The 144179-nt window shown below is 39.7% G+C and overlaps 1 protein-coding gene and 1 long non-coding RNA gene across 2 annotated transcripts; one reads left to right on the top strand and one right to left on the bottom strand.

Moving 5' to 3' along the window:
- Positions 1-43184: 43184 nt before the first annotated feature.
- Positions 43185-131553, bottom strand: LOC120806678 (leucine-rich repeat transmembrane neuronal protein 4). The gene is made up of 3 exons (XM_040158054.1): positions 131442-131553; positions 127981-129542; positions 43185-43701 (listed from the first exon to the last, which is right to left on the bottom strand). Exons 1-3 carry the CDS (start codon positions 131551-131553, stop codon positions 43378-43380), a joined length of 1998 nt encoding a protein of 665 aa, XP_040013988.1. The 3' UTR covers positions 43185-43377.
- Positions 131554-132608: 1055 nt separating this feature from the next.
- On the top strand, positions 132609-135565 carry LOC120806404. Its single transcript, XR_005709694.1, has 3 exons — positions 132609-132793; positions 133014-133249; positions 133969-135565. It is a non-coding gene; the product is annotated as an uncharacterized LOC120806404 (long non-coding RNA).
- Positions 135566-144179: the final 8614 nt, after the last annotated feature.

The raw sequence follows: 144179 nt of genomic DNA, 5'->3' as shown, positions 1-144179 counted from the left end.
TTGGGCAGTTTATTGCTAGACTTTATATGCTCACTGACGGCAGCATTTGTAGTTAATCACACCACAGAATTAATGCAGAGGTAGGGGTTTATGATAAATAGGATAACGATAAGGCCTGCATGCATAAATGCAGTTTAAGTATGTATAGGGTCTGTGGATAAATCACGGCACAGTAAACTGGGAGAGGTTCTGTGTCATGCTGAGAGGTTGAAGGCGTAAGAGCGGCAGTGAATGCTCCCTCAGAGTGGAAACACACCTGTAATCTATCAGATTTAACAGTGGCTGACAATGAGAGAAGAGGGAGGACTTGGAAAAGGGGAGCCGGGAGACACTGCAAACAAAAAGAGTGAAGGGGGAGAGAGGTGGCAGATAGGCAGAAAGATAAAGGGAGACTGAGTGAAAGAGTGAAAGAGAGTCCACCTGGAAGATGGCCTACTGCTTACTTGTACAGGAGATAGGAGGTCATTGACGCAGAGGACAAACCGTCCCCTTTCCGGCTCCTCCTGGAGATGACACCTCTGCTAACAGAACAGTCATTCTCCTTTTCCCACTTCCCCAACTAAATGACTGTCACTCACATATATCTTCCTTAACACTGTCTGTCTCTTTTAAGTCTGTATCCATTTCTTACTTTTATAGGCATCAACATGGGCAAACCCTCTCCCCCCATCACTTTGAGTACCAGCATGGCAAACAATTATTTAGATAATCAACTCCATACAATGTATGGAGATATTACAATTTAGCAAACTGACTCAAACCTGATGAGTCCTAACAATGAGTTGCTCTCTGACTCTGCAAATCATCAAATCACCATATGTGTTTCTTCTCGATACGCAATGGCCACTGGGGAGCGGGAAGAGAGATAAGGCATAGCCATTGCAGTTGAGCAGAGGAGAACAATGCTCAAACCATCTACGGTAGAAGCAATTCTCTTCCTCCAGAACTGTTACTCTTTAAGACTATCACAATCATGCCTGTACAGGGTACAGAGGCTATAACTGTTGGACTTTTGTTAACTTCAGCTGGGGAAGACATTCTGAGTTTACCAGCAACATTCATTTGTCCGATAAAGGAAAAAGGTGAAATTCATTGCCTAACAGGTAAGGCAGACAATTTATTCGCAATAGTGTTACATGCTGGTAGTTGACTGCAACGTGTGTATTGCCACTAAACCTAAGGCTTATCAGCTAGTAGAAGTAATATACGTTTTGTGCTGGCTGACCAGGGCCATATTCTGTGCTGTTTTATTGCCATTGTCAGTCATATTAGATGCTCTTTTTGTGTGGAAAAGCCTTACCAAAGCAACCATACAGTCCAGACAATAAGAATTTGAACAGTTACACATTTTTGTTCTCAAGGCTTTGTGCTTCAGAACATTCATTTTGAAATAAAATAATGGATACTACATTAAAGTGCCAACTCTCTAGGTATAGGTCATCTACTATTACAACAGTATAGAAAGAACTGTGTGAGAGCTATAACCCTTTCAACACATAGTGCCCAAATTGCAAGGGTTCAAAAGTAGTTTGACACGTACACATTAATTCAAACAAAATCTTATCATCTTATTTGATGTTTTGTGGAGTCAATGACTGCTTGAAGTCTTCAACCTACAGACATCAAAAAGACGCTTTGTATCTTCCCTAGCAATACTCTCCTGGCCTTCAGTGCAGCCTCTTTTGGCTCTTGCTTGTTGTGTGGTCTCTCTGCCTTTGGTCTGGTCTTCACAAAGTGGACTGCTGCTTAGTCGGACTGACTGACTCAGCCAGTCGAAGATATTCCACCTCTTCACCCTGAACAGCTCTGTGGTTGCTTTGGTCGTACGTTTAGGATTGTTGTCTTGCTGAATGGTGAAACGTCATCCAGTGAGTTTTGATGCATTTGACTGAATCTAAGAACGCAGATGGCTCCTGTATACCTCTGAATTCATCCTGTAGCCTCAGTCAGCAGTGAGATAATCAATAAACACCAGTGTGCCAGTTCCAATGGCAGCCTTACATGCCCAAGCAATAACAGAACCACCACCATGTTTGACAGATGAGGTGGTGGCTTTGGCTCATGAGCTGTTCCTTTTTTCTCCAAACTTCCCTCTTTCCATTATTTTGAACTGCAGCCTGGCCTTTCTGTTTTTGAGGTATTCCAGGAGTTTGCATCTTGTGGTTAATCATCTGAGGCTATGGTTATGAAGTCTTCTCTTAATTGTCTACAAGGAAACATGTCTGCCTACATCCTGGTGAGCATTCTTGACCTGCTGTGCCGTCATAATGGTTTTTTTCTTAACCATGCACATGGTTTTCTGCTGATCCACAAGACTTGTGCTCCTTGTTCTAGTTTTCCTGTGTGCACTTGCTTTTTTACAATATACCCAACATAACGTCGATATCTCTCCGATAGAATTTGCTTTTTTATTGAGTCTTACTATTATATTCTTCAACATCATGGGTACCTCTTTACTACTGATATTGAAAGACAGGCCTACTTCAATCTAAATGGCAAATCTCATCTCTCAATCAACTCTTAGCCCTGTGTGAGCTCTTTTGTCCATGATCTAATGTTGAAATGACACACAGCTGCCTAAGAAGAAGAAGAAGAAAGTCTTCACTGGCTGTCTGTTGTTTTTCAAACTGATTATAAAATTGTATTCATTGCTATCAAAGCCCATGGGTGCCTTGTCCCACATTACGCATATCTGACCTTTTATTACCTTATGTCTTCCCTCATTTCAGATATTTTTCCTGTCATTGTTCCAAGATCTTGAAAACATTTATTTGGACATGTGTCATGACTAGGGCCATATCAATATTTAGGACACAGTGACCGTGTAATCAAAGAAGACACAATGACCTCTTGTTAATGAACAATAAGACTGTGTATTTCACAACTGTAATCTGGTTCATTTGGTCCAGACCAAGGGAAAAATAGTTCTGGTCGAGTTTTTGTTCACACTTTTCACAAATGAAACAAGTGCTGTCAGCATGAAGTCATACAGACTGACAGGTAATTCACTGATTTGATAGTTTTGGTGATTGTTATCATGAAACATCACAGCTATATGGACCGACTGTATGTGGGGAAATCAAATACCGGTTAAAGCTTCTTATGTGTATATTTATGTTCTTTAATCACACAAAAAGCTCTACAAGAAAGGACATTAGCATTATTGGCATTATTAGACTGTAAACGCTAAGTAGAGACAGGATGAAAAAAACTCACCTTGTACAGCAATATTGTGGGGGTTTAATACTGTGTGATCTCTATGTCACACTTTTAAATGGAATTAATGAACTGGCAAAGTACATAGAGCAGGATACAAGCACAACACACCATAGTTTAAACTGCTTTCTGTTCTGTGATTGAGGAGAGACAGTTACTGCACTAATGTGCTGAGGAACATGCTTGTTACCATGGTTACCAAATGATTAGCATAAATATATGAGACCACTTTTCCATTAAGGGATTCTGTATGTTGCTTATAAGTATTCTGCAGGTATTTGATCATAAACCAAAATAACAGATAAAGTTATCATAAAAATCATTCAGTCATTCGGATTCACTCTCTGGACATCATGGATATCTAAACCAAATTCTATGGCAATCCATCCAATAACTATAATAATATAATAATCCAATACTAATAAAGGTATTTCAGTACTGACCAAAACAATGGACTGACTGAGAGACTGACATTACCATCCCTAGAGTTACAGCGATAGTGTAGAGGAAAACAGAGGAAAAATACAATGTGACAAACACGAAATGTGCAAAAAGCACCACTTGCTGACTTTATTATTCGTGATTGTTTTGGAAGCTTGTTTTCAAGTGTTGCTGGCTAAAGCGAGGAAGATTTCATTAAAACTTTCACGCCACACTGCATTTAAATTATATTTCTCTTGGGTTTGAAATTGGTCTGTGCCAGAAAGTGCATGTTAGTCAGTAATAACACTGACCAAAGCAAGTCTTAAGGCCTCTCATTAGTCACTCTTTTGGTTCATGAGTCTCATTTTAAGATATTAAAAAAGTACTTTGATCTTTCACTGAGTTTATATATGCGTGTTTCTTGTACATGCTGATAGTAGGCAATACGAGGTTATTTAATTGCATCAAATTACATTTTTCTTTACTTACCATACAACCTTCTGCTGAGAAAGTTTTTCATCATGTTGTGTTCTCATCACAGAGCCAGATTCACCCACCATCTCAAGCAGCCTCATGGTGGATCAGGCATGAGCAGTCTGTTCATACACTGACAAATGCTCGTCCTTGCATTCGTGCCACCTTAGAATCTGACATTAAATCTGTGAAATCTGGCACTGTGTTTATGGTTATACAAGGGTCTAGAGGGCATTTTTAATGACGGCTCAGTTGGTCCCAATTAAATGACAAGATTGAAAACATTTTGGGTTGCAATTCAGTGAAGCCTTTTTTTCCTCTTCAATTTCAGATGTTTATCTTGTATTCAGCAAGACAGTGGTGCCACCTTAGAGATGGATCAAATTCTCACAAACCCTCAAAATAAAAAAAAAATATATTAAATGAATTGTTAAGAGAAGAGATTGTTTCCCACATGAAACAGAGGGAAACTGAGTTAACTAGCAACAGAACAGACCATACAGACTGAAGACAGAAGAGTGAATCATTTAGACGTCAAATGATTCTTGGATAGTGGCAAAGTCTCTGACAGGACTGCGACACTAGGGACCGGAGATTATGTCCTGCATGTAGTTAGGTTAAGACTGAAAAAGCATTTTGGTCAGGGAAAGATTGGGATTTTGTTTACATGTAAAAACTATAAACAGAAGAATGGATATTGGAGGGAAACCAATTTAAAATAGATGTGTTATGGTTGAATATTTTGTGACTTGTGTTCATTTTAAACACTTTCAAAACAAATTCAAATTAGTAGTATATAAACGGAAAATCTAGGAGACAGGTTTGGCTTGTGAAAAGCCCAGAAGTTATAGAATATGACCAACACTGGTTGGTCAAACAATTACACCCATAGGGCAAATGATACGTTCAACAATACAGTGGATGTTACATGGAGAATCATGTATATTTGTTATTGTTTTATTGTATTGCATTAACCCATAGTACCCTTGTTTCCCTTTTTCTTATCGTCATAAATTAGTCAAATATTGAGTGCATTGATGTCATACAGACACTGCTACAATTGGAGGACTGCCTTCGATGTGTGTTTGGAATAAACATCCTTATAACTTCAGGTTTTGATTCATAATCTGGTGATTATAGTTGGAGAGCAAACATGAACTGCTAATGCACCATTGCTTTCAATGGCACAGATTCTCCACAGTAAAAACAACCTTAGGCCAAAAACATGAGGCTCAGGTGTCTCAGGTGAAGCCTGCAGCTAACTCACAGACTTCATGGCAAAATTTAAATTAATTTCCTGTTGGCTTCACCCAAAGCGTGATGGCAACTGCACTGGCAAAACAAAAAAACAAATATGAGTGTGAAAGTCCATGAAAAGTCCCTTATTTTATTTTTTTTTACTCCATCAGTACCTGTTTTTGACAGCATATAGTATAGTGTCCTATGAACATAGTTCTTATGTCCCTGGAGCATTGACAGTTTCCTCTATCATTTCATATGCAGATATTTGCATACAAAGCAAACAACTGTCACACCAGAGACCCGGCTCACATCCACAGTCCTGTCTGTGGTCAACCATTACAAAGTTTAATAATGCTGTAGTCAATACAAATGGCTAATCTACAGCAAGATTAGATATTCTGGGGGAAAACAAATACGTTGTCTGTGAACATTTTACTCCTATGTTCAGTATCAACATGTTTGTGACTTGACAAATACGTAAATTACTTATAACTTATCCTCATTAATTAACAGAAAATGTAATCTCTTCCTACAAAACATATTTGCTGTTGCAAACTAGTTGTAGAAAATTGTACAATTGGTATACATAAAAAACACTCCTGTGACATTGTTTGTTTTTATTGAGAGGTGTGAATTCAACTCTGTGGGAGGAAGAGGAATTGTACTAGATTGCATCATATGGTACAGGTGTTGCTGTTATTATGTCCAGCCCCTGTGTGTGTGCCCAAATGCGCAGCATGAATATGTATTTGTGAAAGTGTGTTCATTTGTCTGCGTGAATGCAAAAGCTGTTTTGGCCTGTCAACATACACCTTTCCTTCTCCCTGTCATCTCTTCAGGCATGCTGGCACTGGAGCGTGAAGACGAGCACCGCTTCCCTCCTCATTGAGGATGCCAGTCGTCTCCTCTGGTGTCCTGCAGGCACAGCAGCAGCCGACAGATGCCAAAGAGAGGGGACATAGGAATCGACATCGAACTTATAACAACAGCAGCAGCAACAAATTTGAGAAGTGGGGAACATGGGCCATCGGAATCACTCAATCACTTACTTTAACAATGTTAAGGAGGGGGAGTGTGTGTTTTTGTCTGCATGAGAGAGTAAGAAAGAGACACAACTGGGACAAAGAGAAAAGGAAGGCGAGGGGGGAGGTTTTAGTTAGTGCCAGTGCCCACAGAGGAAAACGGATTCCAGTATTTCTGCCCTCTTTTTTTTTTTTTTTCTATCACACTACTTCCCCCTTAGAGAGCTGGAATAACTAATAAAATTAGGCATGGATCTCAGGCTGATCTATTTGGTGTGATGAACCAGAAAAGAGAATCACAGCCACAGTATGCACTTTGATAAGGAATCCAAAAGGAATAATGAAGTGCCAAAAATCACCCTGCTGCATGTAGGATAACTTAGCATGTGCAGGAAGCAGGGCTGGCTCCATTTAACATGACAATATCCAGCAAAAACATAAATCATTTCTTTTTTATGATCCTGTTATTCATAGTTGATATTTCTATGAAGAATATATTTAAACACATGCATTTATTCTAATTTAAGACTTTCCGTGCAGAGGAAAGATTGCAAAGTGGAAAGCAATTTATTTCCATCTTCTTCCAGGATGCACATAAAGACGGAGAGCCACAGCTCACCAAGCTGAGTCAGGATATAGTCTGACCCTCTCTCAATATCAAAGGCCTCTGTTGTTATCAGGTGAGTTGAAAGATTTTGACAATGGCATTCAAATATGCCACAACCAGCTGAACGGATTTTGACCTACGGAAGGCATCTATGTGCAGAGGGAGTAGTGCCTTTTGAGGCAGCATGAAGAAGAAGAGGGTCAAATGTGATTATGCATACTTCTTTTCCACTTCTATGCTTCTCTCTCTTCTTTCTTCAAACCCCCTCTTTGTTTTTTTTTTGCCATCTGCCATAGAAGTTAGAGATAAAGGCACTTCCCTGTCCACTAACAACAGCCAAAGGCTAATCAGATGCATGCATTATTTGGAGAGAATATACTTTTACTCTACTCCTCCTAGCTGACATTATCTCAAGTACACACAAGCCCAGACGAAGATAATAGCAAGGAGGGATCACATTTATTTCCCCACTGCCAGATATCCAAGAGATATTTCCCAGTAGATCTACTCCACATCCCACTTCGACTCTCTCAGCTCTTGGAAGGATCAGTGTAACATGCCAAAACAATGTTTCTGCAGCGTCTTTGTTTTCTCACTTCATGCTCTCACATTTCTTTCCAAGAACTGAGAGCTTAGCACTGCGGAGGGGCTGGGGAGTGTACCTGGCGCAGGACTTTAATCACTACAAAACAGATTCAGGCGAGTCCATTTGTTTGAGTCTGTTTCAATCAGCCTAGCAAAGTCACACCTGAAAAGGAAAGAGTTGTGCCATCCCTTCACTGTTTCGGCAAATTAAATAGGCCCCTCCAAACTAAAGGCTAGGTTGAACAGGTAAATCTAGGTAAAGGCTAGGTAAATCTTAAACTAATGAAATGTAGGCCTGGAGTATTGTAGTATGAATTTAAATTATATAGAGTTATATTTAAACCTAACTAAGGATATGAAATCCCAACTGGCTCTTGGTATGGTCGACTTTCAGAAGATAATTGCAATGTTTAGCGCTCCAAAGGTGGATTCCTCACAGAAAAATGAGAGAGAATTCTACCACAAAAATTAGTTTCTAAAGTGAACTTCTGAAAACATGGTTATTATGATAAAAATATTAAATCAGTAAACCAGAGTTCAAAATTACAGCATTCAACACAGCTGCAATGTTGAATGACACTACATTACATTCTCACGAAAACTCTGATGTAAGGTATGCCTCGATGGCAAAAGCCTGCAGAGTCTAATTAAAATGGCAATCAATCGAAATGATTGACCCCCTGGTGTCTGTGTTCAAAACCACCCATTACATGCGGTGTGAACATTATGCCACATGAGGTGTGACTGTTCTTTTTCAAATCAGTTTGTGATTTTAGTTTTTAGTGAGACTTTGAAAAGCTTGCCCTCTTTTTACTCAAGCAAGATCCAGCACAGTGAGCTCCAGTGGCTGAGCATTTCCATATTCAGATTTCAGTATCCATCACTCCTCACCTTCTGTTGCTTAGATATTTACAGCATACATCAGATGCATAGACACAATCCAGCAAAAAGCTCCAAATCATCTTGAATGTTCTCCCTCATTTGACAGATGAGATGCAATTATGGTTGTACATTAGTGAGGCTGTAGGCAGGTAGATGTGTAATTGCCTCTACAAAAAAGGTTAATATCATTCATAGCGTTTGTGTGTAAGCATTTTCACAATATATGATGGTTATCACTAATTTGAATACTTGACACAGACATATTTTGACATACAATATCTAGATCATGAAATACAACTCAACAATTAGACAAATAGATCCATAATTCATGCAGTGTTGCTATTGTCAAGGCTGTTAAAGGCTTTATTTTATTTTAAATCACAGTTCCACTCCTTCACTTTCAAAATGCATATGAGTAAAGTTACTCAAAACAATTTTGAGCTCTCTTCAGCTTTAAAAATTAGAACTCCCCAATATTTGCTCTAATCTGTTGATACAGTGTTTGTGCATATTTTCCACAAATGATTGTCTCTACGTTCCCCAAGGCTGGTTTTAAGGAACAAACAAAATTTGAAAAAATATTTTTTGAATAGCAGTTTGATTTTGTTTCCTAAACAGGTAAGTTGTTTGCATGAGTGTGTGTGTGTGTGTGTGTGTGTGTGTGTGTGTGTGTGTGTGTGTGTGTGTGTAGTACTTATATAAAGTATATTGGTCTTAAATCTTCAATCAGCTCAGGCACCTGTTGTACACTCACCGAGCACTTTATTAGGAACACCGTACTAATACTGGATTGGGCCTCCCTTTACTCTCAGAACAGCCTCAGTTCTTCATGGACTGGATTCCACAAGATGTTGGAAACTTTCTTTTGAGACTCTGGTCCATGTTAACATGATTGCATCATTTCTACAGATTTATCAGCTGCACAATAATTCTGCAAATCTCCCGTTTCACAACATCCCAAAGATGTTCTACTGGATTCAGATCTGATGACTGGGAAGGCCACTGAAGTTTACTGATCTCATAGTCATGTTTATGAAACCAGTTTGAAAAAACTTGTGGCTTTGTGACGTGGTGCGTTATCATGCTGGAAGAGACCATTAGAAGATGGTAGACTGTGGCCATAAAGGGATTCACATGGTCAGAAACAATACTCAGATAGACTGGGGCATTCAAACTATCATTGATAGATATTAAGGGGCCCAAAGTGTGGCAAGAAAACATTCCCCTCACATCACACCACCACCACCAGTCTGGACCGTTGACACAAGGCAGGTTGGGTCCATGGATTCGTGCTGCTGCATAATTCTGACCCTACTATCTGGTGCCTCAGCAGAAATCCAGATTCATCACACCAGGCTATTTTTTTCCAGTTTTCAATTATTTTGCTGAGCCTGTGCCCACTGCAGCCTCAGATTTCTGGTCTTGGCTGACAGGAGTGGAACCTGACGTGGTCTTCTGCTGTTGTAGCCCATAGGCCTCAAGGTTGGACGTGTTGTTCATTCTGAGATGCTCTTCTGCTCACCATAGTTGTAAAAAGTGGTTTTCTGAGTTACAGTTGCCTTTCTGTCAACTCCAATCAGTCTGGCCGTTTTCCTCTGACCTCTCTTATCAACAGGGTGTTTCTGTCCTTAAAACTGCCGCTCATGGATTATTTTATTTTTTTTGCACCACTCTGAGTAAACTCTAGAGACTGTTTTGTGTGGAAATGCCAGGAGATCAGCAGTCTCAGAAATACTCAAACCAGCTTGTCTAGCACCAATAATCAGTCAAAGTCTGAAGCTCCTGATCTGTAAATGCATGATTTTATACTATGCACTGCAGTCACATTATTGGCATGAATAAGCAGGTGTACAGGTGTTCCTAATAAAGTTCTCCGTGATTGTATATTAGCTGTTGTTTAGCAAACCTCTACCTCCTTTTGAAATAGCAAACGATGGCTGATTTTTTTGAAGACATATCACAAACAAGTTTTAAAATATTTCGGCTGATTGTTTGGAAGTTACACTGGACATTATATCATGGGTTAAATACTTGCAGCCTTTTCAGGCTAGTTCTTTTTACTGAATGTGTGTGTTGGCCAGAGCACAAGTCTGTGTGTGCGTGTGTGTGTGTGAGTGTGTGTGTACCTTTGTGTGTTTGTCTTTCTATGAATGTATGTTTGGCTTTTTTTGTTTTTTTGTTTTTTTTCTCACAGAATTGCTCCCTGGGTGATTAATATTAATATTGACATTGGTGATAAAAGGATTGTTTTTCCAAGTAATTTCCATCTGCCCTTCAGCAGGCGAGACAGCAAGCAGCCAACACGCTGGCTAATCCCCCCATCTCTCTGCTGAGTCCTGCTTGTTCAGGTGATGGCATTATTTAGGCCAGCTGACATGGCTTAAACTGTGTGCTTCCAAATAGAAATAACCAGGTCATTCCAAGGTGAGCAGCGTGGTTGTGGGTGGTGTGAAAGGGCTCAGAGGGGAGGATACCACTGACCTCTCTGGCCTCATGCTGTCTCTGTTTGCCACAGAGCAGCAGGGGCATGGTCCTGTTTTCTCAGTCAGTTCCACTGTGTAGTCAATTAAAGTCATTTATTCATACAGCGTTTCGTCAAGAATGACTTCACAGACAATGTCTGCTACCCAGATCGAACTAATCAATAAACAATCACAAAATTATAAACCCAAGCGAGACACAGTGTTGGAGATATATAACAAGTCTACACACACCAGCAACATCAGTACATGGGGAAAAATAAATTGGGAGAAACATTGGTTTAGCTAAGGTCATCTCTCATCCTGTTACGTTGGTTTGCAGTAAGTCAGTGTATTGTCCTGGTTAAGAGGCATATAATTGTGACTTTCGTCAATGAGGACATTTCCTTTATAGCTATCTAGGTCAGCTTGTTTCATATTCTTGGGTTTCATGTTTTTAGGTGAAGGTTAAATCAGAAAATTTTGTTTTTGAGGTATCATTGCTGTGGATCAGTGACTGATCTCAGGTCATTTGGGAGTATGTTCCAAAGAGCAGCACCAGAGTAACTAAAAGCTTCCTTCAAAGAACTGGACCTTATTCTGTGTACAGTTAGAAGATTACTATCACATGACCTGGGGGGTCGGATTGGGCTATAGTCAGTGAGCAGGTCAGTAATGTACTGGGAAGGTAAGTGGATAAAGTGGATACTGGGCTCACATTCATCAGGTGGCCAGAGACACAACTCTGAATGAATGCTAATATTACTCTGTAACTGCTATATGTGCCAATAATCAACTGTTTGATAACAAGTTTGGATTATTCACTTAATAGTTGATGATACTGCATATCAATACTGTGTTCACAACTTGTTTCCGCTGCCCCCAAGTAGCCTAAACAATCAGTTATTGTAGGTTTAAGGTTGTGGTGAATTATCTTTAAAGCTGTGTCAATTGATTTTCATCCACTAGGGGCAGAAAAACTTTTTAAAAACTGACAAACACTTGGCCCCTGACACATTATCAACTAAAGATATTGACTAAATCTAACTCTGTAAAGTTAGATTTAGTTTTAGGTCAGGCTTTAATTTCCTTTAAATATAAAAAAAAAAAACACTTTTAATTGTACAATCAAAAAATGTTTTGGACATATTGTCCAGACAAATTACATTTTTTTTCTGTGCAGATAAGTATGAATTTCTCATTAGATCAGGTTCAATGGATGCTGGGATAAAACAGCATAATGCACAGCAGCCTGGACAGTGACCGTGAGATAAGAAAACAGATTGGACACAGAGGAAAAAACATGATATAGCAGTGAGATAGGACGTCCAGGCCAACACTGCACCTGCATCCACTGCCAGGTGCAAACATTGCATTGGACCAGTATCTGAGTGGAAGGGAAAGACAAATACTCAGCGATACACACACAGGCATGGCGACCCACACACAGAGCCACATAAAGTAAATGTGCAAAAGCAGCTAATAGGATGATCCCTTTCACTGGGTTCCCAACTCCTGGGTATTTTTTTTATCTTACTGTTTTTCTTTTTTTACTTTTTCCAAGTCCACTGTTCTAACCTCACTCCAATTGTAGTTATTTCTGAAAGGGGAACTAGTTTTATTGTTAATTTCGGTCCTCCCCCCCATTTATTTTCTCTCTCTGAATGTTTCACCATGGTCGTGTGGGCGTTGGGGCTTTTTCGATTCGCTCTGATGACTGCTCAGATTATTGCTATCCATCATTTGTTTATATTCTCATTTAGAAAAGGAGGGCGCTTCCATTATTGCATTATAATTTCCTGCAAAGGTTACACAAGGCCAAAGTCAACTTTAGTTTTGCTCTCCCCACTCCCTCACGCCCAGCACTGCGAGCTTCTTCCTCGTAGCATAACGTTAATGCTCGCATGATTCCAGCTGAAAGTCCTCCACACAATGTGAAGCTGCTCCCTCTGAGCACTAGTCACATTTCTTCTTTTCTTTGCTCTGTAATGTCAGTACCACAAAAAGCCTCACCACATAGGCTGACAATGAGCCGAGGCCGATGCTACACACATGGTGACTGCTGTTAAGATTTTCACGTTTCAACAAATGCATAGCTTCTCTGAACACCAAGTGTCTTGAGTCTTTGCTCCTTTAGAGCTCAAAGAGTCAGGCAGTCAGAAAAATACAAATGAAGATACTTCCTTTGAAATACCAGTGTACATAAATAGATTAATCCCCATCCCTTTTGCCAGTTAGAGGCATTCGTACAATATTTTAGAGAAAATGGTGACAAAACTGCGACCTCAGAGGAGACAAAAATAAATGCATTGTACAACATTCTGTTTATATTAGACAATGTGTTTATATCCAACTTCAAAAACAAAATAAAGCAGAGTAATCCTAGAAAAAATGTTTTGAGGTCTGTATGTTTTCCAGGTCATTTTCTTATTGCATTTATTCTGTATAGTCTATTTTGTCTATTTAACAGCTCTGCTATGAGCAAAGCCTTCTTGGCACTGTTGTTTTCTCCTCAGCGTATATCTGCCAGAGCCGTAAGGCTGCTACTCCTCAAAGACACAAAATACACAAATCACGTGTTTTCTTCAAGATTTCTGCCCCAGTCTTGGTGAGTTAAATGTGGTTTATGGCCCTTTACAAAGAGTTTTAGATTTGATATACAGAATATTCTTAAAGTGCAGATGGTTACTCAATACTTGTCTCTTTTTGTAATCTCTACACATCCTTGTCTATTTTCTGAACTTTCTTTCTGTTCAAGTTCAGCTTATCTGCTCTCTCTACCATCATTGCTGTCACTTTCCACCAAATTCCAAGGTTTGAAACTTATCTCTAAAGACTAAACTTTAAGGCCTTCAGTCTCACATAATTATTTGACTGGATTTAATTCAAGTGGTTGGTCATTATATAACAGTCTTTTATGCCCACTGTACACGGATAATTCTTCTCTGACACACCATGATATGGAGATATGGATTGTCCTCAGCTAGCCACTGAATGAATTATATGTTAAGCCAAAGATATTCAACGATTGCTTTGCAGAGTCTCCAAAGCTGGAGTATATCTGTCCTCATTATTCTGATATGATATTGCCCTGAGACAGATCAGACAGCAGATGCTAACTACTCCACTAAGCTTGAATGACCCCTAAAATCTTTGCCCAGCGTTATTTTTCATTGCTGCGTTGATAATGTTTTTGCAGATATGCGCATGATGGTCTTTCTAAGTATAGAAAGTTCCCCTGGTTTGACTGAAAGCCTAGAGGATCAACATTATCATTGTGGGCCAGAGAGGAGCCGCCCAGAAGCTTGTCCCCACAGGCTGCTTAACGAGAGGTCAGAGAAGAGGAATTGAAGCACCTGGAAGCCTGATATTTTCAGAGTACAGCAGAAACACCTGCAGTGGATATGTTGACATGGCCACAGGGCCTCTCCAGACAATGTCACGACCCTGCTATGCCTACCGGCAATTCGGCAACATCGTTTATCCAACATGTTAGCCCTCTAGCCCCAGTTAGGGTGACTTAACACAAGATGACTCCATAGCTAAGGCAGTGGAGGATACTGGTCTCTTAACATCCCATTTATTCTGTTGTTAACATGACAAGACACATAGCCACCTCTGGAACACACCGCGACAGGAGTATGATGTTATAGCTCAGTATCAGGGCTATGCACAACATCATAATTCTGCAACAGCATTCCTCGGTTTTTCACTTGGTGAAATACTCTTCTCCATCAAAGGCCAGGAGCTACTCTGACTTAAGTGTTTATCTTTGGATTTCTACAAGGTACATGTACGGTGTTTAAAGCAATTGCAAGTCAAAAAAACTCACCAATGACGTCGCGAATAACTGAAAATAAAACATGGAGGCAGGTTGTCACTGTCACACTGTGTCATTTGTATACATGAAAAGATCATATCCCTTAACTGAAATGTATCACCATTTTTAAGACTTGGGTCCACTCCCATGGATTGTTAACCACTTGAGAGCAATGTGCACTGCTTCATCTGCCTGGTTTTAAAGGATTTCAAGTTTGTCTAAAAACAATTATTACATACTTATTAATTACTTACTATACTTTCTTTGTCGAATTCTCACAGGGCCCCTATTGTATGTAGGCTACAGAACTGTACCACTATAAAGAAATGAAAAAGAAATTCAATTTTGGCCTCTCTTTCGTTAAAATCACTGAAATAAATAAACAACAACAATCACAGCCATTCTATTAGGTTTCATCAGCAGGTAAATGTTGATAGCCTTAGAAGACATGCAGGTAGGCAGGCACTATAGGCAGTGAGACTCAGTAACTGCCACTGAGAGACCCTACAGGCAGAGCCCCAGCCACACCAGTGTCCAACATTAAAGACTGTATCAGTGCAGGCAGCTCCCATTGAATGTGTGTAACTGTAGGAATGTTAAGCACGGCGTTGCTGAAAGCGAGCCTGCGTGCTCAGCAAACCCTCCCTGAATAAATAAAGCTTAAAATAGAGAGAGGAAGACATGTGACGAAGGTCATGAGACAGATTCCATGATCTTGCAAGTTCACATTATGCACCTACGCCTGCTGAGACACCAAGGCAGCCTATTAAATAGAATTTAATATAAAAAAAGAAACAGTATTTCAGGGGCGTAAGCCAAGGCTTTGGCAGGAAAGAACCGCATTTCACAGAGTGCTGTGCAACTTTGTCAGGTAAACGTGACTGTTAGGGACAAGCGAAGATTGATGGAATCTTTTTTCCCCTTGGCTCAGCATTCTTTGATTTCCACAGCACAAGGGAGGAAGAAGGGGAGAGGGAACGGAGGAGGAATGATAGATAGGAATTCATGTCATTTATATCCCTAGGTCAGTCTATCACACAAGCGACAGAGAGAAAGAGAGGCAGAGAGAAAGAAAGATGGTGACATGTGGATACAGTGTTGAAATATAGAAAATGTCTGTGTTTATAACTACCTCCTGGGAGTATTTTGCAGTAACTAGGGTATGGGATCAGACATTCCTTTGAGCATGAGTGCAATGATTCATGCGTTCTCAATTAGCATCTGGGTGCTTTTGTCTGATTGCATGAAACAACTCTTTTCCAGTCCTTGAAGCGTAACTGTGAAGTGCTTTTCAATTTCCACCTATTGCTGCCTTGCAATCTAACATTTACTGGGAGGCAATGCATGAAGATGATTCGGATTTACAGCAGAAGAGCTTCTCCTTATAATTGCTCCTGCAGAGACATTGATTGATATAAACCTTCAGGGTTTCCAGGCCAGATAGAATGACAATTTTTACAGAAAACAGGGACATGGTGGCCGTTGGAAAATATCAGTTCCTTATTGCAGTACATTACATGTTTTGTTGGCTTTCACAATGAGCCTTTTACTGGTTACACTGCCATTATTTAGCAGCTACTTTGCTGGCCATTTGTCCTACGTTGTACTGTTGGTGAGGTAACGACCGCCCATTAATGTCACGCTTTCTTTTCACATACATACATAGGCTCGATGACGACAGCAAATCTTATAGTCTGCTGTATTACTCACATCTAGACTGAAAATCACTGATCAGACATCAATCAAAAAGATTCAGCTTTTATGAAGGAAACAAGCATGGATAATTTTGTTTCTTTGTGAAATGCAACTGTTGCCATGTATTATGCAATCGTTTCTTATCAAGAGCACAGTTGGTTTATCATTTCTTTTCATCATTTATGATTTTAGATACTGTTTTTGGAAAATATAGGGATTTCTCTACTTTTAATTTATAGTAATACATGCTTATTCTACAAGGGTTTTATTATATGTTGTTAATATATGTTCGTATAACCTCCACAGCATCCTTATTCTGTGGCAGGGAGGCAAATAACATTTTGCAAAAGCTTTATTCCTAAAATCTGTGCAGAAATCTTAAAATTGCCCCCATTTTTAAAATTCAGAATATTTTGTATTTTCTTTTAATAACTAGAAAAACAATTTCAGCAATTTCTCCCTGCAATAATCGTAATTCTGGTGACTTTTCTACCTTTCTACTAATGGTGGCGTCTTTAAACGGTGCAGTAATAAAACATTTTTTTAAAAACATTGTTACTTTTTCTTATTCCTGCCTCTAATGCTGTACTGAAGTCCAGACAAACGATCTCAGAGTCGCGGCATCCCCCTGACCCCTTCAACTCCAGATTCCCCTTCCCTTCCATTTCTCTCTGTTCTCAGTTTTCTACCCTTTAAATTTTAACATTTTCCTTCAAAATGATTTTCCCCATTCTAACCTTGAAGCTCCCTTCCTCCACAAGGAGTATCACTCAATTTCATTTTTTTGTATCCCCTTTATTCTTATTCTCACACTCTCACTTATTCTCTCAGGCTCTCTCTCCCCCTTTGTGCCCCTTCTCCTTCTCTGTGTATAAACCTGCCTGACTTTTCTGTTGAGTGACATGCCTTTCAAACTCCGATGGATTTTCTTTGCATTCTGTCCCTTTTATTTGCATCTTCCCACACACACAGTTCTTGTGTCCTAAAGGCTGCGATTGTACATCTTACTGTAGGAAGAAATTCCCTCCACACTGTTACCCATCTATCCCGTTCACTGTGCACACACAGGATATGTGTGCCAGTCATGCAATTAATCTACCATTTCCTCTGTGCTGTGTTCATACAGATTTCCAGTTCAAACTGAGACCACTCAGGTTCATATTTACACAGCCAAACAATTACCACATTACGTCACAACATTACAACAGCATGTTAAATGGCCTGTCATTTGTGTCTGTACAGCGAAATCCTATAGTTCCAAAGCCAGCCTAATTCTATGTAAGCCCATCAATTGGATCCTACTGAGGAGAAAAACCCACGAGCTATTTCTGCACGTGCTCATCCACAAGACACATTACTCATCTGGGTGTTCATCCACAGTCTCAAGGCATCAAGCCTTCCCCATAAGCGAACAGTTTGTTCATATGCAAATGCGCCTCTTCTAATCCTCTGTTATTCTGTATTTGCATGCTTTTCTTAAAATTTCTCACCCCCCCCCCCCAACCTGGCTTTCATCGTACAAAACAAAGGTGTTTATACGATTCAGTGCTGCAACTGCTGCAAGATATCTGAGGCACTGTAGAGATGCAAATTAGACACCAGTAAAATTCTGTAGCCACTAATCCATTTTCTATGCATATTCACACTGTGCCATCTCTTTCATAAATCAGAATAAAATGTCAGGCCTTGATAAGGCCTTGACAAACTCTTATGATTGCCTTAAGCAGGACAAATGTCCATGAAAAAAAAACATCAAGCCGTTAAATTAGCAAGCACAGCATTAATGATAAGACATGACATGACCAAACAGACGTCTAATTTATATTTAGACTCACATTACATGAGCTTTCTCTCATCAGCACAGTTGCACATCAGGGAGTTGCAAAGTGATTGCAAAACACTTCATCTGTTTACGTTCACCAAAACACCTGGAAACCTCCTGCATATTAAAAGGTACCCTGTTGAGTTTGTGACCAATATCGGCGCTATGGAGCAATATTTTGGTGAGGAGTGTCCATTTTGTGTGTACCTCGGGCTAGACAGTACCTGCATCCTAACATAAAAACTCCACAGAGTAACTTCAAGCTATAAATATTTTAGGTTAAAACTACTATGACATGCACTGCTTTTTGCCACAGTATGTTCATTGCCACTACGAAAGGAGGGCGCACCAAAGTCAGAAATGTTCTACACAAATTCTACACATAGTGGCTTTAAATTTTGCATGATAAAATGACCTAGCAGAATTGTCGAAGGGGAAAACGATATTGCGTACTATTTCCAGACATGAAAGACGTACATGTCCTTTATTGTGTGTGATGCAACATCTGACTGTTTTGGACACATCCTGATGTAGTGAAAACGAATCGTTATAGAGAAAATTCCTAGCCACTCCCTGTTAAGCGAATTATTTCTTATTTCCATACCTAGAAAGCAATAGACATTTTTTTTACATTTTTGTCGGTGTCTGAGTCACTGAGGTACTATGTCACCTGCACTGCGAGGCCCACACACAGTTGGCTGTACACTCTGCATTTCATCTCTGGCGGCATTTGTGCACACATGTAAGCCTCAAAGGGTCCTGCCAACAAACACCCTCCTAATTAACATAATACAGTGATCGATCGGCTTCAACTTACTCTCAGTTCTACTGGTGACACATTTCAATTTGAGGATGTATTTGATGGCCCTCAACAACTTGTGTATTTAGTGTGTAAGTAGAACATTCAGCCTGAGTGTTGCCAGTTTTAAATCTCTGAGATGGAATTGTCTTATCTATCTTATCACTGAAATAATAACTATGATGGCATAAATGATTTCATTTGGTTTTATCCAAACCGAGAGAAAGCTGTTGCTATGTTTATGTCCTCCTCATCAGGTGTTACTTTGCTTGTGGAGCTACAGCTTCCTGTCAGACAGCTGAAAGGAGGACACTTGACAGAAAGAAAATATTCACTCTGCCGATTTGTCAGCCCTCCTGTTCCACTCTTCTGCGCTGGGATGAGGAAGGGACTGGGTCACATGGAGGATATCTTTGGAATATCTGTTTAACATCCTAATTGGAAATGGCAAGCACAGTGGCGCATTCAACCCTGCCGGGGAGATCACAGAGTTGGAGCTCCGTGAGACACAGCATTATGGATCGGGACCAAACCAATCCCCTCTCACCTCAGGTATTTAACACCTGGCTCCTAGTAATCAGCTAAATCCACCAACACAACAGAAAATACAAAAAAACCCCCAAACAAAACACTATACATATAAACACACACACACACACACACACACACACACACACACACACACACACACACACACACACACACACACATATATATATGTGGGTGTGTGGGTGTATATAAGGTTTACAGCCCAGTATTGGACCTCAGTTATATCCCTGGTGCTCCTACTTAATTTTAGGAGCAACGTAGCAACAGGTGTTCTCCTCCCTCTGTTGTACCACACAGAGCGGAAAATAAAATTGAAGTTAGGTGTTTGGGATTTTCAGCCAAGTGTTTTGTATTGCTAATGCTGCCGTTAAGTGGTCCCATTGGTGTTTTACGCTGCACGATGTGTATGACAGTTCGAGTCAAAAATAATTGCTTCAGCTTCTCCTCGCTTGAGCCCGAACTTCATCACAATATGTTTACATTTTCCACTTTCAGCCTTGACAACCAGGTTCAGACAATGTGAAATTGTCAGAAGCTTTACTTAAACAAAAATAAAGTTTAAGCCTCGACAACAGGTTTGTTTGTGGTTGTTGTTACCTTAATAAATTAAACCACAGAGTTTCTTTTCACAGATCACATTTGAAATTAATTTACCTGATGTTGCATTTGCATTGATAATCCAAGGAAGCTTGAAAAAAAGCTTCAACGACGTACAGTAGACAGAATGAAGACCGCCTCATTAGAAAATCATCTCGGTTTGACTGCCTTGGCAACATGAAATCACTAATTATATTAGATGATATATCCTAGTTCTCTCTGCTAGGATATCTCTGATTACAATCAGCGGCAGCAGAGATATGCCGCTGATAATTTTTAAGGTTGATCACCCCTCAGAAATGATTATTCTCCCAACAAGTGGTTGCATACTAGAATAAACCTGTTATTATTCAACATAAAGCGAAGGGAATTGCATTACAAAACTACTATAGCTAATCTAATGACACACACTTTACCCCACTTAAACTCAGGTTGTAGTGGTTTCCTCCAAAGAAGAAACAGATGTCACCCTGCATCAAAAAAAAAAAACATCATATTAAACCCAGCAACTGCAAATTCATTTTGTCAGTCATAACTCGATTCTATTTGCCAGTCAGCTCTCACCATTCCCCCTTTTCCTCACAAATGCTGTTTAAAGTTAGAGCCAGTGTTTGCCCAAGTGATGGAAATTGACTTCGCTTTCATTTGCCGTGTCTATAGAGGAAGAAGCTGTGAAAAGTCTATTGTAACACTTACGCGTCGGGTAATGAGAGAACGGACAGTCGTTCTGTTGGCTGATTACAGACAGTAATTAAGACACTGATCCTGTAATTAAGTGGCGGCAGGTATCTTGTGCTCGGAATACATCATCTTTTTCTTCTGACTGGCCTGTTTTTCCCTTTTTTTTCATTTCCCATGAGGGAGATCCTTATACCCTTACTGAAAGGAGGCACTTACCACAGGTTATCAACTTTGAAAACAACTCTCTTTCTTCAGTGTAATGGCAAGATTATGAATTTTGGCTGAGTCACTCTTTTAGTCAGTAAGCTTTCATCTGTCCCTCCATCCCCGGTCAATCTGTTGAGCTGTTTGTTTGTCTGTCTCAAGCTTGTCAGCCTCATTCTCCCACTAATCCTCCTCTTTCTCGCTCTCCCTTTTCTTCTTCCTTGCTTTTTGTCTTCTCCGCAGTGTCCAAGATAACCTGGCATGGGTTCAGGGGCTATTTGCAGAGGCTCTTCTTCAAGCGCAGCTCTGTATTTTAGTGCAGAGCTAATTTTCGCCCTGTCAAATATTTCAAATCATTCTCCCTGCCACCTCTGCGGGGCCAGAACTTCATGCATCATGTCGCAGCTTAGTTGGAGCAAATAATATGATTGCGTTAACAAAATGTCACTGTCCACACAGTTCTCTGAAAGCAGTTTTCTGAGTCTTAGAAAAAAACAAACAAACAGAACTTATATATAGTTAATAGATTGTTAGAGCTTTAGCCGAAGTAATGTCCAACGTGTACGATTACACTGTTTGTTTATGAAATTATATTGTTTATTATTATACATGTTTTTTCGAAATTTGTTTTTATTTATTTATATAATTGTATTGATTCATTTTTAAAAGACAATATTAATTTTAGTAGAATAATATTAACTATACATGACAACATTTTGCAACATTATCAGTCACTCATTAAATCATGCAACACAAAGAAAGAGCGACCATGGAATACATGCATCTAAAACAACCCCTGTCTCCTAAAAATCACACTGATATACAACTAAACTGTAAAAGCAAATAGGTTTATAGGAAACGCAATTGCTGGATGGATTATGTTGGCTCACCATTTTTTTTTTTTCAGCAAATGATGCACCACATTTATTAACAACAGTGGATGGATGATGTACAAAGTGCCAACCAGAGACCAGGGTTCTCATCCAGAGTGCTCTCTGTGGTCAGGTTTAGGCAACTAAGGCACTTTAGTTAAGGTTAGGGAAAGATCGTGGTTTTTGTTAAATGTAAATAAAGACATTGTGTCTGAGGTCACTGTTTTTCACATTTTTTTCTTTGTCAAACCAGTCCACGATCTTTCCCCAACCTTAACCGAGTGCCATGAGTGCCTAAACGTAACCATAAAAAGTTTGATAATACTGTAGGTACTACAAATGGATATTGAACTGCATGATCAAATATTTTTTCAGAAAACAAATTTTACTGATACGTTCAGTATCAATGTATTTGCAACTTGCCGAATATATCAATTAACAACATATCCTCATTATATTAATAGAAAAAACAATCCGGTCACAATTATGTTTCCTACAAAATGTATTTGCTGTTGTAATTAGTTGTACGTATATAAACATATTTTCTAGGAGACAGGGTTGATCTAAAAAAGTAAAGCTACAGTGAAATACATGTAAGTACAGTGCGAGTTAAGGGTAGATTAAAAAAAGCAGAGTCTGAGATACTCTGGGTCAAGGTCTTGAACTACAGGACACCACATTTTCAGTAAAGGCTGTAGCCTTACCCCAACAGATTCCCCAGTGATTTCCCACTGCTTCCTCACCTGTCTCTCTGTTTGTGTTGGCGTGGTTTCCCTTCCTCACTCTCCTGGCTCCCGATTCCCTGATCACCTCTGCACCTGCCGCCCATCAGCTCATTTACCTGCAGTATAGTCTTCATCCACTGTTTCCCAGATCATTGTTTCAACCTCAGTGGTAGCAGACATTTCCAGGCCGATTAGTTGTTATCCCTTGGGTTCAGTTATCCTTCTGCCTTGTGCCTGTCTCTCTCATGTCTCAGGGTCATCTCCTGCCTGACTGTCCTCGTGCCTGCCTGCTTCCAAGCCAACCCTGCCAGCCACGCTTCCCTTCACTCCAAGCTCCCGCCCAGCAATGCTCCTCCATTACCCTTTCTTGCCCCTGCTGCCGTCGGATCCCATTCCCTGCCAACAGCCCCCAAGACCAGTCAACTGTTCTACCATAAACCTTTTCTCTTACCACAGCATGCCTGTCCATGCCCTGCGTTCGGGGCCCTCCTGAGTCCTTAACATTTTCCATTATGCAACTCACTCTTGCAAATGCTTGTGTATGACATGTTTGTGGTAATTACAAACACTGCTCAAGTGCCCATTAAAACTGAAAGCATGTGATAGTTTATCAGAGCACACTGAGACACGCCTGGTTAATGGTCTTTCCCCTCTATGCATACACTACATGGCTCAGTTAACTCAGATGCATTGTTGTTTAATTTAGTTTTTTTAAATTAATTTTTTATTTAATTTTCATAAAATGAACAGATAATAAGGATAAACCACACAATTACAGTCAATTGACAATGAAAAACAAATGCAGTTTATGGTAGTAATGGAATCTTTAAAATCAAGTTATTCTGTGTTGAAAGTATAGTTTGTTTGGTCCAAACTACATAAAAAACACAAATGATATTTTGAATAATAATTTTAATTTATTTTAATAAAAATTTTATTTTAGAAAAAATCAAAATCTTTAATAAAAGGATATGATATCTAAGATTTATCAGATGTCAGATATGCAATATCATTCTTATCAGTTTCATCAAGAAGACTAGGTTATGTTACTGAGCAATAACCAGCTGTGGAGATTTTGCTATAACTGCATAGTGTGGATGTGAATAAACATATATATGTTGAATCTAACATGTCGTAGTTTCTCGTTATTTTTGCCGTGTCTGTTGATTATCGTTGGTCCCAAAACAAATTTATGGGAGAATTACCACCAACGACTGGACTCGTGTTGTGCAGTGGATTGTGGTTAATTGTGGGATACACTTAGCCCTCAATGCTGCTCCAAAGCAGTAGTATACTGTATAGCATGGGAGGTAAGTGTACTTGACGTGGGACCCACCAAAGTGCACAGTTCTCAAGCAGAAAGCTTGAAAAGACTTTGGAAAGCTCCTTTCAGATCCACAGAAACAACATAGTCTGTATTCACAGGGTTAATAGTATTCTGTGCGACAAGTAAACTCCACTTGATGTGTTACTTAGTATTACCATAATATCTGGGATTGTTGAACCAAATCTGCTCATTCATTTGTTATTATTGTAAGCTGATTCTATAGTAAGCTAGCATGTTGAAGTCATACCCTTGTAGTATTAATGTGTGGATAACTTCAAAAAGACTAAGAATTCAGAGACAGCATGGGGAGTTTATAATGATAGGAATCAGAAATTACAGAACAGTGGGTTATGCCACCAGTATAACATTCAATATGTGGTCTTTTTATTCTATTGCTGAGTTAGCCATGGGAGGGTATTATGGATCTGGATCTATTGTTTTGCTGGATTCAAGTGTTGCTCATTGAGCAGCATTATAGCTTCAGTAAATGTAGCGATACACAAATGATCCAGAAACTCCATCTACAGAGAACGAGGTGCAGTGTTTGCTTTGTCTGTGAGCTCTGTACACCGTGCAGTTACAGTAATTGGACAGTTTTATACATGTGCAATCTGTGCACTTCACAAGAACCACAACAAAGGCTTATTAATCAATTTAGTCTCTCTTGGGAGTGGGATATATTAAGATATTATTTGCCTTGATGTCTGAAAACTTGCGTGAAAAACTTGCATGGATTTTTAAATACATCACATATCCAGAGCTCTTTGCAAGTCACGCTGTCCAAATAAAAAAGGGCTTCTCTCTGTTTGATAACGGTGTTCAGTCTGAGCTTTGCAACTGTTTAAATGGTGAAGTGATGAGAGCTCAATTCTACTTGTTACTCTCCGGAGGCATGATTCAGTTCTTTAGAAGTTAGCAGCCTTGATGCAAACAAGAGCTTTACCAAAAATAACATACCACAAACTCTCAAAGACAAAGTTTTTTCTGTGTTTTTCAATTGAAGTTAAGATCTATTTCCTGCATTGAGCTCATACATTTTTAGAGAACCAACTTTTTTGATGGATAGAAAGAAGAGAGATGAGCACTCTTGAGCTTTGTTGGCATAGACAGATTTGGGACGATACGGGATTTGAATTCCTTTATACCCTTGAAGATGACCACAAATGGGTTAGAGACTGCTGTCTGGAGCCCGAAAGGAGGGATCAGATGCACTCTATTGCTTTAGCTTTGACTTTCTTTTTAATCTAAATTTCAACCATGTGTCAATGATATGTTTCCCAACAATGGGTCCTGAGTATGAAGAATTTATACATCAATGAAATCGGATCTACAGTATTTCACTTGCTGCTAAGGCCTAATTACTAGAGGGAAAAAGCAGAATTAAACAGCTTCAAAAGACCCAGTGACAAAATTTCAATCATCTATTAAAGGGAAACATGAAACATATATTACGGACACATCTAAATGCACCACTTCCTTCCCTTCTAGAGACATATACTAAATACAATCCTACTACAAAGCTGAGTTTCCGTATCCAGAGGATATCTACGGTATGAGTAAATATGACGACTCTGGCTGAGCTCTCCAAGAGTGAAGAGGTCAGGGGCTTTGCAGTTCCCTCATGGTATTCTTTGAAGATTTCCTCCTATCTGGCCATAGGACCAACAACAGAAGAGTCCCTGCCCTGCATGGACCCATGTGCCTTGATAAATGTTGCCTATTATGCTGATAAATTAGTGGCCTGTTACAGCTCTGAACTGCGCTATTTGGCTGATGGCCGAGAGCAAGATGCCTGTCATTACCCTGCATAAATGCAATTTTATGAGCCTATCTTTTCTTAACATAGAAAAAAAACAAAACAAGTATGGATGGAAATGAAAAAGCTCCAAGTAAATTAGATTGACCCTCAGGATTGCATGCAGAAGACCAGGACTTTGGATCTGACTGCTGCACATGTACAGAGCCAAATGAGTGCGAAAAGATTTGTGCATTGTACGGGTTCATTATCAGACTCATTCACAGGGTTGGAGCTCAGTGTTTCAGGTTGATTACTATTCAAGACTGTTGTGCTGTTTGCGAGATTCATTCATTCATCTTTATACTTGGCTTTTACCCAACACGTCTATCTTTATTGCCCCTTTGAGAAAAATAAGATTGTGCGATAGTGTCTGTGATAGAAATAAAACATACAGTAAATGGAGCATAAATAAGGATTTCCTGTTTTTAGTGGGGTGTTTTGCTCCTATTCAATATTCAGTATTTATCGCATTGTTCTGAATTGCTCACATAGGGCTACAGCACATATTATTCCAACAGATATTATTCCTTCAGGAATGAGAAAACTATCAACAAATGAACATGCTGGGCTCGAAAGGGAAGCAAAAATACATCTACAATGCCATTTTTGTCAGTCACAACGCCAATTATTTTTTACTTGTACATATCTTTTAATTTTGTGATGAATCTGCTAGTGTGTGGGACGGCAGAGTGGCACAGCTCAGTTTGTGTTTACACAGATCAGTGGTGTTTTGGAAACCATTCTGGCACAAAAGAGCATGAAAAACAAGAGAATGGAGCAGATTTTATGGCTAACCCTCACCCTCGGGTACGTGTAATGGGTCATTCTCATGGTAGTAAAACGAGACCGTCCTCCCAAGAAGAAAAACCAAAACAGTTGTTTCAGTAATTGCCCCGAAACCACTTATGTTTATGGTGAAATGACAAAGCCCTCAAGTGGCCATAGTAATTATAACAGAGCAAAGGAGAACGACGGGTGATGCCATTTTGTCCGTAAAGTGAGTTTTGGGTGGATAGATGGGTCAACAAAATATCAGACTTACAAATGAGAGTGACTTTTGGTTGCCATTTCCAACCAATGTTTTATTTTTTTAAGTATGACCACAATCATTCCATAATCTTAACCGCATGCTTTTTATCGTAATTGTAATTTTAATCCACACCAGATCTCCATGACCTTTCCCTGAACCTAACTGTTGCTTTTGTGTCTGAACCTAACTAATCTCTAACCATAGCGGTATCTCATCCTTAAACAAATTCATTTTTCCATAGTGATTTGTAACAGTTTTGGAAGGCACTGAAAAATAATGTCGTCCCGCTGATAGGAGAGTTGGATGTGCTTTTCTAGAGGGCATGGACAATCAAAGTATTTTGTTATTTAATTTGGAGGACTTGTCATTTGTCATGTGACTTCCTAATCTGTTACAAAAAAAAAAAAAATAGTTTTATGATTTATGTTTATGGTTTGATTTGGTTTAGGCACAAAAACGACTTGGTTAGTTTTAAGGTAAGATAATTTTATTAAAGGAAGCACTTGTTAAGGTTAGGGAAACATCATGGTTTGGTTAAAAATGACTTGACTAAGGCAATGGCAATTTTGTTACTACTACGTAGAAGGCATGAATTGTACCCAGGCTTTTAGCCTATTAATTGCTGGAGCCTCACTTTAATCATCACTTCTGAAAAATAATTTCTCAGTGATACTGTATGATTGCAACTCACCATTGTATTCAGTTTCTTTTATTCAGAGTTTGCTGATCAAAAGGTATTATATGTGCCTCATCCTATGTATGGAATAATTCAGCTTTCATTCACACAATATTCCTTGTAGGCCCTTTAGAAGCTGCTACGCCCCACCCTTGGGCGTCCCTATGGGGTGTACAACACTCCTTCACTGACCCAAATCAACCACAGAAAACACCTTTATTTATTAACACAAGTATACAAAACACCCAGGACACTAAATCAAGACTACAAAAACGAAATAAAAAATCCCAGGCTGCGAGACAGCAAGACCAGCAGTCCCTGCGCTAGAAGCCTCTCCCTTCTGATGCTGGAACAGAAGTTTTCAAGCACTTCATTCCCAGGCCAGATGCACCTCATTGATGGCTGATCAGGTAGCACCTGCGGGGAGCTACAGAGAAGACAGGAGGAAGAAAGGGGGGCAAGCAGAGCACCGGGAACACATACAACCGTAACAGAGCACATAAGAGCGCTTGTATATATCTGGACATTGCAGTTTAAGGAAAAGCCAACCCAGACATGTTATAGCACAAGAGGCACTTAATGCCAAGGATAAAATTGATATCTGAATACAAACACTAGACAGGTCTGTAATTAAATTCTCGCCGTGAGGATCCAAATTAACTCTACATTGTAGCTTTAAAATATTCACCCTCTCTTGGGGCCTCAGAGAATTTAGTTTGATACCAAGATCACACATTTATCAAAAAGCCACATCAGAGTCTATCAAGTTGGGATTATGTCCGCTCCTCTCCTTTCCTCCACTCTCCTCTTCTCTGCCTTTAACCGTTATCTTTTGGTTATCTGTAATGCAAGTCAAGACAACATGTAACAAACATATTGATTTCAAAGTGTTTTATAGAAGGCAAGAGATAAACAACTACAGCAACACACACAGACACACACACACACACACAGTCAGTATGCTCATGTTCATGGGCACTCAACCATTTGAAATGATTCTGACTGCTGTTGCCGTTCAAACTAAAATTTTATTCCTTCCTCTTCTCAGCTATGCAGTCTATCCTCTTCATTGACCTTTAACCAGCACAGTCTGTCTTAATACAATGGACTCTGAGAGATTAAATAGATGTGTGATGTGGACACATAGTGAGAAACTTTACTTTATTTCTATCATATCAGATGGTGAAGTCTAGGCAAGTTGAAAATGTATTGCTGAAAACTGAGGCTAGACGGATTAATGTGTTGCACAGCATGGTTCCTAATGGGCTAAATGAATAGTTAATCTTTTCACCTTTTCTAAAATGAGTTTGAGCACTTGTATGCCTGATGTTACATTTCACACGTTACTGGCGATTGTGTGAATAATAGGGGTACCGTTATTGTATGTGTCGAAGCATTGTGTTGCTGTGGAACCCTGATTCCTCTGATTGACTTGATTAAGAGTTTGATTCAGTGGTCACACGGAATGATGAAGCTATATACAGTATATCACCTGGGAACTTGTTATATTTACACTGATGTCTTTTAGTAATCTATCACCATGAAGTAAACAACTGAAAAGGCATTTGGCACTTGCCCACCTTTGCTGAGAGCATTACTGTGGATAATGAGGCTGTTATCTTACGTTGTGTTTTTGTATTCCACGCGTTGTTCTTCTTTGTCAAAGCCTGGTGCCGACATAACCCACGATGCAGCTCAGCCGGTGACAATTCACTTGGAGATTCACATGTGTTCTGCTAGTAGCGGCTAATGTAGCCTGAAGCAGGGGATGCGGAGCGGGCTAAAGCGGCCTGGAATTTTCGCTCCTTTTTTACTCTACACCCCCAGATTTTTGTCATCATCTTTTCACTGCACCATCTTGCTTTTTTCTTAGTTTAGTTTTTTCTTTTTCATGTAATTCATTAGTGATGTGGTTATAAATTGATAATTACAAACTCTGATAGACAGGTTATGGATTGGGGGACTAAACGGATTAAAGTTACTAAATGCATATGTAATGTCATATTCTTGTGACGTGGGAGGATCGGTTGACTAAGCCTAGGATAAGGTTTGGTTTCTGGTTATATCCGGAAAATGCGTTAATGTAAATGAAAAAAATCTTTATTTTCATGCTATCCCAGTTAAAGCCAAAGTTATCCATCCATCACCTCAACCTCTGATACCCATTTGCCCTACATCAGCGTTAAGTAAATCTGATGATATACCATGTATTCACTTGGAAGATGTACTGTGAAGATTAGCGTTTCCATTACAAAATTAAAATGCCCTGCTGTTTTACAGCATCAGTAAAATCACTTACTACCATGTTCTTGTACTGGTTATTCATCTACCATAGAGAAGCCTCTTTCGCTGATCTGCTCCATTCTGCTTTGTTATGCTGTATTGAATTCCATACCTCCCTTGCAATACTAAAGGCTCTACCCAGTGGAGGGTTTTGGTGCCACCTTCCCTCAGTAAATTTTCAAATAATGAAGAGAGTTTTGTGTGTGTGTGTTCTGCCTTGGGAGGCTGTACATTGGGAAGAAGCACCAACTTAGACAAAGGTGGTTTAAGTCAAGAGAGAGAGGTCCGGTTCTGTAGTGATTGCACCCCATGAGAGAAAACAAAACCTCCACATGAGAGAGTTAAAGATGTCTTAGAAAGAAAAAAGCAAGACAGATTGAAGTTGCATGTTGTTGCACTTTACAACCACCTTGCAAACATGGGAAATATATATATATATATCTTTGTAGGAAAAACAATAGTATTTTTACTATGTATATATAAAACTGGTAATTGGTAATTGGTTTTAATGTTATGGCTGATCAGTGTGGTTGCCTTGGATGGCATTACCTTGGAACCTTGGGGTCATTTTTGACCAGAATATGACTCACACATAAAACAAGGCTATAGGGCAAGTTTCTTCCACCTGTGCAATATTGTGAAAATCAGACACATCCTGTGTCAAAAGGATACTGAAAAACTAATCTATGCATTTATTAACTCTAGATTGGACTAGTGTAATTCCTTATTATCAAGATAGCCCCTTTACTCTGTATAAAGCCTCCAGTTTATCCAAAATCCTGCAGCGCGAGTACTGACAGGAACTAGGAAAAGAGATCATATTTCTCCCGTGTTAGCTTCTCTGGATTGGCTCCCTGTAAAATCCAGACTAGAATTCAAAATGCTTCACCTTACGCACAAAGCCCTTGTTAAAGACCTCATAGCGCCTCATCTAACTCTACTTTCAAAATGCAGGCTCACCTTTTGGTTCCTAGAGTTTCCTAGAACGGGAGGCCGAGCCTTCAACTATCAGGCTCCTCTCCTGTGGAACCAGCTCCCAGTTCGGGTCCCGGAGGTGACACCCTCTCCATGTTTAAGAGTAGGCTTACAACCTTCCTCTTTGGTAAAGCTTATAGGTAGGACCAGCTCAGGTTAGTCCTGAAACATCCCTTAGTCATGCTGCTATAGGCCGAGGCTGCCGGGGAAACTCCCATGATGCTCTGAGCACTTTTTCTCTCTTCTTCCTCTCTCTCTCTCACCATGCATTTATATCACACTACTTCACATCATTAACTTTGTGTGTCTTTTCTCTCCCATAGTTTGTCCTCTCGTCCTCTCAGTCCTTTCTCTCCCTGTCCTCATTCTGCAGGTATCTCTGACGCCGGAGCTGCAGGATCCAGGTCTGCCACTACTGCTCAACACTCATCATTATTATTATTATTGTTGTTGTTGTTGTTGTTGTTTTAATTGGTGTTGCTGTTATTTTTAATAATATTATTGGACCTATACATATTTCTATTATTATTAAACTTGGAATGGTCTATAACCTTACTCTGTAAAGTGCCTTGAGATAATGTATGTTATGATTTGGTGCTATATAATGACAAAGCACGTCCTAGAGAGAAAGCACAAACATTAAGGGAAATGTGCTACAAATCTATTTTTTTTTTTTTTTTTTTATGTATTCATGTCGGAGCAAATTTCCAAACAGGCATTATTTGGATAAACTGACCGCTTCTTTGAAACCTAAATGGTTACGTTCTTGCACTGAAAAAAAATATCAAAAGTTAGTGAAGAGTTTGGTTGAATTAGGTACATAAGCGAAAGTATCTGTATAACATTGCTATTTATCCAAATCGAGGCCGTCTTTTCCCCTAGCATCCTGGAGCATTTCTGGTGAAGCAATTCTTGTGGCATTCTTGTTTTCCCTATTTGTATGTGCTTTCATATATGTTGGATTTCTGGATTTGGAGTGTATTTCCCTTAATGTCTGTGCTTTGTCCTTCCCCATATAGACCAACTCAGAAAAAAAGGCTAAGCACAGATGATCACAAAACAAGCTAACCCTAATCCTATGATGAGAAGAATACTAAAAAAATCAAAATGTTCAGAGCGGAGTAGTTTTGTTTTGTTTTTAATAACAGGAATATAGACCCACAAGTTCATGGGAAAAAGGTGATGTGAGCTTGGTTTCACAATGTGGTTTGGACAAACGTCACACCAACACATGTTCAAGGTAAGAAACACCTTTTCCCATATCCATCCTTTCATACATGACATGTTAGGTAACATCCCGGCAGTGTGGGTTTCTATTACAATTCCTCGTGGCACAGCACGCCCAAAGTATCGAGCCAAATGGGCACTGACCAGGCGTGACTCCGATCTTTTCTGCTCATTTCCTGGCATTTCTTAGAGCCAAGCTATCAAGCTCACTGTTGACCCGGAGATCATGAACTCTCACCTGCACACCCTCTGTATAATTTAGTCATGTGCATACTGTGTACAATGCCAACATTATCTATGGCAGAGTTTTTGCATCCCCAGCTGTCTTCACTCTCATTTTGTGACATTGTAGCGTAGAAGGGAAGGCTGCTGATTAAGCTTAAACTCGTTGCCCTTTCCTTCAGGGGGCTGCATGGCATCCCGGCTTTCCCTCTATTACACTCTGCTGCTGCAGTTTTCTGGTGGAAAAAAAAACATCTGTCCGGTTACAGCTTAAGACTTTGTCCAGGAAACCTTGGTGACCTTGAATGTGCATCTTCAAATTTGTCCGTGTCCGAGGCCATACAGCCCGGGCTTTGCTCTGCTCCGTCACAGGTGGGGGGGGACTCTCCCTCTTCTGAATCCTTTAACAGTGGATTGTTTTGGTGGAAACCCCCGCTCAAAGCTTCCCTGCTGACGTCTAACTGTCAACTGTTGCCCTCTTCACTGTGTGAGTTCCAACAACAGAATCTTTAAAAAACATACTCTTTAGTTTTTTTTATTTCAGTTTTGGAGCTGTTGATAACATTTGAAATACATATCATCATTATACTGGATTTCATAATGTATATATATTTATATATATATAGTTTATATTTTCTTTCAATCTCAACATTCTGGTTACTGATATTCTCCCAGTCAATCTGTTGTAAACAAAATTATATTTTTCAACTATTTTCAAAACAAAGAATTTTTAAAACACCTAAAAGTAAAGACATTTATATTGGGAACCAATTAAAGAAAGAATGCAGGAAAGCACAAAAACAAAATAGAGCAAATAAAGCAAAATGTAAACTCTATTTTTAAATGTTGACTGCTCATTCAGGTCACGGGGAAGACATGGTACAATGTGTAAAAAGAAAATGCCAAAGGGAATGGGAAAATGGTTCTCTTTGGCTTCTATAGAGGGCACCCATTGTGGATGAAATTTACTTGAGCTGGATTCAGACTGTGGCAGGATACATCTGAAAGCCAGTGTAGGTTGCATGAGGACAAACCATTTACATCCCTGAGGAACTCCATTACTTGCAGTGGATGTGGGGCTAACAAAAAAAAAAAAAAAAAAAAAAAAGAGAGAGAGTTGCAGTTGCAAAACAGTGAGAAACAACCTCAGAGTGTCTCAAACCCATGAATTTGCCACTCCCTTCCAGAGAGTTTTCAGCCCCACACTACCATCACACTGCTTCAAAGGTCACTGGGAATCACACACTGCATACTTACCAAGCCACCTGACCTGGCCAATCAAACACAAGCCACAGGCTTTTTCACACAGACTGACATGAGGCTGTGTGCGATCAGCCGAAAGAGGCTGACCCCTCAGCCATGTCAGACCTTTTTTTTTTTTTTTTTTTTTATAACCTTTCAGATAAGGTGTGTCCTTTCAGAGGAAAAGCTGGTACTCTTCCAAAGCATAGCAATGTGATGCTCACAGTATTTGAGTGCATCTTGAATAGTACTTTATAATGTCTTTAAAAATGTACACACTTATGTTTTTATCGTGCAAAAACGGGTAAATGTTGATAGTTCAGCTTACGATAACCAGTGTTGAATTCTAAGTGAAACATCTCTATTCAGAAACAATAGCCTCTTTTTTTTTTTTTTTTTAAACCACTCACTGTATGTTCTTCATTAGCAGTGTCACCTAACTGATGGTTACCTGGCTAGAGGTTTAAACATTTGATGAATAAGTAATGGATAATTTTTTGACACCGTGTTGACATTACTCAAGAGGGTTTGTGAAAGGCGGAGGAGAAAAGTAAAAGATAGCAAGACCACATGTCCCGAAAATCGCTGTGAACTGGACTGTGAGCAGGCCTGTCATGTAACTCCAAGGCAGTGATGGCATGACATGTGCATGTGAAGTGACAGCAGGCTGAAACAAACAGATCTCCCATCTCTTTGACACTGACAGCACCCCTTTGCTGAGGGTATTTGGTTCACTCAGAGCAAGTCATTCATCACGTTTACTTTCTGAGTGTTTGTATGCCACCTCTGTCTCCCAAAAGTTTGTGAAATAAACACCAACTCTGGAATGTAGGTTATCTGGCCCCTGATTTTACATTTTCTTAAAGTTTTTGCCCTTGCCTATGCCTGTTCCGTGTTTTGGTGACTCACTGTTGATCAGTTGAGGAGGGACTATACATTGGCCCATCAACCAGCTTTCTATTTGGATCAGGGCCCCATGCACATTAAAGAGTAACCTAATAACAGGCTAAAAAACACTGTGTCATTGCTTTTTCTGGTTGAAAGTGTCTAGTCTGTTGCACTGGGTGCAGTTGGGTGTGGTCAGAGGTGAGCTCTGTTGCACCTGTAACCACACTGAACAGTTTTGTCACACTGTACTGACGCGGAAGAGTACCCTTCTGCATCATTACAGCAAAGTGAAAACTTTAACTTCTGGTAGTCATCAGCAAGCTTTTCAGGAAGTATTACGTCTCATTGAGGGAGTGCTTTTACTCACGTTTTCTTCTCTGATTCATGATTTATTTCTGGGCCAATTTTGGATGAATTCACCAAATATGATCCAGCATTTTGTTCCTGATTGCAGCATTAAAGTGTTCTGAATTCACTGCAGCTATGATTTGTGTCTCTGGCTGGTTTGAGCATGAATACTGTGGTATTTAGAGCCTTTACTTCTGCACTTTACTTCCTGTGCAGTGGATAGATTGTCATCAGAGTGAAGATTATCTGTCTAGATTTCTGTCTGTCTAGATTTATTTTTGACATCCAGGTGGGTTTTTTTTCCAAAAATATAAAACAAAATCCACAGGACTTATTTTTATGGAACTGCTGTTTTTTTCCAACTAAGTTCAGCTACACTGTGGTGTGGAATAAAACTTCCTCTGCTGGAGTGCTGCCCCTGTTTGACATATAGGCCATTTTAACACTGTGTGAAACACATCTCTTCTCTGATGGAAAAGTTTTGTTTCTTGCTCTTATGTTTGCTCCTCACTGCACTTAACAGCAGAGTCACAACCGTTCAGTTTATGTTTGGGTGTGTAGACCACTGATGAGCCTGAAGCACTGTATCAGCAGGCGGCTTTCAGAAATACCAGTATGTTGTGTTGAACTCCTCAGAAACTCCCGCTACAGGGAATGACAATCTCCCCACACACTGTGAGGGGTATTGTAACCATGTGATCACAGATCACAATGTGTCTAACATGGCGGTTTGTGTTTCATGTTCTTATGGTGCTCTCTGTGGATCGTGTTGCTATTTTGAGCAATTCCGAGACAGGCTAACCATAGGCTGTGAAAGCCTCCTTAGCTTGATTTTGTTCCCTCTCTCTGGACCTGCAGGTGGTGAAAGGTCCAGATTACACTCATTACTGTGAATGTGTTTAGACGTTTGGATGAGTGTTTTTAACTTGTCAGTTACAGTGCAGTCCAGCAGAAAATTACGTTTATATATTTTTTGACACGTTACTATGACTGAAATGAAACTACCACGACACAAATGAGGTCCAATTTACAAAGGAAATCCTAAAATAAAGCAAAGAATTGAGAAGACAATGAGGAAGCTTGCAAGCTAAAGAAATCACATCTGCTTCAGCTTTAAGACTATAACTGAGCCCCATCCCAAACAGCCTGAGCCGGATTCTCTGTAAAAACCATAGAGCCAGAAAAACCCCTGAACCCCCCTGAACAGGGAACGGAAACAACTGAAGAATGAACCAATGAGACAAATCTATTTACCATTAATGCTTTCAGGGTAAATCATCAACAGCTAGCATCAAAGGCTGGCATTATAAAGCACCTGTACTGAGGGAATCACTGTCACTGGCCAAATCATCACTTGGAAATAATTATTCTGTCTTCTGCATGAATCACATGCTATCAACTCAAAATTCATTATTAAAGGTCTGCTTGATGAAATATCAAATGCTATTGAGTAATTAGTAAATTATCATTTTTGCATGTATCTGGTTGTCCCATTCATGTAATCCTTATGATGAGGAACCATACGTCACTTTTCCAGTGTGATTCCATGAATTGTGGAGGATTCAACTGATGTTCAAAGGACAACAGAGATGGAAGAGTTGTGGATTCTCGTTGCTGTGTTTGATGCATGGGAATCTTGTTCCCATGCACAAGTCGGGTGGATACTGTCAGCATCAAAGGTTGTGATTTGTAATTTTTGATTGTTTGTCAAGCCTAAAAAAGGCAGGATTTACCTAATAGTAGTCAGTCTGAGAGAAGATGCCAAAGAAAGCAGAGTAGAAATGGATGCATAAGACTGGTGTGCTGTTAATGATAGCATGAAGCTACTTCTCGTTGACAGCGTGTTGTAAAATGAATGCTAACCCTCATCCCTTAAGTACTTTGGTTTAGTCTCTGTCTTTGTCTATTTGTTAGCCTGCGCGAAACCAACACCGAGCACGGTGTACGGTTGACGTCACCAGAAGAGGATGCCGGGGCCCAGCTCCAACTGACCAGTCCAGTGAGCAACAGAGATTTCATAAATGCTGATTAAAGAACACGCAGGGATTTAGTGCTGCACTCTCATGTCGTGATTTAATTTACTTTATTAAGTTAAATCTTTAGGTTTACACAACACAGAATTTTTACTTCTGTTAAATTAAACTAACAAAAAATCTGTATGCTGTCCCCACTAGAAATTTTCAGTTTAAAAAAGCATGGATTCCATTTTTTCTTGTTAATCATTTATTATGTTGGTATACGTTTGTTTTTCCTAATGACAGCTTTTCCTGTACTGCCAACAGTCTCAATAATGTACAACATCCCCAAGACTCTAGTTTGTTACACACTGACAGTGCAGGAAGGGTCTTAAGTGCATACCAATGTTCGTCATGGTTGGCATTTTTTAAATTTTGATCAGAGAGAAGACCATCAGTTATAAAATGAGTCATAACAATATCCATCATGTACCTCTTTTTATACCGGAAAAAAAAGGATATGTGGAAATTTTACCCTTAATGCGGTGCATGTTGGGAAGTATATGTGAATAAGCTAACAATGTTTATAAATGACTTAACTTGATTAGCCAAGTAAACTATCAATTGGACATTTAGTCAAATGAACTCTGACAAACGTATCTAATTACACCAAGTTAATAATAAAAGTAAAGTTTATTTAACATAATGAGATTTTACAGTGCAAAGGATAAAGTAAACACAGTGAAAATTGACAGAACATTCTCACTTTGCAACGAATCACAGTTTCGGATATAAATTTATCAGATATCACAATTTTGATTTTTTTACTTTTAATGTTGATAATTTAGGTTTCTAAGGTGTAACAGCTTGCAATTGTTATCTATGCCAAAAAAATATAAGTTGGCATTTTTACAATGTAGCTCCAGAAACACTTGATCATACATTTCCATAGGTGCAGCTTGACAGCACTGTTCTAGTAGACCGGCTCGGTAATATGTCTTTCAAAAAGCTTATAATGTCATTACCTTAACATTGGTAGTCTGTAAGCCTGACCTGAGATAACCCTGGTGACATGATTGGAGTTATTTTCTCAGACCCCTGCTCCTTCAAAGGCACAAAAGATCAGAAAGATCCTCCAGAGACTAAAGAAAATATTATGCTGTTACCTTGCATTATAACTGTGTTCACACTGCACATAACTACATTAGTTAACTAAGGTTGATGAGTAAAATTGGTAAAGTTCCCCTTTAAAGCAAGTTACAGTACAGTATATTCAGGTAAACAAGACATCACAACTCCAATCTTTAGATGTTTATTTCTGATATCATCATCAAAATTTTTACAAAACATTTTCTGACAATAATATACTCAAAGAAGAGCCATATTTTTGCGCTTGGACCATGTCTCCACAAAAATGCTTAAGAAAATGCTGAATACAGTAAAAAGAACAAAAATCCAAATAAGAGAAAAAAAAAATCAACGACAAAACAACTACCAAAGAAAACAATGCAGCGCATATTTACACCCTACAGAAGTCAATGCTCTCTGCAGGAAATGAATGAGAAGGAGACAGCGGGGATGCTGTGGTTGATGTGGAAAGCATTTAAGAGGCAGCAAAAATAAAAAATAGAAAAATAAAAAATAAAAGCGAAAGTGCTTTGAGGCTGCAAAGAAACAAAGACTAATTCTGATATTGCTTTCTGTCAGTCTCTCTCTGCTTTCTCGCTCTCTGCACTCTGCCGGAGTGGAATGCAGCCCATTTAAATAAAAACCTTCCTTTCTTTGCTGCTCACATTAAATCCAATTAGAGGCGTAAACGGGCTTTCTCAGACAGACAAAAAAGTGTGTTTTTCACCGACAGAGGTTAATGATCATGCTTTGCCTCTCTGTGCCCCCTCTGACATGAGCAACGACAGAAAAACGGAGTCACGACAATGTGGGTCAAAGGTTAAAGACTTCCCGCTAATGTGAAACAGCATGGAACAATAACAATCAATGGGGACCGGGCTGGCCTGAACATCAGTAACGGTAATGTTGGTTCAGAGGAGGTAGAGGAGTAGGCGCTACTATAGACACAAACACACACAGGCCTTCTGGGTACATGCAGGGTAGCTAACTCACTAGCAAAGCTTCCTTTCTCTCTCTATGCCTTTTAGATTGACAAAGTTATTCATTCTTACCACCTTGCAGTCTGCACACGTACTAATGACACACTAACAAAAATCGAAAGTGGAAATCTTGAAATGGCAGATGGGGTGCATTAGCTTGTTTTTCTGTTTTTTTTTTTTCCTGCCTGGCCCCCCCATCCATATGTATATGTGCTGACTCTCTTGAGTCAAGACTTTGTGCTGTATGTGTATGCCTCAGCGTTGCCTGCGGGTAAGACACAGACGTATGCCAGAAGAAGAAAAGCTGCAAATCCACATCTGGTGTGGAATTAATTTTTCAAATCTATTTATCAGGTAATGGATTAGAACCTACTGAACCGTCGCAGATGGCCTTGGGTGAACTGGAATAGATGAGAGCATCAAAACCTGCAGTACTTTATTAACATTTATCAAGGCATGTGTGTTGCCTGTGTTTAGTTTTTTTTCTTTTGTGTGTATGAATTTATGCGTGATTGTTTCTGCAGTTCAAGACTGACAAGGTAAAGTGGATTCTTGATAATATAATGTAAATTATAAATTCATTTCAAATGAGGTGTTTAAACCGTACGAGTGTATCTGTTTAATTTTTTTTATGTGAGCATGCATAATACATACAGCTTAGAAGACTCAAGTATGCCTTGTGTTTAGTCTGTGTATGCCATATGTGACTCTAGAGAATACTTATGTGTGCGACTTACGTATGTCTGAGCTTGGGTGAAGCTGTTTGTGTCATTTCTTACAGTGGAATTAAAGCTGACATCACGAAACCTTCACTGTAACAGAATAATACATGCTTGCACTTACCCATTTGTCCCTTAAAATCCTCCCAATTTTATAGCATCTCTGGCTCCCCCTCTCACCTCCTCTGCTTCCCTCTCCCCTTTGAGATTTGCATTTAGCTTTTCCTCTGAGCATAAACACTGAAATATGAAAGTTTTCACTGCAGTTCTTCAGACCTTTATTCACCCCACCTGAAGCAAATAAGAAAAGAGGAAATACAAAAAGAAGGAGGAAAAATGCTCCCAGTGTGGACTTGAGCCCAAACTCAAAGAGTGAAGGGGGGTGGGGAGCTTGGGGTGTACAAAACCATAAACAAACAAAGCAGAAGAGAAAATAAAGCCTGTTGGCATAGCGGGGCTAGCGCAGACGGTCCTGGAGTTCAGCTCAAACATGCATCATTAGCATGCAGCGCCTGTGCTTCCAGCTCTCTGATGGCAAAAGAAATGGACAAAAGACTAAATAATTACTGGCAGCAGGATTCGAACATTTCACTGAACATATCCAATTTTATCAGGGAAGTAGTCATGATTAATCAATTGCTTATTAGTAGTTAATTTAATTGTGAACTTAGACAGATTTTATTAGCATTTTCTAATTACACATGAAGGGCAAAATAGCTTTGATCACTGTGTTTAGAGTGAATTGAACCCGTACCACTGTTCTGAAAACTGAAGTAATTAATACATATGGGTTACTGGGCTTCGGCAAGAGACTATTAAAGGGAAAGACTGTCCCTGGAGTGAGTGCCCACCGCAAGCCTCGACAGCCTGTAGTGTATAGTACCAGGGAATTCTACTATGGGCAAGACAGGGGCAGGAGTGGGTCAGCAAACAAGTTGCGTTAAAAACAGTGAAGTTGTCCATGACACATGCCTCCGGTTTTAGGGCACACCACACAGATAATTTCTCCTGTACCGTTTGTCTATGGTTCAGCGCTCCTCCCTAACTGGGTGTAGTTTCCCAAAATATCAGCATGCGGACAGAAATAGAACATCATTAAACAGATTCACCCGAGTCACCAAGAGGCAGACATGAAATTCAGGCCAAGGAGTTAGCAGGGGTGATACAGAGCAAGGCAAGACAATACATGGATAGAATTGAGAGAGCTCCCATTATAAAGACATTGGCACAGCTGCTATTACAAAGTAAACTCCACCAGCACTATTAAGCAACTGTACTGAGCGAATCAACTGCTTTTTATTCAATGTCCTGTACAGGAAGGGAACTGAACCCTTCTTAGTCATGGAACAATGATGACTTTTGGGTCGCTTGCTGTTTTGGGGCAGGTTTTTGGTAAAACATTTAACAAAATAATGGCATCAAAAAGAACATCCTTCACAAGTTAGACTCTGGGTATAAGGAATAGTCCACTTCTTCTCCCCAAGTAGACCTTAAAATGGCAGATAGAGTTGAAATTCTTAAACAAGTGGAGTGGATTGGGATGTAATCAACAATAGATCATATGGCCACCTCCTGCATGATGAGCTCTCAAACATTTCTGAAATCAGAACAGAAAATATGGATCTCAGTGAGGTTTGATGTTTGAAGTACATCTTGATAACAGGCTTCCCAATCTTCCCTTCTTTATGTGATTCAGTAAAATGATTGAATTTGAGAAATAACTTCAGTAACATAATTTCTGTTTGATGGTGGAATGGTAGAATAGTGACGGGAGAAGATAGAAAAATATTTATCATCGAAACAACGGGAGCGTTGCAGTAGGAACCTCTTCAACGAATCATCTTGGTAACAGATTCCCACTGGAAAGTGAATAAGGCTCCTCTTCTGGTCACAAGCAGTTTGTGTTTCAGAAGAAGTGAAGTTCATACTTTTTTCATCATTAAAGATTCACTATTTACACGATAAATAAGTTCTATTTGATTTTGTCCTTTGATTAGTCTTATAGAATTTCTTGACATCATCTGTGAACACCTCAAAAACTGTCTGTTTTGTTCCAGGCCAAAAAGACAAAAATAACAAAACAAAACAAAACAAAACAAAATCCCTATTTTTTCTCTTATCTTGAGGATACACCCACTTTTGCAGGGAAATTTGGCCCCTCGCAGTTTCATCTGTGGATACATCAGTTACACTGTGGGAGGACCAAAGCAAAGTTTCCACAACTCCGGGGTGTATGTCCACTGACATGTCAAAAACGACCCAAGTGCACTGCTTGGATTAACTCGGAGATGATATTTGACAGGCCATCGCAGCCGTATCTGAAGTCTTCATCAGCTCCATAAGTCATTAAGTAGGAGTGCTCGACAGGGTGGCAAAAGGGTTACCGAGTGCAATGAAGTCCAGCACCGCAGGCACGCTTTCTGGAAAAAAGGAGATGTCAGGCAATATTCCCAGTACAGTCCATGGGTTCATACGCAGGTCAAAGAGAAGTCAACGTGCTGGTTCAACATGCTCGCACTAGGCACTGTTGTTCTCTGGGGTGGAGGGAGACAGAGCGCATGGCCAGAGCTTTGCCAACCCAGCAAGATGGTGCTCTTCAAACTGTCCAGTGTGATGAAAGTCAAACATTGACTCAACAATGTTTAAAATGACTGTTTGGGGCAGTGAGAGTGGTTTGACCTTCAGTAAAGTGGACCTTTTTTAAGAATATGTACAATACGTAGCATTCAAATGTATTTATATTACCACAAAAATTCCCCATGATTACCTCTTTAAAGCATAGTGAATCATTCAGCTGGGATTTAATCATATACAAAGACCTGCCATTCTGATGTGCAAAGGGCCCATGTAATGTATGTTTAAGACATTTATGGAACATGCCTTAATATCTCCTTCAAAATGTTTCTGTGGTTGTTGTTGTTCATAGCATCACCAAGATCATGGATGACAATTGAATTGATGTTGGGAGGACCATGTAAAATGCATCATTATGATAAATACCTCTTTAAAATGTCAGTTTCACTACCTCACTTGTATGTAATGCTTGGTTGTTTTGTTAATATGTAAAGACAAGCTCAGTCCATCTGAGACTACCAGGAGATTTGGTTATAATTGTGAATGTGAGTTGGCAGAGGCTAGTTTAATAGAACAACTGGCATTTTAAGAATGCCCTCAGCTAGAGTAGCGTGTGTGCATTAAAAGAAAATATAAGTAAACTCTTTGGTTTGACATGCAAGTTAATGGAATTCAGCATGAAATCCAACATCCAGAGACAGAAAAGAGAGTAAAACAGAAATAGAAACTCTGTCATTACTTGTCTTGAGAAAATGACTCATGATATCGATTTTCCTATTTTAACAACTACTGATTAGAAAATTTAATAATAATCCCACTAAGAAGCCTCCCGCTCTTCACATGATGTCTAGCTCCATCTCTTTTATGTTACTGCTTTCACTTTCTGTGATTGAGAACTCATGTTTATTGCACTTTCCCTTTCACTCCTGACTCAGCGCTAGTGGACTGCCGTTATGCTGTGAACAGGAGCCCCATGATTTCCACATGGGATATGGCAGAGCCCAGATTTGGAAACAAAGTAAAACTTTTTGTCATATGTTGGATTACCTTCCATGAGTCAGTAGTGATATGTTTTCATTAAGGTGCTTTGGAAAGTAAATCAAAATGATCAGCAATGATGTCTCAACCTCTACTGTACTGTATATTGGCGAGACTGTGTGTTTCAGATGTCAAATCCCTAGAGGCAGAATCTGAAAATTTTGTCCTCTATTTCACATAGTCATGTTCTGAAAACAAGGCCCCACTGAATAACCAGCTCTCCTGCCCCTTAATTTCAAAGTCACGGTGAATCAAAGGCCTTAGCCCAACTTCTAAGAACCAGGCTTTGCTTGCTAGCGTCCAAATTTGAGTGTGCCAGTGCGCTCGGTGGGAGGAAAAGCAACGCTGCTGGGACCTTCAGTTGGTGGTCTGAGCGGTGGTGGAGGAGAGCGAGGCCCTGGCAGAGGGGCACCTATGCTGGCAGCAGAGGGCACGGCGGGCAGCGCCACTGTCTGTATAGTGCCCCTATCACACGGTCCCAGGTCCTCCAGGCCCTCCAGGCCCTGTGGGGGTCCCTCATAACCCATGTTGAGCCTCAGGGGTTGATGGGCCTGGCAGTAGTCTATGATAGGCTGTTCATAGCGGTAGAAGGTCAGCGCACCCATCTGGTGAGGGACCTGTTTAGATGGAGAGATAGCAGAGAGGAAGAGACAGACAGAGTGTGATGGAGGGGATAAAGTCGGGGTAGAGGACACAGAGTGAAGGAAATAAAGGAAGAAGGAGGAACAAAAGGGGACACAGAGAAAAAACATTATCCATACAAGTTATCAGTAAACTCTCTATACTTCAGATATACCAAAACCTGATAAATCTATTTACAAGAGGATCAATAATATACAGTAACCAATGTCCTCTTGCAGTGAGAAAAGCTCAGAAAAGTGAGATCAATGAGATCAATGACTGAAATGATTATTGCAGAATTCTTAACGTTTGTGTTGTGGAGGACATTTTGGAAATCATATTTTTGCCGATTTTTTTTTTTTTTTAACTTGATATTCATCTAATTTTAACACTGAAAAGATACGTTTAAGCCAATCAGAAAAATAAAATAAAAGACATATTTTCTCACTTGAACCTGGTGTTATCTGGCCATGCAGATAGTTTTGGTTTACTGCTTTTCACCTTAAATGATTGGAGGTGAGAGAAATTTCATTTGTGGTGTAGTGTAGTGCGAGTATAGATCCAGTTGCTGTTGGTTTTTGTGATCTTGGTGAACCAACTTTTTTAAAATAAACAAAGATTAAGTACTGGATAATTTTTAAACCAAAACTAACAAGCCCTAGATATACTGCAGTGACAACAGCCACAGCTGTATTAGCTGTATGTAAATAGATAATACATACTTTCAAATGATGCTTTGTTTTTTACAATGCAGTTAATTTGTTAAACATTTCATTGTGACTGTGTGACTCCAAGCATAAACCACAGTTAGTTTGGCAGCTCACTGCTGGCCCTCTGTAATCATCTTCACATGGTGACCACCTGAGCCTCCGGCTAGCCAAAACCCATTTGCTGCAAAGACCCTCCAAAATTTGTGCTATGCAGCATCTGCGACAACTTTCTTTTTTTTAAACAGATGTGAGAAGGATTTCCTTCCTGCCCACAGCTATAATGCTCACTGTGACTGTCAGAGGAATACGAAGATATCCATTTGCATGTGAATGACGCAGAAACCACGCTGCAGATGACAAAACTACAGATAGTTTTCCGAGCAAATAGGTCTGCGCTCTGTTCAGTGCCATGTTACTTGTGTCGCAGCCAGGAGCACTCGTCACATCTGGCTATGTGTCTGGTCTTGTGCTCCCTCCCCAAACCTTAACCGAGTGCTAAACAAACAGATGAGACTCTTGTGACACTCCGTCTATCCCCAACGTTAAATCACACACTTATTTGCCTTAGGAAAAGAGGCCAATTAAGAGATTTCTAACAGGCCGTGAAAACAGCAGGGTAAGATGGCAGCTGACCTGGATTAAACACTGCAGCCTGGCGGAGCGACAGATCATCAGATCTGTACACACAGGTGACAAGAAGCACACAACAGCAGAAGCTACAGATATGACACCAGTGCAGAAGACATGAATAATACAACCCCTGACTCTTGAGCAGGCACTGGAAGCAGAGCCCGTGTCACAACTGCACTGCCTTAATACACACCATAGACATTTCATTTCCAACCTTAACCAGTGATGGTAACCAGATCTTGAGAGCAAGATCTTAACCAGTGCTTCACAAAAATGATATTTAAAAGAGTGATCCACTTCTTTAAAAATCAGTTTTTCCAATTTACAAAAAGGAATGCTTTTCTACTTTCTGCCTATTGGTATCTAACCATGCAGAAAGTTTTGGATATGAGTGCAAAGATTATGAGATATCAATCTCTATGATTGGCGCCGTCACTCTCATGCTGTGAAGATGAATTAAATGTCATTTGGGCTTCTCCAAAGCATTGAAATATAACATCTGAAAAGCTCAAAAGCAACATATCCAACTAGAAACAACAGTCTTGTTACCCTGAGCAAGAGACAAGTTTTCATTGAAGAAATAGTCCCGAAGAAAACAGTTGGCGGCAGATGCTGAGACCTCTGAACCTTGGAACATAGTGATCCCAAATAAACTCTAAATTATGTCCCAGAGAAGCAAAGCAGGAGAAATCAAATCAACAGGGTGGATTTGAAAGATAAGAGAGTTATCAGAACAAACAATCCTTGTACATTTATTAAACTTATCATACTGCATAAAGTACTTCTGATAAGAGAAATTATATTAGAGGGAACATACATTAATTTAGGACAGGGGACCTACTGTGTCAATGAAATACAGATATGCTAGCTGAGAAGGGGTAAAATGGAACCACAAGGCTAAGATAAAGCCACTCTGAAAGCATTAACACCAGTTCTGTTTTAGATAAAAGATTGTGTTATTTGTGGTGTGGAGATTTTGCTGATTATTGGTCAACTCGTCAGTGAAGAAAGTGTTCAGGAGCCCTAGATATCTTATGCTGAAAATGTTTATTGAAGCTTGGCCAAGGAGAATGGAGAAATTATCAGTACAAGTTTATGTGCATGATGCCATCTCCATTCTGAAGCCCATTCTGTGCTCAGTCTTTTAACCTTTACAGATTATGCTGAAAATACTTTACGCCCAGAAATGGTCAAACTCAGTGCCCCTACAGGTTGTGTAGTTAGTCTATTGGTACGCTATTCTGTAAACAGGGAAATGTTTTTACCTGTGTTAGTTCAGATCATGTTGCATGTAGCCTTCAGTAAAACGTCAGGGCATCCTGGTCTGGAGCCACTGTTATCTTGCTATACCCATGGATTCTAGCAGACCCCAATCTATGGCATCTAGGGAGGCAAAAACAGCCATCTCCTTTGTCCTTGGCTACTACAGCGATGTTGCTTCACTAACCTGAGATATAACCTCAGACAGCTGCCCAGAGAGAGAAGACAGTGTGCCTTTCAGAAAGATTTGCTGCTGTTTCGCCAGAGACCTCAAGGCCCATGCTTGACCTGTGTAACCCAATTGAAAACCCCTAACAATTTGTAACCTTGACCTTTACAGGAACACGCTTTCATGAAGCAATGCAGCATTACAATTTGGCAATTGTACAAATAAAACAGCTCCTGGGAGCATGTTCAACCAGTAGCATGACTTATATTTTCACAAAATCACCTTTCAGTCTACCTACCCAGCTTTTCTTTCAACTACATCTTAGCACCTCCAGAACCACCACCTTCCTTCTTTCCAAATCTCCTTCCTCCTCAAATACGTAGACTCTATTCAGCAAGACTGACTAATTACATTATAGGCACTCAGCAGATTACTCCCCTCATTTAGATACTAAACCCTTCACCAACCCTGTCATTGCCACTGTAGCCGCCACACCACCAACACCACCAAATCCGCTGCCACCACCTCATCTCCCGTCGCACACCCCAGTCCACCTCAGCTCTGCTCACAGCTCCATGCCCAGGTCCAATGAATTAATTAACCGATATTAACTTCTAACCGTTTCAGTGGATTCTATCAAATTGTCAGGGCATAAATCTGGCCTCGCACAGAGTGTGTGTGCACCTATTTGTGCATGGATGCCTGTGTGTGAATGTATTTGATAGAAAAAGGAGGGAGAAGGGACAGAACGAGAAAGAAAAGAGAGAGAAAAAACGCTACATATAAACTGAGATCAGGCTTTTTATAGGAGCAGCAAATTTTGCCTATATTTTTCAATATTCAGTACAGGTTTACAAAGAATATGTGATGTTGATAGGTTGCATACCTATCATTAGCCTGACTTGGCTTCTTGAACAAAGTCATTAGACCAAAATGCTCTCTGAACAAAAGGTGTTATTGATATTCACCGTCCATCCATGTAGTTGCAAGGTACAGCTAGCTCATTAGGAATGCTATCAGCCACTCTTTGTGCCTCTCAGCATTAGGAAATTATTAATTCCTCACACTGAAAAGTCTGTTGACAGTAGAGACAGCCAAATATGTAAATGGATAACATCTGGTCAGAATAACAAAAACACAAAATAGACACTTCAATTTACTTTCCAAATGTTCTAAAAATACGTGCTTTGGGTGGGAATGAATGATGTTAATTTCAGGGCTTATCTAACGGGCCAAACACTGTGGAGAAGTCCCTTCTCTTTTACAAAATGAGAGCATCACAGGGAAAAATTTTCTTTCACTTTTTGATCTGTCCATTACTAATCACTTAGAATCTAATCCATGCGCTTTTGATGCTATATCCACCAACGAAATCCTCTCCCTCCTTACTGGTTTAGTGCTTAGCATATTTCTTAAGGAAGTTACAGAAACATCTGGACCCCTGTATGAAGAAACAAAACAACAACAACAACAACAACAAAAAAAAAACACATCTAAATTGCAATAATCCACATGTGGAAATCATAATTTATTCATTAATAATTTCATTACTGGTCTTTGCTTCCAAAGTTTAAACACAAAAAAAACAAAAAAACAAAAAACATGGAGGCTGTTGTTAAAATGTTAGTTTTTGGAAGTTTCACATCACACTGATAAGCCCCAGTGAGTGCAACCTGAGATCATAAAGCAACAACCTCTTGGCAATTTCAAGGTCTGAAGACTGAAGACGCTTCCTCCAGTCTGACATAAGGATACAAAGAATTAGGCTGTCTCACTCACTAAATCTATAGCTTTCGGGGCTTGTTGAGCACTAAGCACATGATTTACATATCCAGCTGAATGGGAGACCAATGATGTTATAAGGCAAAATTAGTAGATGTAATGTAGTATTTACTGGTGCTTGACAAATTGGTTTATTTCGTTTTTTGTAGAGAAACTTGCTTTGTGATATAGTGTCTTTATTTTGCAATATCTAACATTACTGAAAAACTCCCATATCTATGCTGTACACAAAGCTGGTCCTGGTCCCAAATTGTGGCTCTCTGAACTTGATCAGTGGTATGAACTGGACCAACCGCAAGGTAGAGCACAGTGGCAACTCTAAACTGCCCATAGGTATGTACGTTAGCCAGACTGGCTGTTTGTCTCTACGTGTCGGCCCTGTCATAGACTGGCGACCTGTCCAGGGTATACCCCGCCTCTCGCCCAGTGTCAGCTGGGAAAGGCTCCAGTGGGTATAACCTGGGTTGAACGTGCTTCGTAGTACAGGCCTCAGGACATTTGAAAGGCCAAACAATGAGCCCAGCAGTTATGAATTATGTGTTTCAGTTTAAGATAGAAGAAGGCACCAGCAATTATCTTCTCTCTGAGACGCAAGACATGTAAGAACCTGGCAACAAAGAAGGGTGCAGGATACATGAAACCTTTTTAATTCTTTTGGCCCATCACTGCAAACATTCAGGTTATGTGAGAGACAGTTGTCATCACATTAAGGGCTCATTGGAAGGTCACAGACAGAAAAGGGCAAGGTTGAAACTGAGCTTTGAAAACAATTTGAGCAAGGCACAATGGCCAAAGTAGTGTTACCGCAATGTTTGGGCATCTCCACAGGAGAACACGTGAACGTATAATGTATATTGTATACTGTAGCTTCCTACCTTTCAGAATACATTTGCATTCAGGAAAAAAAAAACCTCTCTCAACTCCTCAAGCGGCACTGCTGGATGGATTTTTGCCTCTTTGGATCCCTGCCACCAGTACCAGCCTGTGCTTCAACTGACAATGACTGGCATCCTGCCTCTTCCTGGATGTTTATCTCCGTATGCCTGAAGACACTGTAGGGTGACCTTAGACCCCAAAGCTTTGACACAACCTGCTCAAGGAGATTAAGGAAGCCAGACTAGTGTCATCCTCTAAATCTGTTCTTCAACTAGCTTTTATGGGACTTTTTTTTGCTGTTTATGGTTTGATTATCAACTGTGTGACATTCTGTAATTTTTAAAGTGAATTTGTTACACAGTATCTATGACACAAATGTGTGTGTACCATCGTGCACAGTCTAATTAACACATACTTTAAAAACCTAATCAGAGAACTGCAAAACATATTCATCTATCTGTGGATACTTAGTTCCCACATTACTTCATCACAATAGTCATGACTAACTCTTAAAAAAAAGCCCCAAATCCCTAAATTAATTTTTACAGTATTCCAATGCCTCTTAGAACTTGTGTTTCTTTTTGCATTCATGCTTTTTTGAGCAGCTAAGGAGGCAGTAACATTGCCACAGGCAGACAATGCTAATGCCTCCCTGGGCTTTAGGAGCATTACAGTTCAAAAGTCTGCTGCTTTCCCAGCCAAACACTTTGATCCTCTCAAGTCACCGTATTGTGGCACAGAGAAGCATTACAAAGTGAAGAGGAGGTGCAACAGACTCCCACTAAAATGTTGCTTAGGCTTGACTTTTCTACTTTCATTAATTTTCAGTTTTTATGTCTGTAAACCCATGAATTATGTTGGGAATTGTTAGTTATTGTATCATTCTGAGTGCGTAGATCTCTTTTGTCTCCCTCCCCTGGATATCACACAGTATTCCCAAAACTATAATAGATTTTTTTTTCTTTTATCATACATTTTTAATATTATTGTTATTATTGGTTGTTGCTGTAACATTGTTTTCAGCATGTATATGTTTGTCTGTATTGCGTTATTAAATATAAAACAATTTGTAGGCTCGCTATTCATTTTGGGGAATTATTGAAATGAACCATGACTGAGTTACTAGAAATAACTGTTAATTACTCTTTTCTTTGTCTAGTCCTTATCCCTCTAGTCTTCTTTGTACAAGTCTAGAGATATATTACCATAATTCATTTAGGCCCATCTATATTTAAAGCAGACTGTAATGCATATTTGATGTAAAGGTTCAGTGTTTATGCTGTTGAAATTGTTTCAGTATAACCATATCCCACAGTGCTGTGTAGCTGTACAAAGTAATAACTGCCACAGAGAATAAATCTAAGCTTCCAGAGAGCTCTGGGTTTTGTGTTTTTCATACTTTTGCCACCAACTACATTGTCATTCCCTTTGCCATCATTATCTTTTCTTCACTTTTGCTTCCATATTGCTGAATGAAAGATCAAGTGAAAGTTGTATTTACAAAAGTAATGACATTTGGTAATGCATTTCCCTTTAAATGAATGTGAATTGAATATCTTTTCAGGAAGTAATATATTACATATTGTTGTTAATATAATAATGATTGGATTCATGTCGTCAGTGGAGTTACCATGTTTACTACCCTAAAGTCATCACCTTCTTTTAGTGCTAGTAGTAGTGGTAGAATTAGTTGTAGTAGTAGTAATAGTACTGGTGGTGGTGATGTAGCAGCACTGGTAGCTGTACCTGTGGTGGTGGAGTTCTGGCAGTAGAAGTAGCAGAAGTAATAGTGGAGAAAGTCAGTTCTTTTGCAAATAGGACGTAAACAAGAATATAGTCAATGGAGCTAAGACACACTAACAATTCAAACATTCAAATTAAGTACAAAACAGAATAAATAAAAACATTAGAATGAAAAAAAGAAAAAAAGTGATTCAAGAATACAAAACTGTTAAAACCATGTATCAGCAGGATTTCTTCACAGTGAAAGACTTATCAAACATTCTAAACCACTACAGCTTGCAACATGCGATCGTGTTAATAACATATAAATTTGTGAGGTATGTAAATATGCACTTCTATAATGTACATTTGTATTAAAAGGTCCACAGGGGCAATGTATATACAGACGCCTCTTGCTTTCCAGCGGTTTGTTATGTTTTGAAGCATGTGAACATTTAAACATACACCGATCAGCCACAACATTAAAGCTACCTGCCTAATATTGTGTAGGGCCCTCTCAGGACATGGACTCCACAAGACCTTTTAAGATGTCCTGTGGTATCAGACACCAAGACGTTAGCAGCAGATCCTTTAAGTCCTGTAAGTGGCGAGGGTAGGGCCTCCATGCATCACGCTTGATTTTCCCACACATCCCACAGATGCTCGATCGGACTGAGACCTGGGCAAGTTGGAGGCCAAGTCAACACCTTGAACTCTTTGTCATGTTCCTCAAACCATTCCTGAACAGTTTTTGCAGTGTGGCAGGGAGCATTATCCTGCTGAATAAGGTCACTGCCATCAGGGAGTACTGTTGCCATGAAGGGGTGTACTTGGTCTGCAACAATGTTTAGGTAGGTGGTACGTGTCAACGTAGCACCCGCATGAATGCGGGGACATTGCCCAGAGCATCACGCTGCCTGGCTTCTTCCCATTGTGCATTCTGATGAAAATGTGATTCATCAGACCTGGCCACCTTCATCCCATTTTTCTTGATTCCAACACATCAGTTTCAAGATCTGACTGGTCCCTTGCTGCCTATCCCAATCAGTATATCCCAAACCCTGACAGGTGCCATTGTAAGGCGATAATCAATGTCATCACTTCACCTGTCAGTGGCTTTAACGCTGTAGCTGATTGATGTAAACCTACAAATTAATGGCAAAAACCCCATTAATTGAAACAACTAATCCATAATCAAGTGTCATGTGTCTCTCTGTGTCTGTGTGTGCGTGACTGTGAGTCCCCAAGTGCGTGAGTGTAGCCTTTCAAATGTATGCTTCTCTAGTGTGCAGCGATAGTCAGCACAGATGTTGCTAGGCGGGCATCAATGACATGGAGCCCACCAGTCAAGGTTTCCAGCAGAGCAGTGTGCATGGACACGTCTGAGGGGGTGTGAAGCTAAACACCATCAGTTTGTTTTCAGACAGCCTATCTGGAGAGGAAGTCTTCCCAGTTGCATGGGCTGCCTTTTTTTGTTCCAGTATAATAGACTTATTTGCGTATGTGTAGTAGTACACATTTGTCTATGTGTTAACATCTGTGGTAACTAACATAATCGAAGGCTGCATGAAATAATGTTGATGCTGGGAAATCATCATCTCTTCACAATATCATCCTCTCTTAAGACAAAGTTAAAAAAAAAAAAAATTATTTGTAAATATGTCAAATACTTTCTAAAAACAAATAGCACTTTCAAGTATCAAAATTAACCTCTTTTCTCTTGTTGTAAAACATTGTCATCTACATGCATTTCAACTGTGATTTCAGGAGACCAGTTTACCTCACCCATCATATAGAACCACCTTGGACATTGTTAGGTTGTAGCTTGTAGTAGCGGAGTCACACAATGGTTTGGAGTTGTCTGTTTGGAAGTAAACTAGCGAAAACCTTAACCTCTTACAGTTCCAAAGGTGCGGAGATTGCAATGCAAGGCTGAAATGGGTCAATTCCTCCTCTTCCTCCATGTGCTAATACAACAACAAAAAACTGTAGTATTGAATAGAGGAATCACTGTGGTTCTCCGGAGACCTTGTGATCACTAAAAAATGCCCACTTCAAGCGATCAAATCAAATCCGTGAACACTTTGATCATATCTTTCCTGAAATTATACCCTTCCCTCATGTTCCATTTCACCCGGAAATGTGTCACATAATGGAAGCTAAAGATGCTGTAACTGCCATTTCACCGTCTCTTTAAGACCAGCATCCATCGAGTGGGATTAAAGAGGCCTCTCAGGACTGTACTAGTCATAGTCATAAAAGGTCAGTTAACTTCAGAGGCAGAGAGTACAACCTTGACATTTCCTCGTAGAGCTGTGTGTGAAAATGAGTCCACATGTCCACATCTTAAACTAATTGATTCTCTAAACAAGCCGTTAGCCTCCCACTAATTCCTTAATGACTGGAGGCCCCTTTATGTGCAGTGACTCTTGATTACAGGTCTCTGACACACACAACACAAATGCACACACAGATAGACACACTAACAAATACGTACACACCTCTGCTCAGAAAGCTATTTTGAAGGAAGGAAAGGTGAGAGAAAATTGGGGAAAGACAGAGAAGGAGAGAGCTGGATCGAGGCCCCCTTCACGCACCAATGAGTGAACACTGTTGGCTCATCACAACCTCCTCCCACTCTACGGTGCGTACAGTAAAGGAGCTTCTGCAGACCTCAGCAAATGGGCCGTGAAATGTTACTCAATGCTCAACACGTTCTTTAGCCCGGTTTGCTTTCACACACACATCCTGCACAACACGCGATCCCCACTACTGATGAAGGCGGATGCTAAGAATCCACGGAACAAAGGAAATAAGAGAGAAAGCTTGCAGTGTATAGTATGGGCTCACTGTTGTTACAGTTTGTTTTGGCATTCCATGTTATCTCACTTCTGTCAGTACAAATTAAGGCTGCAAATAATGATTACTATCATTGTTAATCGTTTTTTCAATAATCTGTTTACTCTGTTCAGTGCCCTTATGCCAAATTCTTACATTTGGGAAGCTGGAATCAGAAAATGTTCCACATTTTCCAGTGCCAAATACTGACTAATTTATTATTATAATTTTAGATTAATTTTCTTTCAACTAACCATCAACTAAATGAGTAGTTGACTAACCGTTTTAGCCAAATGCATATAATTTCTGATTATTTTTGTACTGATTTTTACTGTCCAACTACTGTAATGATGATAAATGATAAAAATGTTGATACAATCATCTGAATTGTCTTGCATTATTACTGTGCACTCACAGCAATCAGCCCGATGAGCAGCAGCAAGTGACTCCCTGAATTTCTGCCCCTTGTTTTCACCTCTCAGGCAACATACAGGCTGCCCTACCTTTTAAGTGGATGTTGATGGAGGTTGTATGCAGCCTGAAAAGAATTCCTCCAGACACTCTTTAGGGATATAAAATACTTTGCGTACTCTTGCATATTTTTAGAGTAGAAAAATAATTTAATCGATTTTTATTTAGTTAATAGTCTTCTCAAAAGACATTAGCATCAAATATCAAACAAATATGAGGTAGTCCTCTTTTTAATAAATATAATGATGTAAAGGCAACATTATTTATCCAACAGCATCAGAAGAAGAGATTAAACATTATATACGGCTAAATGATTATTTAAGTTTTTCATGTATTAGTTGCCTTCACTCAATAATAAAAGACATTAAGGTGGTGTAATTTAACTTAACCCCATAGCAGTTTCCTTATGCAGCTAAAACCATCTAAGGCATTTTCTTTTTTAAGTTATCTATACACATCACATGCAAATGTACTGTGTATAGGGGCACGCTGATGTTATTTCATGGCTTAACAAACACATTTCAATTGCATCCAGCTCTGCTTACACAGTAAATCTCCTGCAGCCAGTGCCGAGTGCCCAAATGCACATAAAGAAGGCAGAATGACGGGCTGTGTCAAAGGAGAACAATTTGTAGTTTTATTTCTACTGTTCAATAACAAATTCAAAGTACCCAAATCTCTTGGCTGGCGATGTCTTGCTTAATGTGCTGCTTCCCATCGCGGCAGCACAGGCAGTGTGTCTGAATAATGAGCATGACCCAACATAAATGCTGTGTGGCCAACTTGGCTCAACACTGGGAGTGTCAGTCGCACTTTAATCAGGGATATTGGGGAGCAGTGTGCCTGGGAAGGCAGGCCGAGGCTTTTAAAGACCTGACTAATAAGACTTGTCACAGGGAGCTGGACAGCAGCCAGAACTGATATGCAGACCTTCTTCCTATCTGCTCCCCATCCTGCCTCACCAAGCAGCGTCTCAACAGCATTCATACACAGATGGCCTTTTAACAAAGCTGGATATTCACTGATGCAAACAAACAACGCAAAGCATCTTAAAGCAGCATGTGGCCTTCATGGTTAATCATTTTCTCCCTTCTCTCTCTTGGCTCTCCTCATATTTTTCACCCTTGTCTTACTGTTTTAACAGTTGGGATGAGGCCAGGAACTTTTTTCAGAACTTTTTTAAAACACGTCACCACAGTTTCAGCCCTTCAAATCAACACATTCTGTGTCTGATTGGAGTGTGAAATCGCAGCTTGTTTTAATTATTTCTTGGCAAAATTCTACTTCTCACTCACTCCTCTGTCTCTGCAAAGCCGTATAGCAGTGAGGCAGCAAACTGTCCACCACCGTCCCCTTCTCCTATGCTATACAATAGTGTAAGCTGTATTATACTTGTAAGATGTTTGGCAGACCTTCCTGGTCCACAAAGCATTCAATATTATATGTCTGATTTACATAACTTGGATGTAAGCCGGTAAAACGCTGGTACTCATATTTTAAATACACATTGAAAATGCAATGGTAATTAGTAAAAGTTTTACATTTTATGTGCTTTTACCCCTTTGTTTTACTTGACTATGTGCACAGACATGCATGAAAATGCTTTTGAGGCAGAATCACAGCCACTAATTTGAATTAAAGTGATAACAACAACTTATTTGGCATTAATTATGATAGATTGTGGAGTGCTGAATTAATGAGGAGGCGTATGTTTTCATCTGAAAAGGTAATTAGCCATAGGGCTTAAGTAATCGCAGGAAAATCCAGGTTGCTACAGGCAGTCCCTGAGGGGGCAGTTTTGCATACGCTTGCGGCAGAGAAAATCCCTCAAGAGAAAACCTTTTCACTGATAAAACTTGACCCGACAGTTCCTTTGAGGCAAGAACATCTCCAGTTTGAATTTAAATAAGACGCAGTGCAAATGGAACCCAACATTAAAAAATGTTGTCATCTCATCTTGAATTCAGAGAATCTGAGGCAAATAACCTCTTTGATCACCTTACTAATGTCTGACACGAAGTGCAGTCTTGTGCCTGTTTCACCCCTCCTCATTTATTTTAATAAATAAATGTAATTCCCCAGGTAACAATGTGGATTCATCTGTGTCTCTTTGTAATTCTATTTTTTTCAACCTACTGCTGTAAATGATCACCAAAATAACGTTATTAGAATAGAATCATGCGGTCATTTATCAACATACATTACATCTTCACTTTGTCATCCCCTTCATTTTTAATCTTGATGAACTTGACCTGCAGTAGTCGGTCTTACTTTGTAGTGTTGTTATCTTGCTGTTGGTTTTATATTCAAATTCTCATTCCGTTTTTGTAGCACCTTGTAGCATTTGTACCTTGAAGTTTTTGGTTAGTGTCTATATTATAATTATGTGTCTCTACACTGTAATTCTGCTACCGCTACCTCTGCTCACTCTCTACATTTGAGGCCTGCTGAATGTCTGTCTGTCCTAGAAGATGGATCCCGATTGTGTTGCTATTCTTGATGTTTCTTTTGTTAAGTCTTTCCCGTTGAGGCAAACTTATATTATCAAACTGGACGTTACCTGACTTATGTATAGACCTGTTGCACCGTGACACACGCTAATATAAGTAAAGGACAACCAAGAATTTGGCAAAGGAGTCAGACTGATTGTTTAATGAGAACAACAACCAGTAAGTCTCCCTTCTTAGTTTTCTGTGTTGTTCTTCTCGTAATGCACAATGAAAACAGAGCATAACATGTTGCTGAAAGCAGAAACAAGCAAACACTGGATGACAGGACCGATGGCACCATACTAAACCTTATGAGATGCCTGTTTAGCAAATGGTAATTAAAACTGCCTGAATCCTCAAATACCTGATAAATATTTCATCGGGTGGCTCTTGGTGATTGCTATTGTAATGCAGCAACAATATTCAATCTACTTTAGTGAAATTATCATGACCCCCCCCACCCACACCCACACACACACACACCAACCCCCGCCCCCCGCCCCCCCACCATCCTCCCACCCACTCTCCCTCCCACACACACACACACATTTACAAACACAGACAGCACTATCCATGAACACACACCTGCATACATATTAGGGTTGTGAAGGAAAATTCAAAATGTATTTATTTTATCAAATTAGAAAAAACAAAAGCAGACATTCAATTGTGAAAATCAATAATCAATTTAAAATCAATTTTTTGGCTGTCTGTCTCGTGAGTTCTCGTTTGGGCCTGGGCCACTGCACTGAATGTACTGAATGCACTGCGTGACGGACAGGAGTCACGCACACAATGTCACCTTCATTTCTTGAAAATGAAATATTGGTGAAGCTGAAACGGACAAATAATTCAACAACAATGTGCTAATGATGGCAGAGAGTTCACAACCCAACTTGGCTGCAGAGAGAGTGATTTGCACTCTGAGCAATCTTAAAATGCCCTGTTTGGAAATACTTCGGATTTTGGTCATTAGATGGCAAAATTGTGGAACCTCGAGCTAAAGTTGTATGCAAGCTCTGTAAGCTACAGTTAGCCTATTACTACAGCGCTATCAACCTGAGGGCACATCTTGAAAATATGCACCCAAGTAGTTGTCTCTCTCTTGTATTGGTTTGCCCTCTTATGGACATTATAAAAATAGATATTCGAATGGGCCCTGTTACAAAAAGCAAACAATCACACCTGTGCTAATTTTAGTATCTTTTGCACCTATATCTAATATCTAGATGCAATAATAAGCAACAACTGCTGTGTAAAAATTGTTTAGATTTTTTTTCTACACAATAAAATAATAGCAACAATACATATATATGAATAGTTGTTTCAATGACTGAATTCAAAAGGAAAAAAAAAAGACTGCAAAAAAAATATCTGCACATCATTCATTCTTTGGCTTTCATTCAATGCATGCTGGGACAAGTGCCTACTCCTAAGAACAAGCGTGTATAGAAAAAAAAGGATAAATGTCATGCCAGTGTACAATATGAAAGAAGGGTCGATGAAAATAATAATAAAAAAAAAACTGTGCTCTTCTGCTGTCATTGAATGAAAGATCTACTATCAAAACTCACAGTTTGAGTGATTGCCCTCTTAGACCCCCATCACTTTTTAATATCACAGTTACACTTTCAGTTCCAAACCATGAAATGACTCTTATACCCCCTGAGGAGTTTTAGGCATGGGCAGGATTTCAGAGCCCTTCTGTTAAGAGATGAGGTAACACAACCAGAATAGAGTGGTCCAGGGGGTTCAAAACCTGACAACATTTTTAAACAGCAAAATACCCCAGTCTGGTGCACTTTGACCAACAGTCTGTCCAAGCCTACTGCAATATGTTTCCATGCACTGTCAGGCTTCCTGTCATTGTCTCTCACCTCCCTGCTAAGCCTCCGAGTTGTTTTCTTACCTTGTCGTCTTTTTTTTCTCCTTCTGCCATCTGTACCTGCCTCTGTCATCTTGTCCTTTCTTTCATTTAGTTCAGGGTGTACAAATGGAACAGAGACACAATAAAATTATCGAAAACTGTAAGCAAAGCTTTAACAATGTGGTAATAATCTCTCCCTTATCTATTTTATTTAAAAGGAAAACTGATTAAAAACAATCCAAAATATTTTCTTTTGAAAACTTTAACCTCTATCTACTCTATGCTTTGATTTGCTTGTTAGAAATGGAAATATAATTTCATTCTCAACTTATTTTAGGAATCAAATGGCTTCTTACGTCATACTCATGTGCAAATCCATGTCTTACCTAATCTGTCATCTTTTTTTTCAGATTTATTTCACTAAAAAAATTAATTAATTAACTTGCTAAAACAAAACCAAAAAAGTTAACTGTAATGCATCACAGGGACACAGAGTTGCTGATGGCAGATCCTTTGCAGTTTTAGTGGTCTGTTAATGCAAATCCAACTCCAGTTAAGAGAACTGACTTACTGTGAAGCTGCTGAAGGAGCTACATGACTGGAATCAGCTTAGTGTAAATTAGTTTGACTTAAACAAGGTTATAAGTTGGTCTTAATCCATATTTAATTGCAGTTTTCATTATATTTTAAATTGTTAATTTATTTTTATATTACTGTATTTTGTTTTAAGTAAAGGTGTAGTTCAACTTAAACCTCCAACACGAATAATAAAAGCAAGTAAGCAAGTGAGTTTCAAGTTGACAGAGTTGCAGATATGGAAGTAAATCGCTGTCATGATTTAATTTTCTCAGCTCAAAGAAATGTCGGGACAAACCTGACAAGCCTGTCCTCCAGCTGACAAGCTGACTAATGAGCTGGCAGACTGCAGACACAACAGACAAATTGCAGAGAAACATCAGATATAATAGATATAATAGTGAATAGTGAACACACTTTGGTAGATGTAATGTCTTAATATATCTTACTGTGCTAAGAAATAATGAGTAGCTCAGCTGTAGCCTGTAGGAATTTTACTACAATGGTCCCAGCCAAGCCGAGTGTCAGCCCAAACTAGCACTCTGGAGTCCACCTGGCTGACAGTGGCAGTCTGCTTGCCACTACGCAACTGACTGGTTTTTTTGCCGTTTTTGAAAATATGACAAATAATTCCTCACTCAGTCAAACAGCTGCCCTTTGTCTTTTAGATCACAGAAATAGAATCTTATACTGTATATCCATATATTGTGCCTTCTCTTTTCTGGTACATTTTCTGGCTTTCCATATCCTTCTCTGACCTCTATGTCTAACATTTTCCCTTACTCAAAATTAAAGTCACTGTTTGGCAGAACCCACAGCTAAACACACAGATAAAACCAAGCGTACACAGGCAAGTGCAGTACTGCAACAGAATTTAAAGCTGATACATGTAAAATAACTGGCCTGTTCTGCCCTGACTACTAAATCAAACATCCCCCGCACGCTTGTGCAGTGCGGATCTGTGGGAATAGCACTCATACTGGACCATGGGCGGCAAGAGGTGACAGAAATTTAGTGACATTTGGTGACATTTGTATGTAATAATTTGATTTTAGTTTCATGTCTATTCTTGTTTTTGTCCTAGTTTCAATTCTTTTACAAGTTAACACAATAGAATTATTTGACTAATTACAAAGCAGTTTGTGTCTGTATGGGTATTTGTGGAAGTCTGACTCAAATGCTGGAAGATTATTATAATTGTTATCATTATTGCCATTGTTTTTTTTTGCTCAGTCTCAACTCCCTTTTTTTACAGGCTTATGGAATAATCACCACTTGTCTAAGCGATGGCTGCCATAAATTGCTTTTAAAGGATAAGTTAGACTACTCAAAACCGCTATCAATTGACATGTGAGTGGCACTGTACATGTCATGTTTCCATGAAAAAACAAACACAAACAAAACAATTTATTCATTGGTTCCATATTATGTTGACATTGTTGTTACTCCAACAGCTGCTAACCGGCTACATCTGGTAGCAGCTGTTGAGTTTGTTTGTTTAAAGGGCAGAGGCTGGTGACAACACCACTGATCTGAAAAATGACATCATTAATGATGTCAAAGTGACACGATGAAATAAAACTTGACATGACTGGATATCTTTTCTTTCATAATGCCATTATAAAATAAAAAGACTTTTGAAAAAGGAAATTTTGAAACAAAAATGTCTGTAATGAAATAAAAATGATATCCGAAAATTTGGGGTATTATGAACATGAATGATAAAATATCAGAATAATCAATTGAGTTTTAATAATTCCTTCACTTATTTCACAAATTTTGGTTAATTTATATATTTTACATAATTTAGTCTTTTCATAATGTCTTCTTTATTTATATAATATTGAAGCATATTCCAAATATACAATAACCTAATTAATGGGACATTCTGAGCCTTAGTAATATCAAAAAGATCCGTTGATATTGTAAAAACTCAAAAAAACAAAAGTTAAAATCAAATGGATTTTGTCAGTCCTATTGCCATTCTTTTTTTTTTTTCTTATTTTCATTTAAGATTAATCTGTTTTAAGTTTCTGGTAGTACAGTTCCCATCATGCATCATGGAAAGAGATACTCCATTACACACTAGAAATTTCTGTTTGTACTGTAATCATGATCAAGATCTGAAATAATAAGGGATGCCTTTTTGGTATGATTTTTTTTTTTTAAGGTAATTTAAGTTTTTTTGTCCTCATTAGACATCAAAGACATGTAGCACTGGAGGGAGCAAGTTCTCCTGATTCCAGCAGTATGTGTATGATCTTTTCATGTTCCAGTTTATCTGAGTACTGAGAAAAACAGGTGTGTTTTTTGAAACAAATTATGTCAACTGTGTGCTAAGCGTTAATAACCCACCGTATCTTGCAGTGATAGCTTGCCACCCTTGACGTAAATGAAATAAAAATTGAAGTGAAAACCTGATACACAGTAAGGTTATAAAGGTCCAGTCTGTGAAATGAAACCGCATAAGACAAAGCCGCATAAAAAGGTACCATCAGCTTGACAGAATGTGTCAGATTTATGCCTATGGATAGACATGTTTCTGTATGTGAATCATCTCATTCTCATGCCAGATACTGGCCACTTGATGTGCAGCACACCAATGTACAGGGCATGCAGACGACTGATGATGTCACACGAGCCTTATCGCATCTACAAGGCTCAAAATGCAACGCATTGTGCTATACGGAGAACATCAAAAACAAACAAAAAAAAGGGAAGAAAAGACTGAGGACACTTCCTTCAGCCTCACTGACATCTAACATAGAGCCAGTCCCACACATCTTGTTTGGTAGTGTAGACATGAAAGCTGCTGGTGGCTCCTGCCTTTTTACTGCATTTCTCCCAGGGTAATTGCAGTTTCTTCCTTACTTTTACAGCCCTGTCAGTCTCCCTGAGCTAAATGACAGCCTAGTGGTAACCGAATTACAGGGAGGAGAGGGAGCCAAGAATCACCTTCCTCTGACTTGCTTGCTAAGTGGTCTGATTGTGTGGTCATGTCCTGGGCATTAAGGCAACTGTTTCCATGGTGATTTCCCCGGAAATATATTAAAAAGTTTTTCCAAGTGTCTGATGCAAAGTCAACTCAATTATTAATACTTGATATTTTAGTTTCCTGCCATTACCGGAAAAATCAATTATTTTCCAACCTGTAGAAATCACCACAGTGTCACCAATTCCCCTGAACATGGAGAATCAACTACCACTTACTACTTATTTTTTTTCAAATTTAGTTTAATGGCAGTGAGGCTTAGAACAGCGTGTTCTTACCAAATAAATGACAAAAGTAATATGTTCATGTTGAGTGTCTGAGAAAAATATGCAAAATTGTTAAGAGGGTTTTCACTACCATCTTACTGCGATGATCTGTCTCATTTTTGGCTGTGAAATGCTGTTTTAAATCACAGAATGTGGCACCCCAGAGTAGCTGTCATTATTACACCGTTTATGCATAGCAAGTCATGTTAACGTTCAAATTTCTCTGTGGCGTGCTTCTAGAGTTAGGGTTTCCCGAATTTAATATGAGACTTCATATTAGCATAATGATTTGGCTTTGTGTTTGCGAGGCAGTTCAGATGAGAACCACTACATTCAGTGGTAGGCTGTTAAATGAAAGGGCCTTAAAACGAATTTTGTAGCCGTGTGATTATGGTAAGACAATGTTCCTTATGACTTATTACTCAATATGAAGGACAGGGATAACGGTCATATTTACTGAACACCACAGTCTAAGCATTGTCATTAAAATGGAAAAAGAAAGTTTCAGCTCTCAGTTGGTTTTCGTGCAAAGTGTGTAGTGTATCACACTAAATGGAAAATTCAACATTCGAATTTGATAAAATATCAAGAATTCTGTTTCCACCAAAGCAAGCATGCCTATGAAAAATAATTTGAGGTCAATGAATAATGCAATACTACACTTATGAAATATGTAAGGAAGGATGACCATTTTCATCCATTCAGTGATTAAAGGAACCCAACTGAACAATGAATTGTCAATAAAACAATTTCTAAAAATTAAATAAGAAAATTGAATGAGTATATCCATCAACCGTTACTGCAGGTTTTCATACATTGTTCTACCTATGTTCAAAGAAGTATCTCCATCATACCAGCAGTGGACCACATGACTGTCTGGTATCCAATACTCAATGAAAGAACAACATCAGCTGAATAATATTGACAGCCCAACTATAGCCTGACTCACCAGATGTTTGACTCTAGATAATTTCACCACTGGTTTCAGGTTGCATGTTTTGGCCGGCTCCATCCCCTTGCAAATTATAATTTTCAAAGACCCCTACAACCTGCAACAACAACAAAGCTAACAGCACTGCTAGCAGCAAAATACTAGCAAGTATATGAGGGAAAACTGCAACCAACTGCTTGATAGAGCATGTTACAACATTTCCCTCTGATACTGCTGTATTTGGAAGGACAGATTGGTCAGATTTATCGTTATTTTTCCTAGTTAAAACGGGGGTTTTTCCAGATTATTATTCACTCCTGATATAACTAAACCAAAGTGGTGAAAATGGACTGGCTAAGCAAGACTAACTGTAATTATAATTAGCTTTATTTAAATAAAGTGCTTTTTAAAACCAAGTTATCGGGTTCATTACAGAGACATTTATAGACTACGGGAGATTACAAAACAGCCAAAACTCTTTAAATAGAAATTAATCACAGTTACTACAAAGAATAAAACCAACAATCTAAATTCTAAAAGTCTAAAACAGAGTTGATGAAATGCTAAACCAGGAACAATTAAAGAGAAATTGAATGACAGAACCACAACTGTCATTCAGGGGATCACCAAAGTCACTAGGATTCATCCTCTGGGGGCAATGAATGTCAATGAAGGTTTAATGGCAATCCACTCAATAGCTGATGAGATATTCCATTCTGGACCAAAGCAGTACACAACTGAAAAAACATATTTTCCATACCAACAGGCATGCCACTAGCATGGCTAAAAACAACGACAACATTAATTCAATCAGGACGAAGGAAGAACCATTTAACTAATTTATGACAATGACATTACAATTCCTTACAGTTTGTGATCATCACATATTATCGTCACCTACTGATGTCGTCCTTAATTTGTATGGACATCTAAAGCTCAGCTAAGTGAGCAATCAAGATGTCGCTCTCAATTCTGCAATGCGTCAACGCTAACTTAAAGGTGAATATACCAACTGGTGCACACTGTGGATGGTAAATTTCAAAATAATGTTAAAGGTCTAGTAATGACAGGGATCTGCATGTTTCTAACATTCAGTTGGAGTGCTGCATTTCTAGCCATGCAAAAACCCACATTAAAATTCAGGTTTGATGTGAGGGTGAGGCTTCCGCCTGCTGATTGGCACACAACGGATGATCTGACTGTTATTGTGCTCATGTCGCAGTGTGTTCATTTTTGATCATAGGATCTTAAGCTGTAAGGTTATGCTGAGATCATTTCTGCTGAGGAAGATTGAAGGTGGAATTGTAACAGCAATAGCCACATGCTGTTGACATTAACCTTTTTTTGTTTGCTTCTCGTACTGATGAATAACTAAATATGTGATGCTAATTTACCTGGCTTCCTTGCTCAATAAAATATATAAAATTAGACAAAACAAAGAAATGTGTCACGGAACATCTCAACATCTCATATAACTGTTTCCAGGTGGCTATACTGACATGCGTTACCTGCATTAAAAAAAAAAACCAAACCAAAAAAAACCAAACACTGGAGACACTGAACTCTAATATTCTACTACATCTTTTTCCTTTCTCTTTGAAAGACAGCCACCATGACATACTGTATCACTGAGCTTTGATGTGTCTTTGTGAAATCCTGAACTGCATTTAAGTGTCACACTGTCATGCCACCCATTGGTGCCCGATGCTCAAACATGTCAGCAGTCACATTCACCCGCCCTCCAGATTTTACTTCCCCATCATTTCTATAGCCTATATTTATACAAAGCACACACTTTGAGAGCAGAAGTCTAGTTCACTGTTTACAAGCACCTTAAAAGGATGTGGGTATTTATTGGTATTTTATTATGCAGCACAATGTTTTACCCATGGTCCAATCAAGCAAAATTATATTAGGAAACCAATAAAATTGCAGAAAGACAAGCATGCCAAAATCAGCAAAATTTAAATTCAAACAAAAGTGGATCATTTTCTTAATGGCTTTCAAGTATCCTTAGTAATTTTCTCTATTCTGGTAGTGTTCCACTTAATGGCAAAATAAGCTCTTTGTAGCTGCATATAAACATTGGTCTTATCATCCGTGGGTTGATGGAATTTCACTGTATATAACCTGAAATATCACAATATTTCCTAAAAAAGTCTCCAAGCAGTCCTGAAAACCCCTTCTAATATCCGAACTGTACCCATGTTTTGAGATACAGTAAACCTCCCTTGCTTTTATGCTTCAATTAGCATGTAAAGGCATCTGGAAATTTGAATAAAAATGAGGACAAACAGATTTGTGTAGGAGGAAGAGACTGATACGCGGTGTAACACTTACAGTATATACGAGAATGGAGACGGTGCAAAAAAAGGGTGCAGACAGAATAAAGATAAATTGGGAAAGGTAAAAGGACAGAGAGAGAGATGGGGAGATACAGAGTGAAGGAGAAAGGAGAGAGAACGAGAGGACACATGAGAATACAGTCATGCGCCTACTGAGCCGTAGCGCTCATGGCTGGGCTGTGGCACTCATTATTGATGTAGTAGAAAATTTGCGCCGACAGGAAACGAAGCTGCCAGCTGTCCCCCCCCATTATGACATTATCTCAGAAGGATGGCCGACAGCGGCAGTGTATCCTATCACCAGAGCCGCCCCCTGGCATGTCCAGAGAGTTCGGTCCCACAGTGGACCCGCCCACTTACACATGTATATACACACACGCACACACAGAGGCTACGAAATGAAAAGTCGCAGTAGCATTCATTCACAGATGGACACATCAGACAAACACACATACAATTACGTGAAATAAAATTCAAGGCCTTCCACCAGTATTAACAATGTCCCAACTTGGTCTACATGTCACCACCAAACCAACCATACACTTTGAATTACAACAAACTGCTCTGTAACGCATGACGTGACATGGAGCCGAGTGTATTACTGTTATGAAAATAGTAAGCAGAGCTGGACATGCGGCCCACAGCTGATGAGGAAGAACTTGACTAGCCTAAATAGCGCCCTGGCCTCAGCCATATCCATCACCTCTGGGATCAGTCAGAACACAGAATGCAAGGATAACTGACTTCACATCGTGTCTGACTTTGACACCAACGGCTTCTTTTCCCATCCCATGTCCTATGGATCTATTCCTAACCTTGAGGTTACCGTATGGTTAGTTACCTAAACATAACCCAATCTTAACCATAGAGATTTCAGATTGGTCATACACATAAACACCAACGAACAAATTATTTTGTCGTATAGATATGAGGACTTGGCGAAAACTTCAGAGCTCTACACTATTTTCTATACTATGTCTAATGCTCAGTAGATCATGACAGTTAATTCCATGGTTGCAGCATCAGGGAAATATGAGAGAGAAAAAGGCAAAGTGAGAGAGGCTAAGCCTGTCATCCTGGCATATAGTGTGAGCCATATTAAGGCATCCAAACAACCTTTGGCTCACTGTAAATATGCTGCCACGATGTTCAACAGATAAAGTAAAAAACAGTTTCACATGGGCAGCCTCAGAAAGAGAAAGGGAGTCATGGGATGTGTCTTCACATTGATTTGAATACTATTGAAAAGCATTGAAAAAACTGTTGAAAAACTATACCGGAAAAGCGAGGAAGTATATGCACATAATAACACCACCTTGGATGGAGGGACAGCATACTATTTGGACATCTCCTTGCCACCTTATGTTTTATGCACATACTAATGAGCTTCCTCATGCTGAGATAGTGCAGGTGATGTGTCTGTTTATTGGCCGGTCTCATTAAAACGGAAAAAGGGTGGACTTTTCTGGTAGCGCCTTGGCAGCTTCTGTTACATTCCTGTACACCCCTATAGGTATAGCTGACATCCTGCCGAGGAGGAGCCACAACAAAATGCGCCGCAACACACAGAAATAGATTTGAACTGTGCCCGACAACCAGCCGGCACTGCAGATCCCTGCACCAAGTGTGTGCCGTGCTAGCGGGCAGACTCCCCTCTGGGTCAGGACACTCCACCAAGCAGGACAGACGGAACAGGGTGGATGTGAATAAGACCTCCTCCGCACCAGCTTTCCACTTGAACTCACAGAGATTCATCATTTTTCTGGATTTTTCTTGACTGTCTCCTGTGCACTAAGGCCAAGAAAACTCATTTTTAGTTTAATTGTAATCATGACGGGGAAAAAAGACACAACAGGTTTTTTTTTCCTCCACTGTATTCTTTTTGTAGCTGCCACTGAGTCATCAGCTAGGGAGATGAAGAACCATTTTTTCTCATTAAAATTTCTTGCTACATCTACATAGTCCTGTAGTGACTTGTCAACATATCTTCACTCCACTCCCCAGTGAGACAGGAGAGTTACAGTATTCTCTTAAGTGCAATATCTCGTCATCACCAAACAAGTGAAAGTAGTCGCTGACCTCTGCAGTGTGAAGTCCTCCAGTACAAAACAAGGCTGTCAGCCTGGTTTATGCCAAAGGAAACACAGAGATACACACTAACGTACCAGCTTGCACACACACCTCGGGTCCATTCATGAAAAGTGTGCCGGATGTTAGAGAAAAGTTTCCATGAATTTGGGATTTCTTCACAGTTTCACCACTTTCACTTCGTTCAGTTTGTTTGTACTTCAGAACAAAATGCTAGAGCATCTCCGAAGTCCATCTTTTACATCGTGTTTGACTTTTATTGATGGGCCTTTGCATTAAATACGCAGCTTACATGAATTAACTTCACTCACTGCCTAAATCAATAACTGTCTGATGTTGTTTTTTTCTGTTATAGAAACTGTAGTCTCAGATGTGGAATTAAGACACTCAAGGAAGTGAGGAGCGTGTAGCCACAGTCTGACCAGATCCGAGGCCTGCTTCTTTTTTCAATTAACTGCTGTCAACACGAGGTACAGTCAAGACACCAGCAGTCTCGGTATTGGCACTGATATATACACACAGCAGATCCTGAGGAGATGTCGTTCACCGACAGTTGCAAGAATTAGCTGGAGTTGCTGAGGATGCTGCAACAGCAACCTCACCTCCAGATGTCCGAGGTGTATCATTGTTATTATTATTACTGTTGCACTACACCTCACTCTCCCGGTGTAGTTTTCCCAGTGGTTTCCTAAATTCTGTCCAGCCTCCTGTAGTAATTTGCGTGCAGGCCTGTTGATCTGTTACGTCAGAAGGGTTTGGATCAGAATCAGACAGCCTCTCCAGCATGGACAAAATAAAATTCAAATCCACCTTTCAACCGACAGCAGCACTTAAAAAGAGCAGTTTTGTAATGAGTGTCGACTGATTTGTCAGTGTAGTTATTTAGATTTTTCTTCCTAATTATACTGTTTTTATACTGTCATGTTGTTTCGCTCATATAACATCATGATGCAGTCAAAATTTTACTATGTTGTGAAGGCATTAGATAGGCTTTTTGCATAAAATCTAACTAGGTGTAACAGTAATGCTACCATTTTATTGGTTATAATACAAATAATTGAAAATCAAGAAAATCACACTGAAAAAATATACGACTCTTATAAGGATCATATGCAACAGGTGAAGCCTCTCACAAAAATTCATCAGTCTTTCCCAAAATTCTGAAACATTGAATACCAATATTGTTGAAATGAAATGGAAATATCACAGGATTTATTTTCATATATTTATTTTATATATTATCCTTATTATTTTCAATGATCTGAACACAAACACACACACACACACACACACACACACACACACACACACACACACACACACACACACACACACACAAACACCCAAAAAGGTCCCACCTGTGGACCTCTGGGTACAGTGCTGTTGAAGAGTACCAACATTCTCCACTGCATGGCATTTCTGACGTGGCATTGTTATGTAAATTAATACCACATTCCTGTAACCTTTTCTTCTCTTGTTTTATCCTATAAATTACATGTGCAGGATTCTTGGTTCTCCCCTCACTTCTTTTCAAGGGTATTAACTGCTTTGCTTGGCATGAAACCATACGTCAATATGTTGCACGTGCACTGAATCTCAAGCACTTCTCACTTGTGTTTGTGTTTTTAGAGTACAGATATGAACAAGGCAGTTAGACCTACATCAACCAAATATGTAGTATTTGACTGCTGGAAACCAACTGGCTTCATGGTCACATTTGCCAGTTTTTTAGGGAAAAATGTTATTGTACTGGATGCTGTAGGAAAAAAATTAAGAGCAACAGAAATTGACCATTACAGCTAATTTTATGTGCTGCAGTTTGCCATTGGATTTTCTTGTTACTTTACTTGTTCGAGGTAAATGCCAATTTTACACGTACTGCAGATGCGTGTAATGGAAAAAAAAAAGCTGGGTGGGGGGTTACATGTTTGTTCAGCAAAAAGGTAATGCAATTTGCTCTTTCAGCCACTTGCATGAGTATTTACAGCTTGCCTCTAATAGGATCTTGCCTCAGAAAAGGGAGCAAACTGACCAGGAGGGTTTCCAGCTCTTGTGGAAAAAGAAACATTTCTCACTTTTTACCATTCTGCTGTCGGGGGAGTTTCACATGGACTGTTTTTGACTCTCTTTCACCCCCAGGTTGCACAAGAGTGCATTCTGGAAGTCCAATGAATAAAAATGCCATGTCAACTAGGAAAAGAAGAAAGAAAATCTCCACTCAAAGCTGTCAGTGATTTTCCATTCTTGCCTTTACTATGGGAAGCTAGTAAAAAGTACACCTTCCTCACTGAAATTGGCTGGGAGATTTATTTCTCCCCTGACATTCTCTCTGGAGATGCCACTGGGAACCTGGGCATCTGCTCTTTGGAGGGAGATGACAGGGCTATTGTTAGGGGTGGCAGTACAGGAAAGCCATTCTCTTGCCTCAGCCCCTCCGTCCCTTTTCTATTTCTCTCTCTCTCCCTCATTCTCTCCTGCTCTCTCCTTATGAAGCCTGTCAAAAGGCGATGACAGCCACTTAAAAGGCAAAAGCTAAGGCTCACATCTGTCTATTTCACCTTATTAATTTCAGTATCATTCCGCTTTATCATATTCACAATCCCATGAGACAATCCATCCAAATCACTGGTGTCAGGTAAGAATGTGTATTATGACAGATGGCAAGTGTGACACTCCCTTGGGTTTGAAAATATTCTGAATAGTAATTCCCTTGCTCTTTATCACCAACCCCCTTTTTCCTGATCTCTAAGAAAATTGATATATAAATCAAATACGAGAGGAAAAAATGAGGATATTTAACAATCGCTCTATTATGGCCATAGTTTAGGAATGCAGAGAGATAAGCGCCAGGCATTCTCTGCTTATAAACTGCTCATATGATGCTATTATATTCAGGAATCTGGCTGACTGGGTCAAATTGCGGCTGCTGCTTCTCCGGGCAGCAGAGGCCTCGGGGAAGGCGGCATGGGTGTCAGGGCAACTGGGAGTCATACGCAGACGTCACTGGGGCCAGATTAGGGGAGTGTGACAAGGCATACCCCTAATCCATCATCTGGGGGATTACAGGAACATGACACAGTGCGCCACCAAATCCCTTTAATCATCCAAATGTTCCATTCTCAGCCAATGATGCTGCTGGAAGAACAATAAGGGCTCAGGGGAAAGGAGCTGTCGCAGAATATTTTCTCCCAGGCCTTGCTGGCTTGCCTTATGACACTCACAAGCAGCTTAGGTTTCAGTAATATGCAAGAGCTACTCTGGATGGGGCCAAGTCAATTAAGACAGACCAGTGTTTTTATAAGAAGGGATGTTAAAGAGACAGGGGGATATAGGGATGAGCAGACGATTCTTGTCTTTGATGTCCCGTGGGTTCTAACAAATCCCTCTGTGGCATAGTTGTGGGAAAGGGTAATTAGACTGATGAAGCGAGTGTGTCATCTGAGTCAATCTTATTACACCCGGAGAAAACAGACTGTCTCAATCACTTCGATTCAAAAAAAGCTCAGTTTAAGGTTTATGTGTTACTTCAAACGAGGGGACTGCGTTCCACATGACGTATAGGGAAACAAGAGAGACAAAGGCACAGACAGAAATTTCAAACAACTTTTCAAACATAGATGATGAAATGCAGTAGGTAGTTTGTCAGTGACTTCCAAAACAACTCACATGAATCATAAATCTGACTGTTGGTAGGAGGCAGTCTCCTGTGTTGCAGTAACATACTTTAAACCATCCAGTCCGACTTCAAAAATATCACAATGTTCATTGTGCAGTGTTGTGGTTGAACTGTCAACTTCACTGTTGACTTTTGAAAGTATTAAATCAAGACCCTAGCCATAACCAAGTGCAATATTGTAGGGAAAGGGATGAAATATGACAAAGATTTAGTTCGTTGAGTATCAACATTTTGAAACTTGGGAAATACTTTCATTAACAATTACAGTTTACTGTTAAAAGTTTTTTTTATCAGCAGTTATGTTGATAAAGAAAATGAAGGGCGTTATTACATTTCCTTCAAAACATTGCTGTTGCAAATTACTTGTAAATAAATGTAATTTCTTGGAGACAGGGTTAGCTGGGTAAACCAAGTATAATACCTCCAACTCCCTGAATTAGGGAGATGTCTGTAGTAACTTGATTCTTTTATGATATATTCTTTTTTCATATCTGCAGAGCAAAAATCTAAATTAACTTGGCTCCAGCACCCTTGCTGGAGGGAATGTGGATCAGCGCTGAACCATGATCGTACACCCACTGGCCTTGTCCATACATCCAAGCCTGTCTCGGAGGATGTTTAATTGCAAACATATTGGATTGGAACTGGTTTAATGTCACTTTCCATAAAGATCTTTATGGCTGCAGGCTAAAAAAATGATAACTAGATGGTGACTCCAGAGAACCCCTCCAACAATGGGCTTCTTCATAGACACGATCTATGCCGAATGGAAACGATGACTTATACCCTCCAGCTAGAGAAAGAAAACATTAACATTATAGCCTGGATAATGTGTATCATTGTTTCATTCTGTCTTTTATGCTGTTATAATCATGTGTTAATACTATGAACTATTGAGTGGTGAATGTGCCTAAATCTGGTGAAATGAACTAAACCTGTATGTGTCAATGCTAAGTGAATGTAAGCAGTACCTGTACAGCACTCTGTTTTCAGACTGCTGTCAATTCTGTAAGATCTTACTCAGTGTATATTTATGACTCCACATGCATTGCACATGCTCAGCTCAGGAATTATGAGCGTATCTTCGTAATAACTGAATTTCAATGTAAGTGCAACCTGGATTTTCAGGATTGTTTTAGGTCACTGTAGTTATTATAAGCCTTTCTTTCAATTAACACTTCACTTCTGATTGATATTTTTCACATGTTTTGAATGTAAGGTAACATAGAGGAAGACATCTAAAGCTCTTCCAACTTATCAAAAAGTGCCTTGGTTTTATTGTTCTTGCCCACTCATTCATTCACTTAGCGCTGCTACGAATCATATGAATCATGCATTTTTGAAGTTGTGAGATAGTGAAATGTTATTAGGTTAGCTACATTGACAGCTAATATTTGAATCAAGTTACTGGTACAGATGTGGTGATAGGACTTTTGGCTCTTTTCAGTTAGTTTATTTATTTATTGTAACTTATTTTACCTTTACCTGGTGATGAAAATCAACAATACTACAGTGTGTTTATATTCAAACCTCTGTCAACCCATCCATTCACCCCTACCTCCTCCTCCTAACGTGGATTTTGTTTTTCTTTTTACTACTATATGTCACCTGACTTTCTCCGTTGCGCCTTTCATAATTACAGCTGCTAAAGGTCGCCTAACAATACAATGCAACTATCGTTCTCTTTTTGAAATTTCCTTGGTCTAAAATGCCTTGTGTAACATCACAGTAACCATACCAAGTACAATTCTCAGATCTGTATATCCACTTCTTTGAACATACTCGGCTACCTGGCTGAGTCACTGCTTTGGATGGGCTAGATTTGCTGCTTAGAAAAGTAATCTTGGCGATGCAAATAACTTCAAACACATACTAGAAATTCAGTAACCCTGCACAAATCTCTTTAATTAAGATGTTAAAAGAAGATCAAAGCCAGAAATTGTTCCTGGAAAATACATTATAGCTGACCTTTTGCTCCTTTAATATTTGTTGCATACAGACATTTGAGATGTCACAATTTTGTCTTGTGGCACTCATATTACTTTATAGTCATTATTTTGTTGTTGTAAGTTATAAAATAAAACCATTTTATTTTGGGTTAAACATCTCTACTTAGAAAAAACTCTTTATAACTCACTCATAATCTGTAAGAGATTATCATGCCCTGAAAAAAACAAAAAAGGCTCGATTTAACGTCTGACGTCAGTTATGGTTAATTTAATCCATGACAATGTGAAATGACTTTTTAGTCATATTGAAAATGATTTCATTTTGCATTTCTACTAAAGCTCTTCTCTAGAAGGATATTCTTCTGTTATGAAGCCAGAAGCACACTGTAAGAGTCAGTTTTTGTTTTCAAACACAGCAAGTGCTTTGGTGTCCAGCAGTGAGTCAAACTGCCTTGACGTGTTTTCTTCACCCTGCCAGCCGAGACCAACGTACTGTAGCTGCTACCAGGAGGAAGTGTATATGCAAATGGAGGGATTTAAATAATGCAGTATAGAGTACTGCATGTATTTGTTTCCCAGGAGGACCATACTCTCAGCTCTATAATAACCCAAAGGACACAGTCGTGTTATGACATATTACTGTTTTTTTTTTATCTGTAATATTTGAGTCATATGTTACAGGTTATAATTGGCTTATACACTGTGGCGGCTACTCTTATCAGCTTTCAGAGGTTTGTTGTTTCATTTTAACTTCTAATACAGGTTTTTTGACAATGCAGAAATATACTGTTGAGATTGCAGCGTATGCCCGAGCCTTGTCACTTTGACTTCACATCTCTCACAGCTGTGTTAAATGAAGCGCTTTAAAAGATAATTCTAGTTTATTGAAACTTAAGGCTCATTATGATAGATTCGGCTTTCTGTTTCATCAGTTGTGATAACGCTGTACTCACAAAAGTAACTGCTTAGATCTGGGAACATGGTGTCTCTAACAGTGTGAAAGAAATAATGGCCAAAATTAGTAAAATAAGACCCAAGCTGTAATAGATTGGAATTATCCTTTGGAACTTGCAAAAATAAATTTGGACTTGATGATGCAGAATTCTTTGATATACAGCAGGATATATATGGTGATGTGTGGGTACTAGTCTTTTTAAGCAGCTATTTCTTGTTTCAATTTGGAGCTAACCACAAAAATGTAAGACAATTTTGTTGACTTTGGTTTCAGGCTGAGTAGATCAGAACAGAGCAAAACTGAAATGAGATTAAATTTAGCGTGGTCTTAAAGAACAAGAGCTGCTGCAGCTTGTGAGGAAGAACAAAGTGCAGGCAGTGAAACACCCTGACCTGTTGACGGAGCCGTGAATGCACGGCCGTGATAGCAGCTGGGTCCGTCTGCCTTGTTTGGGGCAGCTGGGGTGACTTCGGATGAGATTCAAGCCACAACACATTCCCATTACTAGTCATCACCATTCCCCTCTCCTCTCCCCTACTGTGTTTGTGCAAGACAACGTGGTTATGTAGGCACATGTAAGAGTGTGGGTGTTTTAGAGAGACAGAGAGGAGAGAGAAAGAGACAGAAGGAAGGAAAGTGAAAGCAACCAAGAGAAAAAGATAAAGAAAGCTACAGCCTTCTCCTGATAGTAGGATTTAGAGACATGTTTCAACGCTTTAGAGGCAATGAGGAGCTACTGCTGGAGAGGAAGAACAACTAAGCAAACACATAAATATGGTATCTATATCTATCTATCTATCTATCTATCTATCTATATATATATCTATCTATATATATATATATATATATATATATATATATATATATATATATATATATGTTAATGTCATTGTTTATATTAAAGGCCCCATGGTGGGTTAACTAATGGAGAATGGCGTGTGTGGGCCCTGCAGTGCCATGTGAAAGGGGACAATCTGCACACCTGTGCTCTCATCTGCTCCGCCGTGGGAGGACTGATATTAAGTCATTACTGCAGGCGCTGCCAGCACATTCTGATAGCACACATGGCTGCCATGGTGAGTGTGCTGCCATTGGATCATGCAGGCTGCTGTTTTCATCAGCGCGGTCTCATGAGCGAACAATGGAGAAAACAAAACTGCTGTCGTGGGCACTTGCTAAACGCAAAGGGCCATTTGGTGGTGGAATAGTCAAAGAAATGTATAGGATGCTATATTGTTTATTTATTATTTTTATGCCCTTTTTCATGCATGATGGAGAAACAGTAGGGATCTAGGAAATGGGAAGTGAATGAAAAAAGTTAGACCATTCAAAAGTAAGATGGATGGATTCTCAAAAATGCACCCAAAGCAATGTCCCCAAAAAACGGGCAAATAGCAGCTTATTACACTCACTTGATTTCGACTGACTGACTCACCTTACAACCAAAATGGATGCAATCAGGATCTAACAGGATTTAAAGGTTGCAAAGGGTACTCACAAAAGTGGAATCAGTATTTGGTGAGCTATGAGAACATCACATGCCATCCGACATAGCAGTAAACTCAATACCACCCACTCGGTGCCAGAAAAGAAAAATAAAGAAAAAAGAAATAACAATTCTGCTCTCAAGAAACGTGTTGTATGTTAAATGCACAAAACACTGCACTGGAAAGCACCCCCCCCCGCAAAAACACTGCAACACAGTAAATACCATGTGTTGCCCTAAGGCTAAAGATTTCAAGGATCATGATGACACCATGATGTCATACTTCTTCTCTCTTGCAGATAAAATATTATACCATGAGCCATGGAAAAAGGAAAACATTTTTCACCAAAGCAGAATTGAAAGAGATAACTAAAATACTTTGGGGATTTTGTTTAAAGATTTTGGAATATCTAAATTTTTTGAAAGGAGCAAGTGAGCCAGTTTTGTGAGCAAGGGCAGATATAAGACATTTATAATGATGGTTTTAAAGCAAGCAGACAGACAAATATCCATGTACACACCCATAGTGATGAAATGCATCTGTTATTGCCCCCATCATCCCTTTAGAGAGGTGTACCTAGAGTTTACAATAATTGTGTTTCCTGTTTCCAAGAATCAACCCCCGGCCATTGTGTTGGTTTATTCATGAGATGGATGGAAGGTTTGGGGTGGGATGAAATAGAGAACATGAGACATGAGACGTAGAATGAATTCCTAACTAGATAGAATGAAAAAGTAAACACAATCTCCTGCAATTTGACTATCAATCAGGCCAGCATGTCTCTGGGAGAGGGGGCCTAATTACGGCTCAAATGAACATTGACTGTCTTCTAATGGAATTATTCAGACAGCCTGTGTTTGTATATGCCAGTCCCTCATTTGCTATTCCCATTCATTAAGGCTGCACATTACACTTTGGTGGTCTTTGGCAAATGATATTTTTTTCCTAAGTTCAGAAGCTAGATTATCCTCAAAGAGAATGTGCACCCCCCCAGATCCAATCCCATCACTGTCCTTGTTTTCTCTCCTTTCTCTTGGTGGCTACTTACTGCCTGATGAGTTGGGCAGAGGATTATGTCTCCGGCCAGTAACCACGCATAACAGAAGGAAACATTTGTTGATGAGTGGGTTTTGCTGAGCGTAACGGGGCTGGGGTAACCGAGGGTAATTTGAGACAGTGAGACATGGTAGTCCTACAGAGAAGGATATAGGTGTGGGAAATGGGGTTGAAAACAGGCACTGAGCAAGAGTCAGTGACATGTTGGTGGGGGAGAGTGAAGCTGGAACAGGAACTGCACTGTCTGAAGTTAACGAGATGAGGGATGCGAATAGAGGTTGCAATCAGTGGACTTCTGCCACCATCGCTGTATGTTGTTCTAAGAACCAAACCTGGAAGAGGGAAATGGAGAGAGACAGCATGTTGTGCAAGTGTGCACAAATGCACAAATTTATGCCCTCGGACTCCTTGGGCGATTGCTGCAGACTAAGTACATCAATTTTGCTTACAGTAACTTCACTTGGAAATGACCTCTATTTGAGTTATTTGAGGAGCAGTGGTATAGCTCAAACAGGCTCGCGGCCGTGATCCAGTAAGTCTTTTGGGAGCGATGCTCTTGTAGTTGTAGCTCGCGGACTTGGATGGTGTATTTCGGCTGGAGAGACATTGCACCCCGAGCGACACAGCATCCTCACTTGAAGTCGACGAGGCTTTGTGAAGCTTGATGTAAGTCATCATTAAAGTTGCATAATGCCTCTTGACTGCCAACAACAATAACTTATGACATCTGTCTCAGTGTTTCATGTTGGCTGTCACAAGCAGTTAACAGCCAGTTCTTGTGGTAATCGCTAGGAAGACGGATTACTGGGGATTTTGGAAGCCACTCCTACATTGTTTGCTGTCATATGGTAGGAAGATTTAAATTTTATGAATAGAAAGGTAACTCTGTTAGCTTAGTGAGACACAAATAATGCCAGAGTATGTTAATACATTTTTAAACAGGCTATTTTCATACATTTTTATTTTATGCATACACATTTGGTATCTGATCATATTTTTGAATTGTTTATGTTGCTTTTTAATGAAATAAGGGGAAACAGACAGGCGACTAGAAAACAGATAAAACATTATGGTGGGCTTCACTGCATATTGGTGTAGAAATGTAGATGGAACCAAACTTAATGGAAACATTGAGATGCTAGAGGGGAGCTGTTAATAACGTGACACCTTGAATCAATCTGTCCCTTCAGTTTAGTCTCAAGTTAAGAAGAAAGAGTCAGATATTCAGGGATGAAAGGCTTGATCGGGGAGGGGAAACATATGCAGAAAGGACTTTGCTGTGGGGAAAGGTAAAGCTATTTACAGCCACAATGTCTTGGGAAATAGGAGGGGAAGAGAGTGGCGAAATAAAGGGATTCAGGAAAAATTTCACCAACGTACAAGGCAAAACAACAAAACAAGGAACACGGAATTGAGCAAGAAGCAGAGCTTCAAAGCCTGTAAGTTGATTTTCAAAACGAATTTCTTTAGCATATTGTCAATGAATGACATCACTTAAAAAAAAAAAAAAAAGGTAAAGCAATTTGACAGCAGTAAAGCCATTGGACCACGTGATGAAGCCAGTTATGGCAACAGCATCGGTAGCAATACAATTACCTTGTCCTCTAATGATAACGATAATTAAACAGAAGCCATAGAATCATATAGCTATCAGAGAGAATATGCCGTGCTTGAAAATATGGTTAACAGAATTCATATGCAGATAAAGCACATGAGAGGCACTTAGTTAAATCATTATCACTAGATGAAGAAAAGGCCCGTAGCTCATTGACTGAAATACAAATCATTCAGCCTCCCCTAGAAATAATTAAGGACTGTCACATCCATGTAGAAAAATGGTACATAGTGATGCTGTTGGGGTTGTGGTATCAGACAACAGCGTCTCTGTCTTTTCTCTCAGAATCTGCAGTGTCTCAGCTCCCTTGCTCTCCATGTGTGGGTTTTACAGGTCCTTTTGTGTCATTTTAGCACCTGTCAGATGTGTCGTGCAAGTGTTGTGGATATAGTAGACTTGTCCTCTTCTGTGGATAACACATCCTCTTAACCCAAATGGCTTGGTAAATTATGGGGGGACTGAGCACGGCTGTATGCAATTTCACTATGTTGCACCGATAAGAACCGGAACAATTGCAGCTTCTAGCATTTCCAATCTTGGAATCAAATGGTGTCTGCTCTCCTGTGAAGCACCTATGCAAGAAGTGACTCTCCAAGCATTTTGGCAGATGTCTTATTCAGAATCTATCAGCGAGTAATATCCCAGAGCAACTACTGTATATCTGATAACTGACAGTGCACAACCCCTCACTTCCTCCTCCATTTCCTGAGAGGAAGCCTTCAGAGGGAGCGTTGCAGTGCTGATAAAACCCACACAGCCCTTTATTTGCCGGGTAAAAGATTGTCAGAGCAGAGATGCATTGTATAAGCTGAAGGCTTCACTGGTACGGTAGCGGATGTGCTCAATAGTGAGCAGACTGGACAGTGTTTTTACAAGCCACGGTGAAAATAATGGGAACAGATCCATCTCACCGCCACATTTTCATGGGCAGCACCTCAGTCTTTAGACACCTGAGACTGCCACAGCCAGGTGTCAAATGCAGAAATGCATGCTGCAAAAACACAGAGAACTAGATATGGGGACATCTTTTGTGAGCAATGCTTTTAAGTTCATGAGGCAGTGTGAACATTAACAGATTTAATATGCATCCACTTGAATCGTCACTGCTGCCTGCTGCTGTTAACCGTGAGAGAGAAGAGAAAGGTCTCTTGCAGAATGGATGGTAGCTGTCCGAGTGCACAGTGCACAGGAACCAATTTTAGTTGAAAACCCACAGAGGGCAAGGAGTTTTCTTTTTCTGTGCGCTACATTTCCCTTTGACATCTTAAAAGCCATTAGTTCAGCAATGCACACCAATGCTTTACACAAAAGGACTTGGAATGCTGCCTTTTAGACATTATATAGGGATACACGACAGAGTACTTGCATAAAGGGATGCATAGAAAGGACTATAAGACAGAAATACAGTAATTCAGAGTGGAGCGATTCAGGCAGGGTGGTGGAAGGAAGAAAAGAGCAGAGAGAGAGGATTTTGAGAAACACAAAAGCCTTGGAGATTTGTCCTGGCTGGCCAAATCCATTAAGTTTTAATAAAAAGACCATCGCAAGGGCAATAAACTTCAAGGAATCTGTAAACCTTTACATGGCTCACTTTGTTTTTTTTTAGTTTTACAAAGTATGTTTGACTATCCTTTAGATAATCTTTAGATTAAAACCTTTACATAAAAAATAATGATGTATGTGAAATGAATATACCTTTAGCTACTCTCATAGCGCAGAATTCACCTCCTGAAGAATATAAAACCACTCTAGACATTTTAAAAGGACTTTCTGTCATGTGTCACATTGTATAAACAAGGACAGAACCGCTGATGTTTTTAATTTGTTAGGATTGGTTATCTGTGACTAAACTGATTCCATATTTATTTAAATCAAGGTGTATGCCTTAGAAGTCAGACCATCAGCTACATAGTCTCAGCATATCCAGCATTAAGGTGGATATGCTAATATACTGTATGGATATGGTCAGATGTCAAGGGTTCCTTTGTCTGACCTAGTTAGGAGGCACATTATCAATCTCTTTGTCCCAAGTTTTTCTTTCTGCTCTCAGACTTTCAAATGAATAATTTTCTGTTATCTTTCCCCGCTCTCTCTCTCTCTCTCTCTCTCTCTCCCTTTCTCTTTTTTTTCTGTATGTAGATGCATGACCCAGATAGGGAAGCATTTGTTGTTCCATTTACTGATATCGGATAAGTCAACACAACTAGTGTTAACCAAGGCAAGAAGCTTCATTTTTAAAGTTTAATTTGACAAACAGTTATAGAATCAACATTTTTGATGTCAAAACAGATCAGGGCAGATTTAAACTGTTAATTCAGTTTTAAAAGGACTTTTCTTTAAAATTTCAATTGCAGACTGACCAGGGATCCAGAACAATATTGTTAATTATATTCAATAACTGAAATTGAACCAACGCTCATATTTGTCTCTCAACAGATGTTAACAGCAGCCTGAAAATAAATAAATAAATAAAAAATTGAAGAAATGGTTACAAATTGTTACAAATTGAACCTATTACTACTACAAACAGCATGCAAAAGACAACACTTAACAGAAGACATATGGCAATAGGAGAACAACGGAAGCCCTGAAAGTTCATTGGAAAAGTATTTGCCTCTCAGTGCTCTCAGGGCTTCCATAAGTGTTCCTGGCTTTCTTCCCAAAAAACATTTCAGCCAGATAAGATATAAAAATAATAAGTTAATCACTAATACAAACAAAATAAAACAGCATTTGAACCCTGGTCTCTATAACCGACCCATTCATCCACCACCTCCTACATGTTGTGTGGACTTTATTGCCCTTTATAAATATAGCTGACTTCCAAAAGCTCTTCTGGGAGAATATCTTTGCCGATTAAAATACATTTCTAGCCAAAAGAAAGACATGACAGTAATGTTACATAACTTGATAACACATAATATATGTACCTTGTGTGTTGAGTGCATGGAAAAATTAAAAAAACACCTGGAAGAAAACATGAATGCTTTCAGCCTTTTTCACTTGCCTCTGAGGGCTTCCGTACTGGACAAAAAAAAAAAAAAAAAAAAGGGTGTGGAGGGTGTTGTTGAGTGTGGAGTGTATTTGAATTCAGGGCATGCACAACCCAGCATTCAGCAACGTTTACCACCATTGACTGGGTAGCATCGTTTGATCAGCACTTAATGACACTTAACACAATCGCTTCAAGACAGCCCTGCTTATTAGGAGGGGAACAGATGTTTCACCAAAGCGATCTTGCAGTTTTAATTAGCCATTGATACTAAATGCATTAGCACCAGCAAACAGTGCAGTTTGAAATATAGCCACATGCCACAGGAGCTAAACCCTGTAAAAAAAAATGTGAGGAAGAGCCATGGAATTGAGGGGCGGGGTTGAGTAAATGAAAACCATTAATGGCAGTTGTTAAGAGAGCAAAAGTTGTGGGGTGCTGTCACAAACAGTGATTTGACCGTATACTCGTTTTGACATTGGGGGGTTGAGTTGCAGTTAAGAAGATTCATGGCCAAATCTACGGTGCTGAAACATCTGTTGGTTTATTTGTGGAGTGGGCCCCATGCCGTGGCTGCGGAAAACTTCTCCAGGAAGGAAATAATCCCCATTTCTTTCCCCATATGACGCTCCTTAACTGCACAATATTGTGCCGGCCATTATTCATTCAAACAGGTGTGCTCATGAGCCTGGTTTTAAACTCAAGAGTACAGACGGCTGCAGTTGAAAGAATAAAATACAAGTATCATTAACCGCAGGGTTGGAAACCTATAGCTCAACGAAAAACAATTTCAGAAGCCCATGACACCATGAGGTGCAATACACTCAAAACTATCAATTTACAGTGGAAAATTATTGAACAGTCTTATGCTCGACACTGAGACTCTACTCTAACCACAATGAATTCTGAGGGGATTTTCCAATAGATGTCTGCTGAGGCTATAATATCAGTCCATCTACAGCAGCACACTCCAGCTCCCCTGAAAACAATTCTCAAATGCCATACACAATTCCTTTCTTTGACTGATCCCCTTTCCACTCGTAAAGGAGAGTGTGCATCATACACACACACAAAACACACAAACAAAGGGGGGACAGGGCTGATTGCCTTTTGTCCACCCTTGAAAGGCTGGCCACCTGGCTCCTGCTCACCTTCAAGAAGGTTCATTATGGCGGCTGTGCACCCATCCAGCTGCTGCTTAACACTAAAGAAGTTTGTGTGTGCGTGTGTGTCTGTCCCTCTGCCTCCACAGCTGGGTTTTCTATTCTCTTACAGCTCTAAACCCTTCACCTTATGTTGGCTTGTCAAGCCACAAAAGGCCTTGGTGTTGTTTCCGAGCACAAACCCGCCTGCCTCTTGTCTCTATTTTTGCCCCCAAGGGCACATCTTCAAGTAACATCACAATAGCCATTCCTCCTCCTCTAAAGATCTTAAACTTGGTGTCTGTGAATTATATACAGCTGGTGTGAACCATTTTCCCCTTTAACGGTGACGGAAATGAATCCCCTGTTAGAGATTACTGTGGCATGTAACAGCCCTTGAGCAGTCCGGTTTAGAGGGTTTAACAAGGTTAAATGAGTGTGCTGGGATGGTTAGGAAACAAGGGAATGGGGGTTGACAGTGGGGAGCAAGTGGGAAGGGCATGCGGGCTGAGTTTTCATGTCTGAATTTATAAAAGCATGATGATGCGTCATGAGCCTTTATAAACTCATAAACACCCCCGCTCGCACCACAGGCAATAAAGATAGAGCGACAGGGGAACAACAGTAAATGCAGCACATACAGACTCCAGGCTGGTGGCCGTCTCCATGCAAAAGGAGACATAATAGAAAGCTTTTAATAGGAAATGTCCCCATTTAGACTTTAATCTACCAAAGCATCATATTAACTAGACCTGGTAATGACTCAGAGGGAGTAATACACATGGTGAAATCGTAACATGAACTGGACGAAGGCGGTAAAGCTCCTCCTGTTAGTGTACTCAGTGGCTGATGCTTCGGTCATCATCACTTAGTATATATAATATAGTATATATATAATATATAAAGAATAATGGACTGGCTTTGGTGAAGTTTGTTTATTTAAGTGAGTTTTAAGTTTTCCCTTAAATGGCTGACAAAAGTAAAACCTATATGATCCAAAGATTACTGGTCTGCATAAATGCAGCTTTTCTCATTTCATTGCCTAAACAGCTTGGGTGGATGTCATGTTAAGCCCAAGTACAAGCTAGAATAATAGAAGGCAAAAACATTGCTGGAGACTAGTTGTGTGATTGCGTGTATGTGTGTTTTTCTCAACTAGAGTGAAGGTAAATGGAGACTGCGACTTTGTGTATCTGTGTGTGTGTGTGTGTGTGTGTGTGTGTGTGTGTGTGTGTGTGTGTGTGTGTGTGTGTGTGTGTGTGTGTGTGTGTGTGTGTGTGTGTGTGTGTTTGATGGAGACTGTGATTGTATTTTCTTTTCTCCTGTCCCCTGAGGAGGTGACATGGTTGCTATTGTAATTCCACTCTCATTTCCTACATTGCAGCGGCGACTGCAGACTTGTCACTCAGGAGGAGCACAGAATAGGCCTGTCAATCAGTCAAGTACCCATTACTGTAGCGGCACCTGAAAAAGGCTGCATTTGCCTTGCTCCTTGTTAGCATAACTAAATTTTAACACTTTATCCATCTGCGCACACTATGATCGGTGGGATGGGCAACTGCAAGGAAATAATTGGGAGCTGAAGGATGGCAGAACAGAGATCCTAATAAAAAAATAAAAAATAAAAAAAACGTAGGGAAAGGGTACTATTACATTACATTGTCTAATGGTAATGCAGAGAGAGAAATCTTTAACTGCAGAGAAGTTTTAGGCATAAAAATGAAATGTAAAAACACTGAAAAAAACCAGACAGCTAACAGGTTTACTGGAGGAGACAGTGTTATTAGAGGATATTAGGCCTCCCTTTTCCAAAAATTATGGCCAATTGCAAATGTGAAGAGAATCGCAGTGCAAAGTTTTAGACAATGATGGACTATCTGCAGCAGACAAATACACAGCAGAAAGACAAAAAGTGCCAGACGAGAATGAAGAGCCAAAACATGGATGGAGAGCCTGAGCAAGGTTGCTTTGAAAATGAGAAGAGGTAAGAGAAAATCTAAGTAATACCGGGTGACGTGAGTGGGGTGCGGTGCGTGACAGGTAGAGTGGGAGGTGGCTGGATGCTTCTGCCCCACTGTGTGCCTTAAACAGAGCAGAGCTCTAACCAGAATACCATCCATCAAGCAGTCAGTCACAAGTGTGACATGACAGGCGAACCCATTCTCTGTCAAGGCAAAAAATATGAAAAGAGAGCATGCGGCAGGGGTAAGCTAAAACAAAAAAACAAAACAAAATAGAATGTGAGAAAAGAGAAACGGCGATTGAAAGGAGTGGTGATGCTAAGAACAGGCAAGATCCCGTCTTGCCTATTTCAGACTGGATAGAAATGTGTTTGCGCTCACATAAGCTTGGCATAGTTGGAAAGAAATCCAAAGTCTAAACTCAAAATGTAGCCAAATCACTTACTACAAATGCAAATTCATCATGTCCTTGAACTTGGATGTTCCATAACTAAGTCCTCATACCTACCGACTTAACAAATAATGTTTGTTCAGTGTGTTTACCAAAAAAAGAATAAAAAAATAGAAGAGCATGTATGGTTAAAGCTCCACTAATAATTTTTTTTGTTTTTTTTACATGGATCAAATGACCCCCAAAGAATAACCAACAATTCTGCAGCTTGTTTCTGAGCTTTTTAGCTACTTTAACTCATTGTTTTGGTTTTTTGGCACATAAACTGTATGATTGAATCCCATCACACTCATCTATAGTTATTTCCAGCAAAAGACCTGCATGCCCTGCCCCACACAGCAGAAATTTAACGGCGAGGTAGTGAAGACAGTCGAACATCTAGCAGCTATAAAGAGACAGATGTGTTTCTCGGAATAACATTTTTACAAGTAAACAATATCTCAGCGGTGTGTGTCGTCATCGTGTTGGTACTTTGCTACATCTAAAATTTCCTTTGTATTCTTTCTGAACAGAGCGTAACACTATGTCCTGACTCAGTATTCAACCAAAACATAACTTGTTCTAAGTGATGTGAGCCAATGACCAGTGTTGTCATTTACTTAAAGACAGGGCTCAGTTGGAAAATGTATAGCATCTATTCTCACATACACCAGTGAAAAACTCATAAAACATTTAATAGTGGGTGTTTGGAATCCCTGAATAAGCCAGTGTGGACCATGGAGAGAGAGAAATAGATTGTTCCGCCTTGTAAAATGGTTATACTTTGCATGTTATCTTATGTAATTCTTTTCAAGGCCAACAGCTTTCTTTAATCTCTTTCTTATGCAAAACAAAATAAAAGTCACTTCCTTACAACAGGTTGGAACAAAGCATCCAAGTGGAAAGTGTTCATTGCTCAAAAGGCCACAACAATCGTGATATCAGCACCAAAAAAATGAAGAGCAGGACAAATGTTGTTTCTATGAGCACTGGACTGAATGAGGCCACATGTGTTGTAACGTACAAACAAAGTGTTGTTGGGATTAAAAAAAAAAGGAGGAATCGAGTTTGTATCTCAGGATCTTGTGGGGATATAGCACAAACTAGCCCTCTTGAGGAGAAGCCTCAGGAGCCATTAGGGTGAGGAACTGCAACACTTAACCCTTTCATCAACCGGACGTCATTCATCGCCCCCATCCATTTTCATATTCAGCTCCATCCCTAGTTCTCTCCCTTCTCATCATCTCTCTCTTGAGGGATAGTCCCTCCTCTTTTTCTCCTGTGTATACTCTTTTCTGCTCTCTCTTTCATTTTTCTCTCTTTTTGTCTTTGTCACTCTATCTCCGTCTTTCTATCTCCCCGCCTCTGCTGTTTCTGCCGCACAGCGCAAAGGGCTCCACAGGGTACCAGTTATCGATTGAACTGACTCAGCTATGTCCACTTTAATTCATTAAACCCCTGCTGTCAATGCCCATTGGGCAATTCCAATAATGTAAAGGGACGAGCCGGAGTCTATACATGTTGGCGTTATGCATAGGTGTATGTATAAGGGCCATATGGAAGCAATAATTTCATGCATGTAAAAATAATAAAGGGGCATGGACAAAGCTGCCCTCCATGGCTGTTGCTGGGAAAATGAAAATGAATAAATCAAGATGCAGAAGTGAAATCCAATAATATTTTCTTCTAACTTAAGGGGGATACCAATAATTGACTTGAAGTAATACACATGGTAATTCACAACGTTTTATGCATGTCCCTGCTAGCATGCATGCTTGACAATTCACACACCTAGCTGTGCACTATAGATGTAGACAAATTATTCATTGGTTTCAAAGAAGCATAGCAAAACACAAACATCTAGAAATCAGCTTTAGTCAAAAAATAGGCTAGAGAGCGAACAATTACGCAAGCATGTCAGTATTTTATGACAGACTACATTTCAGTTGGAATGGCAACTAAGAGAAGTGAGAAGAAAGTAGAAACAACAACATAAAGAGAAGAGCAAAGCTAATCAGGGTGGATTTATCTTCAATCAGGACGTTGCTCTGTTTCATCTCTTTCTTCCTTAAAAAGGGCGAGTGGTATCACGCTCACTGTGATCCGTCTCAAAAACTGCTCTCCCCGCTGTATGAAAAGGAATCTCAAGAAAATAGAAACGGAGCTGTGTGCATGCAATCACATTACACACTTGTCATCTTAAAAGGTCAACATATTAGTTTGGTCCCAACTGCTTTTGCAAGTTGCTCCTGTGAAGTTGTCATACAAACTCAGCACTCATGTTTTCACTCTTGCTTAAAAAAAAAAGTACATATATATTTATATATATATATATATATATATATATATATATATATATATAAATGTTCTGAATTTTCGATATGAAGAGGATGACATTTAATATATTTCCTGTTTTTGATCAAAGCTGTCTCCGAGGAAACAGGGAGAGAATTGTACCTCAACTTGGCTGGGATTCCATGCAGAGATGCATTACATAAATTCTGACATAGGATGTTGCTGAGAGCAGAGAGTGTGACAGCAGCAATCCAATGAGAGCATCCCAGCAAGCCAGCGTCTCCACCACTTCCACACTTCAGATCGATAGCAGAAGCCGGCATCCTATGTGTGAACATTATGTATGACTCTGCTTTCATTTGCATTGGTCAATATGAGCCAGCATTCATCTATCTGCATTACTCTCCACAGATGAGTCCCCTTTGCCTTATGTACCACCTCTGGATGCGACACATCGTGCTACAGTCAGCGGATGTACACTATTATAAGCCGCATGCGGGCGTTTAACCGGCACTGCAATGCTGTTCACTCCCACTCCTCACTGTCAGTGGGCTCTGTGCTTGACATGTGAGGATGTGAAAGCGCTCTTGAATTCACACAGCCCACCCTTGCTGTTTCTTGTATGGACAGTAGTGGCATTGCAATGTGGGCAAGGGTTTCCCTGGTGGCTATCTCTGCCAGACACCTAATTTACCATTTACAGATTTACTTTTGAAGTAAATTAATATCTAGAACACATTCATCAGTGTGCTTTTATATCTTCATAATACGTAGACATGGAGGTTTTTTATATACCCAGCCTCATTCTGTGTGCGCTTGTGTGCATACGCGCATACACATGATTTGGGCCCCTACCTCCCTCTGTATACTGTGTGTGCACGGCGCCGAAGATGTGTGAATGTGTGTGTGTTTGGCTTCCCCGAGGGGATGAAGCAGTGGTATTCACCAGCCTTATTAAAATGCCAGTCTGGCCTAACAGAGTTAGGGAAGGCATAGGCAACTGTCCTTGATTTTTCTCATCACCCTCCAACCCCAACACACACACACGCACCCAACCTTCACACTTACACACACACAAACACACACACACACACACACAACCACATACACATTCGCTACACAGTAGGCCAAGACCTGATGAACTATGTTGTTTTCTCTGTCCATCCCTCTTTTGCACTCTGTCATTGTCTCTTCCCTCAGCACAAAACAAGAAGGCGAAAAGCTTGCAGGAGGGAATGAATGGCCCGGCTTAGATACACTATGTGATAGTCTACTGATTCCAACATACAAGTTCATATCATAAGTAATAAATTGAATATAATTCCATCAGTGTGTCGTTATCTATGAGTACTTACACTACTTTTCTATCAAAAGAGTGGCTTATTTTACATTTACATCGATGTATCAAAATTATTTCAATTGTTATTTGGATTAAAATGTACTAATGATATACAGAAAGCATTTTCAGTATATTTATGGATGGATACTCAGAACCAATTACTGCTTTACTAAATCTGTTGAAATAAAAATGATATTTTAATTTGTTTGTACATACCACCTCTGGAGTTTTGCTGAACCCTAAGCATTTTTGGAGTAATGAGTATACTTAAACATGTATTTACTGCTGGCTGCAATAATTCAAAATATGTTAATGTTCTCATCCAGTCAGAGTATGGCTATCTCCTTGGCAACAAGCAGTATACAAGTCTGACAGTGTGAACTTAGAGAAACAAGTGAAATAAGGTTAAATCATTTCTAGCCTTTGTTACTCCTAATTTCAATAGATAGTGGCCATAACTATCTAAAACGAGGTTAAAAAAAAAAAAGAAAAAGAAAAAAAAAACGGATCATATCAGACCAGGATCTTAAGACATGTGATACTGCAAACCCAGGGAGAATCACCTCTATATAAAACCCAGTTAAGGTACTCTGACATATTAAGAAATGGCCCTCAGCCACAATTTTGTTCTGCAAACACCCTGATTCCAGTATGGTATGAGGCTAAAAAGCAAACCTCAAAGGACAAATTCATAGAAGCAATAGCTAGTGAAGGTGCATGAACAAGAATAACACACAATCAGAGCCTATACATACAGTCAAAACAGTGGAGTAATCAGTACTAGAATGAGAAAAAGTACAATTATAATCGTACCATACTCTATGTATAAGTCTGATGGTGTTTTATTAAAGAGACTTAGGACTGCTAACAACACTGTACCCATACTGTTTCATGATTTCACGACATTTTCTTAGGGAAAAAAAATATTTTTACAGTCTGGTATTTAGTTTTCCCCGTGGACCCTGTGACTATTTGCTTGGAGGCTGTCTCTGTGAGGACGTCAGGGTTAGTGACACCATTGTTTGCTCCGCACATGATTCCTCAACAGCTGCTAGCACCATTTTTTATCACCATGTCCACAACTAAAGCTTGCTAATGAACTGTCTGTTGTCATCTTATACAAGTAAATATCTACTCTAGCATCTCATGATGAGTCTATGTGCATGTGGCTAGTACAGTTTAAATGGACCTGCATGACACTGACTGCCTGTTCATTAAGTTTCAGCAATGCATGCTTATAAGCATACACAACATGAAAAATATTACTCATACAGAATACTGTACAGCAAGAGAAAATCTTTCAGCAAATGGGAAGCCTGCTACCAGCTCTTTCACACTTGTTCTGCATTCACTTCTGACACTCTATCTCTATTTGTCATTCGCTTATACAGAGGAAGACAAGTACCTCTGAAGCACCACATCCTCTCACAAAGAGCTCACCTTCAGAGCCTAATGAACATGTTGAAATTCAATGAATTTTAATTTGCCGTTATATTAGGACAGGGGATAAAAGCGGGGGGAATTTATTAGGAAGGAAATTAAAAAGAAAGGGCCACACTTCCTGATTTGCTGCACATTCTCCCAGAAAAGAAAAGAAAGAAAGAAAAAAAAAAACAATTAGCTTTGAAGCTATAATCTCCATCTTAATAGATGGAGAGGTACTTAAAGAGGAGTCTTAGCTTATCATCCGCACTCAGTTCTTGTCATGCCCTCTAAGTCTCAGTTTGCCAGAAACTATGGTTCACACAAAACAAAGAAAAAAGAATAAAACAGTAGAAAAATAGACAAGAAGGTGTTGACGTTTTGTTTTCTCCCCTGCAGGTTTCTCTTCTTGAAAGGATGTTTTCAGAGGAAAAATAAGGTCACGGAATAAATGACTGGCATCTGTTTGCCATCTTTCTTATATTTCCCATTGCAATGTGTCTTTAATGTGAGAGTCTTTTAATTTCTGAGACTCTGTCTCTATCTGTTCTCTGTGTCCTTTTGCAAGCACTATTTTACATTCTGTTGCTAATGCTAATGTTAGTTCTTGGGAAACCTGATAAAAAAGTCATTTTTATATCTGTACCAAGATAATGTTTACACACAGACATTAGGCGCACATGCAAACATGCACACAATATGTCTATATATATATATACACAAATAAATACACCCCACCCTCACCTTTACACACACACACACACACACACACACACACACACACACACACACACACACACACACACACACACACACACACACACACACACACACACACACACACACACGTTCCAAGCACAGAGTTGCCCGAATGTGGGCTTGTGCAGTGCAGCATAGTTATAATTAACAACTGACCTAGTAATTCTTCCCTGCAGGTCTGCCCACCAGACACACTACTCCCCCAACATAGATGGATTTAAACCATGGGATGGCTCTGGCTGGGTATAAGATATTTTCAGAAGCCACCCCACTTTACCTCTACATAGTACTTGTTAATAGCGTCACTGCACGGAATTGCTGGCATGTGGCACAAGTTTTTTTTTACACTGCAGAGGATATCAAGCCTCATCCCCGGAGAGGCTGGGCTGCAGGTAGTAGTCTGCCGGCCGCTATAAAGCATGGCTTTGTCATTGGGGGTGTCAGCATGAACTGTCACCTGTGAGCCACATCCATCATGTGGGACTCTCAGCTAGAGTCAGTGTCCCATCCCCCACTGTTGCCATCGTCCTGTGCTACTTTACTGCTTCTCTGAGGATAAAGAAGAAAAAAAAGTACAGGTAAACTTTAGACATCTCAGGCACGTGTTCTCAGAGTTACTGGTCCATATCAAAAATCAATTGAGGATGTATAATGTGAAAGGGGTCGCTCAACGTGTAATCACCAAACTACAGGTCTATGGAGCTTTTTTGAACATTGTTTTGGTTTTATGGCACATCGCATTACTCTAAATAAATGTTATTATTGCTTCATGTCTGGGGGATGAGTAAATAGTTGCCTTCTTGCAACCATGTTAGACATAACAACTTTATAGTGTGATTTTATGTCAGAGTTGTGTTTCTGGAAGATTGTTATTAAGCTCTTTTGCCCCTAGTGGCAGAAAATCAGTGAATACAGCTTTAAGTATACAGATGAGTGAGAAATTCATGGAAAAATCAACAGAACGTGTCTTAGTAAGGTCTGATCAGTTGGGATGAGATTTGGTGCCTGCGAAGGCTATAGCACATGATTCACATCATTTTCATACTAATCAAACCATTCTTTGCCCATTTGTGTCCTATAGATGGGGGCATTGCCATTCTGTTTGTCTTCTCATTTCTCAGGTTTTTTCTTTAATTTGTCACCCCTCAGTTATTGCAAAGCATTGGTATTATTATATTATATTATATTATATTATATTATATTATATTATATTATATTATATTATATTATATTATATTATATTATATTATATTATATTATATTATATTATATTATATTATATTATATTATATTATATTATATTATATTATATTATTAATAGTATTATATTATTATTCTGCAGTTATGGTTAAAGAGCAGAAGCAAAATTATAATATCGTACACATCACACCTCTCAAATAAATGCTTAGCCTTTCTTTACACCCTATGACAAAGTGATATATTTTAAATGCATAACTGGAAGGTGCCCCAACAGCTCCATCTGCACTGTTTCTTTACACTCTTCATACTTTGTTACTTGTCATATGGGTGTGAAGTAATTATAGGGACTATGACAGTGTGTAAAGTGTGCTAACATTCTTTCTACTTAAAAAAACAAAACAAAAAGTCATCCAGCCTGAACAGTCATAAAGGTTGCTTGTCCCTCAGATACGACCCATAAGAACGTACCAGAAGCAGGTCTACCAGACTTTCGTCATCGTGGTTCACAATAATAAACACACGGATAAGGTTGTGGAACCGTCAGGGTTTGGTTTGGCTTAGGCACAAAAAATACTTGGTTAGGTTTAGTAAAGGATTGTGCTTTGGGTTAAAATAAGTACTTCCTGTTAAGGGACTGTTAAAGGACATTCGGCATCATGGTTATAGCGACAAAGTTTAAGTTAAAGTTATAGGACGGTCATGGATAAAAGAAAAATGTTGATTAGTCAGTTTCACATGGGTGTGAAAGTCCTGTGTTAGCCTCCTTTTAACGTGGACTGTTGCTCTCCCAACTACGTCAACTAACTTCCTCCTTTGCATCCATAATTATGCTCCCCATAATTACTAAGCCCACTACAGGTAGTTCAGCAATAAAACATAACTATAAGTCATAATAAGCTGTGTGCACAGACAACCCATGGGCTTGTTTTTTTACAGGAGCATAGTCTCTAAAAAACTCAGTGGATAACTTTTTTTTTTCCTGCACACGTTGGAAACCAGCAGTAATACCTGAATTTACAATAGCAACCAGTACCTAAAATAGCTATCTGGGTGTGTGTTTCACAACATTCTCGATGCTATCTATCATTTTTTTTTTTTTTTTTTCTTTGCAACAGATACTGTATATTGTCACTTAATACTTTGCTATGCACACCAGGGAATTGCAGTGGCAAGAAAACAAAAAGACAAATGAAGTCTTTAATCTCTCGACATAGCAACTCCAACAATGCATCAAATTGAACCATTAAAAGCTCTCCATTAAAAGGAGAGTAAAGGAAGGAGATTAAATGAAAGGGAAAAATACATAATGCACCAGGAGCTCTTGTACAAGTTAACCCAACAAGTTTGTTTATGATTTCGTAAATGTCAAAAAAGATGAAGAATAAGAGATCGGTAAAGAAATCTTAATAACGGAGGGATAATTGAGAAATGCTGTAAAAAGATTTACTGGAAGAGGCACGTCTCCTATCATTACTGGTTAATTAAAAAAAATAAATTACATATTTCTAAGCTGAAGGCAGAAGAGTATACATCACAAGAAATAATTTGAACACGTGTATTCAAGGCTGATGTGCTACATCCCAATGAAGAAATGAATTGCAAATAACTGATAACTACTTATAATAGGCTTTCTAGGAAATTAATCATAATACTTAGAACAATTAATGGCCCCTCGTGCCTTTAAAAACAATTATTTCTTGAGGCTGTCATTTTTTTCTCCAGCAGTAAAGCAGTAAAAAAATCCAACACTGTTTCTCTGGGAACTTGGTTTCAAAGAACCAGCGCTCAATGCCAGACATCAGTGGGTAAATGAAGGTTATGTAAGCCCGATGGCCGGAATTATTGCAAATTGAAGACTGGTGGGCAGAAAACAGACACATTTAAAGCAGAGCAAATAGCAAAACAGTCCAATGACACAGACAGAGGACGCGTACCACTGTAGATGTGACACATGCACACATAAAGAAAAACACACTGTTCTATCTAACTTTGCACCCTTATTTGATTTATCTCAGTGGGGGTTGTGCCTAGATGACATCAAACTCCACCTATTTCTCAGCCTCTTACTCCTCCCTCCCCATCCTTCCTGTAGTAGGGCTGAGCCAGACCTCCCACACATCAACCCCCCCCCCGCCTCCCTTGCCCTGTTTGCTCCTCACCCACTGGTAAACATTTCATCTGTCCTCAAGGAGAGCCATAAAACACAGTCACAGCTCAGTGGATGATGCACCAGGAATCCACCGGCACATAGTTATGCGCTTAAAGGGACTGGATCGGTACACATTTTACAACAAAAATAATCTACCCAAGCCTTTAATTTTAAAAGTAAGATGAGGTGTTCCCTGGAGTGAAGAGGAAAAGAGTCAGAGGAGGAAAGAGAGGAAGGAAAATGTTATGTGGTCTTCTTGTTGCCTAGATACAGGGAAAAAGGGTGATCATCTCATCTTACTGTTAGGTATTTAATGTTTAAATTGAAAAGACACAATCTCTTTGTACAAACATGATACTTAACTGCTTTAGATATATGAGTATCTCCATGCATGTTTCAGACTGAGGAAAACTAGTAAACTAATCAACTAGTGAAGTTTATATGATATTGCATTTGTCATAAAGTAGTCAGCTGAGAAAATGTAATGTTTAACATCTCAACTGTTCTGCTATATAAATCTATATTTCTCTACCATTTTCGCAAGCTGTTCGTTGTTCTTCAAAATGAAGTGTAAGATGCTCATACGGATTAACACAACTTCCTCAAACAAACAATCCCCAAATCTCTCAATGGTACACATTCAGAATGGGAGTCTGCTTGCACGCCGCTCTCACTCGTGTGTGAAGTGCTGATTTCTTGCTGCTGAGCCCAGAGGAGAGAGGAGCTCATTACGAACTCTGAAAGATTTACGAGCTATTACAGAATGACTCCAACTGTTCATTTACTTAGATGTGCTTTTATTTGTTTACTTCTGTATTAAAGCACGGATTAAGTGATTAAAACTAACCATAATGAAGGTTGTTGTTCCTCTTGGTGGGGGAAAACACTGCTGTGTACCTCTGTACCTTGGCTTGTAAGAAAGTGGGATGTGAAGCCAGCGCAAAAGCTTTATGGCAGGAGTAAACCTTTACTGAGAAAGGGAAATCATGTGCTAAGCCGTTAAATTAGCATCCAAAGTGGCTGGTCTTAATTTCTCACTGTCAGATGGAAATGTCAACAGTGAAGACGCACATGGAGCCTCTCTGGAACTGACTTTTTACCTGGCTTCCTTTGAATACTTTCGCATTTGTTTGAATTCTGGTTAAGCTGATCACAGGCATCTGTTTTGCAAGCGGAGACAAATTTACATTGTAATTTGCTAGTGCAAAATTAAAGTTTTGATAAACTGCCTTTTGAGTGTCCAGAGGGATGTCAATTTTCATTTACTGTAATTGTTTCTCAGTCATGTGTAAAGAAACTAACTTCTAACTGGTCTTGTGGGACACCTGATTTTATAACAAAGGATCAAACCACTGAGGCTAGATTTAGTTGTGAAGAAAATGGGAAAAGCTTATATAGTCACTAACCTATGCAGTATCCCTTGCAAAAGACCACAGTGCTTTTCATTCCAATCAACTTTGCAAATCTAACCACAGTACCATCTGTCTAATATAATGTCATGAAGATACAAGACAATTAAAAAAAATTAAATTGAAAATGTCATTAAATATGCACAAAAAACACACTTCTTGAGGTCAAAAATAAAACTGAAATATTTTTTTTTCCTAATAGCAGAACAGTTTTTTGGTGTTGACTGATGCTGTTTTAGAGAGTGGCTCTCAAATCGCTGTTGATGGGGCCAATGAAGCCCTAGATCACAACAGATGAAAGTTGTAGTAGAGGTCATGGTGACTTTTGTAAACCGTCCAAATGGTGGGAGTAAGTTGGGTAACTGGAAAGATAAGAAGGTGCTGAAAGGGGAAATGATATGCTCTGGAAGATGGAAAATAGCTTTTAAGATAAAATTGTATTAAAGAAATTGGGGTGGTGAAGTGAAAGGATTAAAAGCAAATTCTGGTTTAATGCGACTTGGTTGTTTTTTTCTTTTTTCAATTTTCACTTAAAATAGTTATGATAATATTGTATTCACCAAAGCAATTGCTAATACTTGGAACACACCAACATTGTTACAATTGAGTCCGATTAGGCAAGAAGCAAGCAAAGAGACGATCAGACAAGTTTTAAATAAGCAAACAATTTTGCCAGATTAGAAAATAATCCCTTTTAAGTGGAGGTAAAAGTGAAAGGGAATGCACCAAAATCTTAGTAATTATCCCAAAATGCACACATAGACTGTATTTTTCCACAACTCAGGTAAGTCAAATTTGACCCAGAAAGTCATTCTGCAAACTTTTCCAGATACATAGTTATCAGCACCCAAGTTATGTCTCCATGTCTGATCTAACTGTGCAGTTGCTGAGTACAGTGTTGTTATTATCAATAGGAATGATGGGCATAACTATGAAACTAAGACCAAGTCCTAATAAACCAAAATGGTATCTCAAGGGGGCAAACAAAATCCGATTCGAAAAAAGAAAGATGGAGGGGGAAGCTGGAAGATGGGTGGAGGGAAGAGGAAGGAGCAAGAGTGGAGGAAGAGTGGGTAGAGAGAAATGTTATAACTCAGACCTGCTCTCTGGGGTAAGGTCTCTAAATTACAGTGAAATGTGGACAGCTTGTCAATGCCAAGGCCTGAGCAAGAGCTGTGGAGCAACACCACACACACCACGCTCTTTTTATAAGCTCACTGCTTTCAAACTATAAGTCAAACCCTCTATCTATCTATCTATCTACGTATCTATCTATCTATCTATAAATCTATATATCTATCTATCTATCTACATATCTATCTGTCTATCAATCTATCTATCTATCTATCTATCTTTTAGTTGGTTTGTTTTCTTTGCTGACGCCAATCTGAAGCTTCCATGTGTTATTACCAAAGCATGGCCCTCCATGCGTACAGCTAACACCCACGGACATCTACTGAAGCAGAAAATTGGATGGCCCATCCAAATTCCACGCTGGCCACTTTCCCTTTTATGCAACGAATAGTTCTCTGTGAATTAGCAAAGGTCCTCCTGTCTCTCAACTTGATAGTTACAATGACAAGTGGCTTGTATAAGAGTTGACAAGGATGTTTTTATGGTTAGTCAAGCTTTCACCTTATCGATTAATCTTCCACAGCTGTAGTTAGATCAAAAGTAATATTTGTCTTGAATATTCCATAGTTGGAGTGTACAGAAATATTATAATGACTTTGTCTTCTTGGAGAATCAATTTCAAGTGCAACCCTCTGCGTATCAGTTCAATGAAGGCCATTTTTCCCATTGAGGCGGCTTACATTAAATCAATAGGATGACCTCAGTGTAGACATTGCGCATCTACTGCAAATTTAAATGGATATTAGCTTTGGATCCGATATTGTTTATCAGCATTACTCAACAGAGTATTTAAAAACTTATTGAAACTGTGTTGTTGCCAGTATCCTCTGGCTCAGAAAGTTTGTTTTAGAGTTCTACATAAAGAATAAAAAGGAGATAGTCCTGAAGTCAGATTAGAAAATAAATAACTTCTTGAAATGTTCATATTGTTACCACACAGCCTCTATTCAATTATCAAAACAAACTGACTTGCAGTAACTGGGAACCCAGTGGAGAGTAAAAGAAAAGAAAAGAAGAAAAGAAATGAGATGAAAAATATAAAATATGTTATTCATCTGTCATGTTGCTCTCTTAATCATTTGAGATCATTTGCCAAAGCAAGATTTTATATTTGGTGGATAAAATGGTGATCCAATTTATATCATGTGCAATAAATCATACATGACAATGCACTGTGGCCAGCTACGGCAGACTTTGCAGTAACTGTCTCTTCTGCCTTGTATGGTTCTCCCAGGATTCTGTCTTCACTTCCAGTGTATGCACATGTTCTATGTGCAATATCCACTATTTACTAATCACGGGATTGCTGAAAAAAAAAAAAAAAGAACTTCTTAGTCCAACATAGTAGGCTGGAGCAAATAATTGGAACACATAATTTAATACATGACTGACTCTGCTGCTGTGTTCAAAAAGACCATCAGGCCCTGCTGTTTTGCTGCAGGTATACATCTCTATTTGTTCAATAATTCAACCACCGAAATGCTTTATTTAGTAGAGCCCTTCAGCTCCATCTAATTCTAATTTCTGCCTTTGGAACGTAGAGACAGTATTTATAACGGCAAAGAAAACTCCCCGCATCCAGGGTGGTGGCGGTGGTGACTCACAAGATCCCCACCCACAGGTTTATGGAAAAGACAAAATGAGGATCGGCTAGCCGAGCCCATGTATCTCTGTCAAAACATTCCAGCAGGATTCATCATTTTCAGTCTATCTAAGGAGAAAAATGGCGGCGAGGTGTGGGCCTGCCATTTCTTCCGAAGCCAGCCATCAACAAACTGGAAGACAGTCAATTAGCCTGGTGCCCCCCCTCCTCTTAGCAGGCTGCTAGTTCCCAAAATATCCATCAATGTAGATAGCTGTCGATCACAGACAGAGTCAATGAGAAAAAAAAAATCCCAAAGAATCCCATAATACCCCCGCTGTTGCTCAAGGCAGTGTGAATGATTGGAGATGTTGAATCGGCGCGTCTGTTCTGAGACCTGTTGGCTCCTTGCCTCACCCATCCGCTGCCATCCTGTGCCCCCCCTCCACTCCCCCCTGTCTGTTCTTATGCTCATTTACAGTCAGCTTGTGTGGTTTTAATGTGATCCATTTTCTCCAGCCCTGCCACAGGCTTCTGCACTTCTGTCTACCTGGTGTCCAGCTCCCTCTGAGAGGAGGAGTTGGAGACGGATACCTGCTGAGCTGAGCAAAGCTGCTCCATCACCAGCCTGATGCGCCATAAAGGACCACAAAGGACGCCCAGAACCTATAGCAGTCTCTCAGGGATCGGACTCTGTTGTTTTGACTAACAAGAAAGGACAGGATAGAAAAATTCAAAGTGGGAAGAGCTGGAAACAGTCTTGCTTGTGCAGTGCTTTTGTTTGAAGAAGTTTTGAGCTTTAGGAAAACGGATGTGACAGATGAAAAGTGTTTGATCCTTCACAAGGTCGAAAACTAGGTTTAGTCATGTTAGACACTAATGTATACAGTAATGAAACTGTATTTTTACTGTACTGGATAATGAGAATTATTGGCTATGTATGCACATTAACAAAAGCAAACAGGAATTAGGAAAAAAAATCAAAAAATGAATGGACATGCTTGTTCTTTGCCTACAGTACATTGTAAACTGTTAAACCTTCCTACCTCAGTGCTTCCCAGTCTAACCGTTGTCTGCTATATCTGGTGACTTAATGGCTCTGAAAGCAATACACCTGAGTGAGTGCCTTGTTCAGGAGTACACACAGGAAATAATATAGCTTCCTGAGGAGGTGAAGCTGTTCATCCATTCACTTCTGCCACCCACATTTTCCAAGAAACAAAAACAGTGTGTTGAATTTTATTGGGTGAGAAGTAAAACATCCCCAAATCAGTGGTTCTCAACCCGGCGGTCCTGACCCCCAAAGGGGTCTCAAGATAATTTCCCGGGGTCACCAATACTGCAGAGAAAAAAAATTTTAAAATTTTTTTTTAAAAATAAAACAACATATTATAGACTGGTTGGTTGGATGGCTCTCTGATATAATATGCCTTCGAATGTATTATATTTAGTGGGCTTGTGATAGTCAAAGTGCGCCTGCACATGAATTAGGGCCGAAAGTTCTATTTACAACCATGAAAAGCAGCAGGCTAAGAAACCAAACTAAGTGACATGTTCTGTCTAGCGAGCTCCTCCGCTCTGTTTCAGTCCTAGCGCCACACCTACACATGCACCCCCTTATTTAGGCATACTGATTTCACCATTTCACAGCACAAACGGCTGTGGGGCTTAAAGTAATCATATACTTAAAAGCATTAAACCATCATACAGTGCATCTACTAGTATATATGTGAAAAAAAGGAGGTGCAGACAGTTTATTAGTGATCAGTTGTGTTTGCATCTGGGTGTTGTGGGTTAAATGGATAAATGGCGGGAGTTTTGTTACACCTGGCAGAAACCTCTACTGAATCAAGGATGAACTAATTATAATTTGGTGGTCAAAGGTAAGGCCACTGTGACCTCACAAAACTCGTTTTTGGCCAGATCAAAAATTCATACATTGTGACCAAGTTCCCACAAATGTCTAATAGGATAAAATGACGGGGTGATATCCAAATGGTCAAAGGTCAGTTTCACTGTAACGTCATAATGTTATGTAAAAAAACTTTTCTGACCATTATTCTATGCCATAACTCAGTGAAGGGTTATTTTTATATGTTTTTATATATTATCTTACTATGAGACTAAAAGAAAGTGGTGCTTATTAAACTCAGGTGCTGGTACTAAACAGAGGTGTTATTCTGCAAAGAATGCACCCAAAGATATATGGTTGTCTATATGTGAAAAACAACCCCTTATATGGAAACGGAATGACAATTTGAAAAACTGTCCCTGGGTGCTGTGTAGTGTCTTGTCTTTTTCTACCTCTTTTTTCTACAGATAAGTCGTTAAATAAGGAGAGTCAATCATGTCCAGAGTGAAATGTCCGTACGAGGGAGGCACATACCTGAGGAGGGACTGAGGTCTCAGCCAATAAGAAGATGGCCGTGCCAACAATGTTATTTACTTTGTTTAAACTTAGTATCTGTTGGACCAGGGAGAGAATAGTCACTCAGACTTGGCGAACTAATGAGAATGCTGTATGCTTGTCAGGGATGCATAGTCTGGTCCAGAGCTCTGTAGGCAAACTCAATCTTTAAGACACTGCTGTATTTTAATAAATAGATGTGAATTTTACTTTTTGCGTCCTGCATACTTCACTAAACGAAGTCCTGATGTTTTGAAGGATGGACTCAACACTCAGGAACTGATGGAGTGACTATGATGATATTTCACATTTGGTCGGATACTGAATTGGTGACACTAATCTTGGGTGCCCACTTTGAAACTATAGTGATTGTATAGATCTTCTGTTCTGCCAGCATCCACATTTTAGAATTTGTAGCTTCTTTGCAGCAGCATCATCCATATTTGAAGCATTTGTCTACTGCCGTGGTTACAACTTTGTGTTCTATCCGAATCAGCTTTATTTGCCAAGCATGTGAACACATACAAGGAATTTGAGTTTCTCTCAATAAACTTACAAACTAATACAGTAGACCTACAGCATTGCATGGATGTAACCTGCAACTTAACTAGTTGGTGGAGGTATACAACCGCAAGGTGGTAATTCTAGTTCAATTTATATTCATTTATTTATTCAAGTTTGGGTTTGTTTTAAAAAAACAATATTATGTACAATACAATAAGGTAAGAAAGTAGAAGAAATAAGACAACAAAAACATGCTTAGGAGTAGTTCTTCTCTCTATTGGACAGTGTAACTGGGTTCCAATCAAAATGGCCAGACAAACTGGAAAATGTGTCAAACAAAACCTGACAAACCTGAAAAATAGGAGCACTCCAGCATGTGGGACAGTAGTGTTCGAGCTCTTGCTTGGACTTGTAGCATTTCATTTTCTGGCTTTCACAGACTTAGTGCAATGTACCCTATTAATAATCCATGGCTTCACCCTGTATGTGGCAGGCAGAAGAATACCGTTTACAGTGGAAGGGTGCTTCCCAATTTGAGTCAGTTATTCTCTCATTGAGACCATATGACCAATGTGTACACAAAGACTCATGTTTCCATCATTTTTGGTTTATATGGTTGTAGCAGAAAACAACAGGTAGACTGATACTAAGAAAAAAGCGCAACAGAAGGTACACAAAACCCCCTTTAAGGTAGTGCTTATAAATAAAAACACATTAGTATGTCAGTGCTCCTTTAGATTCAAATATAAATATGTTATGTCTTCCCTCAACAACTCTTTTTAAAATAAATAAAACTCAAATATCACAGCCCTACTTTCTATCAGGCACTTTTTAGGAAATATGCAGGGATTTGTTCAGCTTAGCCACGGTGGAACGTGGTAAGGAATTTAAGCAAGCTTAGAGAGAAAGACGGGAGACAGAGGAAAATGAAGAGAAGGGAGGGAGTGGAACAGGCCGCAGACGATAGAGGCAGCAGCAAACTCACCTCAAACTCCTTGAAGCATCTGAGCATCGACTCCCCTGGAGAGGGGCTTAGCACCTCCCATACTGTTACAAAGAACACACCTGGGGAATAAGAGCGCCACTGAGACCATGAGTGAACTGAGTGGCACACTAAGACTCTACTTGCACAGCAGATGATATGAGGGAGGAGGGAATGATGCACGGAGAGGGAAGCTTGAGAAGAAGGGCCATTAAAAATATGAAGTTTTTCGTTGTTCTAAAAGTTCCCAGGACTAGATTTTATTTAATCAACCATATTATTCTTGAGTTTCTACGTCCTTCAACAACCATGAAAAACAATGTCCATTTTGCTACTTTCACAGTAAAGTAAGTTGTCTTGCATTGCTAAACCTTTCTGTTTACTCTTGTTAATAACGGAAATTGATTTAAAAAAAAAAAAAAACAGTTTAGAAGTAGTTATGAAAGGTCAACTCCTATATGAGAAACTTTTGGAATATCCACCAAAACACATCAAAAAAATATTTTTTTTAATTAAAAAATTAATTAAAAAAAAGATTCAAAAATGCCCACAAGTATGTAAGTTAGATAGGAATTTGAGAGTGAAGGATTACTGTGTCCCTTTTGACACAAACTTTGATTGAGAGGCTAGAGTATAGTGACAAATTAGATTATGTTATTGGTTAGGAGACAGATGATCAGTTTAAAAATGTAGTCTAGGTTACTAAATGATATCAGCAATGTTGAATCTGCCTGCAGCGACCATGGTGTTAGACTCTTCTCCGGCAGGTAAGGAGGGGAGACGCTCTGTACACAAGCACAATTTACCAGGGTGCTCGTTAGATGCACATCAAGTCTGAGCATGTCATAACCAAGCATTGTACACCTCCGTGGCGCGACGGGCCCGGGGCCTACGCTGTTCACCTAACACCTCACTAATGGCCATCTGTGGTCATTATAGCTCACCAGTGAGTCATACCCACGCTTATGAATGCAGGCTCTGCTCCTCCAGGGCCACCATTGTGGCTTTCTCTACAATACTACCGCTGCCACCGCTGCTTGTTGTTGTTGCTTACTGTGGTTGTTGTTATTGATGTTTATTCTCTCACTCTACCCCCTCAAACACACCATACTGACCCACCAGTACGCCTGCAGTCATGCTAGGCGTTGTTTATCTGCCAGCAAGATGGCTGAGATACACACACACACGCACACATGCCAAATTTGAACTCTCTAATGGAGGATCCTCTCACGCTGTTTCTCCTCACAGAGTATATCCTTTTCATTCCGGTTCAATCCCCCGCTCTTACTCCACATCTCTTCTATTCAGCTCCTTCAATCTCTCTCTGTCTCTCTCTCTGCCCTCTCACTAGTATATCAGCCAGTGTCTGGGCCCAGCTGTGGATTAGATCACTGTGGGTAAACCCATAGTAGTGTTCCATCAGGCCTGAGAATGGCGGACCATTTCATCAAAAAACTCATTCCTCTTGTGAGAACTAATGCACTGTGGGCGAAGTCCCATCTGCACCAGGGCCAGAATATAGGGATTCAGCTACTGCTGCCCCCAGATAAAACCCCAGCAGCAAAATAAAAAGTACAACCCATAAAGGAAGGTTGGGGGAAATCCATCGGCCGGCAGCGGCGACTTTATCTGTTTGTATGCAGGGGCGGCGAGCTACATTTCCACAATGCGTGTCTACACGGCCTGCTGTGTGAGCACGCATTTATGTTTTTTTCAGTGTGCGTTCTGTGCATGGATAATATCATCCAATCATGTCTCAATATCCCTACATGCACATGCATTTTTTTTCATCAAAGATTGGGTTTTATCGGCTGTTGCACACTGTTTGATGAGGTTACGGAAGGATGCCGTGTATTTCTCTTCCTCCCCACTAGTGGGCAGCTCCCAGCAGGCTTTACACAAACTACAAAATCCAGCCGCCTCCCCGTGGCTTCAGTAATTACACCACCCATCAGGATAAAGAGTGAAGAGGAATACCAATGAGTGAAAACAGTGAGGACAACAAAGCTTCCACACCAGCATGGACATGATTTATATGTACGTGGGCAAAGTCTCATCATGAGCGTGGAGCCAATTCCAAAGGATGAAACCACTCATGGCCGATGGAATATAACAGCTATTCCATACAAATATAATTACACACTATTCAGCTGGGGGAGGTGGGCAAGGCAGAACACCCCCGTGAGGAGAAAACTGGATGTCAAATTAAATTTGATAGACAAGACTATTTTTTTATCTCATTTACTCTGCACAGATTTCTCATTCTAGCTCCCAAACTGACAATTGTGGCATGTGGCCAATTTTTGGCAGTTGAGGATACGGACAGATGTTACATGCAAGGTGATTGTGAGGATATATTCTGTCACTCATTCCGGTTCAGAGGGGGACTATCGTCTGTTTCAGGGGGGAGGAGCCGAAGAAGCCATGGGAGAACAACAAGGCAGCAACTACCGAACATCCACCTGGCTCTGTGAAGTGCAAGCACCACCGCTTTTTGGGAGTAAGTAAAAGACTCAGCTGAAGTCTTCTTAGACAGTCCATTATCTGGAGCAGTGAGAGCGCCATCCCAAGGGGAGATACGAACATAGGAAGAAACTGAGACATATAAAACTCAGAGAGAAATGGGAAATCTGCATCTCTCCTTGGCAGAGGATGTATGGAGAACAAGCCTTGTCTTTTCATTGATAAATGGCTGCGGAGAGAGTGAGTGGGCATTTTGCCTCACTCTATCATCCAAACAACAGTATCTCTCTCAGGGAGTCCTTCCGCTTCCAAACCACCCCTACTGGCTTTGGCTATGGACAGATCTGCCAAGCCTTCTTGCCCTTAGCCGCCAAACACAGAATTATCAATTTCTTGCTTGCTCGCTCCCTCATTTCCTTCCCTACTTCCCCTTCCCTGTCTCTCTCCTTCAGTGGAATGAAGCCACTGACAGGCAGATGGGCAGATGGGGATCGACAGTGTTCCCCAGGCTGAAAGCTAATTGGGAGAGACTGGAAAAGGATTTGCCGCTGCTGAATGGTCTTGAAATGATGGGAAAATCAATGCAGACTTCCAGTGTATTTGCATCATGTTGAACTGAGAGACTGCAGCTTAATGTTGTCTCTGTTGGGAGTCATTAGGAGTTTTGTTTCAACTCTGACTCCTCAGACTGACCACTCAGCTTAAGACTGATTGAACTGAGCATGACTAGCCATGTAGGAATCAGAGAGGTGATATACCCAGTATTTGTGCATTTCTCCTTACAGCCAACTGCCTGCGCTTACTATACTTACTGGCAATCCAGCTGCCGGACGTCTCCTTACCAGCCACGAATAAAGAATGTGCCTAAAATTACAATTCATCATTTTGACCTTATGCACATGAAGAATGAACCAAACTTTAGGCACATGCGCAGGCTGCAGGTAACTTGTAGGTAGTCCTTCAAGCTTTTTCTTATGTTAATATAAAATTTAGTGGGGAAGTTAGGAGGAGTTAATTAAATTAATGTAATTGAGTTGATGTACTAAAAACTAAAAGTACATTTAGATGTTTAGGGAATTAAACTATTTACATAAGTTTAAATATTTTACCAGCAGCTTAGACAGTCCCAATGAACTGCTGCATGAACTGTACCTCTGTTGTTTTCTTTCATATTTTGCATTGTTATCCAAGCTTCTAAATGGTTAATTCATGTCAGAGAGATATCAGGTACAAAAATGATTGATGTTAAGTGGATAAAAGTGTGGGGAGCAGTAAAAGCTGCTATAAACATCTCCATCCAGCTTCCTCTTCCAGGTGGGGGTAATCCAACCACCATACTTCGAACCCAGAACCTCAATAAAAATGACATAGATTCGATTAGAAATCAGTGCACGTAATAATGGTAGTTAAAGGACATGGACATCTGAAACCCATCTCCAATCCTGTGTAATCAATAAAGTGGCATTCTTTCATTCAGAAATTCGTGCATATATTGGTTAAAAGTGGCAACAGCAAAAAAAAAAAAAAAAGGCAAAATTATTGTTATTGTTTTGGCTTACGTTCAGCACAGACTTGATTGCTGTAGAAAAACTAAGATCTAAAGTTTCTCGGCAGAGAATACCGGAGGTTTCTGCCTTTAATCAGAATCAGATGTATCTGATTCTCAAAACACTTCTGTTTTACCAAGAGAAGCTCTGTTGGTAAAACTCTTTAGTCTTCTTCTCTGTGTGATTTTTGGAGACTACTATGTTGATATTTTAAAAGGAATAAAATTATATTTGTGGGACTAGAGTATATGTACACTTAAAAGAAGCCTGAGATTTGCACGATTAGAAAATCTCACTTTGTCAGAATGTTAATTAAGCTCTGTGGTCAAAATTTGGATCACAGATGATTAATAATATGTGGCTCAGATGGGAATACAGCACACAGTATAAGTGCTTAGCCTCACTTCTCTATTTGTTCCAACCATCTTGTTTTCTACAATGACTGCGCTGCAAACTCAAAAGTCTCTGAGGAGGCACAACTATGAGACGTCATTCATCACTGGATTCATACCATTAAATTCACCATGATTTGATTGCCTCACTGACATTTAGAAATGTTATTTACTATCGAAAATAAATATATATGTGATACCCAAGAAATGATTGTGAAACCAAAACACAATATATTGATATATCGCATAATAATCTGCTTCACTGAAGGTGAAATGGACCTTGGTTATATCCATTGCCAAAAGTAAATACATCTTGAAAGCAGCGCACTACTGTAGGTCTGTCAGGAACCTGGGAAGTGGCTCAATGCAAGGAGGGATGAGGGAGTTAGAATCTGTACTCCAGAAAAAAGCCAACCTGCTACTCCCAAAATGAGAGATGGTGGAACATAACGTAAACAAAGTAACTTAAAATCAGTAAGCCTACAGGGTACTGTCTCTCCCTGCATGGAACAGATTGGCCTCATCATTTTCCAACTGTGTCACAGTAGAAGAGTGGCCTCTGATTCTGCTAGAACGTCTTTCTTCTTTCTAAATCAGGTCTCATTGTGCACAAAGCCAACAATGCCTCGGCGATGCAAACCACAAAAGACTTTGTATGGTGTTTTATGTTGGATCTTATCTGAGTCAGTACCATCACTTACAGCTTTCTCCTATCAGAAAAGCGTCACACAAATGTTGACTAAAAGTGTTGATTCACTCAAATGACAAAAGAAAACATTTTTTTTCTCTTAGCTCTACCAGTCTTACCCGTAGTGCTGTCTAGGCCTGCAGGTGGTTTTCTGTTGTTATCTGCTGAGGTTTGGAGATATCTGCATCTGATATTTCTCCCAAACTCAGTGGAGTTTAAATAGACTTCTTCTTCTTTTTTCACAGTACTTAAAATTATATTACCAAAAATTCCTTATTAATGTGTCTTTCCATAAACAATATCCAGGTTGCTCTGGATACAGATGTCGCAGTGAAGAGTTTTCACTGTGACACACTGGGACTGGGACAGAAATCTGAATCACCTTCATTCTATTTGGATGGTGGCATACATCTCAGAGATGGATACCTTAAAACATGGGAAAATACAAGTAACACTATCTGCATGGCCAGATACCACAATAAGTGTGTGATATGGGTTAACCAGCCCATTACACACATACTCACTCTAATGATAACTGTGAGCAGAGGTTTAGGACGTTTCTTTTTTTCTGCAACACTTATTAAACCACTTGGATGAACTGAATCACTGCTGTATGTCAGTATGCAGCAGTGCCTTATCCTGGATCACAGCGCTGATACGTTTCATCCTGGGGCTTTCATGGATAGCGCAGGAAACGTCCTAAACCCGATGGCTTGTTGTTATCTGTATAGACTTGCCCTGGGATCTTAACCCGTGCACTCTTTGTTCTGTTGGACAAATTGGAACCTCCGGTGCCTCTTTTCCCGGTTCGTACCAAAACACACTTGGCAAAACTGAGAGGGTCTGACAATGTGAGGAAGACAACTTGATTGTTTCTTCTTTGGCCAAGATGTTAAACAGAGAATTAAGACATTAGTGGCACCATGGCACGACAGACTATAAATTTACTCTCACTGCCAGTGTTTGATGTAGAACAAGCAGAGTGACGATCAAAAGGCACAGCTTGATTTGAGCAGAATTAAACAGCAGCGTGGAGAAAAAAGATCTGAAGAGCAAAGGGACAATGAAAAGAGAGAAAGATACAACATTGCTCTAGGAGCATGGACAGAAAAAAATGTTCCTCTCATTTATGTTCTGTGGAGGAGTAGCACACCCCTCCTTAAAGACGCTATCCCATGCGACAGCTCAACACAAATCAGAAAGAGGGGGAATAATTCCCGGTTGTCATGGAAACACTGTCTGTCCTGGTGACATTGCCCTCATTGTGACAGGTGCTTCTTTTACGACGACAGGTGAAATGAAAAAAACAGCCAATTCTCATTCTCTACCAGTCAGCCATTATATATGAACCGTGCTCTCTCCTCCCCATCTCTCATCCATTTTCTATCTTTTATTTGCTGCTCCCATCTTAGGAAGACAAACCTCCATGTCTTTCTCTTGCTCTATCAAAGAAACCCCAACACAAACTTTGAGAAGTTGTTTATAGTGCAGAGACAACTTCCTCCTGGGGTTCTGGTGTCCCAGAAAGCCTTGCAAATGCAGTGGGAGATTAGCTTTCTGGGATTTTTTTTTTCTCCCATCTTTTTTACCCCCAAATACTGAAGAAATGCATATAAATGTGTGAATGCTGCTAATCATTTGCTATGAAGTTATGCATTTGACACTTCCATATGGATCTGTATTCTTTTCCATCTCTGTCAAGGGACCAATTTAAGGTCAAATACTGGAACGTACCTATGTTTTTTTTTAGTTAGACGGTATATGTGCCTGTGTGTCTGTACATGGTAAAATTGAAAATAGTCTCACACCCAAATATTGTGAATATGTTTTGAGGAATTTTAACTTCATAACAAGCACAGAGGAAAACAAATCATGCATTTGCAAGCAGGGACACAGATTCCTCTCAAGTGAAAGAGGCACAGCTGTCTGTTCTCAACTAGATTCAGCTGTTGCACATCTGAAACTCAATTTGAAAGGGACTGTGACAGGTGAAAATATTTGCACCACACTTTTTGGTAGTGACTGTTCCGAGACATTCAAGAACATGGACAAACTCAGAATGATGTGTTTTTTCTGTTGAAAAACTGTCGGATAGGATCAATAGCTTTAATTAGCAGCAGATGCCTTGGAGGTTTTTTTTCTTTCCATTTCCCTGTGGAGTATTTTAATAAATCTTTGCTGTGTCAGTCATGTAAAACCTACAGGGTTCACTCCCTACGTCTCTGAAACAATTTCTACTGCTACAAAAGGCAGGTTTTCATTATTCTCTGACAAGGTAACTCAGATATCACACAGGACTTAGTATTTTGACTGTTTAGCCATGGCATAGGTGAGGCATTACAATAAGTAGCACTAGCAGTGATATAGGAGTGTGGTAATTATAGAGTACAGATTATATATTACGTCTAAGAAGAAACGAGTTGATACAATTATTGCATTAATAAATACTGTGTCTCTCTTTTAGAATGAAGTGAATTCTTTTGATGCTGCAGAGGTGTGTCATTGCTTGGTCAAGGTCCTGAAGGGAAGTAGGGTCCTGAATGGTATAAAAGGCAATATACAGATCAAGCCTTAAGTGGATCAGTTCATTCAGGAAAGCCCACTAGTAGTCACAGCAAGGGGAGTGTTTACTGCTCAAGTGTCTGCTTGTGGGTATTAACCAAACCCCATACAAAAAGTAGGCCATGTAAATGATGCTCAGGAGGCCCTGGGAAAGAGAGAACTATAGAAATATAGACACAAGAGAGAACCAAGAACCCACAAAGAAGAAATGGGCCATACTGAACAGGTCAAAAGAATTTTTGCACCAAACGGATATTCGCAAAGAGGAGTTTCAAAGTCGGTGAATCATAGTGTCAAAGAAACAAGGAATGTGGGAAAAAAGAAACAGTAAACTGGAGCAGACTAAACACATTTATGCTCCATGCTCAGGGACTGTAATGTGTAAGTCGGCAGACCACAGTTTAGTGGTGAGTCACTTTATACACCAGTTAGAGTGCAGAACCTTGAAAGCTCCCAAATCTCAGACCCACACAGCCTTGGAGTAACCTGGGATTACAGGCAGGGGCAAGGAATTAGAAACGAATTCACCAAGCAGTTACGCTGAAGGTTAACAACTCGCTTGTGTTTTGGCCAAGTTCTTTCTTAGAGGAAGCGCTCTATCCATGAGTTTCCTGGAGCTGAACTGTATGATTCGCTCTAATTTAGACAAAGTACACTGCTGAAAATCAATCGTAAACCCTTAAATTTCCAACTGAAATCTAAAGAAATACCATGCCACATGAAATAACCTGAAGGATTTTTATGTCATCTGGAACCAAGTTCACTGCGAAATGCCTTCCAAAGCCTCAAATAATATGGTGAAGGCAATCACGACTAAGGTTTAACATCCGAGGCATTATTACAAGGGGAGTATAGAGGAAATAGGGATTTTTAGCCTTGACCCTCTCCTGGTCTGTCTTCCAGACTGTTTCCTCCCCCATGGAAATAAGAGGTCTGAAATGAAAATAAGTAAATAAATAAATAAACAATAGTATACATATGCATACATATATATATATATATATATATATATATATATAAAGAGAGAGAGATAGAGAGAGAAAGAAAAAGTGTGACAGAGTGTGTGAGAGAGAGAGAGAGAAAACTGGCAAGTGTTCTGGGGAAATGCGGCAGGGATACGAGATGACCTTGTTACACAAATAGCCCATCTTTATTGGCAAAAAAACACGAAAAAGATGAAAAAATCATCCCTTAAGATATTTATCACATTATGGTTCATTGGCAATAAGGCAGATCTTTTTTCAGGTAATTATCACCTTCCATTCTGTCATATTTTTCATCAGCTTATTTATATAGTTGATTGAGCGCAGGTGGAGTAGGACCTGACTCCTAAGATACATGTACACTCTTAAAGTTAATCAAACTTTACTCCATTAACTTTTGACTAATATTCTCTATGACAGATTAGTTTATTTGGAAATTCAGATGGTTCTTTTAATTCTGGTTAAGTTTCCAATAAAAAGTTTTACATAAAAACATGTAACACTGTTAGTAAGATGAGCACTTAGCCAGTGGCAGAAATATCTGTAAGTTTAAACCACCTACTGCCCCCATGATCCTGCTCAACACGCATTGCTCAATTATATATATATATGTATATACACAAACATATTTTGATTAATGTAACTTTAAGAATAAGGGAACTTAAAATAACCATCAATTCCACTGCAAATAAATGGTTTAAGGCACATTCATTTTAAATATTTTCTATCTTAACTCTCGTTCAGTTTTAAATTGGGTAAATTTTTCTTTGCTAGAATATTAATCTCAACATTTGAAGTGGGGCATATTACCTTTCCTGCAAGAAAGACAAGCAAACCCTGATCAGTTCATCATGTGGCTCATTATAAAGCCAGCGTGGTGCATATGAATGTCAACAGTTAGTCTTGATCAGTATTCACAGTGCAGTCATTCCGAATGGCCATGGCCACTGGTGGAATAACTGCCTCATTATTCTGGGCACAGAGTGAGTGGGCTGGGCCTCGGCGTCACACAGTGTCATTAAAGTCAGCATCTTTGAGCATAACAGGCTTGGCCCTGGTTACAGCTACTGTCACGGCCTGTTATCCCGCCATGCTGGAGGGATGCATCCGGTGTTTTCCTGTGCCAGTGTTTGCAGATTACTGCCATGATCTGCACACAGGAGGTGCAGTGCTCAGGGCATCGTGCCATCCAGCCGCACAGTGTCCACCTGCATTGTGAGCCACACCGTATATCTCTAAAGACAATGTGGTGCAGGCAATCTCTGCCACCTACAGCTGGGCTTTTGTCTGGTCCTCTAGTGGTAACACAGGCAACCGCACAGACAACCATAGCTTTGCCTAAGCTGCCCTCTGCAGAAGAATGTGCTTGTTTATCACCTCGGAACATATTGTCACCATTTGGTCAAGCCTGGAAAGATGGCAAAGCGGACAGAGCAGGAGAGAAAGGGAGAAAGATGGAGGAAAAGAAGAGGGAGCATATGAGTAAGGCAGGGAGAGCAGGGGAGGGAAAGGGAGAATCAGAAGATTGGCGAGTGCGTCATGGACGGGAGAGAGACTAATTAAGGAAGGCTGGATTAATTAGGGCTCCGGTCTGCCTGCCTCTCATACTCCCACTGAGCTTCATGCCAGTACAGGCCCCAAACCAACTCCCAAAAGCCAGCCCATCTATTGTTCCACAGATTTCCCTTTCTTTCATTGGAATGTGTGTTTTCACTATCAATGCGGGCCACCACGGGGTTTAAAGCTATGCTGTAAATTTTGTAAATTACAGTAAACAGATAAAAAGGACAGACATAACCACAGATAGATTGTGCTTGCCTGCATGCAGGAAATTCACTGTAAGCCAAATTTGGTTAATGATGCTTAAATTTGCAATGAGGTGAATAGTTTTGTAGTCAAGGGACCTGGCCTTTATTTTGTAAGGCAACTTACTCAGGTTGTATGGTGCACTGCAAAAAATTGCATATTTCTGACTATAATTGAGTCCTAAAAAGGAAACAGTTGGCCAATGCAGTTGACATTTTTTTTGGAATTTGCTTGGATGAACTCCAAATTAGTCCATATGATCTTTAAACAGCCTTCTCGAGTTACATCGTCTCCTTTGTTGCTCCTCTCATTCTCCCATTTGTTGCCCTGAGAAAATTAATTCAGCACCAGTCCATCATGATGCAAAAGCTAAAGTAGGTTAAGAGGGTTCTTAGTCTTGGGCAGATACAATGACGCTTCACCACCTTATTCAAGACGATCCTTTCAATGGCTCTTTCCTTCTTCCGCGAGATCAAAATGGAGAGAAAAGGCTTAGCAGATGATGAGAGATCAGTGTCTTCATTTCACTCTCAACAACAACAGCCAAAGAGACAAGTGCTCCACTTACCCAGTCGACAAATTAAGCAGGGAGCTCAGCTGCCACAAAAGAGACCAGAGACCCCCAGAAATCTATATGAGAATTACAGTATATGGGCATAGAGCAGTGGGGTGAAGCTGCAAATGTGATAATTAATTAACTATTAATCACATTAATAGCAATAATTCTAAATTCTACTCATGTAGCAGTGTATATTAAGATATACGAATAAGATTAAGATCTAGTCATTTTCCAAACCAGGAAGATAAGTTGCAATTCTGTAGTGAGCTTGTATTGTATTGTTTTTTTTTTGTTTTTTGTTTTTGTTTGTGTGTGTACATTTATATTAAAAAAAAATATATATAAATATTGTTTGGATAGAGGAAGAACAGTCCGCATCCCTGATGTTCATTCCACAGATGCCCCATCTGAGCCAGTATGTAATTCAAACCTGCCTTTAACTGTCCTTCATCTAATATCCTTGGCCCCATCTAGGGTGGAATATGATGGGATGAATATTTATTGTGGGCCCTGGCTTTGATGGGCCGCATTGAAAGGTTGGAGAAAAACAAAGTGGGAAAAAGCTGGTATCACCATTTCTAGCCGGATTGACGCTCCAGCTTGCAGCAAGTAATTCATTCTGAGTGGGAGGCTCAAGTACCCCTGCTTCTTCTCCCAGCACAAGTTTATGATAATCCTAATAAATTATGATGCACTGCACAGACATTAAAAACTCTGATTGGCACTAAATCAAACAGGCTGTGCCTCTCAGGTCAGAGAGCGGAGAGAGTGACTGTGTTTGCTCTTCCCTGCTCTTCCTTCCAACTATCAATTTTTTCTCTGTTCTCAAATCCTATATCACTGCAGGTCCACCTACCCATTTCTCTCTCTCCTCTCTCATTTTGTCTACTCCTATCTTTTGGCTCAACTTGTAATATTCCATTCCTTTTCTGTGCCCTTTCTATACCCAACCTTCTTTTGCAGCTGACTTGATGAATTTAGGTGACAGCATAAAATGTCCCCCCCTGAAAAAAGTCTGAGATGTGGAGTTAGGTCCTCAGTACCCTTGGAATATATGCCATTGTACTTTTCCTGTATTTGTCGTGATTCTCTACATTGTTCTGTGTGTATTTGTATCCTATTTGTGGATGATTTAATTCATGGTTGAATGGATAACCAGATTGACACCCACCACTTTAATCTTACCCAAGTACTCGTGTGCACTGTGCAGATTATTCTACATTCATCAATTGTAGCGGTCATAGGTCCAAAACATCAATTTGTTAACCCAAATCTGGTTACCCCGATGTTGATTACTGCATTGGCTCTTATTATGAGGAAATTGAAAAAAAAAAAAAAAAAAAAGTCCACCTGCCTTGATCAAAAAGAGTGGGAAAAAGGAATCTGGCTAACTGTTTGAGTTGTGGACAGTTGATCTCTTTCGAAAAATATGGGAAAGCAGAATTTCATTATCATGGGCCAAGTACACGTCTACTTCATCAATGGTTCTCTGCTCTGAAAATAGCACAATGTTAAAGGTTTCTTTAGATACACGAGAGCTTGGTTATGTCAAAGGAGAGAAGCTCTATTGACAAACCAGACATGCGCTTGCTGCATAAGTTTAATAGATCAGATTAGAGATGAAGGAAAATGGCAGAGATGATTAAAATTTTCTATTTGCATTGATTGTGATGCACTGTGGAATGAGTCCCATTTTAAATGTTACAAAGAGCATATACTCCCACTTGGTGCGTACACCCAGTAAATCACATACCATGATGAATGTTTCAATGTTGAGGGTAGTGACCCCATCCATTCACAGTCAGACTGCTTGTTAATGGCTATAATCAGTGGCAACATAGCACTGAGGATCATATCTCAAAGGCTGCACATCCGGTAAGATGAATGAATGAAATATCAGACACACTGCAGATGACAGAGGCAGTCTGCGTACGGTTTCCCCTACTGAATCTGCCTTCCACATTAGATGAAGGCAAGATGGGTTGATGAAGAACAGCTGGGACATGGAAAATATGAAACTGGGTGCAATCACGGATTAAACAAATCACTTTTTTTATTATTGATTAATCTGAAATTTTCCAACCAGCATTCTAAATCCCAGAAATATTCAACAGTTTTGTATCATTAGAAAGCATGAGAGATGCTGTTGTGAATGATTTCCAGGTTTTTTTGTAGTTTTTTTTTTTTTAAATTCATGTACAATGAGCAGTGCTAGAACATCAGTGCAGCATGAAGAAGACCTCTAACTGCCCTTTAAGACCTCTGAGAACACAGCCATTCTTTCACTGTATGAGTCATGACAAGTATAACAGGAGGCAACGTGTGGTTCAATATTTATCTTAGAATTTAAACGTTTTATTCTTTTGTATTAGCACTGAGTTGAATAAATCAGACGGTGCAACATTCACTGGTAACATGCAAAAAATACACAATTCACTCAAGGATGTATTTACTGTGATACCAAAGAAGTAGCTTTTATGGAAAAAGTACTGCAACGTTAGCAAATATCTGATGGACCACAGGGCTGTATTACCAACCAGACAAAGAGGCCAGCTGCCAAAGATGCTGTTTTTATTCCATTCATTCTTTTTCCTTTACAAAACCTGGTGCTTACATTACCCACGATGCATCTCAACCGCTGACAGTTCGGTCAGCGATTCGGCTGTGTTATTTAAGTAGCAGCTAATGTAGCCTTGAGCCACTAGTCTTAAGCAGCACATAAGGAGTGGGCTACAGAGCTAAGTCTGGTAAGTTCACTTCTTCTCCAAACACACAACCTTTTTTTTTCCTTTTGTCAAACTTGTATTCTTCAGCAGCAACTGACGATGCCTGGAGTTATGTTACTTGAAGCAATTTATCAGACTTCACGCAACTAACTCTGGAGCCACAGAAGGCTTTATACAACTTGTTATTCACATACGCAGGAGTACTTCCCAAAACCTGTAAACAGGCTATGACATGTAAAATTGACACATATCCCATTTATGTTTAAAATTAGTTCAGGTAAAATAATTAAACAGCTGACTTCGTATTACCCGGTCACATGCTTAACTAAATGTGTGTTCAATCAACTTACTACAAAGTAATTAACACACAGTAAACCTGGGACAGGTAGTATTCTAGCTCAGGAGCAGGTTTGTTTAATACATTGTCCAATGTTCTTGATGAGCAATGTAAGATACATATCCCAAATGTTTTTTGTGCTGTTAACACTTTTTTGTACACTGTATAGTCTATTAATATTACAGATGTTGGCAATCAACAGCAAAACAGGATCTATATGGGTAAACAGTCAGACAAAAACAGTCAAATACTGAGCTTGAATTTCAAATGAATTATTATTATTATCATTTTATGGTTTTTTTGGGGGGGGTTTTTGGGGTTTTTTTTATAACCAAGGATTTTGAAATGTAAAGTACATTTAGAACAGACACAATGCTCAGGCGGGTTTGCAGTCTTCCTCATTTTATCACTTTATCATCATCATTATCGGTGATATTTTTCTCATCTCGAGAGACAGGCAATGAATACACAGGGGGGTCCTGGTCCCTAAGTAGCCTCACTAGCTTCATGGCACAATCAATCCTCAACGTATCCATTGTCAGTTTTGTCAATACAGAGCTTTTATTACCTTGCTAATCCAATCGATAAGAGGGACCGTTATATTTTACTGTGAAAGATGGCCTCCAAATATATGACATTTGCTACGTGGTGCATGTTGCATCATTGGGCAGATATTGCTTGAGTATGTGTGTTGTGGAGCTATAACAGTGTAGCCACTTGTTCTCCCCTTCTCTTTCACAAATGTCTTGGGATGCCGTTCTGTTTGTGTTGGAACACCGTACATGAAAAAAGTGGACCACGGGTTGGGGCTTGTTCTTAAGAACATGTGTTTATTTTGATGTTTTATACCAAAGTGACAACAGAAGTCGTCAGTCGTTAGACAACCTGCATTGGGCTGATGCAGGTTGTCTTCCACTGCAGGAAGACAACCACAGAGTGGGATGCTGGAGGTTGGCAAAGGTATAGGTAATTAACTAAAAATAATACGTGCTTGACACAGCAGAGAAAAAGGCTTTAAAACGAACAGGAGACACGACGGAATGAAACCTCTGAGAACAGCCTCACTGGGGAGATGAAGGTTACTTTGTATGCTGGCATGAGTGGATGCAGCACATGCAGCCAGCCTGCTCCGACACCTACACGCTGTAGAACGATCAAACTTGAAGGCGTGGGAATTTTCATTGGATTTTCCACATCAATATATTTCACTCAGCCACAGCCCTTCATGGGAGTTTTTTGTATATACAGCATAAAAGACTGGCAGCACATCACAGCAGCATCAGATATTTAATGTCTAATTGCTTTTGCTACCGTGCTTCTGTTCGTGCTCGGCTGGTGTGACGTGTAGAAGTGTTCACCCTCTCGCGCTGTACATGTGCTTTGATTTAAATGTATGTAATATGATTTGTTTGGAGTCTGAAACTGAGAGAAGCTAAATCGCGTGTGCCTAATATGAACTTCCGAATGAAGTTACCGTCACTAACAAACCTTGGAGCAAGCGACAACACAATATTTGGCTAGATTTCCAAACTATAAAGACTATAACTGCACTCTGACTATTTCACCCATGAAGCTGAAATATCCTGATCAAAAAAAAGATATCAAACTTGTTTTCAATAGGCTAACAGTGTCCTCATGTAGATTTTAATATTGATGTGATTATGTAGTGCGACAACTTACAATTCTTTGCTGTGTGTATGGTATGGCGATAAACTAGTGCTGCAACTAACAATTTTATGGTTTTCTTTTTCTTTTTCTTTTTTTTTTTCTTTTTGCATTGTAGTATAAATGACCGGATCTTAAGATAATCTGGTCAAAACACATATTTTTGTGTTTTGTACCAAAAGTCCAACACACAAAAATATGTATTGTTGATTCATTTTCCATCGACTGTACTCAATTAATCAACTAATTGTTTCAGTACCACAACAACATTAAATAGAACAGTATTTCCAATGTGTCCATTACAGAAAATGAAACGTGTTTACTTGGCCCTGCGCTGAAGATTCTGTCATATTAACTGGAGCAGCGTCAGTATGATTTACATTGACAGCTAGTCTAGCAGTTACCACTTAATTAACCAGACAAGTTGGACACTGTTTTGATCAAAAGTGCCCTTTAATTCTGGGGACACACACACACATGCACACACACACACACACACACACACACACACACACACACACACACACACCATCCTTGGTGGACTGCAGTTAGGATCTGGCCACTGAGGAAGACATACCAATCTGCTGGGCCTTGCCTCAGACTTACTGTATTATCTTAGTTCAAAAAAGCTTTGAGCCATCACCGATCAGAGGATGGACAGCTGTCCATGGACAATGGCCTGTGTGTCTTTGCGGACAGACGCCTGCCAATCTAGCTGTCGAGTCTGGATGACTGCCTGATTTCTGTGGCTTTCTAACTTCTTCTCCTGTCCGCCTGTCGACTGCTCCGCCCTGTTGAACGGGCTTCTCTGCCAGGTTCACTTGCCTACCTGTCTTACTCCACTTCAGCCCTGAGTGGCAGTCTGTCTTTTCAGCCTGTTGAACCTGCTGAGAGGCATGACTTAAATTCTGTCAGTACCAATAAAAACCACAAACATTTCCTCAGCTCTGGGGAAGTGGGGTTATTTGCTTGGACTTAAAACTACTACGTAACGGACTGAGACTTTACGCCATTCAATACAAAGTTAAAGTTTGGCCAAGAAATTGACATTTTCATCAGTTAGAAAATGTTGAGTTTTGTTTACAGTTAAGCCAGTGGGCTCGTCATTACTAATGCATTCACATTTGTTTAAAGCAAATTCTAAATTAGTATGGTCAGCCAATAGAAACACTGATGCACTGTGTTTGGAAATGGAGAAGTCATTCTTCTAAAGACAAGCTACCACACATACTTATTTTGTATAACACTACCAGACTAAGAACTGCATTGTTGTTGTCATATTTTGTTTAATATTTGTGATTCATCTGCTCAACAGGAATATGGATCTATGAATAGGAATGAAAAAGAGTTTTTTTTTCTCTACTTGCTTCTTACTTTGTGAATACTGACCAGTTTCACCGATAGATGTGAAAGCACTACTTTAAGAGACATAAACGTCAGTGGAAAGATCACGTACTTTGTTCCTTAGTTAGGAGTGGAAAACAGGCCCGATAGCCACAGACATCTGAAGAAACAGCTTTTTTTGACTCTTAATACTCTGTCCACCCACAGGACCTGGCAAAGACGAGGCAGATTCCTCTTAATTACAGTAGTTAGTTAATTAGGATGAGCTATAGAATCAGATAACAACTCTCCCTAGAAGTAATAAAGTGAGAGAGCAGTTCCTTGAAAGAAGCAGTCTTTAATTCCTTGTAAGTTTCTTGACACTAGCCCCCATGAAACCTATTAAATAGAAATATAAAATTGACTTTGGAAAGCTAAAATATTTGACAGTAGTGTTATGCAAGGATGACAGGGTAATTATACTTGACTCACTGTCATTTCATTAAATAGCACATCATTTTTTGGTAAGAGTGAACTAGTCTGCACAACTTCATCAGAAGTGCTTCATTCAACTTTGAGTGTTTCTAGGATTAAAAAAAAACAAAAAGTGAAAAATCCCCATCATGGGAATGGATTGGTCACCTTTTACTTCTTCATTTTATAGCACTTTAGGCCTGAACAGATGCACTGCTGCAGGTACTTGGCGGTGTACTTAGATGCAGGTCCATGAATGACTCATCTTAATTTTCCCTCATACTTCCTGATTAATGAGTATTTGAATTTTGTGACTAATGGGCAAGGTGATAGTACGGCTGTCCAACCTTACTGAAAATGACCATATAGTTAATGAGAAAAAAATAGTGCTTCAGTGGGATGCTAATGTCCTCCACCCTTCCTTTGAGTCCACACAACTGCCATGCATTTAATATTACAAACAAGTCTCCAACAACCAACTATGAAAAAAAGAGAGTAAATTGTTTTGTGAAAGGCCAGAAACTTCTCAACTTCCCAAGTATGCAAAAATCATAAAGAGATGTGGCTGTAGCTACATGCTGTGTACTTATTTTAAGTATTATAAAATCAAGATTACTTTTTCTTGATTCTAGTGCAACGACCTGCCTTATCCCTTTTTGTTTAAGATACAAACACAAATGTGGAAAATCCTCAGATGGGATGATTCATGATGGGAAAAAAAAAAGACAGACCGAGCCCATAGGTCGTATGTGCAAGCAGCTTATTACGACCTATGGTTAAGTTTTCTTGTTAGGTGACCTCTAGCTGTATTAATTATGACAGGAGTAAAGGAGGGAGTCAGATGACATAGTGTAACTATTGACAAAGTCTGCGTCTGGGGGAGGTTGGGTTGGATGGGTGGATCAACAAAACACAGGACTGTCACACAGGATACAGCTGTTTGTTTCCTGTGTGCAACCGATAGTCAACTTTGTTTCTTTTATCTATGCCCGTTCCACAATCTATTCCTGAACCTAACCAGCTATGTGCTTGTTGCACCACGGCTGCACAGTTTCGCTAACAGCGTTGTAAATTACATGCTGCAGTAAACGGTGCTGTAGGTTACAGGCTAGTTTAGCAGTTTAGGAAAAGGTTTGATTGCGAGCAAGTCACAGCTCTAATGTGATAATAACCTTCCAGCATTTCTTTCAGTAATCCGGGCTTTTTTTTAATATACCCAATTTATAAAAACAGGCCGTTTTTTGTTGCTTTGTCCAATTACATGGAGTTACAATATCTCATTGAAGTTTTCTCATCCATTTTGGGGGGTTGAACAGAACAAGCTGTGTGGAGTAGCAATACATGTATCAGTTGGTAGTGAAGCAAATAAGAGGTAGTAAAACAGACAAGGGATCTCTATAAAACAAATGATGCACAGCTTTGAAAAATGGCTTTGAAAGTGAACAGACCAGTAGGGAGAAAATAATAATGATTGGAGAGCAAGTAGGTACAAAGCAAGTACATCAGATGCAAATTGCAAAAGACTTTAAGATGAGTATCACAGACAAGAGGAAAAGATAACAGAGGCAGTGCATCAGGAATCCTAGCCTTAATGATGCACTCGGGTTGCATTGTGAAAACTGGGAGAAAACGAAAAGACTCTTGCCTTATTTCCAGGTAATGTAATTGCTATATCGGTGATCTAACACCCTCATTAACCATGGATCAAATGGGGGTGCAGAAAGCAGCAGCATGGAACCAGAGTGTGAAACAGACAGGATTAGCAGATGAGATAGCTGTTCTCTCATGCACAGCGCAATGTTGGAAGTCTCTCACATGGTTAATTGTCGGCTGTAGACACCAGCATCAAGAAGTTCAGCCTCCCTACTGAATTACAGATAGCTTACTTGCCCTTGGCTAGCCTCCCAGTGTTTGTGTTATTTTTTTTCTGAGCAATTAACAATCTGACACCATGACCTTGGACTGCAGAGAGAGGGAGAGAGAAACAGGAAGAGTAGGAAACTGCCTCATTCCGTAAGAAAAGAGCTACTGCTCTTCTATCATGCAGGACAAATGAGTAATAATCTACATTTACCTTTAAATTTTGACATCTCACAAATATATGTGTACTTTCTCATTTCACAGTCTTATCTCGTGGGTTTTGAGTGACACAAAAGTTCTCTGTTCGGCTGCTTAAAATCACCTATGTTTACATTTTCCTGATAAGCAATGTGTTATGGTCATGCTAATAATTACTGTCCTTTCCAAATACAAAATACGGAGCAAATAAGGAGTTTGACTTTATACTGCTGCTGAGGGAGATTGGTGTGGTCAGTGTGGCATACAGAGCATGTGACTTTGACAGTACCCCTAATCCTACCACAACTATAATGTTGTTTTGTTTTAACCGTGAGGGTAATCTTTCCCTTGACAAAGTAATTTTTTGTTCTTGCCAAATAATTTAGTTGCGGCCTACTGTGTCTTTCATGTACAAAGAGTTCTTGTACATGAGCCCTTTTATTATTGCTCTTCTTAATTCCTGAGTACCACAGACATAATGTAAAGGAAGAGTGTCATCAGAAAAATAGACTGTGTAAGTATAGAAACAAAGATATTTAATATTGAGAAAGAATAGTAACTTCAAGCATCCAGTACAGATGATTAGGGCTACAACTACAGATTATTGTAATTATTAATTAATATGTTTTGTTTGTTCATTTGTTTGTACTCGTTGGATAACCATTCTTTTTACAGTATATGTAAGAAAATTGCGAAATATGCAAGCCCAAGGTGATGTCTTCAAATTGTTTTTTTTTTGTCTGACCAACAGTTCAAATCACAGAGATTTTAAATCTGCATTAATATAAAAGTGAAGAGCAGAGAATCATCATATTTAAGAAGCTATAAGCTGTTTTTCATTCTCTGTAATTTGCCTTTTTTTTTTTAAAAAAAAAAAAAGCTCGTTGCTTAAGTTTTTGTAATTTGATAATTTCACAACTAGATTAACCAACAGTTTGTTCAAGTACAGCAGATAATATAAAGCTAGCAGATAGGTGTAAAAAAAAAAAATGAAAGCAATGACAACAAGCTCAGGTTGCTGCTCTGGAATTCTTAACCTTGGCTAACGGGTATATTTATTCCAGAGAAGTAGGCAGCATATAATTGTCTAGTTTTAGCATCAGATGAATCAGGGCTTCTTAAAAATAGGAACAAAGTAATTAATGCAAAGACAGCCACATGCAGTATGACATTATAGTAAGTGGCTGATTGTAGTTCAAAAAACAGTCAGAAGCAGTATCAGAAGAAGGGATGACTCTACGTCAGAAGGGCATGTAGCAGTCCTGCTGGCAGAAATGAGTTTCAGGACTTATCAGGAAAAAGAAACCATAACTTATGTTAGGGAAGATGAGATGGTAGTAGGTGAATTATGTGTAGCACTATTGACAGAGCAGGTCTGGCATATCAACAAAATCCTTATCAAAGAAGAAGATTTGAGGAACTTTGTATCAGCAGCAAAGAACAATGTCTGCTTACTTCACTCCGCTTCAGACGGCCAAGGGGCAGGATACCACAAATAAGCAGATCTGTGTGGAAGGTGGTAGAGGTCAAAGTAAGAAAAAAACAAAAAACCCACAAATGTTACCATATGGTCTGGCCAGGTTACAAGATGGGTCAGAAAAAATGATGTTCTGATACATGAAGGTGACAGAGGCCGCAAGTGGCACTCGAGATATGGGGAAGTCCACTGCAGCTTTAAAGAAAAAGATCAAAGATATGAAATGATTGATATAATCCTATCTGTGAGAAGGCTGAAGTGATGTAGCAAAATCAGGACTGCACCATCATCAGGCAATTCACTAAAAAGGCTGCCAGACTCATTCATATGAAGGGGTCCAGGGGGCTGATAGAGGACAATCATGTGAAGAGGCCCAGGATGAGTTATAGTGATGGCACAGAATCTAAATGAATTAAATGGTGAGAGTTACACAGGAAGAATAAGCAATCCCTACTCAGGAGAGATGAACGGACCTACGCAGCTATGGCCTCGTGTATGAGGAGAGACAGCAAGGCTGAGAGGTGGGGAGAGGGCAGCAGGTGCTGCTGCGTACTGCCAAGTGATTTATGTCTACGCAAGAGCAACAAAATGTAGAAACAAGATCGGAGCACGTTCTGAGATGAACTCAGGACTTTGTGGACTGCTGACTGATAGTTCCTGTCTCTGCTCGACGATGCTTTAAGATGAGACAGCGGGAAGGATAAGGCTGGAGAGAATGCACTTTCAAGGATATCTTAAGAAACAAAATGGAGGAGAGTGGAGGGATAAAAAAAAAAAAAAAAAGAAGATCATGGAAACAGAACTGCTAATGTGACAGGAATTAGCAAAGTGCGGGGTCTTCTCTCAGTTTTCCTCCGCACAAATAGTTTCAACGATTTTCATACAATATGGCACATAATATGGCTATAGTTTTACAGGTTGTGCTAAAAGAAACCTGGGGCCAAAATGTGATACTGGAAATAGAAATCTCCTATAGGTGTATTGAGTTAATTAGCGAATTGCAGGAAGAGGAGGGATGGACTGAGTAAGCTTTAAATTAAAACAAATCAGCCCATTGACACTTAAACGCCAAAACGGTATTTTTTTTTTCTGAAATTTAAATATATGATAAATCTAAGATATTGTAGTTTAAAACATTATCTTTAAATTAGGCATTTCCAACATATGATATTGCATTCTATAACTGTATGCTTAACAAAAAGAAAGGTAAGGAAAGAGCCTCCCAATGAAATTAAAAAAGAACTCATTCAATAACATAGTTATTTAGTGTATACAATGCATAGAATATCTTTGTTCACATGTGCTTTTTAAAAATATTTATAGCGTATTATGAACACATTTACCTTTTAGCCTGATTTACATCACCTGTGTAAGGTACCTGTCCTCTAGACAGCTTGTAGAGTATGAGGAAGTGGAGAGCATTAGAAATGGTAAAACCTGCTGAGGACCAGTTGACCAAAATCATGAGACCCGTGTAGTTTCAGACTTTTTATTGGGAGCCCTGTAGCTGTGCAGATATCTTTTATTTATTTTTCACTGCGTAATGTTTGCCCTTGTTTAAGGAAGGGCTTACTACACTCTGTCCTATATCACCTTCCTTTATTTATATTGCACTGGATCTATTCCAACTTTGTCCTAAATTTTAAAAGAACAAAATGTCTTTGCTTTCTTCTAGCTCTTACATCTTTGTCGACAGTTCCTTCATATGCCTTTGTGTTGATTAATCACAAATATTGCCAGTACCTTCAAGTCATTACACTCTACTGGCTCTGTAATGTTGATTTAGCCTTCAGCCCCCTTAGTATGAGTTAATTCCTGCTTTATTTGGCTCACAGGATAAAAGAGTCAGCTAAATTGCCAAGTTCAGTCAAGTCAAGATAAAAAGGCTAATGATAGATTTCAATGATTTCAAGCCCGTTTTCTAGCTTACGCTAATGGAAAGGCTGTGAGGTATTTTGAGTGTGGTTCCTTTAAGTGGAGTTGGAGGGCACCTTTTATAGACAACGTCCCTTATAGGGCCTCCCCAGACCGTTCATTATGAATCTGAAAATAGAACGATCCCACTGGCATGGGGCATCCGGAATTAAAAAGAATGAGTGTCAAGACTGACAATCAGCCATTTTATCCATTGTAATGTGAAATTCTGCAACCAATGCTCTTTTTTTTGTTTGCCTTCACCTAGAGTGAAATTATCCCCTGTGCTGTTAATTCCTCTTGATCCTCAGTGCAATAGCACTCAATTGTTTACCTAATATTAGTACTGACATTAACATTTCTCTAACAAACACTTGTTATATAGCATATGGCATTACATTTTAAGTTCTCTGATTTAAAATGTCTCTGTGTAGGTCCAACAGTCAGGTGAGCTTAGGCAACTTTGTAATGGGCTATATATAAAAATGGCTTAGTCAAAGAATTGACTAATGAAAACGGGTCAGTTTTTGTAATCTGGCATCAACATAGTTGTACATTTTACTGACCAATACAGACGTCCACATTGAGGGCATGACTGCTATCTTAAAAGTTCATAATGATAGTCCAACTATCATTAAGCCTTTTTTATATTGATATGATTCCTGAGGACAGCAATCACCTGTTGCATACATTTCAAATTAACTAGCTAATCATTTAATTATAAGGGATGGCCACAAGAACATGAACACCTGGACAAGCATATGAGTTCCAAAATAGCCCTGCAAAAAATACTACCTCTGGTAAACTTATTTTAATGTTTGTTGGGACTGCATAAAAAAGTCAGTACATCGATACAATATTTTTGAGAATATTTGTAATGTTCTTGTACTGGATAATATTGTATTTTACAGTTCCTGTTTTCATTTTCAGCCTGTTTAAATGGTAAATAGTAAATGGAATGCATTTATATAGCAAAATCATTCCGTGCTCATGATCAAATATGTGATCTGAGAATAAGGTGTCATTGCACAAATTTTGTGTGCTAGACGACAGCATGGCATGTTCAGTTGAAGCCGCAAAAGATGTGTCAAAATCAGGTCATATGAAAACCACATAATTTAATGGAACGTTGTTTGGCATTGTAAAGACTGAGATACAGCTGCTGAAAATCATTACCTGAAGCATCTCCTATTTTCATTCCCCTCCAAGACATCGCTTTCAGTGGAGTACCACATTTAAAAATTCACAGTACACATAATGCAGCACTGTAAGGCTTTATGGGGGGCGGCAAGGCAAACAAAGTGGTTTGTGTTCCATCTTTGCAGTCAAACCAGTGTGAGCAACTGCAAGAATTACATGTTACCAGGTGACCTGCCTCGAGGAAAGCCAGACAGTCGGTAACAGAAATGGAAAATAAAGTGGAGGAGAGAGCCCTCCTCCACCTCCTCTTCCTTTCTGTTTAAACCTCTGCATTCCTAGTCATTCCTCCAGAGACAACCTGCCAGAAATTCATGCCATGGAAATGCCAAGAAAGTCTAGGAACTGGACTGAGTTTGAGTGGGCTGGTAATGTGAAAATATACAGGGAGCTTAACCAAAATATGTCTTACTCCTGTTCAGTTACAGCTTTGGAGGGTGGGCTATCTGATCATCCAGGTGATCTTATACCACCCTTTGCCCCCTGTTACAACTGGGCTGGTAAATCAGTGATCAGAAAATAGATTTCTACAGAGGCCTTGATTCTTGTAAGTTGGAAAATCTGAGTTAACTCTAGAGTATAATAAAAAGGTTTTACCAAGAATTGTATAGTATGTTAGATACACAAGAGTGTAGCAACTGAAAACAAGAAAAGATAAAAGTGGTATTCCCACACTGCTATAGTCTGTAAATACTGTTTTGAAGAAATTCACTTGCCTGTGTACAAAATATTTCAAAGGATTCCCATTCCTTTCAGGATTATCAAACACTACGTCTTTTGTGTGTGTGTGTGTGTGTGTGTGTGTGTGTGTGTGTGTGTGTGTGTGTGTGTGTGTGTGTGTGAGAGTGTGTGTGTGTTTGTGTGTGTGTTTGTGTATGTGTGTGTGTGTGTATCTGCGTGTGTCACAAAATGTGATTTCAGTTTATGTGTGACTAATCAATCAAGGTAGCAAGTAAACAAGTGAGTAAGTCCAGCAAGTCAGTAAGTCTGCTGGTTGTAGACTATGAGCATTAAATATTTTCTAATAACTGTCTTGAGTCATAACTATGTCAAGAAAAGTGTGAAGTCATCAACTCAGTGGAAACTCTGTTCAGTGACAAGAGTCTATATTAGCATTCACATTCAGGGTCCAGAAGTGAATCTTCCAACCATTTAGCTATTCTCCTCACTCAATACTGCTCATCAAAAACTGAATAGCAGTAGAGCAAACACAAAGCCCAAAGCCTGTGATGTGCAAGCAAAAAAGTGTACCTAAACAAGCACAAATGTCTTATCACAAACAGCATAACTTAAACTCAAGATTATGCAGAATAGGAAACTTAATCAGGTTAATTTACCTAATTTCTGTACAATTCTGCAGAAAAACAAACATTTGCATCTCAACAGAGATTAGGGTTTCAGCAAATATACAAACACCCACCTGTAAACAAGAGATATCTTTTTATACACAAAGTGATCCTAAAACCACCTCTGCTTTGTTCAATAAAAATCCACAGGTACACCACATATTTACCTAACCTGCTGTGTAACGGTAAGTAATCAAGTAGCATACTTATCATCCATCAAAGCAGCGTAAATAATTACCTCTGGTTGCTTCGCTGTGGACAGAGTTTTATTTAGGAGGAGTGGCGGTGGTGTGGGTCATACCTCGCATTCTCTGGAGCCTGAGATGGTATAGGTGCAGGGTCCGGTCCCATTGACAAGCACATCCATGGCCTCAGAATTGGTGGGCTTGTAGTCCACATAGTACTCCTGCAGTGGAGAGCTCAGGGTGCGCTCCGTCTCTCTAGCTTTCTTGCGGCGTTTGCGGGCTGCTGCCGAATGCTCCTGCAGCTGCTTGACACTGCTAGGATAGCGCTTCCAGGACACGTAGATTACCAACAGAATCATCGCAACAGATAGAAAAAGGGCAACACTTCCAGCCACAATCTTATGGAAGGACACGGGCTCCAAGTCTTGCTCTGGGGGAAGTGCCACAGGTGGGGTAATAGCTGACAATGTGGGGCCTCTAACAGATCCCTCTCCTCTCTTTCCAGAACCGGTAGGTAAGGCCAGAATGGCTGGGCGATGCTCAGTCTGCACAGGGACAATGGATGGGGTTGGCGGAATACTCACAGTGAGCACTGTCACTGGGTTTGATTGACAAACACTAAAAGCTTCAACAGCATCCATCACTTTCTCACCCTGGGCTTTCTTGGGGGAGGCACAGATCATGGTGGTCTCCTTTGCTCCTCTGAAATTTCTCAGCCAGCCCACCAGAGGACAGATGGCAGGGCCACAGTCCCATACATTCCCAGCTAGGCTAATTGTAGTCAAAGAGATCCAGGCATCAACCACTTCCTGGGAGACATTGGTCAGCTTGTTTGAGTCCAGGTTTAGCGTCTGCAGGTTTGGTAGGCATTGGTAAACTACAGCATCTACTTCCGTCAGATCATTCCCAGACAGATCCAGTTTCTGGATGGAGGCCCAGGTCCAGGTAAGGCCCTGGCTCATTGAGCGAATGCGATTCCACTGCAGATAAAGTGCCCGCAGATTGTAGAGGCGAGGAAAGTGAGAGAAATTGATCTTTGAGAACTGGTTATGCTCCAGATGCAGCTCAGTGAGCTTGACCAGGCCTGAAAATGCATTCCGAGTGATACTGCGCAGGCGGTTGTAACCCAGATCCAGGAACTCAAGATTTCTGCAATCTTGGAACAGACGCACTGGGATGGTTTTTAGAGAATTTGAGCGTATGTGAAGGCTGAGAAGCTTCCGTAGGCCCTGGAACTGCCCAGGCTGCAAGGCTTGGAGTTTGTTGTATGACAGGTCCAGATTACGCAAATTGGGGACAGGGTGGAATGTGGTGTTGTGGAGTGCTGTGATCTTGTTAGAACTCAGGATCAGCTCTTTGAGCCTGCGTACCCCCTGGAAGGCCATTCCATCCACAGAGGCAATGTAATTGTGGTCCAAGTAGAGCCAGACCAGGTGGTTGAGTCCTACAAACTGGCCAGCGCGAAGACTGGCGAGGCTGTTGTATCGTAAAGACAGGCCTTCACAGCCTCCTGAGAGGTTCTTGGGAACATCACGAAAGGCGCTTGACTCACAGTAGACAATTTTTCCATCACAGCGACAGCTTTTGGGGCATGGGCGCTCACTCAGAGATGGATTTGCCGCCAGCCACACCTGCATCAGGAGTTGGACCACTAGCCAGCGACGCCGCAGAGCAGAGCCTATAACCAGGGGGGTGGGGAGAAGAATAAGAGAAAGGAGAACATTTTTGAGCTGATGATCTTATTACAAACTCCAAAACTCCTGATTCATAACTTATAATCTTCCTTTGGTAAAGAAATGTATGCTACACAATGAGTGGCTTATTTTTCCAGGTGTTCAGTGTTGGAAATTATGGTTTTCAACAATCTACCTGTATATATATATATATATACAGATTAGGTCCACCAATCTCTTTAGTTTTCCTTACAACTTCTGAGGAGGTATCCTTAGCCAAGCATCTAAATATTTGTGCTTCTACATTTTGATGGATTTAGTTATACTATCAAGTAACAATACTGCTGCAAAAAGTGAACTCTTTTGTGTTTTTAGCTCATGTTTGATGTAATTGATTAATGTGTGTGCATCTGCGTGGAAAGGACGCTCACCCCTTTGCCAAAAACCATAAACACTTGATAGCAGAGTCACCACACAACATAACATTGAGTTCTTAGAGTCTGGAAAATGATAAATGACTGCTGATATAACCTAAAGGAAGGAAGACTGCTCCACATCCCAAACTGATGATGAAATGCCAGAAGATAAAAACCAGGGTCAAAATGATAGAATGTCGTTTCGCCTCCTTTTGAGATACAGATGGGTGAAAAATTTAAGGAAATTGAGTGCAGAAACAGGATGACAGGATGCCCCCATTCATAGGGCACAAGGGGGCACATTTGATGACCGTGATGCTCTTGCATTAGTGTGATATGCAACAAAAAAACAGAAGAGCAACTCTTCCTCAGGTGACTGAGAATGTCAATGCAGGACATGATCAGACTGTGTCAGCAAGAACAGTCAGTCAACAATTGCATAGAGAGGTATATTATAATAGCGTTGCAGTGCATAAACACCTCAAACACCTCAAACCAAAGGCAATGGTCTAGAGGTGTGGAAAAAATTGATATGGTCAGATGACTTATCCTTCACCATACTTTCAACAAGTGGGTGAGTGCATGTGAGGCGTACACCAAGAGAACGGTACAGACCTAAATGCTTGACATCAACAGTGAGGGGATCTGGTGGCTCTGTTACACTGTGGGGGCCATTTTGCTGTCATGGTTTGGGTCCTCTTGTCCCCTTAGAGGGAAGGATCACTCAGAACAACTTTTAAATCAATACAAAGTTGTTCTGAGTGATCACCTTTAAGCTATAATGAAACATTTATATCCTGATGGGAGCGGTCTCTTCCACATCTCTTCTTTTTGTGGCAGTGCTATGTGGTGTTGTTATTAGAGCCCGACTGGATTAATGGGGCTGATGTTGATACTGGTTTTTGCGGAGTAAAATATTACGATTTCATTATATCGGCAGATATTCTATATATATATACAGTTGGGTCCAAAAGTCTGAGACCACTTTCCTATTCACTTGAATGGGATGACAACGCCCCCATCCATAGGGCACGAGGTTTCACAGAATGGTTTGATGAGTATGTAAATGATGTGAATCAAATGCTATGGCGTTCACAGTCACCAGATCTCAACCCAATTGAATACGTATGGGAAATTCTGGACTGACATGTTAGACAGTGCTCTCCAAAACCATAATCAAAACATCTAACGAGTACATTTCTTTTGGATGGTGTCCATCCCTCCAGCAGAGTTCCAGAGACTTGTAGAATCAATGCCAAGACGCACTGAAGCTGTTCTGATGGCTTGTGGTGACCCAACACCTTACTAAGACACTTTATATTGGTTTTTCTTTTAAGGTGTCAACCATCTGTATGTAAGAGATCCTTCCTACTAATGCAGTATTTAATTAATTGCTCCTCCTACCACCTTTCAGTTTCAGACTCATTTTCAATAGCAATTTTCAGAGACCACATCTTTCCTGTAACTTCCTTCCTCAACCGTACATACCAGGTTGCTTTCCTTTGCCTACATCAAAGCTGTAAGATTCACCCATCAAGTCTCCATAGTTATACAGTCTATGCCCTGTGCCAGTTCCAGATTTCCAGGTTCCTTTTTCCATATCTTGGAAAATCCCTACCTCAACTCAAATGTCAAAGCAATGCTGTAATTCATCCCTTTCATTTTCAGTCTGTCACATCCACTGTTAACAATTCCTGTTACACTGACCATGTTCACCCTCCCTATAGTACACCTATTTAAACACAAATCATTGTCCTATAATGATCCTATAATTTCTGAGGTGAATGTGCTTCAGAGTAATTCATCAAACCTTCCAATCTACAGTATCTGCAGCTGTAGATACATATATAGATATAGATCCTTGGGTTCATACATGTCAATAAAACTGTCATCTGTATTAGCCAAAGTACACCTCAAGAGCTTGGACTGTACTATTGTATTCAAGAACAAAATTATAAATGTAGAAAACAGCTTGTGACTGTGAATAATGCGACTATTTCATTTATAGATTAAGAGGTAAATAGAAGAAAAAATTCTGCAACTGTAAAGCATCTGTTTTTTTCACACAATTTTTAATATGTTGTGAAAAGACACAATATCTTTCAAATTCAAAAATCAGAATCCAGAAGAAAAAATAATAGCCCAGTAAGTTATGTATGGGAATCAAATGATAATGTTATATTTTATATAGCCTAACTTAACTTGAAAGTTAAATTCATGACTTGAGGCTCAGCATTATCAAATCACTGCATTTTGCAAAATGACTTGAAACTCAACTTAAATTACATTTATTCTCAATCGCTTATACACTGTAACACGGCCTATTAACTAAACATCCCAAACTATAATGCCATCTAACAAAAGACAGACCCATTTCCCAAAACTATCAATCACGCCTTATTCAGATTTCTTGCAGTTTTTGTGAAAAACTCTTCACAAAAATCCTTCATATATCACTGGCTGCACCATGTGCTCATTTAGAAAGCACTGGCATTCAATACCATTAACTCAAGTCATCACACCTGGAACCTAATTAACGCACAATTCCCAAGGTAGAAACACTAAGAGACAAAATTGTTCACACACCAATCACAATCTCAGGATAGATAGATAAAAGGGCCATGGGTCAGTTCACTTGTTTTGGAGCAATGAATCCACAAAGACCTGAAGGTAGAGAAAGAGGACACAGGAGAAGAGGTGGAAGAGTAAAATGAAGAGGGAGGGCAAAGAGACAAATGGGATGTCAAATAGGGAAGCTGTGCAAAGAGTGCAGCCAACTCTGAGCTGCTTCACAGTAGCTTCTATAATCCAGACCTTCAGAGAGGAAAATATGTCAGTAGGTAATTTACATACTGCTTCCTACTGTAAATTTGGAGTACTGTAAAGTTACAGCACATACTGTACATGCACTGTAGCTGTTCGCTCTATTTTATCACATGCTGTCTGAAATGCATTGTATTACTGTACCATATCACATACAGTTCATTTGGAGCTACTGTAAACTTCTATTTATTCATTTTATGGTTTACTGTAATCCCATCAGTACTTCTATTCTTGCAGAACTGAGAGACGACCACCTAATGGAGGCAGGAGACGGCTAATGTATTTTCAGAAGAGCAAGAGATGGAAATCATCAATATGGTCTTAGCCAACAATATCATTCACTTGTGTGAGATACAAAGGAGAGTTGTAGAGGATCTGGGAATATTCCAAGTCAGCATCTCAAAAACTGACCACATTCTTCACCAGAACAGGTTGAGGATGAAACAGGCCCACGAGTCAAAGACCAGTTCCAGGTATGATATCAACTATTTGAGTACAGTGATGTATTACAGCAGTATACACCCATCAGCCACAATATTAAAACCAGTTACCAGTTTTAATACTTTTACACAAAGTGACATCGCATCACTTGTTTAAGATGCAAACAAACCCGATAAGTGATGCTTTTTTAGCGTGTGATTGTCCCTACATTTTGCCTGGTGATGTTTGGTTGAATGAACCTTCCTGACAGAAAAATCTTGGTTAGTACATATCGAATTTACTAATCGAAATCTGAAATATTTCATTATTTGCTGTGAGTGGCCGATATAGTGATTACTTATAATGGCTTTCTTTTGAATTTGAGAATGATAATATTGGTGTGAGTGTATTATATTGTAACATGTTAGATACTGAAACTTGTTTTCGACCGGACGCACTTGAATTCCATCTATTGCAAACTCATTCCATCTATTGCAAACTGTCCCCAAACTAATGATTAAGTACCCCTATTTTTCTTCACTTATGAATTTTTGTCCTAGAAGGGTCCCATTTAGCAGACCATAACTTGTGAGAAACTCATTAATCTAACTGCTTGTTCAACGCCCCCAAATGCCTCTATGTGAGTGTGAAAAAATGTTCTGGCTGAATGGTGTATACTGTAGTACAGGCTACATGGTAACCTACATTTGTGCACTATAGCAGTGTGTTTCAGAGTAGTCATTTACTCTACTTTGCGTCATTGCTTCTTTAGAGAATCTTTGAGATGGAAGCCAGAGACACTCCTCATGAACTCATCTTTTTTTTTGATGATGCAAGATTTAATCTTACCAAACGTAGGAGAAGGGGGAGGAACATAATTGGCCACCAGGACATTATGAACGTCTCTGCCCAGCGAGGAGGGAATGTGACCATGCATGCCATCATCAGCCACTGAGAGGTCTTCACCATTCATCTGTTCGCTTTCCTCAATGGTCTGCGAGATCACGTAAACCGACTAGACCAGAGGGAACCAGCATAACCAAAGGTGCCGTGCTATTTTGTACTTTTGGACACTGGAAGTTTCCACCAGGCTGCTCTAGTTTGTGGCTGATTCAGCAACAACCCAAGATTTAGCAACATCTTTCTACCTGCATAATCTCCCTCCTTCAACACCATAGTGGAATTTTTTTTCAGCATAGCGGTAGATCTATAACCGAGACCCCTACATCCGTGTTCACCTCCTCCAGGCCATAGAGGAGGCTTGTTTAGATATTGCCAGAGGCTTGCCAGGAGTGGATAAAGCACACAAGTTTTTTTTGTTCGTTTTTTTTTTCCTCTGCAGTGTGGCTAGGTCTTATATTGCCTCTGATGTGGATGAGAATCTCTGGACTGACCCAGACCAGAGATAGGTTGCTGATGCAGAATAAATATGATTTCTTGTAAGTGTTTTTGTTTTTTGTTTTAGAAAATTTCTAGAAATTATTTTACTGTATTATTTATGAGTTGCATATTTTAAGGGTACATTTACTTTTTCATTCATTTTCAGTTTATTTTACTACAGTACACTGAGGAATTAAAAGTTCTGAAAATTTATAAGTGCCTTTATATTGTGTTCATCCTGTAAATAGGTTGTTCTGCGGGAAAACCTTAAGTGCCATTATTCATTACAGTAACAGGTTTTTATGGTAATGTTTTGAATTGATCTCACCATTGTGTAATGGCTGTTTTTTAGTGTATGTGTATTTGATAGCTTTTGTGTGATGTCTAATTGCAAAGTTTGGTTTAGATGTAAGATTACATGATTTTGGGTGGAGAGTTTGGTTTTTGCATGGAAGTTTGAAGTTTGTGACAATGTATGTGCAGTTATGTATTTGTGTTTAGAGGTTTGGGAAATGGAGCATAATTTGGAGAAATGTGTTTTGGCAATCAAGGAAAAAAAACCTCAATTCTTGTAAACTGTAAAATTGACATAATCCCACCACTAATGCATTCTTGTTTCACCTCTGCTCTGTAAGTGTCTTCTCTTATTTTCTCAATTTTAGAATAATTGATATACTTTTATTTATAAAGCCATTCTAGACAAACTTCCCTCTTATCTTTGCAAACTTATTTTAGAGTTCATCTTCCAACCATAATCTTAGATCACAAGACACATATCTGCTGTCTGTCCCTAGTGTATGCGGACAGAGATGGGAAAGAAAGCTTTCATGTTATCTGCTCCAGCCAATTAGAATTGTTTGCAGGGAAATGAAATGAAAGAACTTGGTATCCCATTCTGAAAAACTTTATGGTGAATGATTCCTTTATTAATTGTCTCTGTTTTTAGCTTATTTTAGTTTACTAATTTCAATGGAATCTATCTGGTTAATTAAAGGTTAGATAAATAACATAAATTTAAGTAGTGTTTGTAAGCTTTTATTGATTACTGTATTACTATGTAATAAATGACTAGGCACTGTTATATACTAATTAATATTGCTTGTTTTGTTCAACTGATGTGGTCATATGATGGTATAAATCACAGCTTTTTTTTTTTTTTTTTTTTTACCAAAGAAACATTTTATATCCAGATGTAAAGCAATGTTAGCATTGTGTGGACTCATTATCCCAAATAGGTCTTAGTTGTTTGGATCGGTGTAATTTGTGCTGCATGTTTACAGTCAATACACATCGGAAATCAAGTTGAAGCAAAGCAACATTCAATTTGCACAGTAATATCTTTATCATTTGTATTCAGTCATCCCATAAACCATCATCACACCAATGGCAGAGGATAACTCACAAAAGGCAGGCTATACAGAGCAAATTAACATTCAAGAGCTGATGGTTGTGTATACAATCCCGGAGGCGTTTCAATTTAGACTCCAGCCATTTCATGTTTAACCAAACCAAAGCAGGACAGATTCAGCATGAATCATCACTTCTGCTTTCCACAGGTCCAAATAAAAAATCGCTATAACCTCTATGGAGTTATACAACTCATCTCCGCTACAGAAAACAGCTACCTGAAATATTTATGATGTAAATTTCTTAATTTTCTGGGAATAGATGCTCTGTTTCAAATGTGATTTTGAAAGTGAAGCAATGTGGTCAGTAGTTTCCTGATATCACTCCTTGTTCTGAGGTGAGACAGAGTTGTTTCCATTAAAATCGTTCCACCTTACAGAGCCACTAATGATCTGTCATTAAGATACATTGATTTCCCCTTGAGGAGCTGGTATGGGGGGATTCACTACTTACAGTATGAGTGTTTCTCAAGGCACTATCATCAAGTTTGGACTTTATTACCATTATCAGAGCGAGATAAAATTAATATAACAATATAAAAGTAGTCTGCACTGTATTTAGCTTACAAAATGTATAATGTGTTGGCAGGCGCCATGCTTACTAAATTCATTAAAATGAATGTGTTATATTTAGACGTGTTACACTTGAGCTAAAACACAGAATCTCCAGACTTTAGGGATACTTGTGGCACATTGGAGGCAATAGGCATGATTTCAATTTTCTTGTATTTTCTGTAATCTTTGCAGGATTTGACAGAAATAATTCCCTGACATAGAGTGCCTGAGAGGCATCATGCAGCATATGCTATCTAACATAGCCATTTCACTCCTTGCCAAGCATCTGTTGATCCCATATGGGTATTGAAAAAGTGTGTATGTGTGTGTCTGTGTGTGTTTGAGTGTGTGTGTGTGTGATGGAGAAAGATACACACTGTTTGTTTTCAGAGGAATCTTTCATCATTCCTTACAGATGGAAGGAACCATGGAAATGTACAGATAATTTGTGCTGACTATTGATTATACCAACAGATACATCAATCACTTTCCTTCATCTTGGATCCCACAATTGTGATACTTCCACTTTAATATTGCAGAGAGAAAGATGGTGATCACAAGATGCAGTATGTCTGAGAGCAGCCAATTTCCTTGTCTCAGGTTTCTGAATGTAACCTCAACTTATTTGCCAACAACTCTGTGCCTCAAAGGCTTACAAAAAAAGGTACACTGCCTCGCAAATATATTCCACCCCCTCTGTGTTTTTTTCTGTTTTGTTGCATTACAATTTGCAATTAAAATGGATTTTATTTGGATTTTAAGTAATGGACTTAACAAAATAGTACAAATTGTTGAAGTAGATTGAAAAGAAAAAACTTTTTTTTTAAAAAAAAAAAAAAACAAAAGTAAGTGAATAAACACTGAAAAATTGTGAGTGTATACTATGAAACCCTGAAATAAGATATGGTCTTACCAATTAACTTCAGAAGTCATATAATTAGTTGATTATGGTCCAACTGTGTGCAACCAAAGTGTCACATGATCTGTCACAATTTGTCAGTATAAATACACCTTTTCTGAAAGGACTTGACCTGAGTCTGCAACACCACTAAGCAATATAAAGACCAAGGAGCTCTCCAAACAGGTCAGAGACAAAGTTGTGGAGAAGTATAGATCGGGGTTGGATTATGAAAAAATTATCCCAAACTTTGAGCATCCCACGGAGCAACATTAAATCCATTAAAACAAAATGGAAAGAATATGGCACCGCTACAAACCTGACAAAAGAAGGCCACGCACCAAAACTCACAGACCGGGCAAGGAGGGCATTAATCATAGTTTCAACAAAAACACCAAAGATAAAACTGAAGGAGCCACAAAGATCCACAGTGAGATGGGAGCATCTATCCATAGGACCACATGAAGCCATACACTCCACAGAGTGGGGCCATTGCTTAAAGAAAAAAAAAAAAAGTAAACGCTTTTGAAAGTTTACCAAACAGCATGTGGCAGACTCCCCAAACACATGGAAGAAGGTTCTCTGGTCAGATGAGACTAAAATAGAACATTTAGGTTATCATGGGAAACACTACGTATGGTGTAAACCCATCAGGTCCCATCACCCCGAGAACACCATTCCCACAGTGAAGCATGGTGGTGGCTGCATCATGATGTGGGGATGCTCTTCATTCAGAGGCACAGGTAGTTTAAAGGGACACATGTAAATGTCCTGGAATGGCCTAATCAAAACTGAGACCTCAATCCAACTGAGAATCATTGGCACAAGTTGAAGATTACTCTACGCCAACACAACCCATCTATCTTGAAGGAGCTGGAGCAGTTTTGCCTTGAAGAATGGGCAAAAATCCCATGAATACATGCTTTATAAATTCTGTGTTTGACTCGTATCCCTGGAGGATATAGAAACAACCCCCTATTGCTTTTATTTCCCATGTGCATAATAGGCCTGCTTTATTAGAAGCAACTTCGCCATCTCCTTCAGATTGAGCCCGCCTCACAAGACACCTCTCTCCCCTTACTGACACTGTATGTGGTTTAATGAGCGCTATGTGCACTAATGCCTCTGTAAGCCATCTCCTTCCCCACTGCTCCTCTAATCTTATTCACAAAGGAGCACGAGTCACTCTCTCAGGTGTCACTCATGGGCTTTGTGTCTCTATTAGCTCTTACCTGATGTACCTCTTACCATACTGTTCTCCTGCTGTATCTACTTAAATGAACGATATCTCCTACGTTTTGTTCTCCGTTCTACTGAAAAAATGCTAGTTTTGCATGTCCTTGAACCCTGCAGCCATCAGGATGTTTTTATAATGTGAGTCTATTTTTATGCTTGTGGTCAAAACCATTTCCTCAGCCCTTTCACTTCCCTTGTTGATTTCACTCTCCAACTGTCATGCTTTCTTCCAACTTCTAAGTATTTTTCTTGCTTTCTTTGTAGTGTTCAGTATTGTAATACATCTTTTCTTCTCGTTTTTCATTGTCACCCTCTGCAGTTATCTTTCTAAATTTAATATGGATGGATAAGTCAACAATAAAGTTTGTCTAAAGCTTAGTTATGCAGCAGACAGCCCTGTTGTCCTCAGCACGAGAAGACAGCTATTTCTGCCTCTCAACCCTAACACATAGAGAGAGTAAGTGCACTTTACTGCTGACCTAAAATAAAACCAAATGTAGCTTAATAACTTGGCAAATGGACTCGCTAACTGGTGCACTTTGAGTGCACACAAGTGGCTCATTGCTATTTGCTGCCTGTCATTGACAAAACTGCTACAAGCCTCAGCCTTGACTGCACATAAAGGCTGGACAGCAGCCTAACACATAGGGAAGGACGTCCCAAGAACAGTCTAAGACATCTTATTAGTTTACAATTATCTTTGAGATGATAGCAAGGCTTGCCAAGTTAGACCCATTTCACCAGTGGTCGGAAAACATTGTGTCGTGGGGTGTCTGTCTTGTATTTCTTGCACTGATTAGGTAGAATATAGAAAATCACTGCAGGGATCATTGATGAACACTTACACACACAATATATATATATATACACACACACACATACATGCAAAACATTAAAACCAGTAACTGGCTTTAATGTTGTGGCTGATCAAGTGACAGAGAATAACCAATCAATCTTCACCCTTCACTATACTGCAGTGGAGTAAATCTCTGGCCACATCAAAACTCTGCTCTGAGCTCTTTACAGTGCTTTCCATTATAGTCACTGTGACAACACAACATATTTATATGACTGGCAAATTTGTGACACTGAAATTACTGTAGATACAAACCTGTCAGGAGAACATAACGTAAATGTGCAGGTAAATAAACAGTTACCAAGAGACAACCCCCTACTGTTTACCATTATTTCTTAATGAAACATTGCTGATAGAAATTCTGCTCTAGGTACTTCAGTTTGATACAAGCCGCATTGTAACTTCATATGTAAGGTTTTGCTTTTTTTTTTTTTTTTCCTGCCATCTCATCCTATAATAGCTTAGATACCCAGCAAAAAAGAAGCATCCTGATCAGGTTCACCCAATGAGTCCACAATGACATGATTGCGTTTCTCAGTGGGCAACAACAAAATGGTGAAGAAACACCGAAAAACACACAATAGTACTTAAAGTAGAAAGAAATATTATTCAGTCAGAGTTAGGCTAATGGTTAGGGGCTAGGAAATGCATCATGTAAGTAAGAAAATGTACAACCAGTACTTTACTATCAAAACAATTTTTTTTTATTGAAGCTTTTTACATCAGAGCCATCCTCTTAACATATCAGACTGAACTAAATTGAGCTCACCTATGGTATACTAATGATGAATTATTTTAGTACGCATACCGAGAGTTACTGGAGAACATTTTCCAGTGTGTACTCAGCTTGTAGCTCAAAGCATCCAGGGCCTTCAATCCTGTAGAGGATTAAAGACATGCTGTAGATAATGGCTGTTGGATCCCTAGTGCCAACACAACTGGTATGACACTGATTTTAATCTTAAAAGAGTAACCCTGCATCTATTTTATTTCCTATTATGTTGACAGGTGGTCATACTTTTTTTTCACAGCAAAAATATGTTTTTTGACGTAAGGAAGATGCGTGAAATGTCATTTGGATCTCTAAATGCATCTTAAAGCTCTGCCGCTGAACCTCTGGCTGTGGCTTTTTACTGTCCCTACTCTACTGTTCTGTTTCTGCAAAAGCAGAGCTCTAATGACACGGTCCATGAATCATAAGTGCATTGCATGCTGTTAATGAAGAGCATCACAGTCAGCTACACCGGTGGATAACTGAGACTACAGCGCCATGTAATCATCAAATAATTGTGGGCAACAGCATGAAGTGATATGGTTGAAAAAAGTCGCGATTTTGGGGCTGCTTTTGTCCCTGGATGTGAGTCTCAGTCAAAATCCCTGCACCTCAAGTACGCAGGGACATGCTCTGATATTGAATTAAGAAACAGCCCATAAACCAGACTTCTATGATTAACCATGTATGGTTGCTTTGCAGTACACATAAATTGCGCCTGGGCCCCTACAGCCTGTACTATAGGGCTTTGTGTGCTGTTGTAGCTTTTATTGATGTGGTGCAGTAACCCACTGTGGGTCGATATATCATGCAGCCTTACAATTAATGGCATAGCACCACCAGTGAACTTGGCCATCAGTATGCTAGTTAACAATGGCTGAGGAGATTAGGCTACCTCAGACAATAATATCAGGCCAAGATGAATGCAAAAGGTGGAACAAGCCCAGAGTATTTAAAATGTTGGGAGAACGGGGGCGAAATTATACCACAAAAGCTAACAGTTGAATGCCAAGAGAGGGACAAGAGTGAAAGAGGGGCCCAGGAGGTGGTGGGGGGTGGGTTATGCGTGTGTAACTGTGGGGTAACACAACGGGGCAACATGGTAAATTGTAATGATACAGAACTGAGAATAAGATGAAAAAAAAAAAAAACACTTGAACGCGCGCAGACAGAGCAAAAACGATCATGAGTTACTGAAGGAGAAGGGGTATTGACGACGCAAGCACACACACACACACACACACACACACACACACACACACACAGAGAGAGAGCGAGCGAGAGAGAGAGAGAGAGTAGTGATACATGGATGCACAGTTTTATGCTAGATTTGGAGATTCCCTCTTGATAGCAGGTGCCGAATACAACGGCTTTCTTGAATGAGAACCAGTCCGCTAAGCAAAAAGCTGCACGAGCGGTGCCTTCAGCCCGCAAGAGTTTCGGGGAGGCGTCAGCACCGGGCTGAAACTGCACAATGGGCTTCGTGCGCACTGATTAAGGACAATCAATGATTATGCTGGACCACGCTTTATAAAGTTGACTGGCTTCCAACATTTACCGTGATTAGCATTCCAGTCCATGTCAATGAGCCAGCCGCTCTAACTGGTCGGGGGAAAGAAATGGATTCTTCCCCCTAGCAAACAGGCTGGTTTGATTTGCTCGTGATCTTGGATCAAATCTTTAAGCGCAGGGTCTTGCTAAAATGCGAAATAAGTATCCTTGGTGTCTCACAATCCACGCCGCCAGGAAATGGAGGAAAAGATGTATTGCAGCTCTGCGACTAACAAGCTACAGCACAGGCTTCAGCCACACTCCGCAAGCTTCCCCAACCACTTAACAAAAGGCACCAAAACCCCCTGTTAGACGCGACAACAATGCATTTGGAAAGAGTGTCATTTTTGATGCAAATACTGGATTCAGACCAGATTAGGTTCGGAGGAGTCAAGGCATTTCGGTTGTATTATGGGAAAGGGGGGCAACTGGAGTATATGTTGCAACAACCCACGCTATCAAAAAAGATGGTAACACAAAAAGAACTTACCCATATCCGCGTATCTGTCGGCTCCGGGCTACAGGTTTTAATGGCTTCTGGTGCGCGACATCCGAGTCCGCATGTCGCTCTATCCACAGACAGGTACAGTCCTAATCCACTAGCCCGGTCTCTCCGCGCAGCCGCCGACTCCAAAGCGCACCTGCCCTTTACTCTCCCGGACCTGGGTGTGCTATCCGGTTTAGTTCTGCATCTATAACCGTACAGCTGAACCGGGGCGAATGTCATTTACTTCCAATTCCAGATAAACGGGGTGGGAAAAAAAAAAAAAGAAAAATCCGGCTTCAGTGCTCCCTATCCACGTCTTCGCAGCAAAAGAATCGTTCTCTTTTCTTTTCTTTTTTTTTTTTTTTCTTCAAGTTACAGCCAAAAGGAGTACTGCAGTAGGCGCAGACAATAACGGAGCCACATCCAAGTAATTCACGTCAGTCTTGAATGCGCGTACAGATTCCTGTCACAGAACTTCACAAGTACAGTACAATACATGATGCAAGGAAAAAAACAACAACAACAAAAAAACCAAACAAACAAACAAAGAAAAGAAAAAAAACCCAAGATGTGATTTTTCAGTGGAGTCAAGCAGCCCCTCGATTCCTCTCCCGAGTGAACCTCGGCGTCTCTACTCTACAGGATGGTCAGTGTGATCCGCGCATGGCGCACACAGGAAAGTAACGGCAGGTTGTCCACAACTCTCTGCGAAGGGCTGTCAGCGAGTCTCGCGGAATGCTCGCAGATCCACATGTCCAGCTCTCTGTCCAAATGTCCCTCTCATCCTCGCCGTGGCTCGGTTTGAGACACAGCACGACGCCGTTGCCAGTCGCGTCTGCATGTCAACGCAACTTTGTCAGGCAGAATCGGAATGCCCTCTTCTGGTGAGACTGCGACCCACGAGCGTGTCCAAGGGTGCATCGCGAGTTTAATGTTACGCTGGCACAATTTTAAGGGAGGCTGTCAAATATTATAAACGAGCCCTTCATTCTTAACCCATTCGGCACTTGCTCGAGCAAAATGAACGCACGAATATTAAAGGAATATGATCACAATTCAGTATGAACTATTTCTGAATGCATTCGTAGATGAGAAGGAATTAAGTAGTCATCGTTTCCTGACCCTGAAATTGTATTTTCCGTAGTGTGCTTGCTCCTGAGTGTGTTTGTGTGTGTGTGTGTGTGTGTGTGTGTGTGTGTGCGTGTGTGTGTGTGTTTCTGTGTGTGTGCGCGTGCGCGCTCTTCTATCTTAGCGAGGACCATTTTGAGTGTTGGGCCTTCACTGTGAGGAGAATTCAAGAGAGTGGTTACATTTGTTGACGATCCTCAGCGTTGTTCGACAGTTCAGACTTGGCTTTAGGTTTAAGGTAAGAGGGAGGCTAAGCTGTAGGGTCGAGTTAAAGGGGTCGGATTTGGCCGGCAGGTTCTGGGCTTAGGTTTGCGGTTGGAAGCAAATGGATGCATATCATTATGAGGGTTCTCACAAGCTGCCCATAGACACATGCACCAAAACTACTGCACGTGTGTGAGAACGAGGCCCATCGCGAAAGGCAGCTCCTCGTGCAACCACGTACCGCGAACCAACGCAGGCTGCCGCAGGACGCTGTCCGTGGTGCTGGAGTGGTACGTTTGAGTCGCTGGCCACACGCGCACCGAGTCCTGGAACTGTCCAAGGATCCCTCTCCGTGCGAGCAGGGTATGAGGAAAAAGACTGAAGCAGAGGTCCTAAACGGAACTGCGCCGGATATTCGGCATTGACCCGTATTGGAAATGCAATGGTGCTTAATCGGGCCACGGCCTCCCTCTGCCTCACTCCCGCCGCCTTTCAGAGCTTGGGTGTATT

The sequence above is a fragment of the Xiphias gladius genome, chromosome 20 (assembly GCF_016859285.1).
Source record: "Xiphias gladius isolate SHS-SW01 ecotype Sanya breed wild chromosome 20, ASM1685928v1, whole genome shotgun sequence".
Taxonomy (NCBI): Eukaryota; Metazoa; Chordata; class Actinopteri; order Istiophoriformes; family Xiphiidae; genus Xiphias; species Xiphias gladius.
Note: the sequence above shows the minus strand (reverse complement) of the source record. Positions and strands in the feature narration are given on the sequence as shown.

Excerpts from the sequence above, each read along its gene's own strand:
- LOC120806678 (XM_040158054.1), bottom strand. The coding sequence starts at position 131,553 with ATGGAAAAAGGAACCTGGAAATCTGGAACTGGCACAGGGCATAGACTG. Across the intron at positions 129,543-131,441 it reads AGGCAAAGGAAAGCAACCTG|GCTCTGCTCTGCGGCGTCGC; the intron begins GTATGTACGGTT and ends CCCTGGTTATAG. Across the intron at positions 43,702-127,980 it reads CAGGCTCCAGAGAATGCGAG|GTCCCTCACCAGATGGGTGC; the intron begins GTATGACCCACA and ends CCATCTAAACAG.